The sequence below is a fragment of the Eptatretus burgeri genome, chromosome 15 (genome assembly GCF_056783735.1).
Source record: "Eptatretus burgeri isolate ZD-2024b chromosome 15, Ebu_testis_v1, whole genome shotgun sequence".
NCBI lineage: Eukaryota > Metazoa > Chordata > Myxini > Myxiniformes > Myxinidae > Eptatretus > Eptatretus burgeri.
Window position 1 is genome coordinate 38469316 of NC_140975.1, and position 123548 is coordinate 38592863.

A 123548-nucleotide genomic window follows, 5' to 3' on the forward strand; every position below is an offset into this window, starting at 1 on the left:
GCAACGAGTGGGGTGACTGTGGCCCGGCCAATCAGATCCCGCAACAGGAGAAAAGGGCTCCGCGTGACGTCACCACGCCCTCAGGCCAATCAAGGAGCTTGCCGCCCGTTTTGGCCAGTGAGAAAGATGAAGAGCGATTTTGCACGCCAAAACCAGCCAGTGAGAGAGGGAGGGTCGCGAGGAGGGCCCCCCCTCCCTCCTCTGAAGAGGGGGGTATAATTATAGGCGCGGTCTGCACGTTCGTCATTGTTCTGGTCCTGGCAAGAAGTGCGCACACGGGTTCTGGTTCTGGCAGGGAAGTGGACATCTGCGCGTAGGGCGATTGAGTTCAAAAAGCGTCTATGCACGGAGTGGTCGGTGCCACAAAGGGTCTTCTTCCTCCTCCTGCAAGAGGGTCTTCTTCCTCCTCCTCCTGTGAGAGGGTCTTCTTCCTCCTCCTCCTCCTGTGAGAGGGTCTTCTTCCTCCTCCTGCGAGAGGGTCTTCTTCCTCCTCCTCCGGCAAGAGCATCTTCTTCCTCCTCCTCCTCCCAATGACCAAGAGCTTGGGCTTCAGAGACACCATACACCACGGGAGCCGCAAGGGTGCGCGCCGTCTCTCGGTGGGATACGGAGGAGAGGCTTTGACTGCCAGGACGAGCGCCGAGCAGAGCTTTGGAGGCTGATCGCAGCTCGCCGGTGTCTGGGTTCGGCTCGCCTCTCACTGGGGCCGGGCCGACTCAACGTGAAGACCACACGAGGTGGACAGGTCCGAGGAAGAATCTGGTCTTCAGCTCGTCCTTTCGATCTGAGTTGGAGGCCTCAATAAAGACCATTTTGGTCCGATTATTTTGGGTGTGTGCATATGTGTGTTTGTGGCGCCAGTCTGCTAAGTAATGAATTGTTAAGTGCCTTGCTGTACATACATGCTTATTAATATTCGGATAACTCTGCCCTTACGTGCCCCCCTCATTTCCGTATTGTGAATAAATATACCCATGTGTTAAATGTATCGGTTCGTTTTTGTCTTTCTTTTATTGGTTTAACACAGTGCGTGTTGGAGAAATAGCCAGGCTGTTGCCGCTGTAAAAGGGATATTTGGACCGACGAAAGCTCGGTGACCATCCGCTCGGGTCGCACACGGTTCGAATATGCTAGCGACTCGTTCCGTACGAGCATCATCGAGGGTGAATTTCCCCGGTAGTTTGGACCACGTGGGTATTTAGGTAAATTGAAAGTGGCAATCGACCCTACCCCACGTGGTCGATCTCTTGGCGAACTTCGGTCCGATAAGGGACCCATAATTTTCGGAGTTTTCCGAAGAGGTACGACCTATACATTCCGGGTGATCGGTGGAGTCGACCCTGCAGCTTCATCTAGTGGTCGTGCTCGTCGCCGATACCCGGCCCCGCAACAGTACCTGCTGAGTCACGAACAATAGTAGCAACCTGTTTACTCTTGTGCCAAACACCAATCAATCAGAATGATCCCATTGGTTTTTGTGGACTAAAGCGTTGCTGACTATGTGCTCACTGTATCCAACATCCATATCACTATGACTATATGGAAGAAACGATTGCAAGACATGATAATAATAACAATCATGAGTATCCAAAATGTAAAATAGCATGGCAACAAAATATAATGTCACCTAAAACTGCTAATCAATCAGCAAAAAAAACCACCATAAAATACCTGAAAATTCCCATTTCCTTAACAGTACTGGTACTGCACTGTATTCTATCTCCTGCTGTCTCTGATTACATTGCAGAGTATTCTCTAAAGTGGTCTTCAATGACGTAGTCATGCACAATCCACTTCAACAATAACACCCATGTAATAAAGTTTGTTCAACAGTATATGTCATGTGTTTCAGGTGATATTGAAATGCTGGAGAAAGAAAACATACACTGTTGTTGCTCATTCTCTTCATTGATCAATTTCATCTTCCAATGCATTTCCATCTCTGGAGGTTTGATAAAACAAAATGTTAGCAAAAAATTATCCATTATATCAAAAATTCTTTGGTCAGAAATTCCATTCATAATGGAAAAGTAGAGCAGGCATGGTGGCAGAAAATCAAAGCAGAAAATAATGATCTGCCATTGAGAAAATAAAATGCAATAACTGGTGTTAGCTTTAGGGCTGTTGCTTTGTGTTGCTGGAAAAATGTTCACCAGTTTGTTCATTTGTGTCACATATAATAGCGAGAAGGGCACTTGGTAGAGCACATACCTCTGCCACGTAATGCCTGATCCACGAACATATCAGGCCCAATACATTTGTGAAATATCATGCTACAACGTACTATGTCGTTTTTGGCCCGATCTCTCAATGGTGAAGAATCACTTTAAAAATTAAATAATCCTTGTATCCATATCTTCATCAAAATCAAATAAATTCATCCTTGCGACACACCCAACCAGTCCACCAATTTTCATCCGAATCCGTCCACAACTTTTTGAGATACTGTGCTATATATCGGTTTAGTCCTATCTCTCATGGTGAAGAATCACTTCAAAAATTATCAGATCCTGCGGATCTTCACCAAAATTGAATCAATTCGTCATGGTCGCACACCCAACGTGTCCACCAAGTTTCATCCGAATCCATTCACAACTTTTTGAGACATTGTGCGATATATCAGTTTAGCCCAATCTCTCAATGGTGAAGAATCACTTGAAAAATTATCGGATCCGAATTTGGATCTTCACCAAAATTGAATCAATTCTTCCTTGTCACACACACAATGTGTTCACCAAGTTTTGTCCAAATCCATCCACAACTTTTTGAGACATTGTGCGATAGATCGTTTTTGGTCCTATCTCTCAATGGTGAAGAATCACTTTTTAAGATCCTAGTAGTCGGATCCAGATCCGGATCTTCACCAAAATCTCATCACTTCGTCCTTGTTTACATACCAAACCTATCCAAAAAATTTCATCCAGATCCATCTACAACTTTTTGAGATATGCTGTACACAATCAGACAAACAAACAGAAATGGGTAAAAACATAACTTCCTTCACCTTCAGTGGCAGAGGTAATAATAATAATAATACCAATAATAATAATAATAATAATAATAATAATAATAATAATAGTGCCTTTGCAAGAAGTTTTAATGCAGGAGAAGGTCATTAGGCCCATCAAGCCTGCACAATGGTTGCCAGGCAATGGTTCCTTGCCTGTACTCCTATCCTTTTTAAATGCTGAGTTTCAAGCAAGGAAGCAGCATATACCATTTTTAAAGTCTTTAGTACGACTCGGCTGGGGTGAGGTCCAAACCAGTTTCCTCCCAGATTCAGAGCAAATGCTCTAACTCTAACCATTACACCACCAAGTATTTCATTCAGCTAAATGAAAAATAGCTTGTAACGTGGGCCCGTGCATTGTAGATGATTATGTGACACCATACATATTACAAGCTGCACAGATGAAGGTTAGACAACAAGCATTGCTATTACCTCCGCCACTGAAGGTGTACAGATCTTATGTATTCACCCCATTTGTCTGTCTGTTTGTGGACAGAATATCTCAAACCATTGTGGACGGATTCAGATGAAACTTGGTGGACAGGTTGGGTGAATGACAACGATGAATTGATTCGATTTTGGTGAAGATCTGGATCCGAATACTAGAATTTACGAAGTGATTCTTCATCATTGAGAGATAGGGCCAAAACACAATATATTGCACGATATTTCAAAAAGTTATGGACAAATGATGACAAAACTAAATGAATGACTTGGGAAGTTGACAAGAATACGCCAATTCGATTTTTAGTTCAGGTCTGGATCCAGATCCGGCCTATCATTGGGATACAAAACATAAACTGTTCAGCCTGGTGGAAGTATGCACTCTCCCGATTGCAATTCTAGTTTGGGGTGCAATCATTCCCAACTTTGCCATGATAAGTGAATAACTTCAATGCCAGAAACAGTTCATCATGCAGCAGGCATGAATGTCTTGATTGCAATTCAATAATTTATAACTTACACATCCATTTTATGAAATGAAACCCATTTCAGCTCGCTTATTTATATGAAATGAAATAAAATAAAATAAAATTGGTGGGATAATGGTTTGTGCCTTCGCTCTGGGAGTCTGGGAGATCAGTGGGCTGAACCTTAGCCAAGTCATATCAAAGACTTTTACGAATGGCACATGCTGCTTTCTTGCTTTACGTGCAGCTCAGCATTTAAAAATGAAAGAGCATGGATAAAGAGCCATAAGTTGGCTTATTAGTGTAGGATTTCATGCCAAATGCCATCCACCTGCATCAAAGTTAGCTCCACCACATACTTTGATAGGCCTACTGGCCTCCACCTTGTAAGGGAACTCTTAAAAACCATTATAAAAGGTATGCAATTATTTTAGAAACACTAATCAAAACAGAATATATTGGGGTAAAGTAACCAAGAATACAATACAACAGCAGACCTAAAGTTTTGATGAACTTTTCCAATGCACTTGTTTCCATTTGTGGTGTCTCCATGGTAATTTCTGCTCAAACACCTGCAAATAAAAAATTTCACCTCAAGATGCAAAATTGTTAAGATTGATGTTTATATGGCAAGCAATATGGACTCAAATGCAAGAATTGCTGTAAGTCTTGTAAGAAAAAATCAAAATTTTGACTATTTTTCTCCTGGGGAGACCTTTTGAGAAGATGAAGTGCTCAAGGGTTGTTAACTCTCATCAATCCAGTAAATGCTTATAGAACACGAATCATCATCATCATGTATCATGCATGCCCGATGCAGAGCGCTGGTGCTGCTGAAACAGTCACTAAGCTACAATCTGGATCGGGTCGCTACTTCGGCTCAGCAAGTCAAGACAGGTATTTGTTCAGGGTTCCGGGGATAGCTCACCGACTCTTCTCGAAGGACATCGTGGGATCTTTAACATCCACCAACTAATGCTGGCAGATGAGACAGAGTACTTAAAGCAGGTTAAATTAACAAACTTCAGACAACATTAAATAATGACTAAAAATCTATATTCATAAATATAATTTCACACCTAAGCCCCTTACCATATACAAAGCTTTTCGTCTGCAGCCTGATGGAGTACTGCTCTCCCCTCTGGGCTGGTGCTCCCACCTCTCACCTTTCTCAGCTTCACGCTGTGGAAACTAAGGCATTTATGATCATTGATATCTCCCGCGATGAGGCTGAGTCTTTGGGCCTCTCACTCTATCACCGCAGGCAGGTCGGTGGTCTTTCTGCCTTCTAACGTTTTCTCTCCAGCCTCGCCCCCTCCCCCCTCCCCCCAATTTTCCGCAGGCTGCTCAAGGTCCACCAGCAACCCCCTTCAAGTAAAACTACCAAAATCAAGAATCACTGCTTACCTTCATTCTTTCATTCCTCTTTTTCCGCACCTTTGGTACAAACTCCCACTCTCTTCAATCCCACTCTTCTCTCCAGGTCTTCAAAACAGCTGTTCACCACTATCTCTTATCTTTCCCCATCCAAAACCATGATCTTCTCTACCCCTGCTAATCCACCCCAAACCCACCTCCTTCAAATTCCCTGCTTTCCTTCCTGAAAGTCCCTGTAGTGTCCATCTTGTTTACCCTGTGTACCCCACCCCATCCCTCTCCCCTCCATAGATCTCATGTCTCTGTTCCCCACAGTTTTATCCTGCCCTCTCCGGCCCCTCATCTCCTGCTCCCCTTGATGTACATTCTGTGTGCTAGCTCCCATATGAGCCTCAACATTGTATACCAAAACAAATTAATGACTGGTTTATATTAATGGTTCGCACAGCCATGGAAGATCAAATTTCCAGGAGTTTTCCAGCCAAAAACGTTGTTTTATAACAACAAATGGTTTATGTAACAAGTGATATTGGAATAGACCACAATTAGAAGAATAAAACCTTGTTTGTTTTCTGTTGTTCCATTGAATATTTCAGGAACTCGAAACAACCGCTCCCTTTGGGAGCATCCTTGGGGGTGGTGTTGTGGAAGAGGTGGAGTAAATACATTTTGGACCGTGGCTAATAATCCCCCATCTTCAGCAGGGGCCAATAAACCACTTGCACTGTGGCACATGTACAGGTGAAAGCCGCAAATCATTTCCCCCTCCTCACGTAGGGGGGGGGGTGTGTGTGTGTGTGTGTGTGTGTGTGTGTGTGTGTGTGTGTGTGTGTGTGTGTGTGTGTGTGTGTGTGTGTGTGTGTGTGTGTGTGTGTGTGTGTGTGTGTCCGTCCATTATTTGACCATGGGTACCACCAACCCGTGCAAAATTTGGTGGAGATCGGCCCAGCCCTGTTTTTTTTCTATGATTTTCAGACGTACAGAGAATTGCCCGATTTAATAGTCAAATACTGTATATGTAAACCGACAGCAAAAATGCCAGCTGAGCATGTTATTTTATACCAAAGAACCATTCCAAGTTGTACCTTTTGCAGCGTTAATCACCAGCTTCTGTCACATGGATTGCTTACATGGAGTAAATTGCAATTAATAATTATTATCCTCATTTTCATAAAAAATTTCAGTCAACAAATAAATGTATGCTCTCCAAATATGAGGTGGACATTTGGATGACAGTAAACCCTCTTTCCCACAGGCAGTTACGTTTCCTCTCACCTATAAACTCATGCGGCATGAACTGGAGAGGTTTACAGGAATCACCCTCGCTCAAGCACAGTACAGACATTTTAGCTCAAAATTCAACACACAGTTTCCACCGACACCACTTTTGGCTGTAGTCTACCACTTTTTGTATTCTTGAACAGCCTACCGATTTTATTGTTCAATAATAGAGAAAAATACTGCTTTCACAAAATAAAACGTCTCACCGGAGGTTTTGATAGATTTTCATGTTGTGATAACATTTCCCTCAATGATGCATGAAACGTCATATCCGTAATGTCATTGCAATTGTCGGCAGCTAATGATAAATGCCGTCCCATTTACAAGCATTATGACCCGCGAAATGTAGGATTTTTTCTCATTGGTTGACTGACATGATGCAACTCAGAGCAAAACATTGCACCAATTAGAACCACGCATGTGCTGGGTTAGCCGTATGCACAAGTCGCATGAAGATGTTGGGATTCGTACCTTTTTAAAGCTTTTTGTTTCTTCCCAACTCAATTCACTCACTTGCACTTAATTAAAATATATTCCTGCTTGCTATTCCAGAGGAACATTGTGTATAGAGATAAGGAATATGGTCAACCTTGAATGATCCACAGGAACATTGTGTAAGTGGATCTGGGAGTAACTGCAGGTCCTCCTTATCTTGTTTAATACACAGGTGTTGAAAGGACATAAACCAATTGGTAAACATCTGGTCCTGGGATGAAAGGAAGGACGATTATGTAATGAAATTTGTTGGAGATAAAACCACGTATATATGAGGGAGTGACTTGACCCCTAGGGCAGAGCACTCTCTGGGTTACCTCGGTTGCTAATTGGTGTACCTGGTGTCTGCTTTCCATGTACGCACATGTTTGATAGATAATAAACAGTTTTCTCTCAAGTACATCTACGTCTTCATGCCTCAGTAAAGGGTGATCGACGCCTCGACAATTGGCGAGACAGGGGAGAGACATGGAGGAGGAGAGTTGAGGATAGACCCTTGGTGACCAAAGAGAAAAGCCATGGTGACCAATTTGAAAAATACACACATGCGGGAGTGACGGTCATCTCTACGAGAAACAAGCACGAGTTCCTGTTACTAGGGTGTAGTGTTCTCGGGTCAGGAGGGATTTTTGGCCAACTTTGAAGTCACGTGACGCGAAAACGAAAGCGAATATCGAAAATCCGGCCAGACCAAATCTACATATTGTCCCATAGATTCATATGCCACAATCAAATTCAAGATAACTTAAGAAATGTAGGAGGAGATAGATTTTGAAAATCGTCATTTTGCAACTACATGAAGCAGTTTTCGCAAAATTCAAAGTCACGTGACGTATACGTATTCGAAGATATCGGTATTCTTTTGAATGTACATGAAAGACAAGGTCAGCTGCTATGCAATGACACCATTCATTAACTTTTACCATGCCCAGTAGAGAATATATAGTCTCCTGAAGGTAGGGAGGTTTTTGCAAACTTTGAAGTCACGTGACACGAAAATGAAAGCGAAATTCGAAAATCCGTCCCGACCAAATTTAGATATTGTCCCATACATTCATATGCCACAATCAAATTCAAGATCGCTTGAGAAATGTAGGAGATAGATTTTGAAAATGTCATTTTCGCATTTTTTGCCAACTTTGAAGTCACGTGACACGAAAACGAAAGCGAATATCGAAAATCCGGCACGACCAAATTTAGATATTGTCCCATAGATTCATATGCTACATTCAAATTCAAGATCGCTTGAGAAATGGCGGAGGAGATAGAATTTGAAAATCGTCATTTTCACAACTTCAAAGGCCTCGTGACCTTGACCTTGACCTTCGGTGCCCTTGAAAGTCATACCATCGTGTACGTCTCATCGACCTCTATCAGGATCACTAATGACCAGATCTCCGCTTCAACTTCATTGTGAACGGACGGACAGACGGATCGAAGGACATCGACACCCATATTATTAGGTCATGCTCGAAGAGATGACCTAAAAAGGTAAGTCTTTGTGCTGGGGAGTTTAAATTAGATATTCTCTTTCTCACCCCAGGTTTTGTCCATCCCTGCTTCTGCCCCATGTACTCGCCCAAGAACTGGTAAAGATAAGTGTGGAGAGAATTGTTTATTGTCTATCAAGGGCTAGCTATCTTAAGGTCCGGAAAAGGGGGTTTGAGGGCTGAGGAAATATGGCTAAGGTTGCCTAGTCGGACCCAAGAAAAACTCCAGGAAGGGTTCAGCAATAGTGATGGGAAACAGATCAGGAAAACGAGAGGAGAAGAAAGAACCTCCTCGGGATACCCCTACTCACCATATGTTTAAATTACATGGGATGGCAGCAGTGGAACAAAATGATTGCTGGGCAGAATGAACAGTTAAAGATAGCTCACCATGGCCAGAGGGTGGGTCGCTTGACCTGCCAGCAGTGCAGAATCTGCGGAAAGAGTTGCTAAGACGCCATAGACTATCCAGAAAGAAAACGGCAGTGAATTGGCTGGGATTTGGATTGTGGCAGGAGGAACAATTAAAAGATCAAGCACAGCCAAGCAAGCGACCTTGGTGGGTAAGGTGCTGAAGCTTCATATTGTTGCGGGCCGGGTATCGGCGACGAGCACGACCGCTAGATGGAGCAGTAGAGTCGGCTCCACCGAACACCCAGAATTTAGATCGTACCTTTCGGAAAACACCGACAAGTACGGGGTCCCTTACGGGACCGTGAATCGTCAATAATTACACCACTGGTACAGGGTTATTTGCCAATCTTCAAAATACCTAGAGCTCCACGTGGCGAACTTACTGAGTATTCACACCCTCGACGGCGCTCGTACGGAATGAGCTGCTAGCGTGCTCGAACCGTGTGCGACCCGAGCGGATGATCACCGAGATCCGTCGGTCCGAATGTCCCCTTACGGCGGCCACAACGCCTGGCTAATTCTCCAACACGCACCGTGTTAAACCAATAAGAGAAACACAAAAAATGAACTGATACATTTAACACCTGGGTTTATTTATAATGGGGCAGGGGGGCACGTAAGAAGCAGAATTATCTGAATATAGAGATGCACATATGTACAGCAAGACACTTAACAATTTATTACTTACGAGATTGGCACCACACACACACACACACACACACACACACACACACACACACACACACACACACACACACACACACACACACACACACACACACACACACACACACACGAAACGGTGGCCACAGCCTTTATTGAAGCCTCCAGCTCGGAGGGGAAGGCGAGTTCAAGACCAGAGCCTACCTCGGACCTGTCCACCTCGTGTGGTCTTCGATCTGATTGGAACCGGGCACCAGCGAGAGGCAAGCCGAATCCAGACACCAGCGACCCGCGAGCGGCCTCCCGAGCTCCGCTCAGCGCTCGTGCCGACAACAAAACCTCTCCTCTGTATCCCGAACGATCAAGAACGCAGGAGGTTTCTCGGCCACCTCTCCAAGTTGAACATCAAAGCGAGGGCCGACAACTCCACGCCCTTTCAACCGGCCCGACAGATCGACCACGACCCTGCCTGCTCGATGGTCATCAACTATCTCAATCTCTCGCAAGTTCACCGACAGATAGACGGCGCGCAACTCTTGCGGTTCTTGTCCCGACAGGATCTCCCAAGCTCTCCAGTGCTCTCTCGGAGGTCCGAATCGCGCCGCACCCTTATTCACCCTGTCTCCGGGGGGAGGGGGGTGCCTTCGCCCTCCCTCACTGGACGGTTTTGGCACACAGAATCGCTCGTCGCCTGTCACTGGCCAAAACGAGCGGCAAGTTCGTCGATTGGCCCGGGGGCGTGGTGACGTCACGCGGACCCCTTTCTCCCTGTCGCGGGATCTGATTGGCTGAGCGGCGGTCACCCCACCTGTAGCACGCTGATTGGTCGAGGGCCACCGCGAGGCTCCTCCTTGAACTCCGCCCACCAAACAGGCAGAGGAACACTATTCTGCGTAGGCTCCGCCCACCAAACAGCCAGAGGAACTTTATTCTGCATGCGCTCCGCCCACGTACTTGCTGACATGTACGTAGGCAATGGCGTCGGCCAGAGTGAGGTGAAGGTGATGCTGGCGTTGTCATAGTTATGAGGGGTGTAAAAATGAAAGAAAACCCTGACTATCAAAGTAACTCACAGCGCAAGTACATTTATTCACCCATTAAACGAGGGACGGGGACCCTAACTAAAGACACATACTTACCGATATAACTGTTCTATAGGACTTGTATCTTGAGTGCTCAGGGCTTCCAGATTCGCAACAATATTGTTGCGGGCCGACAATATTGTTGCGCAACAATATTGTTGCGGTTGCCAATACAACAATATTGTATCGGCTGCGAGCACGACTGCTCGGTGGGGCGGTAGGGTCGACTCTACCGAACACCAGGAATCTAGATCGTACCTTTCGGAAACCTCCGAGGGTACGGGTCCCTTACCGGACCGTGAATCGTCAATAATTCCACCACGTGGTACAGGGTTATTTGCCAATCTTCAAAATACCTAGAGATCCACGTGACGAGTTACCGAGTATTCACACCCTCGACGGCCCTTGTACGAGTCGAGCCGTTAGCATTTCCGACCCGTGCGCAACCCGAGCGGATGGTTGCCGAAGTTCCGTAGGTCCAAATGTACATTTACAGCAGCAACAGCCTTTGTAATCCACCAACTTTGTAAACCAACCAACCGCCATGCTGAGCCAATGGAAGAAACACAGAAATAAGCTATTACATTTAACAAATGGGGAATTTATTCACAGTAATCAGGGAAACTAGGGAAGCACGTAAGGGCAGAGATATCACAACGAATGGAGAATGCAAATTTACACACAAGCACTTAAACAATTCCTACTTACAGACGAGCCCACACTCAGAAGCACACCCAAAAGAAACGGACCCAAAATGGTCTTTATTATCCTTTCAGCTCGGAGGGAAGTCGAGCTGAGGGATGAGAAAGTAGCAGGCTACCTGGCCGCGAGCTCGACGTCCACACCGTCCCGGAGCACCAGTCGGCCAAGAACGGACCAGGGCAGCCAGACGCAGACCACGCCAGCCACGAGACGAGATGACCCGGGAACCCGAGCACGCCAGCGACAAGATGCCTTTCGCCCAGCCTCGAGAGATGCGTTTTGAACGGGCGCCAATTCTTCCTCTTCGCGCTCGAGCAGATCCAATCGAGAGATGCGGTTTCAACGGGCGCAAATTCTTCCTCTCTCGCTCGAGCAGATCCACTCGAGAGATGCGGTTTCAACGGGCGCAAATTCTTCCTCTCTCGCTCGAGCAGATCCACTCGAGAGATGCGGTTTCAACGGGCGCAAATTCTTCCTCTCTCGCTCGAGCAGATCCACCTGATTATTTCCTCTCTGTTCCTTTTATCGCTCTCGGGCGCGGTTCGCTGAGGCGTGGCCCGTCCTCAGTGGGTGGGACACGACGAATTCCCTTACTTGGCACGCAGCCAAGCGAATCGGTTCATGACCATATTTGGGAATAGAATTCCATCCCCGAACGAATTCCGAACACACCCGCATACCAGCGAGCGCGCGGAGAATGCCGGGAGCAGAGGGTTGTCGCTGTGAGAGCGAAGATGGCGTTGTTGTTGTAGTTGTAGATGTCGTAGCTGTAGTTGATGTGAGTGATGTAAAAATCCTAACTATTAAAATAACTCACAGCGCATGTACATTTATTCACCCATTAAACGAGGGATGGGGACCCTAACTAAAAAACACATACTTACCGATATAACTGTTCTATAGGACCTGTATGTTGAGTGATCATGGCTTCCAGATTCGTAACAATATATCAGCAGCAAAGGGCAACAGTGTGCAGAAGCACATATGCCTGGATCATGATATCCGTGCATCAATTTGAAGCGCAAGGCAAAACAGGCGACCAACTGCAGATCAATTGACTGTAGATTTCAACCTGGGACGCAAGCAGCCAGTTTCATCAAAAATGGTCTGACGAGAACTCCACACAGCGGGACACCTTAATCGGGTTGCAGTACACAAAGCACTCATCACACCTGACAATGCACATTTGTGAGTCTAGTGGTGCAAAGAGCACAGGCAATGGACTATCAACCAGTGAAGAAAAGTGATGTGGTCAGATGAATCATCCTTCACCGTGTTCTTGACAAACGGACAAGTGCATGTGTGGTGCCAACCTAAATAACTCTCCAACCCCGAGTCCTTGGTTCCAATAGTGAAGGGTTCGTGGTTCTGTAATGTTGTTGGGTGCATTCTCCGAACCTGGTTTGGGTGCAATCATTCCCTAAGAAGGCAAGGTTAATGCCAATCATTATTCAATGGTACCGAGTGACCATTTTCACCCCATGTTGCAGCATTTCTTTCCTGCCAAGAGGGGTGCCTTCCAGGATGACAATGTCAACACCCACAGAGCACAAGTGGTCACCCAATGCATTGATGAGCATGACACTGATGTTACCCATATGTCATGGCCTTCTCAGTCACTAGTCCTGAACCCAATCAAGCATTTATGGGATATTCTGAAACGCCACCTGAGACAGCGGTTTCCACCTTCAAACAGATTTGAGTTGACTTTCTCGTGGAAGAATAGTGCCGCACCCCTCCTGCAGAATTCCAGATGCTGGTGGACTCTACACTACGGTGCATACAGGCCGGACTGACTGCACATGGTGGCCCAGCGCCCTATTAAGTGACTTTACATTGGTGTTTCCATGTTTTTGTCCACTACCTGTAAATGTCACACAATGTAAAGTCCAAAACATATAATAATAATATAAAAAAACATATAATAAATTAAAACAAGAGCTCAAGTCAGCACAATATAAGCCCGAACAAGAAAGTATATACAGAATTGTGCTACTACATGGAAAACAGCATCCTGGTTGCCATGGCAACCATTTTAGATGACAAACGTATGTCGCGACACACCGTCTCCACAGTCTGTACCGATGTACCAAATATGAAACGTGAAAGTTGAAAACTTTGGGAGTTAGAGTGCGGACAGGAGCGGATGGACGGACAGATGGACGGATGACCGGTATCATATAATACGCCCCGATATATATATATATATATATATATATATATATATATATATATATATATATATATATATATATATATATATATATATATATATATATATATATATATATATATATATATATATATATCGGGCGTATAAAAACACCTCACTGCCACATTATTAAAAACACCTCCCAGCAACATTATTAAGAAACACCTCACCCCCACATTATTAAAAACACCTCCCAGCAACATTATTAAAAACACCTCACTGCCACATGATTAAAAAAGACGTCACCGCCACATTATTAAAAACACCTCACCACCATGGTGTTAAAAACACCTCACTGCCACATTATTATAAACATCTCAATGATACATGATTAAAAACACCTCACTGCCACATGATTAAAAACATCTCACTGCCATGGTATTAAAAACACCTCACTGCTGTAGTATTAAAAATACCTCACTCCAACATGATAAAAAACACCTCACTGCCACATTATTAACAAGAAGGTATATACAGAATTGTGCTACTACATAGAAAACAGCATCCTGATTGCTATGGCAATCACTTTAGATGACGAACGTATGTCGCGACACACCGTCTCCACAGTCTGTACCTATGTACCAAATATGAAACGTGAAAGTTGAAAACTTTGGGAGTTAGAGTGCGGACAGGAGCGGATGGACGGACAGATGGACGGATGACCGGTATCATATAATACGCCCCGATATATATATATATATATATATATATATATATATATATATATATATATATATATATATATATATATATATATATATATATATATATATATATATATATATATATATATCGGGCGTATAAAAACACCTCACTGCCACATTATTAAAAACACCTCCCAGCAACATTATTAAGAAACACCTCACCCCCACATTATTAAAAACACCTCCCAGCAACATTATTAAAAACACCTCACTGCCACATGATTAAAAAAGACGTCACCGCCACATTATTAAAAACACCTCACCACCATGGTGTTAAAAACACCTCACTGCCACATTATTATAAACATCTCAATGATACATGATTAAAAACACCTCACTGCCACATGATTAAAAACATCTCACTGCCATGGTATTAAAAACACCTCACTGCTGTAGTATTAAAAATACCTCACTCCAACATGATAAAAAACACCTCACTGCCACATTATTAACAAGAAGGTATATACAGAATTGTGCTACTACATAGAAAACAGCATCCTGATTGCTATGGCAATCACTTTAGATGACGAACGTATGTCGCGACACACCGTCTCCACAGTCTGTACCTATGTACCAAATATGAAACGTGAAAGTTGAAAACTTTGGGAGTTAGAGTGCAGACAGGAACGGACGGACGGACAGACTGACGGATGGACAGACGGCCAGACAGACGGACGGACTATGTATATATATATATATATATATATATATATATATATATATATATATATATATATATATATATACATATACATATACATATATATATACATATATATATATATATATATATATATACATATATATATATATATATATATATATATATATATATCGGGGCATATTATGTGATTCCCGGCGTACCGGTCATCCGTCCGTCCGTCCGTCTGTCTGTCCGTCTGTCCGTCTGTCTGGCCGTCTGTCCATCCGTCCGTCTGTTCGTCCGTCCGTTCCTGTCCGCACTCTAACTCCCAAAGTTTTCAACTTTCACGTTTCATATTTGGTACATAGGTACAGACTGTGGAGACGGTGTGTCGCGACATACGTTCGTCATCTAAAGTGATTGCCATGGCAATCAGGATGCTGTTTTCTATGTAGTAGCACAATTCTGTATATACCTTCTTGTTAATAATGTGGCAGTGAGGTGTTTTTTATCATGTTGGAGTGAGGTCTTTTTTATATATATATATATATATATATATATATATATATATATATATATATATATATATATATATATATATATATATCGGGCGTATAAAAACGAACGGCACTCAGTGGAGTGCATCCTCCGCCAGGCTAAACAGTCTACGTTTTGTATCCCAATGATAGGCCGGATCTGGATCCACACCTGAACTAAAAATTCAATCGGCTTGTTTTTGTCACCCACCCAACTTGTCCACCAAGTTTTTTCTCATAACTCATCCATAGCGTTTGGAAATATCGTGCTATATACCGTTTTTGGCCCCATGTCTCAATTATGAAGAATCACTTGATTACTTTAAAAATTAAAAAGAAATCTCGTATCCAGATCCAGATCTTCAGCAAAATCAAAACAATTTTTCCTTGTCACGCACTCAACCTGTCCACCAAGTTGGGTCCGAACCCATCGACAACTTTTTAATACATCATGCTATATATAATTTTGGCCCTATCTCTCAATGCTGAAGAAGCAATCACTTAAAAAAAAACATTTGAGGATCCGATCCGGATCTTCACCAAAAGCTAATCAATTCGTCCTTGTCACAAACCCAACCTGTCCACCAAATTTCATCCAAATATGTCCATAACTTTTTGAGATATTCTGCTCACAGACAGACAGGAGTAAAAACATAACCTCTGTCAACCATTTTTGGCAGAGGAAAAGCAAAAACTCAAATTCATCGGGAAAACACGATTTCAGTGTTGTGTTTTAATTTTGAAAAAGAGTGTGTGTCATATCATGTACAAATTTAAAGATAAAATTACACAATTTACCGACCCAAAGATATGGGGGGGGGGGGAGCCCGTAAATTAGCTCACGGTAATATCGGTAAATATCGGTAAATTAGCGATATTAACATTACCTCACAAGAACAATCGGGCTTGTCGTCTGTCAGCCTGGAATCCTAATCGAGCTCTCTACGTAATACTAATAAATTAAAAATACGGTAAATTGGCGATATTAAAATTACCTCACAAGAACAATTGGGCTTCTCGTCTGTCAGCCTGGAATCCTAATCGAGCTCTCCACGTAATACTAATAAATTAAAAATACGGTAAATTGGCGATGTTAAAATTACCTCACAAGAACAATTGGGCTTCTCGTCTGTCAGCCTGGAATCCTAATCGAGCTCTCTACGTAATACTAATAAATTAATAATACGGTAAATTAGCGATATTAAGATTACCTCACGAGAACAATCGGGCTTGTCGTCTGTCAGCCAGGAATCCTAATCGAGCTCTCTACGTAATACTAATAAATTAAAAATACGGTAAATTAGCGATATTAACATTACCTCACAAGAACAATCGGGCTTGTCGTCTGTCAGCCTGGAATCCTAATCGAGCTCTCTACGTAATACTAATAAATTAAAAATACGGTAAATTAGCGATATTAAGATTACCTCACAAGAACAATTGGGCTTCTCGTCTGTCAGCCTGGAATCATAATCTGGCTCTATACGTAATACTAATAAATTAATAATACGGTAAATTAGCGATATTAACATTACCTCACAAGAACAATTGGGCTTCTCTTCTGTCAGCCTGGAATCCTAATCGAGCTCTCTACGTAATACTAATAAATTAATAATACGGTAAATTAGCGATATTAAGATTACCTCACGAGAACAATCGGGCTTGTCGTCTGTCAGCCAGGAATCCTAATCGAGCTCTCTACGTAATACTAATAAATTAAAAATACGGTAAATTAGCGATATTAAAATTACCTCACAAGAACAATCAGGCTTCTCGTCTGTCAGCCTGGAATCATAATCTGGCTCTCTATATGTAATACTAATAAATTGATCATACAGTAAATTAGCGATATTAAGATTACCTCACAAGAACAATCGGGCTTGTCGTCTGTCAGCCGGGAATCCTAATCGAGCTCTCTACGTAATACTAATAAATTAATAATACGGTAAATTAGCGATATTAAGATTACCTCACGAGAACAATCGGGCTTGTCGTCTGTCAGCCAGGAATCCTAATCGAGCTCTCTACGTAATACTAATAAATTAAAAATACGGTAAATTAGCGATATTAAAATTACCTCACAAGAACAATCAGGCTTCTCGTCTGTCAGCCTGGAATCCTAATCTGGCTCTCTATATGTAATACTAATAAATTGATCATACAGTAAATTAGCGATATTAAGATTACCTCACAAGAACAATCGGGCTTGTCGTCTGTCAGCCGGGAATCCTAATCGAGCTCTCCACGTAATACTAATAAATTAATAATACGGTAAATTAGCGATATTAACATTACCTCACAAGAACAATCGGGCTTGTCGTCTGTCAGCCTGGAATCCTAATCGAGCTCTCTACGTAATACTAATAAATTAAAAATACGGTAAATTAGCGATATTAAGATTACCTCACAAGAACAATTGGGCTTCTCGTCTGTCAGCCTGGAATCATAATCTGGCTCTATACGTAATACTAATAAATTAATAATACGGTAAATTAGCGATATTAACATTACCTCACAAGAACAATTGGGCTTCTCTTCTGTCAGCCTGGAATCCTAATCGAGCTCTCTACGTAATACTAATAAATTAATAATACGGTAAATTAGCGATATTAAGATTACCTCACAAGAAATTTGACATGAAACTTCGGTTACGCAATTCGAACATGCAACCATTACCTCAAGACAAAGAAAGGGCGGTAATAACTTATAACGGGTGTGGTATATATATATATATATATATATATATATATATATATATATATATATATATATATATATATATATATATATATATATATATATATAATGTATTATAAACTTAACATACATACCGAAGCGTGTTTCTTCAGCTTGTGCCACAGTTCAGCACGACCAAGAATTGAGGAACGCGCGAATAGAATGACGCTGATTGGCTCAGCTTCAGGAAAAGGCTATTTAGTCAGCCAACTAAAAATATACATTTTGTCCGACATACAGTAGTTATAATAGGATATCATAATGAGACACGTGATCTTTTTTTAATCGGATATCGTTACACCGAGGTCGAGATGGGAGCACCGTGTGAAAATGGACGTCAGGGGTGTTCCATGACCAAGCAGCTTGTAGAGCGCTCGCTAAGCGGCTTAAGCACTCTAAACGAAGCTGTTGATGAGGAACGGCTGGCTTGCCAGGCTGATTGGTAATGGAACACACCCCAGAAAGTTGAGAACGAAGGGATGTGCGATTCGAGGAATTTTGGAATCGATTCCATTCCAAATTCTGTTTTCTAGGAATCTTATAGAATCGAGTTCGCTTCTGAGTACGTTATTTATTTATTTATTCGTTTTTCTTTTAATTTGGTTTCTTCATGCATTAGATCATGAAAAAAAGAAAAATTAGAACGTCATCTGCACTCTGACGTCATCAGAAATAGCAATCTGACGTCATCAGATACGTATGTATGCCTCTGCCCACATTATGACATCATTTATACGTACTGGAATTGCACCACGTTTGATTTAAATCCGTTCAGCTGTTCTCAAATATCACATTTTTACCTGACATGACCTTTGACCCCCATAATCTAATTGTTTATGTTGAGAGTACATCGTGATACAAACTTGCACCACGTTTGACTTGGATCCCTTCATCCCGTTCTGAAGTTATCGCAGATTCAGACCTTTGACCTCTTGCCACCACCATTGAATCAGTTCATCTTTGCATCACACTGTACAGTAGTATACCAATACCAAGTTTGGTCAAAATCCCATCAGTGGGTCACACGGCAGCAGGGCAACATAATTTTTACCCAACATGACCTCCGACCTTTTGACCCCAAAATCTAATCGGTTCATCTTTACATCATCATACATACTTGTACCAAATTTAACTTGGACCTCTTCAGCCCTTCTTATGTTATCTCGGAAACTAAAAACTATCACCGACACACGGACGGTATACTGTATAATGCATACGAGATAGCAATATATAAGATAACACATTCTTCATGGTTCAGCTATTCTCCTAAGCCTGGTGTTGGCTTAGTGGTTAGGGTGGTGGCTTGGGATCCTCGGGTCCTGAGTTCAAGCCCCGTTGGCCGCTGAATTAAAATACACCAGGAGGCTGACTCAGCCTGTCATCCTTCCGAGGTCGGCAAAATGAGGACCAGTGGACTGGAAAAGGGGACACTGCATCAGCGGCATAGCCTCATCCCAACCAATGATGCAACTCGCAGCCACAGGTTGCACTCAATAGATAGATAGACAAGCCGGTAGGCGGACATGGGTAGTCGATCAAGTCGAATTTAGTCGTTTTTCAGCCGTTACTTGCCAACAAAAGCGTCCATAGCAACGGTTCTTTCTCACACATAACTTGGACATACCATGAACCTACCATACCAGTTTCATGTATATCTGACTCATCGTCTCTGAGATATAACGAACTTCGTTTTTTTTAATTGTTTTCGACCAGGGTTCATTCAAAGTGTATCTTCTCCGACAGTTTTCATAGGATCCAGCTGGAAATTTTTGACAATATGGCTGAATGTACTGCCCAGTCGCTCATGGCCCAATTTTTGATTTTCGAAAAAATTTAATTTTTGAGATTTTTTTTGAAAATTTCAAAGGTCCGTTGCTGGGCAACGGATAGGTCCATAGCAACGGTTCTCATTTGCACACAACTCGGTCATGGTATGAACCTACCAAGTTTCATCGAAATCGCCATTGTATTAACGGAGCACTGGACCGAACAGACATACAGACAGACAGACAGAGACAAACATATCGACGGAAATACTGATAATAAGGGTCGACTAGATTGACTACCCAACATATCGACGGAAATACTGATAAGGGTAGACTAGATTGACTACCCAATTCTCCTTCCATCTATTGCAGAGGTCTCCAACCTGCGGCCCGCGGGCCACATGCGGCCCCTTAGACGGATTTATGCAGCCCGCGGTGCCATATTAAGTTTACATTACAATGCGGCCCGCGATACTGCCAATTTGTCAGGGTCAATGGTCAAAGCGTTCTATAATTTTTATTATGATTTTGATTCACATTAGACACGTGTTTTTAACACAATTATTCATTTATCATATTCGTTGGCAAGAAAAATATATTCAGCACTAATTTTTGTTTAAATTTCCGCATATTAATTATATATATTTTTGGGGGGAATTTAGCGTCCTTTTTTTGGGTGCGGCCCTCCGCCCCTCACCACTTTGGTTTTGTGGCCCTCCGCCCAAAAAGGTTGGAGACCCCTACTCTATTGGGACCATACTTTGAAGAGTCGGTGCTGCCAAAGCAGTCTCCCAGGCTATTGGACACAATCCTGGACAGGTCACCACTCCGACGCCGGATACTCGAATGGCCCAATCATCCCAACAAGCATTTTGCCCCACCTGGTATTAATTTAACAGCCGAGCAAGATTTTAACTCAGCACCCAAGGATCCCAACCACGCCACACCAACCATTCAGCCACCACCAGGCATACAGCCATTCTCACAGGTGCCAGATCTAATCAGGGATGTTAGGGCATTATAGGGACTGTTTGGTTCAGATTCTTCCAAAAGCACCAAATTTGGCCCATACCATACTTTTTCGATTTTAGACTTTTACCCCCGAGCCGCCATATTGGCAAAATCCAATTATGGCCGCCATCCGGGTTCGAGGTCAATCGTAGTGAAAAAACCAAAAGGGCTAGAATCATGAATAATACCACTTTTTAGGGGTTTTCAGGGTCGGGGAATCTGATTCTGATTTTATTTCAACGATTTGAGGTTAAGGTCACCCTAAAGGTCATTTTGGGTTCAAACCCGGCATTTTTGGGGCGTCATTTCAAAAATGGCCTGCCTACGTCCTCTATGGCCTACCTGGGTTATCAATCAAAAGAACCCGTTAACCATTTAGAAAATAAGATTTGAATGTTTTTAATTTTGACTCGTAATGTCATAAACTGTTCATTTCATTTTTTCGATAATACCAATTCTGTGAGTGTCGACGTGGCCAGCACCGGCGGTGGTGCATGATGCCATTCGGAGCTGTGGCGTCTCCCCTATCTCACAAGACTATTCTGTCCCTGTTTTTGCGTGTTCAGGAGTGGATCCGGAACCTGCGACTCAGCCTGCTATCGTGTCGCCGTGATGACGAGACTAAAGTTCATCGTGACGAAGAGCCTACATAATGAGTGTCAAACTATGTCCTCTACCAAAATTATGAATTGGGGACTCTGTTGTCTTTGTCAATCGGACAAAACTGGAGAAACCTTGCAAACTCCTAAGGAGGGGGGACTTGTATCACTTGAGATCTCAAAGACTTCAATGCTATCACTGCCAATAATCTTCTTTCTGGTATCAATGTCACGATTCGTCAGTTGAATGATGGCTCAGATATTGCAGCAACTCTTAAATTGCTTAAGGCAAGGTATCACAAAACTTGCAGGAGTTATTGTCGTAGTTCTCGTGTCAAATGGGCGAGAGAATCTAGACAAAGAAGCCAGCTCTCAGAATAGTCCCAAAAAAATCAGGTCATCTGGGGAATTTCAGCCTCCAGCCAATGTCAAGTGTTGTGTAATCTGTGAGGGGGAGGACCAGGCCAACCTCCACAAGGTAGTTAATGTCGATGCCAATCCAAAGAGTTGGGCGAAGACGAACAAAAACTTTCACTTACTTGGCAGACTGGTTGCCGTAGCATCTGATGCACATGCAGCTGATGCCTATTATCACCATCAGTGTTATGTACGTTTGCGAGATTCCGCTTGCGCTGCCGAGCGACGAGAATCGGTGGGTCCCGCACCTCCGCCCTTCGATCACATCATCGGCGCTCAAATTGTAGCCCTGATCGAACATTCGGACACCACCATATTTAAGCTCTCAGAGCTACGCGAGATGTATCAAAAGCTTGAGTGATCAAGGTCACCCATGCCGAGACAAAAAAAAAAGAGCCACACTCAACTCGATACAAGGATCACCTTCTCGACCTCCTACCTGAATGGGCTGAGTTTTCCAAGGGGAATGAAGGCAGGAAGGATATTTACATATCTCACAAACTGAAGGTGGTTGATGAGCTGGCCAAGACATATAGGTCTCAGATTGGTCAAGAGGACGCACTTACGTTCATGCGGGCTGTGGTGATTATGCACAAGTTTTGTCTAGTCAGGAGCCTTTCGACGGCTCCTTCCCCCTTAACTGCCTCACGGCTCCAGTCAACGAGGAGATGAGTTTCTTCAACGTAGTTCTCCGGGGCCCGTCAGCTCTTCGTGGACGTGAGAAGTATCGTACAATCGCGTCATGGAAGTGAAGCGAGATGTTGCGCATGCGGCGTGTGCTCGCCATGCTCAGGATGGGGTGGTGGTACCCACCAACAGCCGTCTCAAGGTCTTCACCACCCATGATGTGGATTATATAGATAGTAAAGCTCTGGGCAACTTCTCACTGGACGAGTTCCACGGATATGTCCTGAGCGTACATAGTGGCGTTTGGTCAGCAGATGTTATTCCCGAAGTATTTTAATAAAAATTGTTCCTGAATAATTTTTGTTGAATTTTTAGTAGTACTACTTTTGATCTTTGAACCCAAAATGGGGTGACCATGACCTGAAATCATCAAAATGAGATCAGAATCAGATTCCCTGACCCCAAAAACCCCTAAAAAGTGGCATTATTCATGATTCTAGCCCTTTTGATTTTTTTAACTACGATTGACCCCAGACCCGGATGACAGCCATAATTGGATTTTTCCAATATGGCGGCCCTGGGGAGCACCCTTCTAAAATCGAAAAAGTATGGTATGGGCAAAATATGGGCCAAATTTGGTGCTTTTGGAAGAATCTGAACCAAAAAATCCCTAACATCCTTGACTAATCCACAAAAACCATAGAGTGCCCCTTGCAGGACTTTCAATGCTTTCACCTTTCAAGACTCCAATTATACCTTTTGTACAAACGTCTCTTGAAGTATTCACAAGTTCTTGTTTTTCAGTGTTTGAAAGTTTGTGAACACCAAGAGAAATGACGTTTAAGATCGTTTTAAAAAAAAAAAAAAAAAAAACTATTTATTGCCAAGCATATAATTTTCCCATTCTGCAATATAAAGAAAACCAACTTGTCCTGACATTTGACACTTCAAACAAGATAAACACCAGCAAATCAAAGACCCTCAATTCTGTGAATAAGAAGTCCTCATACCACCCAAAGACAGCCGAGAAATTGTTGATGTGCAGCTGGGCAAGGCTTGCTTGGACCCACCCCCGTGGAACAGTCTGTGGAATTGGCTTGGAGACACAGAATTGTTTCTCTTGGAAACAATTCATGCTTCACAGCATCGGTTTGTTCCATTTTGTAAGCCACTCATTCATCGATTAAAAGTGTGCAAAATGATCACTCGGTCTTGATTTACACTATTTATTTCGCTGTTTGCAGAATACAAGCACAATCCACTTCATCTCAACTTATAAAGCTTGTATTTATTACTTCTGAACGTAGGACACCCCAGCTTCTGTCCCATTGGTATGTGTGTGCAATGAAAATGGCACAAGGACTAAGGGGTGCAATTGCATAGCAAGTTATTTCTTAAAAATTGGTGGTTTTGTGTATTCGTTTAAATAAAAATTGCTGGGATCAAATGTAAAACGAGTTGTTTTTTTTCCTCCCCGCTCATTCACCTTCCCCTTGATCCTCAATTTGAAACCCTCTTTGGTCAGTTATGTGTTAATTACTCAGCTTGTGTCATGTCCAATTGACTTTGAAAGGTAACTGCATTTACCAGAAACAACTGTCTTGAGGAGAGGGGGTTGGGACATGTGCACATGTTGATTGAAGCAAAAACAGCCAGCGAGCTATAAACTTGGCCCTGTTCATACCTCGCCAACAATGGAAAGCAAGAAGTGACATATGGGTCGGTTAAATTACACTGCCCAAAGCAGCAAACAGTTGGTTCAGTAGAGTCAAGATGGTGATCCTCAAGCAGTCTGCATGACATTGTGCACTTACTTCTCCACCAGAATCCACACGAGATTCCATGAAGTCCTTGAACAAGCTGACAATTTTACATTACTTGAGCTCAACTTTCCCTTTTTACTTTTTCTGTGAATACTTTTATATTATCACCCCAACCGACTCACTCCCTGCAGATGAATTGGGTTTAATCTGGAAACCATAAATGGCAGTTTGCGCTTGTGGTTAGTCTGGGAAATTCCGAGAGTTTGCCTATCACCTTCTTGAGGATCGCAGCGATCGGATGAAAAATCATTGCCTCATCATAAATCGCCAAGTTATCGTCGCGAATCCAATTACTCGCAGTGTGGGTGATACATGGTCACCTCTAAATCGGTTTTTCCTGATATTCTCCAAATTCCCGCTGGTTGGTCCACCCCAGTCATGCGGCAATCAAATATGCACATATAATATACGTACACACTTCCCAGCCAATATAAACCAAATGCTGATAAAACTAAACCTTACTGCTCCCACCTGTTGACATTTGTCATCCTCTGCTCTGCTTTTAAACTGCAAGTAAACATTACACCCATTTACTCTGTTTTGTTTTCCCAGTCTGCTTTCACACTTGCTTCAAATCAAAGCGAGTTGTTTTATACAACCTCCATCACTATCGGTGTAATAGAACCACCCCCTCGAGAGAAACACCAACACCATACAAAATGAAAAGCAGAGAAACTGTCAGAACAACTTTATTAAAAAAAATTTAAAGGCAAAACAAGAAACTTACCAAAGGAGGTGGTTTGCAGGGAAACCAGTCAAATTCCAAACGTTAGTTTGTACGCGTAACAAAATTGAGGTGCGACAAATGTAACAAAAAAATTTAGACTGCAAACTCCATAAACCTCCGTAAAATGAACACGTGAAACGATGAAAATGACTGTATAGGAGTATGTAAATGTTTTGGTGTACTGTACTGTATATCATTTGTTTTGTTTGTTTTTTGCATCAAGCATGCAAAAAAAAAAAAAAAACCTTTTTAAAACTCAGACTTTCCACCATTACCAGTAGGAGACAGCACAGCCCGCAACTGCATGTACAGCTTCACAGCCACTTACAGCTAATCTCCATTACAAATGATACTGCTCAGCGCCTGATGTATAGGAATACAAGAAAGATGGTTAGAAGGGGGGGAGGAGGAGGAGGGGAGCAAAAAAAAGAATTTTTTTTTTTAAAGAAGTCACACAAGCAAAAGGAACGAGGTGATTTTGTGAAGCAACTTTGTAACTCGAAATTTGGTAGGGAAAAAAAAAAATCCATCAGATTGAGGAAATGAAATATGAAAACAATAGCACTGCCACTAAATCAAGGAATGCAGCATTTTAATTTAAATGCTTTCATACGAGTGAAAAGTACATGCTCAGGCAGCACTAAAATTCTCAAGTCATGGTGAGGGTTTTTTATTTATTTTTGTTTGTTTTAATTATCTTCATCTTCCATTGTAGAATCTTCCCTGCAAAAACAAATGTCGTATTCACAAAGTGACTTGATGCACAAAACATTATAACAAGTCAAGTTTGAGATGACAAACTAAATTCAAAAATGTCATCCAGTTATTTTTAGGCACATCTGAATGTTGACAAAGCTCACAAAAAAAAATCAAATGCTTTCAAACTTCCCTTCCCTTACAAACTACCTGAGCACAAAAGAAAAGGACAAGTTGTGACATCACCGACAGCAGTATACGGTCTGAAGACAAGGAGCATGACTTATTGAACGCCTCAATGTTGTGGGCTAAACAAAATCCAAGATGTGCTGCACTGGATTCAGGAGGACACTTACCGCATGGCCAGAAAGGTCCGGCCAAAACCAGCAACAACAAAATACAGTACCAGCAGCACAGCCACCAGCGATTCAGCACGCAACTCCACAACACCTCACCCTCCAACCCCCAAACTGTAACCACCAACAGCTCTGCACAGCCACTTCTTGGCAGCCACCAGCCGTGTGCTTTAAAACGCAACAGGCGTCACGTCAATTGTTTGCGATCGGGAGCCGGTTATACGCTACAGGCTCCACCTCCTCATGTAAATTGTTCTACCAGCAGCCAGACTTTGGCCACCAAATGTTAAACATTAGTTTTGCACAATGTTGCTCCCTCAATACACATCGTTGCTCCCAGATAGAAAACAATGCCGAATTAAAAACGGTAGAACATATATAGCGATAAACACCAAATTAACAAGTTAAAAGTTTTAAGGTTTTCACCATGCATGAGCTCTTCAATGAGCTATTTATCTTCTTTATACTTAGAAAAAGACCAACTCAAAGTAAAAAGAAAGTAGGCCTCAATTTTTCGGGCAGCATGCTCCACCCATCAACAGGAGGAAGTAACTGCAACAAATGAACACAGTTTTCACAACTCCTCACCCACCATTGGCTGATTATTGTGGGGTGTTGATTGGCTGTTGAATGCATGTTACCGATTGGTCAGTACATTTTTCTCATCACAGTCCAATGCCCTCAGTGTATTGCAAGCTGTAGTTATCTGTGTCGATTCGTTAATAGTGTAGAGCCAGATATTGCTAATGGGTATCGCGTTTTCTTGAGGGACCGTGTGATGTAAATAAATATCCATAGCTTCTCTGATTCTCCTTGTGTGTTAGTGACTGATGGATGTGATAAGTTTGCTGTTTGACCATAATATGAGATGGTTATTGGTCTGTGCATGATTAACAATTGCTGATTTTTCTCCTCCTCCTCTTTTATTAATCTCTTCTTAAATTAATCTTGTTCTTTCACTATTGTGGTGAACGTCCTGCCAGTTTCACAAATGTAAACTTTGCCGCATTCACATGGGATACGGTAAACACCTGGATGGTGATTAGGAAACCTTCTCTCCTTATGGGTGTGAAGAATAGATTCAAGCTTGAAAGAACATCAGGCATATAATGGAAGAGGGGAAGGGGGGAAAATAAATCAACAATTGTTAATTATGCACAGACCAATAATCATCACATATTATTGTCAGACAGCAAACTTTTTACATCCATCAGTCATTAACACACAAGGAGAATCAGAGAAGCTATGGAGATGTATTTACATCACACGGTCCCTCAAGAAAACAGGATACCCATTAGCGATATCTGGTTCTCCCTTATTAACAAATTTTCCCATTCTTCTTGAATCAGCCAATGGTGGGTGAGTTGTTGTAAAAGCTGTATTTATTTGTTCCAGTTACTTCCTTCTGTCGATGGGTGGAGGTTGCTGCCCAAAATGTTGCAGGCCTACTTTCTTTCTTTTTACTTTGGAGTTATTTTCTTTTTTACAGTATAAAGAATGTAAATAGCTCATTTAAGAGCTCATACATGGTAAAAACCCTAAACCTTTTAACTTATTATTGTTGTTCCACCATGGAAACTTTTAAACAGTACTAAAACACCAAATTGTTGCATCAGCATTGAGCAGGGATTTCCATTCCACCTACCTGGCCTGAACCACTGTCATCACCACACAAAAACAACAAAAAAAATTACAAAAAATAATGGAATCAGACAAGCTTCGATGAATGTGAGACCTTGCAGAAAAAAATTAAAATAACAATATTTTTTTAAGGTTTGGTTGCAGGAGAAATTCTCAACCAATAAAATGTTTAATGAAAACAAAACTTTGATTTGGCTTTCAAATTTCCATAGTTGAGCAATGGCATATGTATACATGCCTGCTTGTACAGTGCCTATATAAAGTCTACACCCCCTTTCAAAATTTTCACCTTTTGTTGCCTTATATCCTGGAATTAAATCAGACTTTTTCCACGTTTAATGACACATCGTAACCCACAACTTCCAAGTGAAAAACAAATTCTACAAATTTCAGGGAAATTAAAAATACAAAACTAGAATACCTTGGTTGAATAAGTGTCCACCCACGACATTAATACTTGGTGGAAGCACCTTTGACAGCAATTACAGCTGTAAGTTTGTTGGGATAGGTCTCAACCAAGTTTGCACACCTTGATTGGGAAATATTTTCACATTCTCCTTTAAAAAAAACTGTTCAGGTTCAGTCAAGGTGTGTCGGGAGCGTTGATGGACAGCAATCTTCAAGTCATTCCACAGATTTTCAATTGCATTGAGGTCAGGGCAATGACTCGGCCACTCAAGGACATTTATCTTTTTGTTCCTTCGCCATTCCCGTGTTGCTTTGGGTCATTGTCGTGCTGAAAGGTGAACTACCGTCCCAATTACAGCTTTCTTGCAGAGAGAGGGGGCAGCAGATTTTCCTCTCAGATTTTTCTGTATTTTGTTCCATCCATTTTCCCTTCTATCCTGACAAGTGCCCCAGACCCTGCTGATAAAAAACATCTCAGTAATATGATATTGCCACCACCATGCTTCACAGTAGGGATGGTGTTCGTTGGGTTAACTTGGTGCGTGATTTTTGAAGGTGATTTCTTACACGGGCTAATTTACAATTGCTATTTTTTTTAATGGGGGGGGGGGGGTGTGGCACAAATCCAACCAAGATATTCTATTTTTTGTATACCTTATCGAGGGAGGCTCGTACGAGAGCCAACACGCAACGCACAGCAGGGGGGGGGCATGAGCCAAGAAGGGTGAGGGTGTGAAGGACAAAATAGTGGAGAGCAGAGACATGGAGATCATTGGAAGGGAGAGGGATGGGGCAGGGAACATGAGGTATACAAGATGGACATTACAGGGACTTTCAGAAAGGAAAGCAGGGAATTTGAAGGAGGTGGGTTTGGGGTGGATTAACAGGGGTAGAAAAGATCCTTTTTTAAATTTTTAAATTAAGCTAAAAAGAGTTTTGTATTTTTAATTAATTTTTTGAAATTTGTTTTTCACTTGGAAGTTGTGGGTTACGATATGTAAATAAAGGTGGAAAAAGTCTGATTTAATGCAATTTAATGCCATGCTACAAGGCAACAAAGAGTGAAAATTTTGGAAGGGGGTGTAGACTTTCTATAGGCACTGTATTTGTATGTGTGCTCAAGACAAGGACATAGGACACTGGACATAAATGCACTCATATTTTGATCATAAAGACAGCCAACAAGACAGATTTGTATCTGGGTCACAGCATCACGAACAGAGTGCTCCATCAAACAGAATGGCCCAAATATTCTCACACAATAATTAAAGTAGCAGGAACACACGAGAGCAAATAGAAGTCCATGTAGTTTTTCCCCGAGTTTATCTGGTAGAGAGATCCAATTTAAAACCAAAGCTTTAAGTCTGTTATCCTCAACCCCACCCCACCCTTTAAGGGTACTTCAGTGCAGAAGAAAAAGACCACAAAAAATAAACAAATATGCAAACAAACAAACAAACCAGGTGAACACGACCGAACTTGAAGCTTTTATGTGAGAACAAACACTCAGTGCCCTGATATTTTAACCACAGCATGACCTTCAACTGGAAGTGTGTTGGACATTTGGCAAGCCTTCACACACCCATCTGGAGATAAAGAGCTACCCCTTTACTTATTGATGGTGGTTTTATACCACCTGACTCCCCCTCTTATCTAGATCCTATCCTATCCAGCAGATGCAAATTGGTGGGAGATATAGCATACATCACAAGGCCTCCCCTTAACCATCTTAACCAATCATTAAACCAAGGCTTTGAAAATGTTCTGTCGGATCCCATTTTTAAGGCTGGACTGGCATGGGAAATTCTCTACCGACAGCCATTAAATCATCAGATCCAGCCTTTATTCTCAGATTAAAAACAAGTTAGTTATGCTCCTGTTCAGATTATTTTGTGATTAAATCACATATTAATGGAATCAGGCCAGCAATAAACCACCTGTATAAGTGAAAGAAGCTTGAATAAAAGCTAAAATAAGATGTATGATAAAAAAATACTCCCGAGAGGGAGTGCCGGTCATCTCTGCCAGAGGTCAAAAGTAACTGTGCCAGACTGGAATAGGGGCAGTTCATAAAGAACGTACGCTCTACTTCCGGGTTTCAAAACCACCCACCCCCCTCTGTATGCAGGCGATTGACCACCCACCCACCCCCCTCATGCATCGCTAATCGCTTGCAAAGCCAGCAGTTCCTTATGAACAGATGTTTGTAAGCCATGACGATGCAGTCCCTAGCGGTGTAATTTACCTTTTTCTTTTAATATCACAGCACATCAATTTTGAAAATAAAAGTACAAATTGACATTCAAAACAATGTTAATGTCATAAATGAAAGTAAGTGTGCATATAAACTTGTGTTCCATTGATAAGTTAAATCTGACAAAAGTTTCAAATGTAATATTTGTCACGGAGAGTTACGGTTATTAATTTTTTAATACTTTTTTTTGTACGTACTTTATGAACGGCCCATACGGGGAATCAGAACGAAGTTTGGAAGGCTATAAAATCGGAACGAGAGCAAATTTCAAAAAAAATGGCTCATGTTGTTCGAGATAATAGTCCATAGTATCTGAATCACTAATAACATTTGATCTCTCTTGATAAATGAGGGAGGAGATACGATTTGAAATCGACGATTTTCGCAACTTTGACAGCCTCGTGACGTTGACCTCGACCTTGGACGACCTTGTAAGTTATATCGTTGTGCATGTCTCATCGACTTCTATCCATTCCACTATTGGTTATTTGTCTCCACTTGGTTTGATTGTGGACGGACGGACGGACAGACTTCGAGACTGGGGGTTATTAGGTCATCTCTACTGAGATGATAGAGATGACCTAAAAAGGTCAGGAAATGAAACATAACCTGCTGAACTTCCCATATTACCCTCTCTATTTAACCCCAACAAAACAAAACAAAGAGGAATTAAAATTTGAATCATATACCTCACCTTGTTAAAACAAGTCGGCTTAAAAAAAGTAATAAGTTTACTTCAGGCTTTGAAAAAAAAAAAAAAAAATTCCTTAAGGCCTTAACTTTATGAAATACTTTTACAAGTCAGGTTTGCAACAAAGGTTCAAATGTACAAACTGGTAACCTTACTTGTCATCATTCTGTTCGATTTTCTGAGGTGACACAGATCTCGGTGGAGACTTAGAAGCAGATTTGGACCTGGATCTTGATCTTGATTTTGACTTTGACTTGGATTTTGACTGCGATTTGGGACTCTTCTTCCTCGGTTTTGAGTGACTGCGGGAAGGAGACTTTGATTCTGAGCGAGACCTGAAAAGCAGCAACATGGTATCAAAGGTAATTTTGGAATATATATATATATATATATATATATATATATATATATATATATATATATAACAATTATTTTTCATAAACAAGCAACTACTCAAACAGCAAAAAAAATTCCAGACAGAAGACATTTTAGCCTGCAACAATACATGCTCAAGCAAAAAATAAATAAATAAAATAAAAAGAGATAAATTATGCAAAACAAGTACATTGCAAAAATAAATCTTAAAATTACACAATATGAAAAGGTCATAAACTGTGGGGCAATAATGAATCCCACAAACTTACTTTGAATGAGAACGTGAATGAGACTTGGATCGGGAGCGGTGGCGACGGCGACGATCACGCTCATGTTCACGGTCTCGGTCGCGGTCGCGGTCGCGGTCACGCTCACGGTTGCGATCATGATCACGCTCTCGGTCGTGGTCACGAGAACGACTGCGTGAGCGGCTGTGTGAGCGGCTCGAGCTTCTAGAGTAGCTTCGCCTGCTGCGTCTTCGGGGACTGACGTCGGCAAAGATGGAAATGATTAAAGCTATCGAAAAAATAAATAAAAACTCCAAGAGCAATTTATTTAAAGAATAAAACAAAGGATTTTACATTAAAAAAACAGTACGATGACACAAGTGACGAGTATTTTGCTGCGTAAAATGCAATTTAACAAAGATTAAAAACAAGAATGTGCACCTCACTTATCTCGTGATTTAAAAGCTAAACTTTGGCAAAATTAAAACAAAGGATTGTTTTACAAGCCTGGTGTTGACTTTGCGGTTAGGGTGGCTGGCTTGAGATCTCAGGGTCCTGAGTTCAAGCCCCTGTTTTCCTTCACACCAGGTGGAGTTGACTCAGCCGGTCATCCCTCCGAGGTCGGTAACATGAGCACCAATGTATTAATAATAGGGGCACTGCACCAGCGGCACAGCTGTGTCCTCATCCAATGATGCTACCTGCAGCCTTGCGCTGCCGACGAAGGAGGAGGAGGAGGATTGTTTTACCTCAAACCACAAGTTGTAACTAAACCTCCTCAGATTTTGTTGCGCTTTCAGACATTTCAACAGGAACTTTCCTTCGAGAAGTTTATCATTACATATACTTGTTATTTTACAATCTTATAAAGTCACATGGGGTCACGTTAACAGATGGCATCGTTACCTCCATCACCGAAGGTAGGTGGAGGTTGTTTTCACCCGTTTGTGAGCAACATATATCTACAATTCCAGGTGTGTGTGTGTGTGTGTGTGTGTGTGTGTGTGTGTGTGTGTGTGTGTGTGTGTGTGTGTGTGTGTGTGTGTGTGTGTGTGTGTGTGTGTGTGTGTGTGTGTGTGTGTTTTTCTCGACAACCACTGGTCCGATCTAATTGAAACTCGCCAGATATATTTCTGGGGACCTGAGGATGTGCCTTTTCAAGGTTTGATATTAATCGGACAAGTGCTTCCCAAGTTGTGGCCATTTATTTACCAAACCAATGAAAAGACACGTTGTTGCGTGGGCATGGCCGATGGGGAAGGGAAGCTCAGCCGCGTTCCCCATTACGGGTTACAATGTACGGGCTTCCAGATAATGATGACTTCGTGTATTCTAATAATTTCTCATGCGCATTTATAAACACAATGCCCCCAAGTTATGATCGTTTTCATATTAGACGGTGCATAAATTTCGGTAACAGAGTGCTGGTATGCTCCGAACCAGGAAGAAAATTTTTTTTCTCTCTTCTCTTTTTGTTTTTCCTTGCGATGACATTGCGAAAAGGTAAAATACGTTGGCGCTAATTGAATAATTGGGTATTAAAACTAAATTGCGAATAATCGTAACTGCGAATAATATGCGAACTTCTGGGCCACGCACGTACGGGCACGCGAGAGCGAAGAAACGGCCTGTGTGGTTGTTGTTTGTTGCTCACGGTTTGAATATTTATTTATTTATTTATTTTACGGACACGTACTAATATCAAAAATTTGTGAATGGATTCAGACGAAACTTGGTGGACAGTTTGGGTGTGTGACAGGAACAAGCCGATTCGATTTTGGTTAAGGTATGGATGCATATCCGGCTTATCAGTGGGATGCAAATTGTAGACCGTTTAGCCTGGTGGAGGTGTGCGCTCTGAGTGCTGGTCCAGTTAAATGCTGAGAGATTGTCCATATTGCCACCAACTGCACAGCCAAAAAACCACCACTCTTAGTGAGGTCACTGGCGTGTGTATGTGTAATATTTTTATACACACGCGTTTTTTTTCTAGTTGGTACGTCCATGGGCAGTTACACCCGGCTGCATCTCATCCGGTTTGAACAAGGCGTACCGAGGGCGTGTCCCCCGGTAATTAGATCACGTGACCATTAGGTAAACTGTATTTATTAGATGGAGGACCCTCAGTCACATGGTCAAGTTATTGGAGTTCACAGTCGATTAGCGACCCGCCGAGTCACGAAGTTATTCGTGTACGACGGCCTGCAATTCCAGAGAGTCTGGTGGAACCCGAGGTAGTGGTCTTGTCGCCGACCCCCGGGTCTGCAACAATATATATAAAACTGATAAAACTACCTTTTTCGAGTCAGGATATAATTGTTCTAGCAATGATTAAAAAAAAAAAACTGAAATGACAAACCTTCATCAACTTAAGAAATACAGTAACAAGCACATCAGACCTGTCACTTCATTGATAGAAATAACACCTTCTTTGTGCAATTGCAGAGGAAATAAAAAAATTAAAAGGTTGTTGTGTGCTCCTTGTATATCTATTGCTTCAAGAAACATGACAATGTATAATTTTGTGTGCCCCTTCCGTTTCCATCCCATTTTATTCTATAAAGGGTTCCTCCTGTCATCGAATAATATAACAGGTACCGTTGGAACCATGACATTAAGCTCCGAGTCCTGGAACCATGACAGCTGCCAGACCCCACCTACCCAAAATGATATGGCCCCCATCTTGGTTTTCTGGAAGGCCCAAGATATCAGGCCTGTAAGCCTCCACTGATTATACAATGCCTGTGTTTGTGTCAGATTTCCAATGGCTTTATTTGGGTCAAGTGTTACTCACGATAAGCCCCCACCCCACCCCCCCCCCCCCAACCAAAAATAAAAATAAAAATCTAATCATATGTCGAATAAGAATTATTACAACGGTTTAATCAGGCCCTGTACATGCCTGCATATACAAAAATAAACAAACAAATAGCGATACATAATTTTGAACAGCCACATATTGGAGCTAAACAATCCGTGACCAACGCATCAGCTCATTCAGATATAACCGTGGTGGAGGGTGACATGTATGAGAGGTGCAGAGTTAATCTTTCTAAGAGCGCATTAAAATGTTTTTCCCAAATCGTGCTGTTCATCGAAGAGAGCTTTAAATGAGAATTTCCCAAATCGGGGCCGTTGCCGGAATTTGTCACAAATTGTGACTGCAGCATGGTTATTGGTGTTATTCTACAGCAGCAGCAATCCTTTAAAATAAAGCGTGACTCGCACAACTTGTAGTAAAAAAATTGCCCAAGATTTCACAGCACTTCAATTATTTTCTTCCAATATCAGATCAATAAAACAAAGCCAATTCCGTCATCAATTTTATTGAACATACATCTCGACATATACAGCCAGCAGAAGTCAATACCGATCTATACACTATGCAATGCTCAGCCTGCCAGGTTCAAAAATAGCCCTCAACAGCTGGAGTCGTTTCCTTGTCTAAGGGAGAGCTACTTACAGTGATGTCAAAGGTGTTCAAATTACACGCAGGATGATGAGTGGGTATTCAACAAGATCTTCCTTTTTGGGCCCAGGAATAGGATTTTGCAGGTCCTTCAAGATATATAAATTTCACTATGTTGTCACTGTTCTCTGGAGCATGGTCACAAACTATGCCCAACCACCAGGTGCCATCACAGATGAAACCAAAGTATTGCCTGTTATCGTAGACAGTCCAGGTGGTGTTGGAAACTCAGAGTCCTATTGGCAGGTCGTGGTCTCCTGCAACGTGCTGTGTTGAAACTGACAATGAAGAAACTTGCATCACCTGATCAACATTTTAATCCAGTGTGCTGGGGCTGACAAGGATAAAAAGCACTGGTGCCATAAATTCCATGCAGTTTTAGTGACGAAGCCTTCAAACCACATCCCTATAATCATCCTCTTTCCTAAAGAAAAACCACGCTCTGCATTCTTGCATGAATCAAAAAAGGGCTTTGGTGTGGAGGACATGGTCTGTCTGGCCAGTGTAAACTAGCTCTTGCAGCAAGCATTTTTACAGTTCCATCAATGCAATCACAAGCATTCTTAACACAGCTTGTCGCAAAGAAAAACGACTCAAACCGGCCAAAACCTTCAGGTCAGTCCATACTGTTCATATCGTGGGTAGTAAAGTCACTGACAAGACGTTTTTCCAACGAGTCTAAAAGAAGCATAGAGTAGCCGGAGGTCGTGCAGCATCATCCTCGAGAAATCCAATCAAGTGACAGCTTTGATGTATGCAATTTTTTATGTTTGCTTCTTTCATCAGCAAAATTAATTCCGACTGAGATGGAGAAAAGAAATGGTGTTCTACAAGGTTATACTATTACCTTATCCACGGTCTTCAATGTAGTCACCGTTCGAGGTTTCCTGGCAATTGGCTCAGGTTGTTTTTGTTTTTTTCAGTGTATTCACCGATGAAACCCAAGTTTGTAATCAATCATCATCATCATTCCCAGCAAGGATCTATTCAAGTTTCTGGATCAGTGCTGCTTTGGACTGTCATGGAAATGCTGAAGAATGCCAGTCTTTCGACTGTTACAATGTGACATTGTCAACAAGTATATTCCATTGGTGCGACATCAATAATGCCAAGTGGGACAGCCACAAATCTGAATGAAGTCAAGCACAGATACAGACTGTCCCACCGACAAATAGTAATGCACATTTCAGTGGCAAATCACCAAAAATAAATAAATAAATATGTCGACTTCAATGGACGTGCTCTGCTAATCATTGCAATGAACATTCAATTCCTGCAAGTTAGCCAGAAGGATCTTTTGCTCACGTTCTCACTCACTACCGATCCTCAAAGTGCGATGCATTTATTTTTCCAAGGGATCGCTCTTGACACATTGCCATAGGACTTTACCTGACACTGTTGTGAAAGTTGCAATATACCTTGCTTTCACAACACGTCAGTCATGCATCACCATATAGGTAACAAAACCAAATTAGGTAATCATTTCAACTCGAAGGGCACTCGGTAGAGCGCATACCTCTGCCATGTAATACCTGATCCATGAGAACATATCGGGCACCAATAACTTGTTGACCAACATGCTTATAATCGTTTTTGAGCCCCATCTCTCAATGGTAAAGAATCACTTTTTTAAAAATTAAATAAATCACATATGCAGATCCAGATTCGGATCTTCACCAAAATCGAATCAATTCTTACTTCTAACACACCCAACATGTCCACCAAGTTTGGTCCGAATCTGTCCACAACTTTTTGAGATATCGTGCTATATATCAGTTCAGCCCCATCACTCAATGGTGAAAAATCACTTTAAAAAAATTATCAGATCCGTATTCGGATCTTCACCAAAATCTAATAAATTTGTCCTCGTTACACTTCCCGACTTGGCCACCAAGTTTTGTCTGAATCCATCCATAACTTTTTGAGATATCCTGCTCACAGACAGGCATGAGTGATGGGTGAAAATAACCTCCATCCACCTTAGGTGGCAGTTAATAAAATGGAAATTAAGTTATAAATAGCAGTTGGGAAAAATAATAATAATAACTGGAACTGCCACTTTATAACTGCTGGCAGTGATGACCGGGTACCCAGTCCGTCCACCTGACACAACTGATACAACATGAGACTTAAATCATAGTCACAAAGTTTCGCATTTATCGGATAAGCGGTGCCAGAGAAAACATTATTAATGATGATACAAACACAGGCCTGCTTCGAGACGGCGCGAAACAGACGAGTTACGAACCGGACAGCACAAAGCGTTCAATGTCCTGATTACTGGCGAACAGATTCAAATAATTAAATAATTCTGGCTGCCAAACCGCGTGACCGATCAGGTTGAAATTTTAAACATTTGTTTTGCATGTCGGCTAAATTACAAATTTGAAGTTTCGTATATATAGAAGCAGCGGTTACAGAGTAAACATTAATTAATATTTATCCTTCAATCCAAGATGGCGGCCAAACCATGTGACTTGTGACGTCATAATTTTCACCACATGTGCAAACACGATCGGAGACGATAACTGCAAATTTTCGCTTCGCGAGGTTAAGCAGTTCCAGAGAAAACATTATTTAATATTTTTTGTAAAACCAACATGGCTGCCGAATCCTGGGCCCGATCCCGTTGAAATTTCAAACCCTCATTCCGCATGACTGTTCCACCATAAAGGTGATGTTTCACATTTATTGATGTTCCAGAGTAAACATTAATTAATATTTTTCCTTCAATCCACTATGGCTGCCAAACGTTGTGCCGTACCTCAAAAGGGGGTGAGAACTTTTTATTCGTCATGGAGAGGCGGTCATAGTGGTGGAGTTTCACCTGGATCTGTTCAGTCGTTTCAGAGAAAAAGACATTTAAAGATACTATTTTTCAATCCAAGATGGCTGACGAACCATGTGACCTATGACATCACAAATTTATATTCTGCTTCCAACTGGGTATTGGAACAAGTTTGTGAAGTTTCGTGTTAATCGGTAAAGGTGCGTTTTTCTATCCAAGATGGCCGCCAAACCATGTGACGTGTGACGTCAGAATTTTTACCACGCGTGCACACACGATGGTAGATAATTGCAAACTTTCGATTCGTTAGGTTAAGCGGTTCCAGAGAAAACATTATTTAATATTTTTCTTAAATCCAACATGGTGGCCAAACCATGTGACTTATGAATTCGAAATTAACAAACTTGTATCGCCTACGTGTCCCGAATATAGTTCTGAAATCTCCCCTTCATCGGACCAGCGCTTCTGGAGAAGGTGTATGAAGGTTTTAGGGTTTTTTCAAGATGGCCGCCAAACCATGTGACCGATCAAGAAGAAATTAACAAACTTGAGAAAGGACCTCATGGGGAATACATGTGTGAAGTTTCGTCTTGATCTGTCTTGCCCTTCTGGAGAAGATTTTTAAAATTTATTCATTTTCAATCCAAGATGGCTGCCAAACCTTGTGACCTATGATATCATAAATTTAAATTCTGCTTTCCATCGTCGACCTGAACAAGTGTGTGACGTTTCGTGTAAATCGGATAAGGTCTATTTTTCTATCCAAGATGGCCGCCAAACCATGTGACTTCTGAGGTAAAAAAATTTTTTACCATGTATGCAGACTTGAGGGAGGAAGGCACTTGCAAATTTTCGCTTTGATGGCTTATGAAATTCCAGAGAAAACATTATTTAATATTTTTCTTAAATCCAACATGGCGGCCAAACCATGTGACCTATCACTTCGAAATTAACAAACTTGCATCGCATGCATGTCACGAATATAGTTCTGAAATCTCGCCTTCATTGGACCAGCGCTTCTGGAGAAGAAGATGTTTGAAGGTTTTAAGGTTTTTTTCAAGATGGACACCAAACCATGTGACCTGTCAACAAGAAATTAACAAACTTGAGAAAGGACCTCTTGGGGAATGTACCTGTAAAGTCTCGCCTCAATCTGTCCAGCCCTTCTGGAGAAGAAGATTTAAAAAAAAAAAACACTAAAAAACAAGATGGCGGCCGAATGTCATCGATGACGTCAAAAAAAACATTTTTGACGATGAATTTTGGCGTAGATGACGCTCAAAAAAAATTCAGATTTTGTCCTATACGGCGTTCTACTTGACGAATTTTCACCGGTATATCGCTTCACGTATGACGTCACGAAAAATCACACGTGTTCCCCATAGTGAGCTTAGTAAAATGTATCAAACGAAAAAATTTTTCCATTGCACGGTTTCCGAGATACAGATGTCCAAAGTTTATCGCTTTTTTCAAGATGGCGACCGCACCACGTGACCAATGACATCATAATTATAACGTGATTGTGCTATCAAAAAAGATACAAACTATGGTGAAAATTTCCTGTCGATCGGCCTTAGTGTCCCAGAGAAAATGATTTTTAAAGCGAAAAAGGGTGCAAAATGCCGGCAGAAAAATAATAATAATGCGTAATAATAATAAACAGAAGAAAAACAATAGGGTACCCTGTACTCACAGGGTACCCTAATAAAAAAGAAGTGGAAACCGGATCCATGGGATGTAACACTTTAAACGAAATTGGTGTTCAGAAACACCCGCGGGATGACATGACATTCAAACCCTAGCTAGATCAGACAGCTCAGATGCGCGCGTGCACGTACCTCTTGGCCCTCAGCCATCTTGCCAGCCCAGTGAAGTGCTTGCACTACACCAGTGTTTCTCAAGGTGGGGTGTGGCAATATTTTGGTGGGGCATGAGGATTCAGATTTAATGAATCAATATATGATCGCTTTCATAGCTTTGCTACAAGTTCCCTTATTGGTTGACTCAGCCATTTCTGGTGGATTTATCTGAAGTACCAGAGCAATACCAAGAGGAGTTATGAGAGTTGCAACAAGATGAGTCTGTGAAAACTATTTTCAAGATCAAAGGAACCATGATGTGGCTGTCTGAGGAGAGCGAAGAGAAATACCCAAACTCGACCACTTTGGCAAGGTAAGTATTGATAAATTTTCATTCATCATATTTCGTCGAGTGTGGATTCCGTGTTGTTACCGATTTGCTGCAAGCGAAGAGAAATCCGACTGGAAATCACGAAACATGGTGATTTAAGGCTGAAACTGACAAAATTGGTTCCTCAAATCAAACAAATCTGCAGCCAGCATCAAGGGCAGGGCTCCCATTGAATAAAATTTGCAATAAGGTTTTAATAAAGCCTTTTGAATACATATGTAGTATATACTGTAGTGTCTCCAATCGTGGTGGGGCGTACGATTTTTTTTTTTTTAAATCAAAGTGGGGCGTGGGACAAAAAAGGTTGAGAAACACTGCATGCACTACACAATGTGTGTACAGTGAAAAATAGAAAGCAATCTCCACAGAAGACTTTTAGTACCCTCTACCTGGTAGATAAATTATACCTTTGAGGGTTGTGGACCTCTGAAAATTGTATGGAAAAATATGGTGTGGAAAAAAAAATGTGTATGGTGTGGAAAAATAAATAAATTGTACCTCTGAGGGGTGTGGACAATTCTCGATATAAACCTGTACCATATAGTGCCACCAATTTATTTATTTTTAAACACCATTTAAATAAATAAATAAACTGCCTTGGCCACACGCCAAGTACAACCACAAAATACAACCATTTGAACCCCATAAGTGCGGCGCTTAAGGAGTGCATGCAGTACGTACGCTACAATGTATCTCGTTTAAACATAATTTGTACATCCTCAACTCGTGGACTCCTCGTAGAATGGATTTGTGTTAAGCGATTATAAAATTTATTCCGTTGTTTACGATGGTCATGCTCCTTGATTTTATATAAATATATAAATCACACTACTTATTTTTTTATTAAAGCACTGAAGGGTAGTTCTCAAGGTTTCCTTCATTTCTCGGCTTTACCTCCTACTTCATATGGGCTGTTTCACAGTCATGCTCATTTCTGGTATTTTGTACCTTGCATGCTAAATGAGAGGCTGTAGTATCTCTGTCATTAGGGCCAGTAGTTGGTACTAGTGATGGCACAACTTGGACCACTTTTTATTCGACAAAAAATGTCAATTTTTGGCAGAATGGCATAAAAATTGCCATTTTTTTTGACAAATAGCCGTCTCATTTTCTCCAGGTACACTGCATTCACAGTGTATGAGCAAATACAAGCAGAAATTGGGACTTTTATTTGTTGTTGCACCAATTTAATACCTCTTCTGTACTTTGTCCACAACATGTTATTCATTTCAGACTATGAATATTTATTTCACCCTCAATAAATGTCCTCTACGGAAATGCATATTGTAGAATAATTTTTTTTTATATAAATAAAGGGTCTTTTTAAAAGTTTATTGTGTGTTTTACCAAGTGTGTATATACCTGCACTGATATTATGCTACAAAGTTTGAGTGTAACCGATAACCTATTTGCATGGCCTGCACTGATTGCCTTACATGTGTCCGTGAAAAATGTGTCCTCTCCGGAAACACCTAAACTGCCACGAGTTATACGGAAACTACTTGCTGGCTATAAACTATATTCATTCACATGCTCCAAAAATTTGGATATAAGTATTGTAATTAACAATGTTGGATTTGGAGAAATAAAAATAGAAAAATAGTTTGAATTTTTAGTGGTTGTGAGACAAACTTGGTACCCTCATTGTGAAACAGCCCATATTAAAAATACCAAACCGAATTGCTTCCTTCGGACGCGGGTGGGGATTTTTTTTATTATTTATTTTTTCCAATCAAATAATAAATAAATAAATAAATAAATAGGGGAAACTCACAATTAAACAATACCAATACCACCCCCCCCCACCAACCCATTAAACAATCCACAATGCCCCCCCCCCCAAGACTCGCCTTTTTTCTACCAGCTCTACCGAAACTCCCTCAGAAGTCAAGGAGTATACAAGTAAGAGTCTTTACCATGTACGGATATACAAACCTCGACGATTTTGATCACACCCACGGGACGCATCTACTTATCACATACGCATCGTGCTCGTTTCCAACGCGGTCGCTGCTCTTCCCCTTTTTACATCCCTTCACCCTCATATTAATAATCAAATAACCAAGAGTTTCGCGCGAACACAAAGGTCCTTCCAGGCAACGCGGGGAAATTTCCATAAAGAAAATGGCGTCCTCCTCGCACACACAGAGAGAGAAAGAAAGAGCACAAGGCGGGAACGCGGGTCACAAGGAAAATATTTAAACCTCGAAACCACAAAACCACGAATAAAGGAACATCCACCGCGTCCTCACCTGCTGCGTCTGTTGTAGCGATCGCCGCCGCCGCCGCCGCCGTAGTAAGCACTGGACGAAGGCCGACGGGGCGGCCATCGTCGGTAGGGCTCGACGGGCCGGCTGTAGCGCGCCATCTGGACGCGCAGCTCCCGCCCATCTAACATCTTGCCATCGAGCGCGTCCATCGCGTCCTCGGCGTCACGTTTGTCGAAGAAGCGCACGAAGGCGAAGCCGCGGCTCTCTCGGGAGAAGCGATCTCGGGGGATGTACACGTCGCCGACATCGCCGTATTTCTGAAAGGCGCGGCGCAGCGAGTCAGGGGACGTACGGTACGTCAAGTTGTCAACTTTAAGGGTGTACATGTCGTCTACGTCGGATGGAGGAGGCCCAAAGCTCATCTTCTTCGGTCCACTATTAACTTCGAACGTCGACGATCGCCTGTTATTTAGTCGAGGGAGAGCGCCACGCCACGAACATGGAAAAAAAACCCCCTTAAGGATGTGCACAAAATGGCGCCCGGAAAAGTGCGTCACGTGACGGGCGGAACACGTTCGCGCCTCTTCTGCCCTTTTCCTGTTTACGGATTTTTCTTTTTTTTTGCCGACACGACATTGATGGGATTTCTCTGAGTACTTGACTGAAAGAATACTTTTCACAATAATCGATGTGCTAGATTTGTGTATGTTTTATTTTAAAAAAAAATAAACCGATGTACGTCACTTCCTCTGACTGGAGAGAACGTCGATCCCGTCAGTTTCCTCCCTCCCACTTCCCACGGCTGTTATGATTTCCCACAAAGAACCAGAGTCACTCAAACTCGCACAATGGTTGCTAACCTAGGGTTTTTGTTTATTTTTGGCTATCCTTTTTAACTACATAGAGAATCTGAAATGGTGATCTATTTTTTTTTTTTACCTGAACCTCAAACAAGGAAGCAACACCAACACGAGCGATTTATAAACTCTTAAATGATATGACTGGCCGAGGTCGGCTTCAAACCACCGACACTCCCCCCCCCCCCCAGATTCAGAGCGGACGCTCCAACGACAGTCTTATCATGACGTCACCCAGTCATTGGGGACAGAGGAGTACCTGGACACGCTCCAACCACAGTCTAATCATGACGTCACCCGGTCATTGGGGATACAGAAGTACCTGGACACGCTCCAACCACAGTCTGATCATGACGTCACCCAGTCATTGGGGACAGAGGAGTACCTGGACACACTCCAACCACAGTCTAATCATGACGTCACCCAGTCTTTGGGGACAGACGAGTACCTGGACACGCTCCAACCACAGTCTAATCATGACGTCACCCAGTCATTGGGGACAGAGGAGTACCTGGACACACTCCAACCTCAGACTAATCATGACGTCACCCAGTCATTGGGGACAGAGGAGTACCTGGACACGCTCCAACCACAGTCTAATCATGACGTCACCCAGTCTTTTGGTATACAGGAGTACCTGGACACACTCCAACCACAGTCTAATCATGACGTCACCCAGTCTTTGGGGACAGAGGAGTACCTGGATACGCTCCAACCACAGACTAATCATGACGTCACCCAGTCTTTGGGGATACAGGAGTACTTGGACATGCTCCAACCACAGTCTAATAATGACGTCACCCAGTCATTGGGGATACAGGAGTACCTGGACACGCTCCAACCACAGTCTAATCATGACATCACCCGGTCATTGGGGATACAGGAGTACCTGGACACGCTCCAACGACAGTCTAATCATGACGTCACCCAGTCATTGGGGACAGAGGAGTACCTGGACACACTCCAACCACAGTCTAATCATGACGTCACCCAGTATTTGGGGACAGAGGAGTACCTGGACACGCTCCAACCACAGTCTAATCATGACGTCACTCAGTCATTGGGGATACAGGAGTACCTGGACACGCTCCAACCAGTCTAATCATGACGTCACCCAGTCATTGGGGATAGCGAGGAGTAACTGGACACTGGCAGAATATTGTAGGTATTTGGTGTGAATCTGTAATTGGATACATGTGGCCTGCATTTCGTCACAAGGTGAATGGGCCATATTCATTCAGTTCAGGTATGGGAGCATGTGCCAGAACAGCGCGTCGCTGCGTAACCAGAACCAATATTCATTCCTCACCTCCAAACCTTAAAGAAATGGAAACAAATACAAAAATAGAGCAATCAGAGATTGCACACCCTCTCCAGGAATTGTTTAGAGTGTGGTGTTTGTGTTCTGGTGTGTTAATTAATAAGAGACATTATTAGAACTACCACTTTATAACTGCAGGCAGTGATGACTGGGTACCAAGATGCCCTGCTTTGATGGGACACCTGATCCTTTACCCATTATATTTTTTATTATCATTATTATTATTCAATTAAATTTAGAATGGGATTAAAATAAATTCAATTCAAATCAAATGGAAGACCAAATAGGTCGAGTCCTGCGTTTGAGTAATCAGAAGGAACCCAAACAAGCAAAAAAACAAAGATAACGTCATCAGGAGGATCCTGGATAGGATTCATATCTCAGCTGTTACTCCTCCACCATCAAACCCATCCAGGCGCAGCCAAGTGAGCCTTATTCAACAACACCAACAAAAAAATGAAGCCATCAGGAGGAACTTGGATAGGATTCACATTTCAGCTGCTACTCCTCTACCCTCAAACCAATCCAGGAACAGCCAAGCGAGCCTTATTCAACAAAAAAAGAAGAAAAAAAAACACCCAGATCAAAAATTTAAATTATTCTGACTGTCAAACCAGGTGCCTAATCACGTTGAAATTTATAACATGTATTCCCCATCACTACTAGATCATAATTGTGAAGTTTCACAAGAATTTATTAAGCGGTTCAAGAGAAAACATTTAATATTTTTCTTAAATCCAATATGGCTGCCAAACCATGTGACCTATCAATTATTCCTTCACAAACTTGTACAATCAAGGCTTGGGGAACATTTGTGTGAAGTTTACCCTCAATCTGTCCAGCTGTTCTGGAGAAGAAGATTTTTATAGCTTTTAGGGTAAAAAATGGCTGCCAAACCATAATTTTTTTTCTTCTGTTGACCAAGTTATCACTTGATGACCCTCAACAATTTTAATACTGATTGGATGTAGCATTCTACGCATGCATTTATGATGTCATAGTGAAGACACCTGTGACATCAGAAGAAAAAAAACAAATCACACTTATTCCCCATGTAGAGTACTTGACATGTGCCAAGTTTCAATTTTTCCATCATGCAGTTTTGGAGATACAGAAGTCCAAAGTTTTTCCTTTATTCCAACAAGGCTGCCACAACACATGACTAATGATGTTATAATTATAATTAAAACATTCCACATGAGTAGTTGCTCCTCCAGTGAAAATTTTGTGTCCATCCGACAAGCAGTTGCAGAGAAAAAAGAAAAACCAGACTTAACGTTCTGTGTGGACAAACATACATACAGACAGACAAACAAACAAGAAAAAGACCGTGCAGAGCACGATACTTGCTGAATCCACCCCCCCCTCTAAAGGTTGCCATGGATACATCAAATTGTCCATTTCGTTAAGATTACAATTGACAATCTTGATCAAAACTCAGGTCATTCCGATGAAAATTGATTATTTTTGATTGATGATTTTAGAAGTTTGACCTTGAGTTGACCTTTGACCTCAAAAATAGTTGGTTTCCGCATTCAGTGATGCAATATGCAATTGCTGCTTAAATTTTCAGGTTAATCAGATGAAAACTGATGATTTTTTCAGATGAAATTTGATGATTTTAGAAGTTTGACCTCAAGATGACCTTTGACCTCAAAACCAATTGAGGCTTCTCAGTTGAGACTACCTCTATAGCTTGGTGAAGTTTCATGACAATCGGTTTAAAATTGTGACCTGTAGGCGATTGACAGACAAACAAACAAGACGTCGTCGTGCAGAGCACGATACTTGCAAGATCCAGGAAAAAAAATTTGACCTCAAAATAATTGGTGGTTGAATTAAATGACCAAATATGCAACTCTTCAAATTTCAAGTGAATCAGATGAAAATTGACAATTTTAGAAATTTGGCCAATGTTGACCTTTTGGCCGATGTCGATCTCAAAAATAATTGGTTGGTTGAATTAATTGACCTCAAATAGAAATCCTCTTCAAATTTCAAGTTAATCGGATGAAAATTGAGGATTTTCAAATTCGCACCAAAGTTGTTGATCTTTTGACCTCAAAACAATAGGCTTCTTGCTTATGACAAGTTCTACCATGTGGTGAAGTTTCGTCAAGATCGGTTTAGAATTGTGATCTGTAGCAATAAACAGGCAGACAGAATCACAAAATCGACCGATCAATTTCTTGAAAAATCTTTGATTTTGCAAGTAACAAACGGACCCAAATGCAATAGCCAATACCCTGTACTCTGGCGATGGTAAAATCCAACAAAGGCAACGGGTATCTTATCCAACCAATAATAACTTTAAAAAGCACCCACCACCTCGTGACATAGGACACCCAACTATAACAAAACAAGAAAGAGCAATCAGAGATTGCAGACCATTGCCAGGACTTGTTTTGTGTGGTGTATTTTGTGTGGCAAATAAATGGAAGGATGTACTAAATGAAAGGTCTAAATGGTCGAGTTGTAAATGTGTAAAGGTCAAAAGTCTGAAAAGTTGTGAGGTCACATGGTCTGAAGGCTTAAAGGTGGAAAGGTCTGAAAAGGTCTAAATTGGTCAAAAGGATTGAAACGGACTAAAGTGTATTAAAAGGATGAAGTGGTCTAAAGGATGTAATTTAAGGTCTAAAGGGTCCTAAAACATATAAAAATGGGAAAAAGGTCAAAGGCATCTTCAGGGTATTAAAATATTTGAAAGGGGTGAAGGTCTAAAGGGTAAAAAAGAGTCCAAGGGATTTGGGGGGTCTAAAAAGTCAAAGTGGATATGCAGGGTTTTAGGGGACTTACGAGATCTTCAGTTTTAGGGGTCTTATGGTCTTTGTGGTCTTCGGGTTGTAAAAGGTTTCAAAGTTTCTTGGGGTTCTAAAGGGTTGAATGTAATTAATACGCATACTTGCATTCTATGCGGAGAAACAGACAAAAACAGACTGATAGACAGACAGACAGACAAACGGACCCAAGTCCTTTGGCGAGGGTAACTATAACGAAACTCGGTAGCGCATACCTCTGCCAGGCTAGTTTACGTTTTGTATTCCACTGATAGTCTGGATGCAGATCTGGCCTTTCGTCGAAATCTAATCAGCTTGTCCTTGTCACACACCCAACCTGTCCACCAAGTTTCATCTGAATCTGTCCACAACTTTTTGAAGTATTGTGCTACATATCGTTTTTGGGCTCTAATTTTAATGGTGAAGAATCACATTTAAAACTGTAGTATCCAGATCTGGATCTTCACCGAAATCTATCCAATTCATCTTTGTCAAACACGCAACAGACTGGTCCACTAACTTTTGTCTGAATCCATCCACAACTTTTTGAGATATCATGATATATATGTAGTTTTGGCCCAATCTCTTAAATTTAGGAATCAGGCCTATGTTGTCCTTTTGACCTCAAAAATAACTGATGGTTGAATTCAGTGACCTGATATGAAAATCGTGTTCAAATTTCAAGTCAAGCAGATGGAAATTGAGGATTTTAGAAATCTCACCGAAGTTGTTGACCTTTTGGTCCATGTTGACCTCAAAAACAATTGGCTGGTGCTCCTGGCTCTCACCTTTCTCGGCTTCACGCTGTGGAAACCAAGGTATTTAGGATCATTGGTATCTACCGTGATGAGGTTGAGTCTTTGGGTCTCTCACAACAGGCAGGTCGATGGCCTTCCTGTCTTCTACCGTCTCCTCTCCGGTCTCCACCTCTGCCCCCCCCCCGCTCTGTCTGCGATATGTCCCCACCATATTTCCGCAGGGCGCTCAAGGTCCACCAACAACCCCCTTCTGGTAAAACTACCAAAATCACGAATCACTGCTCACCTTCATTCTTTCATTCCTCTTTTTTCCCCCACCTTTGGAATAAACTCCCACGCTCGCTTCAATCCCATTCTTCCCTCCAGGCCTTCAAAACAGCAGTTCACCACCACCTCTTATCGTCCCCCATCCAAAAACTCGATATTTTCTACCCCCGATAATCCACCCCAAACCCACCTCCTTCAAATTCCCTGCTTTCCTTCCTGAAAGTCCCTGTAATATCAATCTTGCATGCTTCATGTTCCCCACATTATCCCTCTCCCTTCCACAGATCTCCTCATGTCTCTGTTCCCCACTGTTTTGTCCTTCCCACTCCCTCCTCTCTTGTCTCATGCCCCCCTTGCTGTGCATTGTGTGTTAGCTCTCATAGGAGCCTCGACAAGGTATACCAAAAAAAACAAAAAAAACTCCTTTCCCTCCAACTTGATATTCATTTCTTTCCTCTGCTGCCCAACCCACATCACCTGTCTTCTTCATACTCATATTCAGTCCATGCTTCCCAAATGCCTCCTTCCACTCCCCCAGTACTTCGTACATCTCCTGCCCTCTCTCCAGCACAACAGCCAGATCATCCACATCCTACCCTCAAGCTCACCTTCCTGCTTACCAGCTTTATCACCATGATAAACATTAGTGTGCCGAGAGCGTATACCTGCCTCAAAACAATGCTCACGCTGAACTCCTCACACATCCCAGGACCAACTAAGATGATTTTTGATGAAAATTTTTTGATGAAAATAGAACCACATGCAGGGACAAAAAAGATAACAGAAAAACACGACAGATCTGGTTTGGAAAACTTAACTTTGCTTGAGGTGGAAGGAGCAGCTGTACATCCGACAAAGATTTAATGGCAACAACTCACTATTTATTCACACCATACGCCACAGCAAAGGCCATCAGTGAACTGGGAAATGAAAGTCAGATGTTTACCATGGACAAACACGGAGTTTGTAAGAATGCAACCAGTGATGTTAGTAAAAAAAGCAAGGAAAGCCATCCTCATCACCAATAATGCTGCATGTAGGAATGAACAAACAAATGCAGGCTCTTCTGTTCAATACTCTAATCAACTTATTCATTCTTCATCTTATTCATAGCCAGAGGAGGAGCTCACCCTCTCCACCTCCGGCAGCAGAGCTGCTTGCACAAGAGCAATGTCCACTGGATCCACTACCGGAACCACAACAGACAGTTCATCTGCCACCATGGGGTCAACAACCAAGTCCTCCCCTTCCACTTCAGTGGGTCTGACACCCAACAGAACCACATCCCAGTCCTTCTTTCCCTTTGAAGGCAAAGGATTTTCCTCCTTATTCTCCTCCTCCTCCTCCTCCTCCTCCTTCCTATCTTCCACCACATCCTCTTCCTTCCTCACGTCCTTGCACCCTCTATGGGGAATTGGGGGGGGGAGGGTGAGAGAGAGGGCGTGTAAGACAACAATGACATTATCTATTCCCACTGGATCCTTGCTTTTCTCATGGGCACACTTATTCTTCCCACAGATGCATGTATTTTGCTCCCTGCAGACAAGAACGAAAGGTGTGCCCCGATATCTCAAAGAGGTTGCAGCGCTCCCCTCATATGTCTCAACTCTTCCTTGCACCCAGTAATTGGGTGGCCGATTTGACCACACATGTGGCACACTTTAGGCTGCCCAACATTAAAAAATATTTTTGACCACACATGCGGCACACTTTAGGCTGCCCAACATTAAAAAATATTTTTGACCACGATCCATCCCAATCGCAATCACGTTACGAATATGGAAAACTATGCCACCTTCCCTTGTCCACAGCTCAACTCCGTGAGTCTGAGCATGGTCCATATGCCAAGGCCATTCTGAACAAGCTGTACTGAGTCTCGGATGTCCACGTAGCTACGAAGCCAAACTTTGACAATGCAGTCACCAACACCCTCGTTGTACAGACAAACGGTCATGACCCTTTTATTTCCTAAGTTTCCGAGAGAGCCTTGAACGCCCAATCAACCAATGTCCCAGCCAACTAAGCAGCAGCCCATCAGTGGCAGAACTCCACCAGTACTGCTGTTGTCAGAAATGACACGTCAAAACCCCATGAAGAGGGATCAGGCAGAAGAAGTCTTCAGCCTTGAACCTTAGAACCCCCAACAACATACTCCTGCCAAAATTCTAGGTGGCCCGGACAGCGGACTTTGGCAGGAAATTAAAATGCACACAGTTATGGTTCCAGCTCACCACGCCACGGTTCTAAGGGGAGATACAACACCAGGGGTGAAGGAGGGAGGGGAACATTAAAGGGGAGCGCAAAGGATCTCCTCCTAGCTGGTGAACAACACCCACCAGACCAAGAGGAAGGCCAGGGGAAAAAAGGATAGGAAGAGACAAACAAACAAGCAGGACTAACAAATGAAAAATAAAGAAGAAACAAACAAGCAAAACGAAAATAAAAATTGTTTCGAGTTGTAACAATAATAAAAAATAACAAGTCTGAAGACGACGATGGTTCACGAGCGGTATTTGACGATGTAGATTGTTTCAGAAGTCAAGGATGAGACAATGTGATAATGTTTGACCAAGTTATAAAAATGATCAACATGATGTGGTACGAGTGACAGGTTCTTAGCTACAAAATGTCGAAAACCCGGTTTCGTTCAACAACTTTCAAAATTTGACCTTTGCATAACCTTTAAAGGTCACAAAACAATGTCGTGGACATTAAAATAAGGAAGCAGGATACGTGCTATAGCTTATTGGAGTTAGTCGAAGAAGGTCGAGAACCCGGTTCGATTCCCACAACTTTGAAAATCTGATCTTTGTGAACTTTAAAGGTCTAAGGTCAAGGATTATGACCTTTGGTACAAAACTTCCTCTGGAACATTCCAGGAACAATATAACGTCATATCGGCTTTATGGCATTTCGCACTCATCGGATTATCCATACTTTGATGAAATCAGCGCAAAAACAAACTTGAAGGGGGCACCACGGGCAAGGTGTTCGAGATAGAGCAAAATGGTGTCAAGACTTCAGGTGGGGAATGACCTCAAGATTATGCATAAAAATATTGTCATCCTAGCTCTCAAAGTTTGGGCGTTCGTATGATTTTTATGTCACAATTCGTAACTTTGTGACGAAAATGAAAAATCGAGCTCCGTGGGGCTATGCAGGTGCCATTGGGCTAACCAAATACCGAAACCACTGCCAGATTCGACAAACCCCTCGGAGAAGATGGATTTTTATGTCAAAATTCGCAATTTTCTAAGTTCGTGACCTTGACCTTGGGACAAAAATGAAAACTCGAGCTCCATGGGTCTATGCAGGTGCCATTGGGCTAACCAAATACCGAAACCCCTGCCAGATTCGACAAACCCCTTGGAGAAGATGGATTTTTATGTCAAAATTCGCAATTTTCTAAGTTCGTGACCTTGTGACCTTGACCTTGGGACGAAAATGAAAAATCGAGCTCCGTGGCGCTACGCAGGTGCTATTGGGCGAACCAAATACCGAAACGCCTATCAGATTCGACAAACCCCCTCGGAGAAGATGCAAATTGAAATCGGCTACCCCCTAAAAACGCATGTTTTTGGGGCATGGCTCTGCCCATAATGGGTGCACCACGCCCATTCTCATGAAAACACAACTAGATCACGATATAAACCTCCCAACAAAATTTTATCAGGATCGGATCAAAAACCACGGAGCTATGAGACAGACAGACAGACAGACAGACCGAGAGACAAGCCGGTAGGCGGACATGGGTAGTCGACTACCCAATAGAACCTGACGCGATGGGCCCGTTCGATGGGGAATGACCTGAGGATTAAGCACAAGTAAATTCATGATTCGAGCTTCAAGGGTTAATGCTGCAGATTGTTTTTTCGTTAAAATACCCCCACATTTAGAAGTTTTTCGGCTGTTGTTAGGCAACGGAGGGGTCCACAGCAACGGTTCTTTCTCGCACATAACTAGGACATACCATGAACCTACCATACCAGTTTCATGTATATCTGACTCATAGTCTCTGAGATTTAATGAACTTCGTTTTTTTTATTGTTTTCGACCAGGGTTCATTCAAAGTCTATCTTCTCCGACAATTTTCATAGGATTCAGCTGGAAATTTTTGACAATATGGCTGAATGTACTGCCCACAGTCGCTCGTGGCCCGATTTTTGAAATTTTTTTTTTAATGATTTTTCAAAAATTTCAAAGCCCCGTTGCTAGGCAACGGTGGTGTCCATAGCAACGGTTCTCATTTGCACACAACTCGGTCATGGTATGAACATACCCACCAAGTTTCATCGAAATCGCCATTGTATTAACGGAGCACTGGACCGAACAGACAGACAGACAGAGGAGACAGACAGACAGACAAACATATCGACAGAAAAACTGATAATAAGGGTCGAACAAATTTCAAAAAAAAATTTTTTTTTCGACTGGATCGACTACCCAGACATACAGACAAACATATCGATGGAAGTACTGATAATAAGGGTAGAACAAATTTTAAAAAAAAAAAAAATTTTTTTTAATTTTTTTTTTCATGACGAGATCGACGACCCAACAGACAGACAAAAAATTTCAAAGTCCCGTTGCTAGGCAACGGTGGTGTCCATAGCAACGGTTCTCATTTGCACACAACTAGGTCATGGTATGAACCTACCAACCAAGTTTCATCAAAATCGCCATTGTATTAACTGAAATCTCCATTTTAAATACTGATAATAAGGGTAGAACAAATCTCAAAAAAAAAAATGTTGGAAATTTTTTTTTTTTCGAATAGATCGACTACCCAACACACACCCATAACGAATATGGTGGTGACTTATTTTTTTTTGAAAAATAAATTTGTGAATTTTTTTTTCGTGAACCAAAAATAAAAACTAGACACGTGCTTTATAACTGTGAGCAGTTACGCCAGGGCCCTAGCCACCCTGCTTTGATGGGACACGTGACCCACGACGTCAATGGCATCAAACTTGTTTTCTCCATGGGTAGTCGATCACATACTTAAAGTTTTTGCATTGATCGGATAATATTAATTTTTCTATCCAATATGGCTGCCAAACCACGTGACAGATGAAGTTTTAATTTCCAAACTACAGTATATTCCCCGTGAGTAGTGGATTATAAATGTGAGGTTTCACATCGATCGGTTAGGTTGTTTCAGAGAAGAAGGTTTTTAAAGGTTTTCACTTTGATCAAATATGGCTGCCAGAGATGGTTTGATCACATAACCTATGAAGGTTAATTTTCAAACTATATTCTCCATCGTTAGTCGATATATATATATATATATATATATATATATATATATATATATATATATATATATATATATATATATATATATATATATATTGTTGTGGTTGACGAAATTCGCAAACCACCATTCAGGTCCCTTAGGTGAGATATCTCTGTAAGTATATGTGTAGTTAGGCCCAAACCCGTTGTTTAGAGGGAATAAATGTCATTCATTCGGGCTGCGACCCCTCGAGATAGCCGTTTTTCTTTTACTATCTTTATTTTGGACCAGCCGCCATTACTACCATTACTACCACCACCAACCACGTCTCAACAGCCATCACACAACAACCACCAACCACAACGCCGCTTCACAACAACAGCCACGACCTTTACCGTCACAACTCGCCCTCGCAACCATCGCATCACCACCATTCCCGCGCCGCTTGTGGGCACTGATACTGGACTCGTGCAGGGCGCGCACCGAGCAGCGGGTGCAGAAAAGCCAGCCTTTCCGAAGAAATCGGATCAAAAACGACTCACGCCCACTTCTGTTCCGTCCTATCGGCGAGCGTGGGGCGATTTGGCCCCGCCTCCAGGTGCGTCGGAGTAATATCGCTATATGCAGATTCATGGATCAAAAAGCATTCACGCCCACTTTTCCTCTGTCCAATGGGGAGCCAGCCAGAGGTAAAGGGTCGAAGGTGAAGGAGCGAAGCCACGGGGGCTATAAAGGGCCGCGTTCGCTCATAGTTGAGTGAGTCAGTCAGTTCGCAGTTGAGTTGGGAGTTGGTGGAGTCGAGTTGAGTTGGGAAGAAGGAGTTCGGAGTTGAGTTGGGAAGAGCCAGTCAAGAGAGGAGTCGGAGAAGGCAGTTGGACGGAGCTGTGGAGAGTTGGAGAGGTGGCGGCGGCGAAGGCAGTCGAGGGGGTGCTCGTGTCAGAGTCGGGGAGCTGCGGAGAGGAGAGGCCGGCAACGCGACCGAGGTCGTGGTGGAGACGCTTGTCGCGGGACCCGAGCCAGGGAGATATCCTCCTTCCCCCGAGCATCAACAACCCCCTCCTGTTTCCCCCTGCGCTGAGATAGTGCGAGAAGGGGGCACGTTCCCACCCCATTCCAGACACTGTCCGCGAGGCCCGCGGAGTCGGGGCGCCACCGCCATTTTGCGGCTCATCATCAGATGGGTAGGCCCGACGCGGTCTCGGCCCCAGGCCCGTCTGCCCCCATCATCCTTGAGGGTGGTCCTTTTCTTTTGCTTTGAGTATATGTGTTGTCGGCGCCGTCTGTGAAGTAAAACTGTATAAGTGTTGCCGTGTGCTCGGTAGTCGGTGGTATATCTGCATTGTGTTTTGCTTTTACATTTGCTTTTTGTGTATTATTGTGTGTTTCTTCTTCTTTTACATTTGCTTTTGGTGTAATTGTATATGGGTGCTTTCCGTTCATCGCGAAATAAATGTGCTTTATGTTGAACTGTTTTCCCGTTTCGCTTCGTCTTTTCCTTTATTGAATCTCCATCTTACTTCACGTAAAGGGTTGGTCGTGGGCTAAAACGCCCGATAATTAATCGAACCGTCGAGGTTGACGATAACACCGCTCGGTTATCCCGATAGTACGGAACGGGTCGCTTAAAGTGGCCCGTGTCCGAAGTCGACCTGCGGCGAGGTGCGATCGCCCGGTCTACCCTCCGTGTGGGTACTTAAGTAGGTTGAATTTGGCGAGCAACCCTATCCCACGCGGGGGGCCGATTGGCACGATCGTGGTGAGGCCAAAAGGCCCACCCGTGACTAGTTCCCGGCGTTAGTCCGAGAGGGTCACGACGGGATTGTCCGTCCGGTGGGCGACGTGCCGCGATTCGAGTTACGTGGCCGTTCGCATGCCGGCGGGCGCGAATCCGCAACAATATATATCCTAAAAGAAAGAAGTTCCTGTGCATCATTTATACCTATGTGAAATGAGAAATGAAAACAAACACATCATGTTGTTTCGTCATATCAATATTTAGTGTTTGATAAACACGAAATCGACTTGAGAATGTCAACGCGTGTGCAAGACATATCTCCAGAGGCTCAAAGACACGTGCAGTCAAAAGTCAGTTTACAGCTCAGTATCAATCTGTTAAGCAGTTAAAGGCCCGGTCACACCTTGACGTTTTAGCCAGCGATGGCAACGTGTTAAAATTTATGTAAAACTCTGGCTTACGTTGAACTTTTGATGTTTTTTTTTCAAAGATTCGGACGTATTCATAGCGACTTGGTCTTATGTATAACGCATTGGTACCTACACAGAACGTTTCGTTGTGTTATAGATAACTTATACCAACGAATGCTGAACCTGTTGTCGGCCTACACAACCGATGCCCAACGATAGTCTAACTCAGGCATAGCGCGTTGCACGCATCGCCGACGATGTCGTGACGTAGCCTATTAAAAGGCTGACGCACAACGATTCAAATCATAACTGCCGTAGAAATGGAAGGGTCAAAATCGCGGTCACACCTTGGCGATCTTGCCAGCATATGCCGACGTAACAAAAAGTGTGTCTAAAACGTTGGGGCACGTCGAATACGGTATGGGTAAGTTTGGTATACGCGAGTAGAACGCTAAATACGCTATCAGAAGTCATAGTAAGTAGAGTACGTCAAGAAATTTTGAACATGTTCAAAATTTTACGACGTACTCGGCGTATGACACACGTTCGCATGCGATGAGGATAAGTTTTACACACGATATGTGGACGCTTACACACGTCCACAAAGGCTACTTATAAGCTACTCATAAGTCAAAACACGTCGCGGTAATGTCTTTTTTACGCGAAACTTATTTCTAACTTATGTTTGACGTGCTTTGAACCAATTCTTTACGTAGCCCCAACACACATCGACGTATGTAGACGTATTCCAATGACGTCTTCCGGTCGACAAAAAAAATAAATTAACGTGTTTCTAGCTTACAACTGCCATATAAAGACGTGTTCCCAGCGATTTTGGGAATTGGTATATAAAAATGGTGTTCATAAAAGGGGAACCCAACAGTGTTTTCGAGTCCTTTTTGAGTCGATGTCCATGTCAGCAGTAACAGTATCAGTATCAGTATCTGCATCAGTATTACTATTAGTATTAGTATTAGTAGTAGTTTGTTCATGTTGGCAGTAGTAGGTGGGTGTGAGGGGGAGGGTGTGGGTTATGATGGATCGTCCTTGCGTCCGCGTGTCCACGGGAAGGTTCATAGGCTGCCACTCAACGATTTAAATGGCTGCATCTCCACTATTGAAAGTAGACGCTTGCGCTCAACAATTGGATTTTTTTTACACTCAACGACTTTTAAACGGTACCACTCAGCTAGTTTCATTGTTTACAATGAACGATTTAAATTGCTGTCACTCGCCTTTGTTTTTTTTATTTTTTATTTTTTTTTGACGCTGGGGTTTGGAAATTTGAAACGTTTCTTCTGAACATGTTAAAACGCTCAAACTCGACTATTTTAAATAGACGCTGCCGATGGACAATTGGAATCATAGCCAAGCTAGACATCGAAGTGTGAACATCCTCGTCATGCCGAAGAAAAGTTTGAAGAATGCTGCAAATAAGTGCCCTGGCCGTGGCCGTGGACGCTGACGCAAGGACGATCCATTATACCGACGTCTTTCAGCCTAATAGTAACTTAAAAGTAACATCTGTCGATGTGTGGCAACGATCGCGTAACGTGCCAACAACATGTTAATCATAGGTAGGAAATAAGTTTCGGGTACTCTAAACACTACCTCGGCGTGTCTCAACTTATGATTAACTTACAAGTAGCATGTGTTGACGTCTGTCAACGATTGCAGACCGTGCCTACAACTTGTGGCCAGCGTAGCGGAACGTGTGAGTCATACGCCGGCATACGTCGTGAAATTTCAAGCATGAAAGAATTTGAGGACAACCGAAAAGTACAACGTTTAAAGCCAACGTACAACGACGTATGGCAACGTACTATGACGTATGCCAGCGTGCTCTCAATGTTATCAAAACTTACCCATAACGTATTCAACGTGTGCCAGCGTTTTAGAAAAAAAATTCAAAAATCGGCATACGTTGGCTAAAACGTCAAGGTGTGACCGGGCCTTAAGCGGTTGAAGAGAAGGTTTGTGTTTTTAAAGGTTTTCGTTAAATCCAATATGGCTGCCATAACATCATCATTGTCAAACTTTATTCCCCATGGGGAGTTGATGACACATGTCCTGTTTCAATTTTTTTCATTGAGCAGTTTTCATAGAAGAAGACATCCAAAGTTTTTCCTTTAATCAAATATGGCTGCTGTTAGGGTGCTTTAATCCATCATGACCTATGACACCAAAGTTGTCAATAAAAAAAAATATATCCATGGGTAGTCAATCCTATGTTGAAAGTTTCACATGGTTCGGTCAAGCAGTAGAACTCGTTTTCTGAGTCTCGAAGGTAGATCTGAGTTTTACTCATTCAAAAAAATCTTAAATCAAGTCGATTATATCACCCTGAGCTTTGGTAAGAAGCTTGTTTTTGTTTTATAGCTCTGAAAGGATATCCTGTGAAAGGAAAAAAATGAACTATCACTTAATCCTCTTAGCACAGAATCTGGTTTGTAGATACTAAGATAAGATAAGATAAAATATTAAGTATTTATCTCGTACCTGAATAAGTATTTACCACCCATACAGGGTTGTAGCCTCGTAACTGGTTCGGCACCATCAACGCTCTGCTAAGGGTATTGTACATGATGTTGATGAAAGGGGAAAGCTCGATCCACCACCCAAAATGGATATTGTGCAATGGTCGCATGACTTTTAACAATTTCAAATGAATGCCTGTCCTGGGAAGCACTGTTTCTGCCTCAATGGCTTCATCGGCTGGACAGAGTAACGTGCTGATGAAACGTGTTAGTAACCAGCAAAGAGTAGTGATTGAAGTTATGTGAGCAAAGTGATTCAAGTTAGTTATTTGAGACACGGATGAGGAAATATGGAGAGCCTCAGGAGAGGGGTAGAAAGGGCAAGTCTGATTTACAGGGTTTAAGAGGGGAGGTGGAGAGGCAGACTGAGAAAATGCAAGGAAACAATAATAGTAATAAAAAATGGTTGGGCAGAGAATGAAAAGGATGGGCTGGGTAAAACAGCCCTCAACCCCACCGGGTATCGCTTGAAGCACTCCATCTCTGACATGGATGAGGTGGGTTGTGATCCAGATATGCTCCCACCACACTTTCTGCAGAGACTCTGATCCCCGGGAGGCTGTATCAGGGTGACTGCGCTGGTACGCTAGGTCAAAGGGCCCCAATTTTTTTTTTGCTTATTTACAATATCCTTCATGCACAACCTTGTAAGAACCATACTGGCATTGAGTGAAAACACGAATGCAAGTCCTCGAGGTCACAGCCCCCAACTGCATCTCAAAAATGGGACGTGAAATTTTACAGTACATTGTTGTGGGAATGCCTTATAGTATAGTTATTACAGGAGTAACTTTGCGTAGTATAGGTGTGTGTGTGTGTGTGTGTGTGTGTGTGTGTGTGTGTGTGTGTGTGTGTGTGTGTGTGTGTGTGTGTGTGTGTGTGTGTGTGTGTGTGTGTGTGTGTGTGTGTGTGTGTGACTATAGGAGGTGACACAATCACCCTATGGGTAATGTGCTTGTGTTCTTCAAAAGAGAACACCAAGCCGTGGGCGAAATTTTGGGCGCATCCCTGCCAAATTGATAGAACTTGTTTGAAGTTCAAGGGCGGGGTGTGCCTTGATTGATGCCCGGAACACCAATCAGAGCAGGGCAGCCGACGCGAAGCCATAAAACAGGGCAGAGTGAAGCCAGAGGGAATAAAGGTGGGGGAAACCGGGGAGGCGGTGCATGGGTGGGACCATAGACTCTGGCGTGAAAGGCTGTGATAGTTTAGTTCTTGCCCGGTCAGTACGAAAGACACGCCCCTGCTGCTCAGCGCTTACACCCCCACCACACAGAAGTCTCTACAACCTGCCACGATTGGCTTGAGCTCCCACCTCGTGGACATTTGAACCGTGCCTGTCAGAATGATCGAGCCGTGTCAATATTCTTACCACTTGAACCAAGCTGCGTCGTGCTGGATGTCATCTACGGTATTTTCAGTCTTGTCTGACTTTCTCTATTGTCTATCTACTATGGTGTGTCTGAGGCCTTAATGGTTTAACCAGATGAGGATCTGCTATTTGTTCATTGGCTTGGGCATGTTTAAATGTTTTTAAATCATTGCTTTGCTTGTTTTTGTATTCTCTCCCTGTGTTATAAATATAGCGTTATAAAATCACTTGGTTTCTGGGTGATTTGATTGTCTGATCACAAGTTCTACACGTGTGTTAAAAGACAGATTGAGTTCAGCAATTTCACTATGGTCGCTCTTAGTGTAAACGAATGGGCTGCGCTGATTCGTGATGCCGGATTGGCTCGGTGTTCCATTGGAGTTTGGTATCATGGCAAACAGGCTCTTAATCCAGTTCTGAGTAGTGGAAGCAGTTGGCCGACATGGCTGCTTTGACAAAATTTATCGGATTCAGACCGGGCAACTGTGACGAATCTGACGATTGTAACATTGTTGTCAGTTCAGTGCGATTTGGACCTGAGGCACGAGAAAACAGTCGCCTCAAAGATAATTTTTCTTGAGAGCATGCAATCTGAGGCCAGAATTAGTAAGAACTAGACGACCTGTGAACCCATTGGGTTCCCATTATGACAGCGGTTGATAAAAAAATCATTTCAAAAATAAATAAATAAAAAAAGATAGCTCCAGCGAACTATACCGCTGAGGTTGTTTCCATTGATTAAATAATCCCGAAGAGTACTTGACTGAATCAGGAATTGATTTGTTAATAATTTTTTTCGTTGCCCGATTTGAACGAAACTTGATATTGCGCGTCAATGTGAAAAAAAAAGATGGAGAAAAGAAAGTCAAAGAAATTATTGTGCGTAATCTTCTAGACACAATTATATTTATTAATGACCACAGAAGTATGAGATCAAAATGGCGATGTTTATTTTATGCTTAAAAATAAATCGGTCTTTGTCGATACTAAATGTTTGAGGTTTTTAAATAAATAATTTCAAGAAAAAAAAAAAAGATAGCTCCAGCGAACTATACCGCTGATGTTGTTTGCATTGATCGAATTCGCCCGATGAGTAATTGACTAAATCAGGAATTGATTTTTGAAAAAATTTTCGTTGCCAGATTTGAACGAAACTTGATACTGCACACCGCAGGCGAATGGTGAGTAAGGTGGGCCGAAAATTTTTGCGCTATCGTGTACCGTTTTGGCTGTATTTCGGGAACATACATACAAGATGAGAGTTTTAATAATATATATATATATATATATATATATATATACATATATATATATATATATATATATATATATATATATATATATATATATATATATATATATATTACTAAAATATATAATGGATCTATAAAATTTATATATATATATATATATATATATATATATATATATATATATATATATATATATATATATATATATATAATGGAAAGTGATCAGGACAATTCAAACCAGGGAAGAGCACACTGAATAGACGCCACTTCGGTACTGACGGAAATGGAATAGGAAGGCCAGTAGAGAGCACAGTGCAGTCGCCTTCCTGACCTGGGAAGCCAGTACACCAAATAAACCTGTGTAGCATCCTCCCCCCCCCCCCCTTTCCAGCAAACCAGCAGCAGGGGATAGCAGGCTGGTGTTGCTGTAGCGGCGGGGAAATGACCAAGAGCAAGTGATGGCCATGCTTACGTGGCTGATGGTAGAAATGAGGGTTAATGGTGACAGTTTGGCTGGTGGTATGAAGGCTAGCCAAACCGAGCTACCGGGGAGAATGGAAGCTGGCCAAGCCAAGCTGGCAGAAAGGCTCAAGGCTGGCTGCAACAGGAAGGCTCTAGACAGGGGGGAATGGAGGTGAGACACGACAGACTGGCAGCATCTTTGGTGGACTGCAGGATACGAGGTGGAAAATGACGGTCAGTCAGGACGGAATAGTAGAGGGGATCCAAGCCAAGGTAAGGGTTGTCCGGAGAGTAGCAATAAGAGACATAGGTAAGAGTAAAAATCTAAAATGGAAACAATGCCAGAGAGGATAGAGGTGAAGCAAGCTGAAAATAAATTCAAACAGAGGAAATTAATAAATATAAAGCATATTAAAAGGAATAGAAGAGTGCAGCAGAGGAGGGTTAAAGAATGTGTTGGGGGAGAGAGGTGCGAGATACGCGTGACCCCACAGGGACGGAAATCCGTGCGGGAAGAGCTGACAAAATGCATGATCGCAGGGGTGGAGCCGGAAATTGCCACAACAATGAATAGGTATGTGGACACACAGGGCAACGGTGTGAACAGGGAGCATGGATTCCAGTTAATGGAAGCCTGGATGGAGACTCTTCCCAGGGTGGTGTGTGTGCCTGTGTGTGAGTAGTGTCAAGCAAGCTCCGCACATGAGCCATGGTACGGGTCTGCGTGCTTAAGGTCGAACAGCCCATACCCAAACTGTGCACGGCGAGCTACCATGCTGGGAGATTGAAACTGCGCAGCCCATGCATGCTGGCACGGGTGGGGTGAGGGTGAGGAGTTGTCCGTGCTTATGCTCGAAGCACAGATATGCGTGGCAGAGACCGAACCGCCAGTCAGCGATACACACACCGTAAGCTGACAGCGTGGTGGGGGTTGAAGCTGTGCAGTCCGTGCATACCGGCATGAGTGAGTGCACGTGTGAGTGTACGTGTGGTGAGTGAGGTGAGTGTGGCACCTGTGTATGAAGCGCATATAATGGACGGACGCAAAGGAGAAGGGAGGAGGAATGCCAACAGGGAAGCCACCAAAAGTGACAGACTGGTTCGTGCAGAACCAGGGTGGCTTCCCCATGGGTTACACAGTGTGTTACACGCAGCACGGCTCCGGTTCAGGTTGAGCTGAGAGACAAGAAGGGGTGCCGCATTGTGGAGCTCCCATGTGTGAGGGTTCCGAGTTAGAGATAAATAGGAATAGATTGACGTGCTCCCCTCCCCCCCCCCACCACCGGGTTTTGTGGAAAACCTGAGGTATTAAAAGAAAATGGCACTGGGTGAGCAGACCATATGAGGATGGTAAATTGGGAAAAGGGAATTGACAGGACAATGTTGTCAGGTAAATTGGGAAAGAGGAATTCCCCACGAGCACGACAGAAAGGGAGGAGGGATTATAACGAGGCAAATTATAGCAGTATCCCCCATGAGTATTGGCGCAAAGGTGGGGAAACCGAGACGGGTAGAGGGGGCTCCTTGGGGGCCCCGAGGAGAGACCAGCCGGACGTGAATGGTGGGAATGGAGACCGAGCCTGAAAGATCTCTGCGGGGATCCCAAGTAGAGAGCACGGCAGCCCGTGAAGCAAGCACGACAAAAGTGGGCATGCGAACGGGGCTGCAAGGTCTCCGTGGGGATTCCAAGGTGGGCCAGAGGGAGGGGTAATAATTACAGGCAGAGACAGGAATAGAGCAGGTTGAGGGGATGATAGTGATACAGTGGCATGCAAAAGTATTCACCTCCTCCAAAGTTTTCACATTTTGATGCCACCTGAGCATATTTCATCATGCTGTCAAATCAAACTTAATATATAGAGCTTTCAGAAACTACTCCAAAGATGATAAAGCAAAAAATAAAAAAATAAAAAAATGATAACATGTGAATAAATTAGTTTAGCAGAGAAAAATTAGCTGATTCCATAGTTCCATAATTATTCAAACCCTTTGTTGAATTAACCCAAAATCACTTCAGGAGCAAATTACACTGGTCTGCGTCATTTCAGAGGTCTAGGTTTTCTCAACGGTTCATATATGTTTTTTGCATGCTGAATTTAGAAATGCATCTCATTTCGCTCATTCAGGTCAAGTTTTTTTATAACATTATATGTATAGTTTGTACATTTTCTGTCAATGAAAGTCTGATTTTGAATTTTAAAAATGCTAATTAAAAAAACAAAAATTTTGATTTTTTTTTTTTCCTTAAAATTGAGATAGCATAAAAACTTGACCTGACTGAGCGAAATTAGATACATTTCTGAATTCAGCATGCAAAAAACATATAGGGACCATTGAGAAAACCTAGACCTCTGAAAAAAAAATTTCAAATGCAGCCCAGTGGTATTTGTTTGAAAATAACTCAAACAATTTGCACATGAAGAATGGGCAAAGATTTCACCATCTCACTGTGCAAATCTGGTAGAGATCTACCCAAAAAGACACGTAGCAGTCATTGCTGTAAAAGGTGCTTCCACCAAGTACTGATCCAAGGGGCTGAATACTTTTACAATCAATGAATTTCGATTTGTACATGTTTTTTGCAGGTATTCCTGACATGTAACCTCCTTAAACGATAACAGTGTTTCGTTTGATCTCTTCAGTTATGAACTAGAACGGGCACTCAGTAGAGCGCATACCTTCGCCAACGCTACATTTTGCCCCCCCCCCCCCCAGAAACCGTTGATTGTGAGGGTATTTAATCCCATACCACATCTGCCATCTCATATGTGTTATGATGGCTTAAAAACTTTAAATTTCCTGCTGTTTGACACTGATTCACGTACATTGCACAATTTCTGTATGAACTCCCTGACCTTTTTGGGTGTCGGTGTCAAGTCAATCTGATGATAACTGGTCACATTATAAGAAATTATTTTCTGGCATTTTAGGGGCATTTAGCACACACGAGTTTCTGTTTTTCTAAATAAGTTATTTATTGTGAACAAACAAACATTCATTGTACAATTAAAACAGTTAATTGTTTTGTATTATTTGAGAGCAACTGAGAAACTAACGATGCACGGTTCATACAAAAATTAATCCTGCAAAAGTACAATGCCCAAACTGGTAACCAAACGGACATATTAGCCTGAAAAGGACGTATAAGAGTTCGTCTGAACTAACTACGTACATCATTTGACAAAACACGAAACATGGAAGAATAAAGTCACTGTCAAATATTACACATCACTGGATAGGGAATTGAATTCTCAACATTTTGAATCTACTTACATACAAATTGTATAAGAATTGACCGTGTTATGATAATAAAGGTCGTTGACCCCCCTGACCTTTGACCCAAACCGCTAACAAAGGTAATGACGTCATTGTGTCATATCGTATATCACAAGATTGGGCATTGAATTCACAACATTTTGGCATTGGTTGCATGCAAATTGGATAAAAATCAACCACAGTATGGCAAAATGACGATTTTGACCTTTTCATGACCTCGACCTTCACCTTTGTACTCTTAATTTTGTAATTGGTATTAGAGTGTGGGGAACAGAACAGTCAACATTTTGGTGTTGGTTTCATGCAAATCGGATAAGAATTGACCGTGTTATGACGAAAACCGCACATTTTGCAATGTCGTGACCCCCCCTGACCTTTGACTCCCAACCGCTAATAAGGGTTATTACGTCATTGTGTCATGTCACATATCACAAGATGGGGCATTGAATTCTGAACATTTTGGCATTAGTTGCATGCAAATTGGATACAAATTGACCGCGATATGGTAAAAAGACGATTTTGACCTTTTCATGACCTTGACCTTTGACCCGATCGCTCCCAAAATCTAATCAAATGGTCCTCAGATAATAACCAATCATCCCACCAAATTTGCTGCGATTCAGTTCAATACTTTTGGAGTTATGCGAATAACAAACAAACAAACAAACACACATATTCACAAATAAAGAAATAAATACACAGTGATCAAAACATAACCTTCGCAACAAAGTTTGCCAAGGTAATAAAAAAGTTAACTTGGAAAAATAGTTTCTACATAATTTGAAATTCATCTAAATGTGGCATTATGAGTAGGAGGTGAATACTTTTGCAGACCACTGTAGAGGGGTTTAGTGACACTTTAAAATTGATGCTTTGATTTTTTTGACATTACTAGTCAGTTAATAATAATATCGGGTTGGGAAAATGGCCATAGTGGGGTGAAACTGTTGAGTAAAACATTTGTTATTTATTAGTATAAGTGTAATGTAATTAGTTGTGATGTTGGAAATGCATCGCTATAAGTGCACATGTCTTCCCTGCCATCCTGTTAGTTTCTTCCCCTCACCTAACCTCTGGCTTTGTTGAATGTTATTGTCCCTAAATCTGTCCTTTATGTTTCTCTTTTAAAAGCACTCGCAAAACCTTGAAGCACAAGGCAGGGGTAGAATAAACAGGTGCTGTCTTTTTTAGGGCAGATAAATCACCATAGGGGATGCTCATCGAGGAACCCTTATGACTGGTGGGATTTTCCCATTAATCTCGCTTCAGCCATTACACTCGAATAAGCAGCACACCAGCACAAAGCAAGATAAGGCAGGACGTTAGGTGAAAGTTAAAGTTCCCAGAAACTGGCTCAAAGTAGAGTTGCCAGAAATAGGCTCAAAGATAAGCTTCCTGGAATCGGAAGAGGAGTTTTGTTTTCTCCTTGGTGTTGCTGGCTATGTCGAATCTGTCGAGAGGGCTGCTGTGTTGCAAACTGGCTCATGAGCTACGTCATTTTTTCTTTCCTCGGCTGGTGGCAAAGAATGATCAAATTAGCGCCCCCCCCCCCCCCCCCGCACCAGTACTGGAACAAAATGCTCGGCTCATTATCGAGTTTGCTGACCATCTCTTCATTGTTCTGTCAATTCCCAATGTATAATCGCCTGTCGTGTGATTGATTGGGCCCTAAGGACATCAGATAATTAAGAATCCCCCTTTCTTGCTTTTGGTATTGAGGGTGCTTATTCGGTAGAGGGTAAGGGGTTTTATTATCAATTCATTTTTAGCAGCGTCTCGCATAACGAACGCTGCTCTAAGAGATCTCGGCGTTGTTGTTGTTGTTCTTCTTCTTCTTCTTGTTCTTCTTGTGAAGACAAAACCTTTTGGACTTGACTCTTTCATATACAGGATCCGGATCTCCTTAAATACTAAACACCTGTACACATCCTCGCTTTGAGGGTGCCTTTTGAGAGTGTCTATCATGAACTTTTAAATATATTCGGACATTTGCTTTCAAGTTTCGAAAAGTTCACGTTACTATTTAAAGATTATTCCATTTAATATATTGTAATTTCGTAAATACACTATTTTCTCGTCATCAACGAAGATCGTCCATAACGGACGTGACGTGATGGCACGTGACGAAATATCGGAAGTTGTTGTTGTTGTTTATTTAATTATTTTTGATTCTTCTTCCTCTTCTTGTTCTTCTTCTGGTGAAGACAAAACCTTTAGGACGTGGCTCTTGGACACATTTGTCCTTGTTTTTATTGTTATTGAGATAGTTGAATTATTATTGCTTCATTATTGTATCCTTCCCCCATGCCATTATATTTCATTTAATACAGTTGGCCTCAGGGTGGATGCCACTTGTTCTGGCTGCTTCATTTGGCAGTTTTGGCTGGTTGTAGATTAGATGGTTCAAACGGCATTAGACCGCGCTCGTGACCTAACAGTTTGCTCGGCCAAACTGGATCGAGCACGGCCATCTATAGGCGTTTCACATGGTTAATTCCAAGGTTCTACAAGCATTGTAATGTGGCAAGCAGGCCCGAGAAGTTGTTTGGGACCATAGACTTGGCTGGCAGTTGCAGTCGTTTTGACATGACCCACAGGACACGGACAGGGCAACCGAAACGGACCCGCAGCTGTAACAATATGTTCCCTTACAAGGAATTTCAATGCATATGGACATGAAGGGACTGCACTCATCAGTGACTGCACTCATATTGCCAACCTTTGGTTGTTTGTTCATGCTCTATCCTTTTCTTCAATGCTGAATTTCAAGAAAGGAAACATCACATACCATTTTTTAAGTCTTTGGTAAGACTCAGACGGGGTTCAAACTGCCAACCTCCCAGAATCAGAGTAGACGTGATAACCATTACGCCAACAAGTCTGGATAAAAGTTGAGTCTGATTACACTGAACAACAAATTTCAAATAATTTTTTTTACTGGAGATGTGTAAAGTGATTAAGACTAATTTGGGTACGCTGATTTCAAAAATCATAACCGTTTTGCTGTATCACGTCAGGATTTTCAGGAACAGAAATATTCCCATTGCCTAGAAGTCAGGATTTCAATGAAATTTACATATGTCTTTAACATGTCTATTTCGTACAATTGTTGTTAACTTGTGTTATATTTCTTTCTTTCAGATAAAGATGAGTAGGCGTTCCTGTACCAATCATCCTGACAACTTCTGTTATGTCTGTGGTCGGTATACCAAAAAAGATCAACAGCGAAGTATATCTACAGCAGTGAAAATGAAGGCCGCCTACTTTCACTACTTCGGGTGTTAGGTGGGGGACCAAGAACAGAGCTGGGCACCACACATCTGCTGCACAAGCTGTCACACAACCTTGACTCAGTGGTTGGTGGGCAAGCGCGCGAGCATGCCATTTGCGGTGCCCATGATATGGCGTGAGCCGCAGAATCATCATGATGATTGTTATTTCTGCTGCACAAGCATCGCCGGCTTCAACAAGAAGAATAAAGGTCACATCAAGTACGCTGACTGCGTCTCTGCTCGTAAACCTGTGCCTCATGATGACGAGAACCCCATTCCAACACCTCCAGCTGATCAGAACATAGCTGTAAGCAGTGGTGAAGAGGATGGTGATGATGAACCTTTTGAACCCGACACTCAAGAATCACACCTTCTGAACCAGGGAGACTTAAATGATCTTGTAAGAGATCTCTCGCTGTCAAAGGCGAAGGCAGAGCTGCTTGGATCAAGGCTGCAGCAGTGGAATCTACTTGAACCTAACACCAAGATATCCTTGTTCAGAGCACGTCACAGAGACATGGCTGAGTTCTTTGAGATGGAAGACACGATGACATTCTGCAGTGACATCAATGGTCTGTTGAAATAACTTGGGTGTGATCACGATCCTGCAGACTGGCGCCTCTTCATCGACTCGGGGAAGAACAGCTTGAAGGCTGTTTTGCTCCACAATGGCAACGAGAAACCATCAGTCCCACTGGCTCACGCGTTCAGCATGACAGAGACCTATGAGACTATGCGGCAGCTGCTTGATTCCATCAAGTACAATGACTTCAACTGGCACATCTGCGGAGACTTGAAAGTGGTGGCGCTGTTGTTAGGGCTGCAGTCAGGCTACACGAAATACATGTGCTTCCTTTGTCTCTGGGAGAGCAGAGACGACAAGAATCACTGGACGAAGAAAGATTGGGAAGAGCGAAAAGAGCATGTACCTCGTCGACACAACGTGAAGCATGTCGCCCTTGTCGACCCAGCCAAGGTTTTCCTTCCACCACTCCACATAAAGCTCGGCTTGATGAAAAGTTTTGTACGGGCAATGGATCTGAATGGGCGTGGGTTTTTATACCTCAAGGAAAAGTTTGGCAACACCTTGTTGGAGGCCAAGATCAAGGCTGGTGTCTTTGTTGGACCGCAAATCCGACAGATTATGAAGGACGAAACTTTTCCGACAACTCTAAACCCCAAAGAGCTGGCAGCGTGGAGGAGCTTCAAAGCTGTGACGGACAACTTCTTGGGGAACGAGCGCGCGGACAACTATGAAGAAATAGTGCAGCAGCTGCTGGAGTCCTTCAGGAAACTTGGCTCCAGGATGTCCCTGAAAATCCATTTCCTACACCAGCACCTGAACTTCTTCCCTGACAACTTGGGAGCAGTCTCGGACGAGCACGGCGAGCGATTCCACCAAGAGATTTCACTCATGGAGACGCGTTACCAAGGGCGGCACAACCCGAACATGATGGGCGATTTCTGCTGGTTCCTGCATCGTGAAACTGACACAGAGCAGCACAAACGCAAAGCCAAATGCCTAAAGCATTTTTAATTCCATTCTAGTGGAGTTTTTCTGTAATTTCTATAATTTTGAAGCATTCATGATGAAATAAATGAATAAATGAATTTTTGTAAATTTCATTGAAATCCTGACTTCTAGGCAATGGGAATATTTCTGTTACTGAAAATCCTGACGTGATACAGCAAAACGGTTATGATTTTTGAAATCAGCGTACCCAAATTAGTCTAAATCACTTTACACATCTCCAGTAAAAAATTTTTGTTGTTCAGTGTTAGTTATTTAAAGGAAAAACAAAGTCCAACTGAGAAACTCATAAAAATGTCAAAAAAAAACAAAAAAACGAGATCAATCAAAAGGGTTGGAAAACAAGAGATCAATGGCATGAGTGATCAATCACTCCTCTTCCACAAAGCTTTGAACATTATTCTGATCATGTGGGTGATGACGTGTGCTCTTCCCCCATTCCTCCCCACCCCCAAACCATATCCATTTATCTCCCAGAGACATGGTGCACACCTCTCTCTTTCCAATCTCTCAATGTCACTTTCGATTGTATGGCGTACTGAAATAAAACATCTCATTTTGCAAAGAAAAAGTGTGTGTGTGTGTGTGTGTGTGTGTGTGTGTGTGTGTGTGTGTGTGTGTGTGTGTGTGTGTGTGTGTGTGTGTGTGTGTGTGTCATTGGTTGTTATCTGCATATGCAAATTTCAGATGGTGGAACAGAGTCCACCCTGGTCTTGAAAAGGGATTACGATTCATGGACGAAGCTGTGAAGTTTTCTTGTTCTCAAAGTTTTGTTCCGAGGGTTCTTTTCAGGATCTTCATCGAGCCCCGGACAGCCTCGAACTGTAATTTGTATGGAGTAATATTCCCAGGGATGGTTTTAAGATCTCTGTGAGGTTCTTCTTTATCATTCCAGTTGCTCCAACTATCCCTGGTACAATTATGGCACTGTTCAGTTTCCAGGGTCTTTTGACTTCATTTTGAGATCCTGATATTTGGTCATTTTCTTGATTTCCGTGTTTTTTCGGCCAAAATTGCACCTCAATTGGCAATGCCGTATTTTCTTTTATGTACCTGAGAACTGTATCTGGTTGCAATGCTAATTCTCCTACCCCCCCCCCAACCACGAGAATTCGAGAATAACCTGTAATACTCCATCCCACCGGAAGCAGCACTATGCCATGAACATTTACATTACTCAGAAAATGTGGGTTATACCCACCTCCTCCCCACCCTGACCTTAAACCGCCAGGTCTATTAAAAAAAATGTTCCCACACAAGTTCCCATAAACCCCCATCATGCACACGAGATGTACAATCACCATTTTTCAAATAAATTCATCCAGCGGTTGAGGAGTGCAGATGAGCACACCCCCACCCCTCCCCCCCCCACACACACTTCTCAATTAGAGTATAATTATACAGCAAATGAACCAAAAAACAAACAATTGCTGCTTACGTGCTGTCTATCAATGTCCTCATTGGTTTGTTCAGATCCTCCTGGGTTTGTCACGTTGGCATGAGGTTTGTTCAGAGGTGCCCCATTAGAACCAAGCAAAGCCCTCAGAGTTGGCTGCTCTGAGTTCTGATCATGACAGACATCAGATTGTTTGATGTGCTCTTCACACTGGTTGACACAACATACCACACTGATGCAATCACTTGAATTCGACTTGTGGTCCAAGGAATCTAAGACCTCGCAATCCCAGGTCTTACTCTGCGAGTACAATCAGTGAACATCGATATTACAAACTGTGCATCAGCTAGAAACACACCCTCAATGAAACTCACTAAATCCAAGTCTATTTCAGTAGAAAGCAAGATTATGGATAGTCATGAGCTCACCGCAATGAAGCAGGATGAGACAGTTTGCTTTCGGTAATGCTTATCATAGCTTGTCCTCTCTGTGACCTCGTTGGCTGTTAAAATTGACTTCAGCTGCTTCAGTTTATCATCCTTCAGCCACATTTTGTACTGCATCTCAATCTCCTTGGCAGCAACACATCGATCCTGAAAAGAATAGGTACCCCTGCCATTGGCAATTGGATCTGCAGCATTACAAAGCAAAGCTGGGATTATGACCATGGATAATCTGGCAATAAAGATGGTTCCTCTCACCCAGCTTTCATGAAAGCATCCTATTCAACCTCTGATGGGACACGTCTGTGAGGTCAGAAGTCACTGTATATTCGCCCGAATGGAAAAGCTAAAGTACTCACACACTCCTGCTGCCATTTGCATCCAAGTGCTGCGATGGTGTCATGTAGTCTGCATTCTTTCTGATGCTGCTCCATGTGCTCGCGCTTCAGCTCCAGCCGTGTGCAGTTTAGTCTTTGCTGCAGCAGCTGCTTGACGTTCACATGCAATGGAATTGCCTTCTGCTCATCCTCTATCTGTCATGCACAGGACGAAAAAAATAATTCCCTTACACAACACAAACAAATTCACCTGGTCCGTTTCCTGATGTGGAGTTTGCATAAGGTGAGACTGCTGAATTTTTTTTTTTTTTTTAAAGTTACCTCCAAGTGCACAACTTCTTTCAAACAACTCCAAAGCAAGACTCAACATCACAGCATTGCTGTCACCGGAAGTGCTGTTTATAACTTGTGTAGTAGCACCAATTATTTGTGACGATGACAAACTATTTACAGAGCAATGGAGAACAGGTAAATATATTAACAGGTGTGACAGAAAAAAAAATATCCCATCTTACTTGCACTACATGAACCATCGGGCAGGAACGAATAGCTCAAGTCACAGGGACTGCCCGATGAGTTCACAGAAAAAGTAATGCAGGATAAGCTCCCAGTACACAGAATATTTAGACTCTGTCAAGCAGACATATCATCTTGAAAGATATGTAGACAAAAACTGCTCATTGATCTTAATACAACCACACCTGAATTCCATGCAACAAACGAAGCACTACATTACTTCCTTACACTGAAACATAATGCTCCTGCTGGTACATCTTTAAAATCGATTTGCCTTGATATACAATTTTCTTTACCTACTGCTGCCTACAATGTGTTTATCTACAATAATTCCTCAATCGTCTTCCCGAAACGGTTACTGCAGAATCTACCCAGAAAGAAAATAATCTCTATGTGTTTTAGTTTTCATCAATACACAATAGCACACTCTTTTATTATTTTTGTACACAATGTCAAGGCCCGTGTAAGAGGTAGAACAATGAACAGATCAGGACATAACAGAACAAAAGCGACAGCATAGAGAAGGGGGGAAACACTAACAGCAGGGATGAAATACAAAATGGAGGGACACCTGGATAAATAATGGGTGTGGGGAGGAATTAGGGGTAGGGGAGGATGCATGAGGTGAGCAAGATGGAAACATAAGCAAACTCTCACAAAGGAAAAACTGGAAATTTGGAAGGAGGTGGGCTTGGTGGTGGGGTGAGGGGTTAAAAGGGGTAGAAGAGATCATGGTTTTAGATGGGGAATGATCTGAGATGGTGGTGAACAGCTGTCTTGAAGACTTGGTGGGAAGAGTGAGATTGAAGAGAATGTGGAAGTTGGTTCCACAGGTGGGAAAAAAAGAGGACCAAATGAGTGGAGGTAAGCAGCGATTCTGGATTTTTGGAGTTTCACCAGAGGGGAGTTGATAGTGGACCGTGTGTGCCTTGCAGAAACCTGGGGGTGAGGCGTTTGGGGAGGGGGGACAAAGCACGGAAAGAGCAGAGGGTGCAAGACCAAAGTACCTTACCTACAATTCAGCTTCAATTTTAAGGTTTATCTTCCTTAAATAAATATATATTTTTAAAACAACATCAACACTTTTTGGTTCACCTGGTTGGTGTTCTCATCTGAGTTTGTAGCTCATAATGTTGGAATTTCAGATTAATATACCATATACAGTATTGTGTTGATGTGTACATTGCCGACACATATCCTTGTAAATCATGTGATACGTGTACAAACTCCTCCGCAAACACTGTAAGAAGAAAAATAAAAAAAATAAAACAGTTGGCCTGGTGGTGAAGACATGAGAGTGGCCTCCCAGACGTTGGGGGTTCAGCAGGATGAAAGATTTCGATTTTAAGCTTTTGGAAACATGATCTCAGGAGAATCATCATGTCAGGAGAAAACTGTCAATAAAACCTTACCTGGTTCATTAAAAGCCGACCAGGATGAGATAATCTTCCTGCCTTGCTGGTTGTTATCTCCATTTATGTTTCAGGAGGTGCGAGGAAGTTCTCCCAGAAATCAAAATCTCCACCTCCCTTTTTAGATCCTCGTGGAGGATCTCTAAGTCTTACTCACGTTGTTGTTCTTCATCTTCTTCTTGTGGACTTTTTTGTTTCACAGCCTACACAGTTTTCATCGAAACTTCCTGAAACTTGGCATATATATGTAAAAATACCCTGCACAGACAGTAACCATCTCCGATATTGAAAATTCCTCCTAGAAAAAAAAAGTGATGACGTCACAATATCTCCGCTAATGGAAATCGCCTAAAAATTATCTCCGAAACTAGGCAAGCGTTTTGAATTCTGTTTGCGGGAATCGAACAGGGCATTAGCAGAGATGAATTACCGCACATATGATACATAACTATGACATCATATCAATTTTTATGACGTCATTCCTATTTTTTGACATTTTTAGTTTCACAACCCAGAGTTTTCATCGGATCTTCGTGAAACTTGCCATGTATATGCAGAAAGCCCACGCGCAGGCAGTAACCATCTCCGATTTTGGAAATTTTTCCTAGAAAAAAAAGTTGACGTCACAATATCGTCTCTAATGGAAATCGCCTATACCATTATCTCCGAAACTAGGCAAGCTGTTTGAATTTTGTTTGCGGGAATCAAGCCGGGCATTGGCGCAGATAATTTATTGCAAACCTGATACATCACAATGACGTCATATTCGTTTTTATGACGTCATCATTAAGAGGACGAGGATCTTAGCTCATTTGAGCTTGTTGGTAAAGGATCATGATGCATGAACCAAACTGTGAAACTTCGTTCTCATAGCCTCGTTCCAAGGGCTCTTTTCAAAATCTTCACTGAACCTCCAACAGCTTTCACTTAGCCTCCTGCCTTGCTTGGTTTTGGGAATGCATGATATCGGTGCACATATTGAAGTTGATTCAATACCCAAAGGGCAACTTGAGTTAGGCATCAGAATTCTTCAAATGAAAAAGGCAGCACAGCCCCAAATCCACCAAACTGAACAGAAAAAAAGAGCACACCAGTTGTTTGAAAAAGTAGGAATGGAATTGATTGGCTCTCATCGTCGAAGGTTGCTGTTCACATGAGACATGCAATCCACTACACCTGGTGAATTTGCTTATCGTGCAAAATATGCTACAAGACATCAATTAACACAGTGAATAGTGTAATCTGGTATAAATATTCTTCTTCTTCTTCTTCTTCTTCTTCTTCTTTGAACGGCCACAATTATTCCGACTTTTTTGTGGGATTGGCTGGGGGAAGTTTTTGGGTCAAGTCTTTCACAAACTGGCTCTGCCAAGCCTGATACTGAACTACAGTAAGTAGTTAGGGCAGAAATTTAGAATTTGTTCAAGATGCCGGTGATTGCTCGCCTACTCTTTGCGAAGGATTCCGTGGGGTCTTTAACGTCCACCGACTAATACCGGCAGATGGGACACCCGGATTTATCCCCATTTCAGGGACGACACACACACATTGATGAATCACCCTCCCTGTGAAGCACCGACCAGGATGACTGAGTTAATAGCTGGTTCAGGATTCCAACCCAGGCTAGACAGCTTCGAGGCGAGTGTGCATACCTCTGGAGTCTAGGCGATCCTGCCAGCCCATCATCTGGTATCAATGAGTGTCAATAAAAACCAGACAATTGCTACACAAAGTTTAGGCAAAAAATTAGAATTTGTTCAGGGTGCCAGTGATATATAGCCAACCCTCATTGAAAGATATCATGGGATCTTTAAAGTACACCAACAACTATTGCTGGAAGGCCGGTCCCTCCAGCTTTATGTCTTTCTGATGGACGATGTGCATTGATGCCAGCCCTGCGTATAGCCAGGTGACATCCAGTACGCAACATTAACGAGATGGTGTTCACAGAATACTTACCTCGTGCAGTCTTGAGAAGGACTTGGTGCGAGCAGGGTGGGGGGAGGGTTATGCATGATACCGGTGTACCTACCTCAGGGTCCGTAATTTAATAGAGGCCTGCAATTATTCCTTCAATCGTTTGTTTCATATAATGATTGTTTGTGACGATAAAACACCGGGGACAACTTTATTTTGTGTCTCCCTCCAAGCACCTCAGGGCGATTCCCCGGCATACCATTGCCATGGACAGTGACACCCTCCCTCGTAAAATATACGGTGGGAAGAATTTACATAATCTCAATAGTGGCAATGACGCAATGACGTGAATGAACACAGGAGTGTGGCCACACCCCACTTGGATGAAGTGTGCAAAAAGAATCTGCATTTTGGAATAAGGTAATAACACCCCCAATTTCCCGTAAACACAACATGGTGTTTCTGACGACAAAAATATGGAAACCTCCGTACAGGTCGTTAAAATTTTTTGAAGGGGGCCGGGATTAAGGGGACCGGGATGAAGGGGGCCCTACACTTAGTATTGCCCTGAATTCCATCCTGGCTCTCGGCGGCCCTGGGTGTGAGCCAACTCTTGTGGCGCAAATTTGTTATAGCATCTATCAACACTTCTAAGGTAAATGTATACAAATTACGCTTTTTTTTTTTTTGGAACACATTGTCGATGCTCGCATGAGAGCTAACACACAACGCACGGCAAGGCGGGCATGGACAAGAGGGGCGGGAGAGGGAAGGACGAAACGGTGGGGAACAGACACATTAGCAGATCTGTGGAAGGGAGAGGGATGGGGCGGAGAATACGGGGTACTCAAGATGGACAACACTTTGAAATACTTTGAAAATTTTCGATGTACATGCAACATATCAAATAATCATGTGACATGTCGTAAAGTTTCAATTTCCTGCAGCAAAGCTTTACATCAAAGTTTCTTTGGTGTAAAGCCTGACTGCTCTAGCCACTGGTGTGCAAGCAGATGGTGGCAAACCCCATCAAGAATTATCTGAGCAAAGTCCTTGCCCGGCAGTGAGAGCACCATCACCCCTCAGTAGTTGTTGCAGTCCTGACGATCACCCTTCCCTTTCCAGAGAGGGACAACAAGGCCCCTCTTCCAGTCATTTGGGATGATACCTGTGTTCCAGGCAGAGCACAGAACTGCATGCAATGACATGAGTACAGCATTTCCAGCCTTGAGAGGTTCAGCATGGATGCCACAGATCGCAGGAGCTTTACCCCGTTTCAACCGGTTCACCGCAGCCTGTGTTTCCACAAACGATGGTGGTCCACAGTTGATTAGAGGGTCAGCAAAATGGATAGTAACACCCCTGACATCCCACTTGACAGCTGGTGGATGAACCTGGTACAGCCGCTCAAAGTAACCAGCCGAGCAGGCCTTCACTTCGGACTCCTCTGTCAAGAGCCTACCGCCCTCTGCTCTAACTGCAGTAAACATCGAGGGATGGGCTTGGATGAACGAAATGCACGAATTCCCCTGTAAGGAGGATGAGAATCACTTCACCACAGGTGATGCTCGACCCCCTCACAGATTCCTTGCACATAGGCCTTCTTGTCCACCCTCAGCACACAGAGTTTTACGCCTCATCTCCCTGAACAGTTCAGCTCTGCCATTAAGCCTGACCCTGCGACTCTGGTCATTAGTATCCAGTGTCCCTTGAGAGACGAAATTCTTCTTCGACCTTTGGTGAATTACAAGACTTCCACCAGCAAGATGGATTCAATAAATCCATCGAGGATAGTGGACATGAAGGCACTCCACAACTCTTCAGGATCCCCCAAAGCACCCAGACCCCCCCAAATCCCCACTCAACCTGTTTGCAAACTCCTCAGCTACCCTCTCATCCTTGAGCTTGCCAATATACACCCTAGGCTGGGATGGCACCATTCTCCTGGATTTAAGCTGCAACTTCAGAGTTGCTACAACAAGCCTGTAGTCAGTATTGAGGAACTGAGCACTCCGGTTGACCCTGCAGTTTTGGATCATCCTCCAGCAACCATCAATGAGCACATGGTCAATCTCCTTTGCCACACCGCCAGCGTTAGAATACCAAGTCCAGCGATGAGCCTATGAGCACTCAAACCATGAACCAGCCAACTGAAGTCCATGACTTCTTGCAAAGTCAAGGAACTTATTGCTATTCTGTTTCACAGTTCCAGAACCATGGGGAGCAACACATGTCTCATAACCCTCCCTATCGGTTCCAGTCAATGCAATGAAATTCCCTAAGCCTAGAAGAGTATCTCACCTGGGGAACTGATCAACCTCAGTCAGAGCATATACAGAGACCAGGGAAATGACACCCAAGGAGTGACGAATCCTTAGCCTCATAATACGCTCGTTGACCGGTGTTACCTCAGTTATTATTGGAGTCAGCTTGTTGGACACAGCTATAGCAACTCCTTGGGCATGGTAACCATCAGAGCAACCAGACCAATAGTAGGTGTAACCACCCGCCATTATGTCGCCATTATCTGGTCTCCGAACCTCAGAGAGTGCTGCAATACTGATGTTCAAACGCTTGAGCTCAGATGATAACAGAGACAGGTGATCATCCTCTCAGGAATAGGACATTCCAGGCACCCACCTGAAGGGACCGTCTCAGGTTAACCTAAGAAGACCGCCATCTGGTGGACGACACCACAGCACCACCCCAACACACTATCGCAATCTGACCCAGGGAATGTTACATGAATGTTACCCCGTGGTTTCCCTTCTCTCATCAAAGATTGGGGGTCCCGAAGGCTTTGCCCCAATCCCGTCATCCGGTGAGCTGCTCTGCGAAGGGTAGCTGCACAGGAGGTACTCCCACGGAGTGGAATGCTTTTTTCTGCTTTTTGTATGTTTTGCGGAATGAAGGGTTTTTCGGTGGCCGGAGTGCAAATCCTGCCTCCAATCTCCTGAAAAAAAGTAACCCAACTGCAGGAGGACGTCCGCAGACACAGTTGGTCACTAGAAATGGATGGCCGTGGGAAAGAAGCTCCTCCGCCCTTTGTGGGAATGGTGAAGGATGTTGAGGTTGTTTGGGTGGCCATGCTTCAAATCTTCTAGGGAGGATACTGTGCTGACTTTGAACGAGGATCGCACATGAAAGTCCCGGTAATTGAGAAACAATTGCAGATTGGTGGCAAGTGAGATGAAAAATAATTCCACAACATCACAGTTAAGTCAAAGATTGGGAGCCATCTACTTATCAAAAATGGAAAAAAAATTCATGTACCTCCTTCCCACGTGCCAAATTCCCTATCCTTCACCCCATTTACTCTTATCCCCTGCAAAACTGGATTACCATTTCCCATCGATCCTGCTCCAAAACAACCATACTCTCCTTTCTCTACCCCAATGAGCCACAGCATTAGTCATAAAAAATTTTTATTGATATATTTTGTGGTTTATGAAGGAAAGAAAACATTTTATGTTCTGATGGTTGTGAGTCCAGGGAGGACTTTGTGAACATCCGAGAAGGATAAAGCACATACGGATAGGATTAAAGCTAGTTATGCCATCTTATTCTGTTTAGCAATTAAGTATATCATGTTCATGGGGATAGATGTGCGTTGCGAATGTAAGTTAGAATAAGCTTATGTTCTTTCATTCTCTTCAACTTCTACATGTCACACAATTCAGTGCTAAATGCACTAAAATTTACATCCCGACATCGACATGCACCTTTCCTTTAGCGGAGAAACTAGGGAGAATCTAGTACAATCTGTTCAAGTAAGGAAAGGGGGTTACCGGTTCTGGGTTTGGAGCGTTGGTAGGTCTCCTTGGGGGCTCCCTGCTGACGATCTCAAAGTTAAGTTTCCGGTCATTATCTGTCCCGTTTTAACTGTTTATTTTCTCACCTACATGTTACTGTGTGTTCCTAGTTCGGTTTTGTTTCAAAAATCATGCTATTTTGTGAGATTTCGTCGAACTTGTCTTACTGGGTGCTTGAGGCCTATCCTTGAGGCTTGAGGCCTACCCTTTGTTCCCCTCGGTGTACGATCGTGTTTATTTGTTTTTTCTCCCCATTATCTTCAATTTCTATCTTTCCCACTTTCTTAACGTCCCCCATCCCTCCCATCTAATCACTCTATTTCTTATCTCAAATCAAAAAAAAAAAACAAAAAAAAAAAAAACAAATAAAAAAACCGCTACCTTTCTCTGATTCTTCTTCTTCTTCATCTCATCTTCTTCTTCCTCGATTTTTTCTACAACACTTCCATGACCTAATCTGTTGAAAACTCTCTCAAACATTAATAATAATAACAAAAACGATTTCTTGTAATGCTTCATCTTCCTCTTTCACACGTGTGGTACTCTTTACTGAATCAGAATGCACTATTCTACCATTTAAACAGACTGCTCTCAATTCGGCCTTTCCTTCATACCTTGCCTAAAAAAAAATCCAACTGTTACAGCGTTTCTTCTCTCCCTTCTCTGAATTCGCCTTTATTGCACCCCTCAAGAAATGTGTTTAATCGCATAACTGACCTAAAACTTTTAAAAACCCCAGTTTGCTATGAATGTTCGCTTTCCATCGACCATTCTTTTTCTCCAACTTCAGTGCCAACTCACTCCTCTCACCCCTCACTCTCAAAGCAACCATCCCACTCTTCTCCCTCCAAGCCTCTCTCTCACCTCTCTCAAAAACTCCCCCCTTACCTTTCTTCCACCATTCATCCCCCTCACTCATCCTTCCCAAAGTTGCCCCCCCCTCCCATCCACAAAGCCGCCTCCTTCCACTGCCCTCTCACCTCCATCTATTCACTCCACCTCCTCAAATCCTCAACTGCCTTCTTCCCCCTCTCTTGTCCCCCTCTCCCCCAGCACCACAGAGCCTTTTCTCCTCCTCATTCAGCCCCCTCCCCTAGCTATTCTGCAATCCCCCACACTCTTTCAACAACATTCCTTACCTCCCCCCTCGTCCCTTGTCCTATCCTCCCCCTCCCCCCCCCCCCCTGCAACCAAAGCCTCCTCCCCGACCTCTTCATTAAAAGTATGGACCTCAAATATCCGGGGCCTTCGCTCAAACCTTTCAGATCTTTCCATACAGGCTGCCACTGACAAACCAGCCATAATCTGCCGAACAGAAACTTTCCTCCCCCAAGACGTGTCTGACTCCCAAGTATCTCTCCCTGCTTACTCCCTCCTCTGCTTTGACAGACCTGAGCCTTGCCCTGGTGGAGGAGTTGCTCTCTTCATCAAAGACTCTATGCCTCACTCTCCATGCACTGCCTTCACTCCCCCACACCCCCAGGAATACCTCTGGCTACGGCTTCCCCTCCACTCCCACCTCATGTTTATATGTGTACTGTACCATCCACCTAACAGTGATGACTCCATCTACAACTCACTATCTGAAAACATGGACCAACTTCTATCTTCTCATCCAAACTCTCTCTTCCTCACATGTGGCGACTTCAATTGTCATCATGCCAGTTGGCTAGGTGTGGGTACCTCTCTCACCTGTCATGGCACTTCAGCAAAAGCTTTCTGCGACTCATTGGGACTGACTCAATCGGTCAACTTCCCGACCCGGATCTCAACCAATGGTACTCCATCTCTTCTGGATCTGATTTTGACAAATTTCCCTGACATTATCTGCTGCTCCTCCTCCACTCCAATCGGTTCTTCTGACCACGTCCTGTCAAAGTGGAGATCTCTCTGGCTATTATCAGAGAACCACCTCACCGTCGTCGATTCTGGCATTTCACTCAAGCTGACTGGCAGGGTCTCCAAGCAGCCCTCAAACTTATAGACTGGTCTCCTATCACTACTTTCTCCAACATCAACTCATCCTGGGAATTCTTTCAAAGAAACTTGCTCTCCCTCATGCACAGATTTATCCCCTCTCGTCTTCAGTTGTCCTACCCTTCCTCCTGCCATTGGTTCACTGAAGCTTGTGGTGAGGCAGTTGTCCTGAAACAACTTGCCTTTCCCTCATGGAAAGCAAACCCAACTGAGGGCAATCTCAGTTCCTTCCAAAAAGCTCGGAACAAGTGTGTATCTACCCTCAGGAGAGCCAGAAAACAACATCTTTCTCATCTCAAGTCTGAACTCTCAAACCTCTCTCCCTCCTCAAAATCTTGGTGGCATCTAATCAAATCTGTTTCTGGTGTATGTTCCCCCTTCATCCCCTCCCTTACTTCAAATGGCAGCACTCAAATGGCACGTGAAAAAGCTGAATGCCTAAACTCGGTGTTTGCAGCTAAATCTTGTGTCCAAAACCCATCACTTTCTCCACCCACTTTACCCAGTTGCACCCAACTGTCCCTGGACTCTGTGTCCTTTTCTCCTGACAAGGTGGAGAGCTTGCTGTCAAACCTCGACTCAGATTCTGCAACCGGTCCAGACGGCATCAGCCCATGTGTCCTCAAAGCCTGCTCTTCTGCTCTTGCTCACCCTCTCTCTGTTCTATTCACCCTCTCATTTGCTCAAGGCCATCTGCCATCTGCTTGGAAATCAGCAAACATCATTGCCCTGCACAAAAAGGTGCAAAAACAGATCCCTGCAACTACAGACCAATCAGCCTTCTCCCAATCATCAGCAAGGTTATGGAATCCATCATCGCTTCAGACATCAAATCCTTCCTTTTCTCCAATGGCTTGATTTCTGATCATCAATTTGGTTTCAGATCAGGTCACTCTACCCTGGATATGCTGCTTCTGCTCTCCCAACAATGGATGGAAGCGCTGAATGCCAGACAGGAAATCAGAGCCATATCCCTGGACATATCATGTGCTTTTGACACAGTCTGGCACCCTGCCCTGCTCAACAAACTCTCTTCCTATGGTATCCAAGGCCATTTCCACTCATGGCTCGCAGACTTCCTCTCCTGTCGCAGTCAACGTGTGGCCCTAAATGGAGTTCTTTCATCCCCTCTTCCTGTCCAGGTTGGAGTTCCTCAAGGTAGCGTTCTGGGCCCTGTTCTTTTTCTGGTTTTCATCAATGATCTCTCCGACTCTCTGGAAAATCCTCTATATCTCTTTGCTGATGACTCCACCCTCTGCCGTACCATCGGTCATCCCTCAGACCGGCAAGCAGCAGCTTCTTCGCTCACTGCTGATCTGGATAAAATCACAAACTGGTCCAACACGTGGAACAGGTCTTTCAATCCGAACAAATCTCACACTCTCACTATGTCTCTTCGAAAGGACCATTTAGAAACCCCCCCCCCCCATCCACTTTGTCAACAATCCTCTGGAAGAAGTCCTTTCCTTCAAGCTTCTGGGTCTCACTATCTGCCATGACCTTTCCTGGGAAAGTCACATTTGAAACCTCGCATCCAAAGCCAGTCGCCGACTGGGAATCCTCTGTCGTGCAAAGTCCTTCCTTGTCCCACCTGAGCTCCTGACCACTTACAAAGCTTTTGTCCGCAGCCTGATGGAGTACTGCTCTCCCCTCTGGGCTGGTGCTCCTGCCTCCCACCTTTCTCGGCTTCACGCTGCAGAAACCAAGGCATTTCGGATCATTCGCATCTCCCGCAATGAGGCTGAGTCTTTTGGCCTCTCACTCAATTACCGCAGGTTGGTCGGTGGTCTTTCTGTCTTCTACCGTCTCCTCTCCTGCCTCCACCCCCCCCGCTCTCTCTGCGATTTGTCCCCACCACAATTCTCCAGGGCGTTCAAGGTCCGCCAACAACCCCCTTCTGGTAAAACTACCAAAATCACGAATCACTGCTCACCTTCACTCTTTCATTCCTCTTTTTTCCCGCCTTTGGAATAAACTCCCTCACTCTATTCATTCCCATTCTTCCCTCCAGGCCTTCAAAACAGCTGTTCACCACCACCTCTTATCATCCCCCATCCAAATCCTCGATCTTTTCTACCCCCGATAATCCACCCAAGCCCACTTCCTTCAAATTCCCTGCTTTCCTTCCTGAAAGTTCCTGTAACGTCCATCTTCTATTCCCCATGTTCCCCGTCCCATCCCTCTCCCTTCCACAGATCTCCTAATGTCTCTGTTCCCCAATGTTTTGTCCTTCCCACTCCTTCCCCTCATGTCTCATGCCCCCCTTGATGTGTGTTGTGTGTTAGCTCTCATACGAGCCTCGACAAGGTATACAAAAAAAAAGGAATGCTAAAGCTACGTGCCAATCTCCCTGAACGGTAGTCATCCATCACGGTTGACAGGTGTGCGCTGGCTTCTGGGAAAGGGACCTCTGCGGAGCCGCTCTGCCAATGAGGCTTGGTTGTTGAGCCAGGAGACGAAACCCCGCCAATCACCATTACGGGATGTTGTTCCGGCCCTGCAAGTCCTATGCCAATAGGGAGCCAGGAGACCAAGGAAACGAGAGGAAGGGGTCGGGCGGGGAGAAAGATCGCACACTTCATGTCTCACTCTAAATTTCTCAACCTTTCTTCCCACACTCTCTTTTCTTTCTTCGAGCTGTGTCTTCATCCATTTTATATTAAAGGTAATAAGTTCTTGTTATAAAGCATCCGAGGGCGGGAATATTCACGTCGGGGACAAGGAGAATGAATATATGTGTGCTTGTAAATTGATGATATCGCATGCATTGCCCCATCCTGAATTTTCCCACTTAAATTCCCCAACCGCCATTTCTCCCGCGAATTTCCTGCTTGTGTAAATAAAGTGCATGGAAGTTTTTATTCCATGTCTTGACTTATCCTGCTCGAGGTTTCATCTGAGATAGCACTTCTGAGGATAATTAGCTCACGTAACCAATCAGCTTGTGAGATAAAGCAGTGCGATGTGTAGCATTGGTTTGCTTGGCCAACTAGTAGCCATTACACGGTTGCAGGCACGGTTCTCTATCCACGTCATTCATCTCACAGGTACGTTAAACCAACCCTTGGCGTGAAGATCCGGCCAGAAGTGAGTGCTGTAGACGGTGTCCGTAGTCGTTTTATAGACTCGTTGGTTTACTCAGTTATCCGATCCATGACAATCACAGTGGTGAGGTGTGGGATTTGGAACTCTCCGATGACCGTTACAATATTTTCCATATTTTTTTTCTACTTTGAAGATCACTGTTCACAAAATTATTCTGTTAAGCCAATGGCTCAAGGTGATCACAGACTTCTAAGTGCATTTACCGTCCTTCATTCATTCACTCACCTCCCCCAACCCCCAAGATGCAAACCTTGCAATGCAGCCTCTTTTTCTTATCATTCAGACGGCTGATCTTTGCCTTCTGTGAATCAGCGAGACGTTCCTTCGCCTCCAAACACTGTTGCCGATGCTGCTGCCATGTATTCATCTTGTGCACATTTTCGTCCAATTCCAGCAATCTTACTCGGAAAGCTCCCTCTGCAAAGCACATACCTCAGTCAGCAATACCAGTGGAGATTACACAACGCAGACAATGAACTAAGCAGCTGTATTCAATAAATCCACCATGAAAGCAGACCTGACATAAGGCTTAATATTGGCAATTTGTTTGATATTATTTAAGGTAATTGATTTGTAACTTTTTCTACAAAACTGTTGGTCAAATTTTACTGTCAACATGGTGATGTTTATAAAAGCCTGGTGTTGGCGCAGTGGTTAGGACAGCGGCTTGGGATCCAAAAGGTCGTGAGTTCAAGCCCCGTTGGGCCACTGAATTAATACACCAGGGGGTCGACTCAGCCTGTCATGCTTCCGAGGTCGGCGAAATTAGTACCAGTGTACTGGGCCGGTGTATACCCCGGTTAAAATAGGTTTACCATATCCCTGTGTCGTAAGAGGCGACCAGGGTTGCGTCAGGAAGGGCATCCGGCGTAAAACATGTGCGAAATTACTATGCGGATCATACGGATGATCCGCTGTGGCGACCCCGAAAGGGAGCAGCCGAAAGAAGAAGAAGAGAAGATGGTGATGTTTATAAACAATCTTCACCCCACAAAGTGTATGAAAAAGTATATACAGGAGAGTAGGCTACCGTAAACCAGACACTTTATATAAAAAGACAAATTTTGACAAGAGGAACAGCAAATGTATTTACCAGTCCCACAAAAAAAGAATGTGATATTTGTTGTCAATTCTAGTTCTTGATTAGCTGTGAAGTATGTATATATACATATATATACGTATATAAGATTGGGATGGTTGGGATTACACATTTTTATAGAAGAAGAAGGCGCTTCCAGCCAAAAGTAAAAAACTACATCGACTCCGCTAATTTGAGTAAAAAAGCGAGAGGAGACCCGGTCTCAGGCAAAGTTTTGCCAGCTTCGCAGCCGGCTTCATTAGGCACAATGGACTCCGAGCATCGGCATGTGTCCGGTTTTTATTTTGATTCGACCGCTCATTTCCGGTCTCGTGCTGGTGCTCGAGGTCAAATGGAGTAGTGCTTTTTTTTCATTTTATTTTTATTTTGCAAAAGCAAAAACAAACATCAAATCATATCATTGACGGGGTGCTCTGCTCTTTTTTGTTTTTACTTGTATGTGATCTGGTGTTGTACGTGTGCGGGTGAGCACGTGTGGGCGCTTGTTGCTCTTGTGCTTCCGGGACACGAACACGGCTGGTTTAGTATCCAGGATGGGCATGATGAGGTGTTGGTTGTGCGAGTGTTGGGGTTGTGCAAGTGTGCCACTGGACCGAGGGACGACCGAACGACCGCGGGGCCCAAAGGTAGGACCATTGGAGTGAAGGAGGGATTGTTGAAAGGATGTTTGATAAAAGGGAGGTAATTGGTGGATTGAGAAAGGCAGAGAAGGGAAATGGACCAATGGTGTGAAGGAGGAAAAATCGAAAGTAACAGAGGAGGAGGGGGGAGACATTACACTACAAAAAACCAGCCGAGCCAACGCATGCCCCCATCCCCCTTCCCCACCCCCTCCCCCCAAGCAGCCCTTTGATAAGGGACCAAGGACTATCTATACAAAGACTTATGAAATAACTGATCCTCAGTTTACCGATGTGTCCAGGTATGCTCTCCCTCTGGGGTAAGTTTTCCAAAACCAAAACAATATATTTTTTTGTATACCGAATCAAGGCTCATGGAAGAGCTACAACATGGAACAGATCAGGATGTAACAGAACAAAAGGAACAGTGCAGAGAGAGAGGGGAGAAACAACAACAGCAGGGTTGAAGGACTAAATATAGGGAGACTTGGACAAATAATGGGTGTGGGGAGGAATTAGGGGTCGGGATATGGGAACTGTGAGGAAGAGAAAAGTTGAGGTGTGCATTCACCCTGAATTTGGGAGTTTAACTAGGAAGGGAATAAAGGAAGAATACACGTATCCTGGAGGAGTTGGGCAGGGTCAGAGGGCTAAGAGAGCAGAGGAAGCAAGACTGCAGGAAGTAGAAGGTGGATATTGGTAAGTTGGGTCAAATAGCCTTCTCCAGCATCTGGAAAAAGGGCTTCAAGTGCCAACTTGATCAAACTCTATTAACTCTGTTCAAATGCAAAAATGCATCGAGTCAAGTATAAATCTTGACCATACAACTCTAACACCACCTACAGAACCAAATAACAAGACAATATAAATATTTTTACATCATGTCGTTGCACTTTACAAGAGTGAAAGCACTGTGAAGGCAATTTTCACCGTCTCACTTATGCAGTGCCGCAGTTACCGAGACACCATTAATTTAACAAGTGATCCCACTTGGGCCTTGCAGCTTAAGCGGCCCACAGGCATTCATACAAGTTCTCCCATTCTGTTTACATCTCAGGGATTGTTCATGAAAAACGAAATAAGTTTATCAATTCCAACTGACCAGCCCGAGTTAGCTCGTCGTTCAGAGAAGAGCGTAGCCTTTGCCGCTCCTCCAGGTGTTGCACAAGGCATTGCATAGTGCTTGCATCAAACGCATCCCTGAGCTCCAATGAGGGAAATGGCGGGAAGTTTCGCACAACCATTTCCTGCCCTACAGGTGAGTGGAAGAGTTGTTTACAGCCTAATATCAGGCATCATTAAAAAAAGTAATTCATTGCTCATGTCAGCTTGTCAAAGTTTACATCAAAATCCAAACTAGGACTATAGAGTTCACGACAAACCTTTGCCAGAAAGACAACACAGCTTTAACTAGAACGGCAATCGGTAAATCACATATCTCCATCACGCTGAACAGTTTACGTTCCGTATCCCACTGATAGTTCGGATCTGGATCCGGACCTGAACCAAAATCCAATCTGCTTGTTCTTGTCACCTAGCCAACTCATCCACCAAGTTTTGTCATAATGCATTCATAACTGTTTGAGATATTGTGCTATATATCGTTTTTTGGTCCTCTCTCATTGGTGAAGAACCACTTTTTAAAACTCTCGGATCCGGATTCTGAACTTCACCAAAATCGAATCAATTCGTCCTCGTCACACAACCCAACCAAGCCACCAAATTTCGTCCAAATTCGTACATAGCTTTTTGAGATATCCTGTTCACAGACAGACAAACAGGGGTGAAAACATAACCTCCGCCATCTAGTAATGTCTATCCCGAGAATGATTTGATTTCAAACCAGACTTGGAGGAATAATGGTGAAAGTGTCCGCTGAGCTTCAAGGAAGGAAGTTGACTCAGCCGAGTCTGGGATGTTGGCGGTTCGAACCCCGACTGGGTCATATCAAAGACTTCAAAAATAGTATGTGCTGCTTCCTTGCTTGAAGCTCAGCATTTAAAGGATAGAAGAGGGGGGAGGTAAACCCTCATAGATTGGAATCCATGGGGAGGAGGCCTCATTGATTGCCCTGCTGAGTGCGGAGAGAAGAGCGATTTCCTAAAGATGACGTCGCTGGTACCCAGAGTACTCGGAGAAGTGACGTCACTTCCCCCAATCTCAGCGGCTGTGTTTGTGTGAAAGTCAAGTCTGGTGTTGTCTCGTGTATCTGTCTGCATGTGTGCATGATTTGTGTCCAGCTCCTCCATGAGCCTTTGAGCCTGTAATAAAAGAAATAAATAAACAAGTCAAGACATACAAAAAATTTTTAAAAATCAAATAAATGATCCTTGCACCTTGCCTGGCCGAGTATGGCGGCAGGTCGATCACTGATCTGACATCCATGGCAGGTCAATGTATGGCACTGCCACTGTATATTTTATATAAATTCCCATCATATACTGCACATGAAGTCTTGATTGAGAAATTAAAGACCAAATAGTCGAATTAATGTAATAAACAATACCCTTAATACCATCCACACCCACCCCATCTTTTCCACGGTCCTCAAAGTTTGTCAAGAGATAGATGCATAATTACGTGCTCTACAATCACCGATCAACATGCTGATGAAACAGACAAAGGGAATCAATTAATCTGACACGCATGCTTGCCTTGAAGTGCATCTTCCTCTCGCAGTGCAGGTTTTCTTGTGGGAAACTCTTTACTCACAGTCAAGGGGATTGGAGACTGCATCTGATAAACATAACACAAAACTTTGGACAAACTTTACTAAAGCCAACAGATTTCAACCAAGTTGGTTACTGTGGATTTTGAGAAAGCTGCCTTTTGACGGTGAGATCAGGACATGCGGTCACGTACGACACACACACACACACACACACACACACACACACACACACACACACACACACACACACACACACACACACACACACACACACACACACACACACATTGCAAATGATGGTTTAAAATTGGTTCTCATCAAAAAACGGCAAGCTCACCCCAAATGGATCCATGGATTCAATGGCATTTCTGCATTCAGTCGTCCGTGCATTCTTGCATTTCCTGGAAAATGAAGAAGCAACCATCAACCTTCAAGGCCGGAGAGCACTGCAGTGTGAATGACCATTACCAATGTCAGTGTCTGTGGCACGTTTAGTAAAATTTGGGCACTTTTTAGCAGTGAGCCAGTGACTATAGATACTGACAATCACATGTAGCCTGGGGTACCAGCATCACATCTGCCTCTCCTGAATTCAGTGGAATCTAAATTTTAACATTATCGGCATCTCCCTTGATGAAGCGATCACATCGCAGACAGGTCGGTGGAGTCTGTGTTTTTGTCACCCCTCCTCTGGACTTGCTTTCTCGGTCTTCCGATCCTCCCCAGCTCCTCCGTGATGCACGCATTCTTACAGTAGCCCCCTCCTGAATCAACTCTCAAAATCCAGGATTTTCACACACCTCCACTTCTTTTTGTTTGTTTTGCCTACCATTTGTTGAACCACTTTATGGAGACAGTTCAATTGCCCTCTTCCTTCTGGGGCTTCAAGCGGTGCACCACAATCTGTAATATTTTCTACCCCCAATAACCCAACCCTCTTACTTGCAGGCTTCTGTTTTTTTGTTTTTTTTTCTCTCTCTTTCTCTCTCTTTCTCTCTCTTTCTCTCTCTTTCTCTCTCTTTCTCTCTCTTTCTCTTTCTCTTTCTCTTTCTCTCTCTTTCTCTCTCTCTCTCTCTCTCTCTCTCTCTCTCTCTCTCTCTCTCTCTCTCTCTCTCTCTCTCTCTCTCTCTCTCTCTCTCTCTCTCTCTCTCTCTCTCTCTCTTTCTCTCCGATTTAACCTTCATCAACTCACTCTTCCTTGGGGTCAATAGTCAAAAACACTGGACAAGAAAGCCACAGTACATAACTACAATGGCACTCTTCGACATCGCAACTTCGCCATATAGTATATGCCTCCGCCCACATTATTACATCATAATACATACTTGTACCAAGTTTTATTTAAATCCCTGAAGCCATTTTCAAAATATTAAATAATTCTGGCTGCTAGACTGCATTCTACCATGTTTGAAATGTAAAACATACATTCCCCCATGACTACTACATCATAACTTTGAAGTTTCACGTCGATTGATGAAGCGGTCCAAGAGAATTATTTTTATAAAAGATTTTCGTTCAATCCTATATGACTGCCAGACCAGATGACCCATTAATTATTCCTGAACACCCTGGTATCCCCAAGGTTTGTAGAACACGTGGGTGAAGTTTCCCCTCGATCTGTGAAGCCGTTCTGGAGAAGAAGATTTTTACAGGTTAATTTTTCAAAAAAATCAGTTGTCAAACCATGTGACCTATGATGTCACAGGTGGAGAACTTTTTGTTCCTCATAGATAGGCGATCATGCATGTAATGTTTCGCCTCTGTTCAGCCGTTTCGGAGAAGATTTTTGAAGGTTTTTATGTTAAAAACAATATGGCTGCTAAATCACGTGACCAATAACGCAATCAATCCCACCCCCCCCCCAAAAAAAACAATTTTGCACTCAATGATGCTCAAAAATTGTCATAATGATCGGATAAAGCGTTTGACGGATGCAATTATGATGTCATAACGAAGCCACCGATCAACCAGAGATGGTGTCAAAGCCACCCAATGCTCGCCTGTTTATACATTTATCGTTTTTAAAAGACGAGTCTAATAATTAATATTTTTTATAAAGCATAATTATAAAGCAATATATGTATTTGTATATTGTAATCAGTAACAAGAGCGCAAGTGAGCACAATATACGCCCTAACAAGAAGGTATATACAGAATTGTGCTACTACATGGAAAACAGCATCCTGGTTGCCATGGCAACCACTTTAGATGACGAACGTATGTCGCTACACACCGTCTCCACAGTCTGTACCTACGTACCAAATATGAAACGTGAAAGTTGAAAACTTTGGGAGTTAGAGTGCAGACAGGAATGGACAGACAGACAGACAGACGGACAGACAGACAGACGGACAGACGGACGGACGACCGGTATCACATAATACGCCCCGATATATATATATATATATATATATATATATATATATATATATATATATATATATATATATATATATATATATATATATATATATATATATCGGGGCGTATAAAAAAATAGTGTGGTAGATAAAAACATTAGAAAGGAAACTAGAGGGGGAGCACTCGGGAGAGTGCAAAACCTCCGCCGCCAATACTGCTGGGTCACTCAAGTGAACCTTATATCTTATTCATTAAATATGTCAACAGTGCTGACAGAGTTATAGTTCTTATCTCCAACATTTTTTTTTTGGGGGGGGGGGGGTTGGAAATCACTTAAAACATGTAGAAATGCAAAAAAAAAATTTTTTCTCTAAATTTTTTTTCGGGGGGGGGGGTTGGAAATCACTTAAAACATGTAGAAATGCAAAAAAAAAAATTATTTCTCTAAAATTTTTTTTTGCGGGGGTGGGGATTGGAAATCACTTAAAACATGTAGAAATGCAAAAAAAAAAATTCTCGAGCAATTTTTTTTGGGGGGGTTGGAAATCACAAAACATGTAGAAATGTAAAAAAAAAAAAATTTTCTCTAAAATTTTTGGGGGGGTTGGAAATCACAAAACATGTAGAAATGCAAAAAAAAAAAATTCTCTAACAATTTTTTTTGGGGGGCGGGGGGTTGGAAATCACTTAAAACATGTAGAAATGCAAAAAAAAAAATTATTTCTCTAAAATTTTTTTTTGCGGGGGTGGGGATTGGAAATCACTTAAAACATGTAGAAATGCAAAAAAAAAAATTCTCGAGCAATTTTTTTTGGGGGGGTTGGAAATCACAAAACATGTAGAAATGTAAAAAAAAAAAAATTTTCTCTAAAATTTTTGGGGGGGTTGGAAATCACAAAACATGTAGAAATGCAAAAAAAAAAAATTCTCTAACAATTTTTTTTGGGGGGCGGGGGGTTGGAAATCACTTAAAACATGTAGAAATGCAAAAAAAAAATTCTCGAGCAATTTTTTTTTGGGGGGGGACCAAGTCTAAAATCTAATGTCATGATCCTTGGACCATACCTAACCCCCCCCCCACCAAGTTTCGTCGAAATCCGTCAAGTTTTCCATAATACAAAAAATTTAACATTTTCACGCTCACGCTGGGGGTATCGCTATAGCTCTCTGTTCTTCGAACAGGAGAGCTAAAGATAAAATCACTTATTCCCATGGGGAGTACTTGCGGTGTGCCAAGTTTCAATTTTTTTTCCATTAAGCGGTTTCGGAGATGGAGGTCAAAAGTTTTTCTTTTTTTCCAACATGGCTGCCACACCACATGACCTTTGACGTCAAAATTATCATTAAAACGTTCTACATGAGTACAGTAGTCGTACCTATGGTGACATTTCATGTCAATCGGATAAGCGGTTGAAGAGAAAACAGAGACAATTATCATGGACAGACATACGGACAACCCGAAAACATAATGCCTCCGGTGACTTCGTCAGCAGAGGAATAATTATGAGGAAGCATCAGCCTACAGACACAATGATTGGCTCACACAATAAAGCAATTTGTCCTGATTCTCTTCAGAAGAAAAGAGATCAAGGAAAAGAAGAAAAAAAGAGAATATGGTTTTCCTCTTTTCTTTTCTTGACAGGAGCGAGGCTCATGGAAGAACAAGGTATAACTGACAACGAGACAAACATCAAGGAATTGATGAACAGGAAAAGAGGATAGGGAGGAGGAAAGGTAACGCTGAAACTAGCAAGTAAGATTGTTGAGTTAGGAAAGGTTAATGGGTGTAATAAAGATCATACGTCAGAATTGGGGATGACAAGAGACGGTGGCACACTGCTTTGTTGAAACCCTAAAGGGAAGAGTGAGACAAAAAATCTGGAACGTCGACCTCATCACTGGAGATTTCAATCAATTTGAGAGCTTTAAATTCCAAAGAATCCAGGCAGATAATGAACATACAAGTCTGGAGACGGCGATGGTTCACGAGGGGACGCCACGGGCAAACTGGCGGGAATCGGGAAAAACGTAAATGATGAAAGTTGTAGTACTTGAAGAGCACTACTTGCATACCAACTTTCATTCAAAACAGTTGAAAACCCTAGGAGCTCGATGCCCAATTTATAGATTTTTTTGACATTTTCTAAGTTCGTGACCTTGTGACCTTGACCTTGGGACGAAAATGAACAAAAAAAAAAAATAAAAATCGAGCTCCGTGGGGCTATGCAGGTGCCATTGGAATAACCAAATACCGAAACCCCTGTCAGATTCGACAAACCCCCTCGGAGAAGATGTAACTTGAAACCGGTTACCCCCTAAAAACACATGTTTTTTGGGCGTGGCTCCGCCCATAATGGGCACACCATGCCCATTCTCAGGAAAACACAACTAGATCATGATATAAACCTCCCACCCAAATTTTATCAAGATCGGATCAAAACCCACGGAGCTATGCTCAGGACAGACAGACAGACAGACACACACCCATAACGAATATAGTGGTCACCTGCTCGTGAACCAATATGAACCTCATGACAACACTGCGGATTCCCACCTGAATATTTTCATAAGATTGTGCTCTGTTGACCCTGGCCCTCATTCAGTGGTAAAAGACATCAACGAATGGTTCAAACTAACCAACTCTTTCACTTGCAGGTCACGGTGCCAGCGATAGCTCACCGACTCTTCACGAAGGACACAGTGGGATCTTTACCATCGACCAACTAATGCCGGCAGACACGACCGCCCAGTTTGCTTTGTATACATCGTTAAAAGGAACTAATGACGGATGTTTTCTTTCATAATGTCGCGAGATTCCCGAAACGCCTCAGACAAAGACCTGAACAATGACATGGTTTTATGGTCCCTGGTCGAGTCATTTAAGAGAAAATAGTCCAAAACTGACCACTGCCCCGATCGCTCCAAAAATAAATAAATAATAACCCAGGTTTGAAGCAAAAAATAAAAATAAAAATTAAAAAATTAAAAAAAAAATTGCCACCTGCCAATGTGCATATACAGGCAGTCCCCAGTTTACGAACACTATGTGTTCTTGAAAACCAGTGCGGGTCCGTACGTGCATGCCCGTATGTGCGTGCAAAAAAAAAAAAACAACTTTCAAACTGCGTGCCAGAAACAACACAGGCCGTTCCTTCGCTCTCGCATGCCCATACGTGCGTGCCCGTACATGCGTTGCCGTACGTGCAAAAAAAAAAGAAAATAAAAAAAGAATTGAGACGTCAATCGTGACGTCATAGCACCGTGTCCTGTCATTGGTTTGGTAAATAATGACCATAACTTGGGAACCACTTGTCCGATTAATATCAAACCTTGAGGCACATCCACAGGGCCCCAGCAATATACCTGGCAAGTTTCAATGACATTGGACCAGTGGTTGTCGAGAAACAGCAGTCACAGACACACAGACACACAGACAAACACAGAGATTGCTGGAATTATAGATAGATGTGTTTGTCAGCTTAATGTTCATAAACCAGAACAATAAATCTGCTTCAAGTAAATTAATAAATGATTAATTGGTTCCTGAACACAAATTAAATCCTTTTATCTTTTTTTAATATAAAAGTTATTAAATATGCGTTTAAAATCAAAAATGAATAAACTGATCCTACAAATACATACTGTTGCAGTTCTTCGAAACCACCACTCAAGGCAAATGCACCCAACCTTTAGCGGTCCCCAGGCAGTTATTTCATTAGTATCAGTTTCAGATAGCCCTTCCCTTATGTCTAGTGGGTTAATGGGACAAAATGGGTTGCAGGGGCTTTTAGTTGGGTCTTTAATTCCATAAATCTATTTTAATTTACTTTGCACAAATGATCTCGCCTTCAAGCAAGCTTGCGCGACACAGACCGAATGGTGACGTTAATAGAGAGCCTCAGGAAAATATTCCGCAGCAGTCCCGGTCAAACTGCGCACCATTCTCCAACAGACGTTTCATTTCAGACTCCTCACTACTCGAACCATAATGCTACAACATTCATACAACCACCACAACGCCTTCCTAAAAATCCACACAATAACCTAACGTTTAATTGACCTCTTCACGACAAACACTTCAATCACCTCACCACCAACATTCCAACTGCTTCAACCTCTTAACCACAAATGCTACAGCACTTCCCCGACCTCACTACATCCGCTACAAAATTCCGCAACCACAATCAGTACCCTGGACACTCACCACAGTCTTTTTAAGGATGCGAGGGAACAACAGACATGACCCACCATGACGGATGCTTGGGGTCAGAACAGATTGGCACGTAGCTCGGAGCGCAAGAATGCGCTGGGGTCCGCTCGACATCATCTGAGTGGCCTTGGTGCTCCGCTAAATAGCAGCCCTCATTCAAGGCCCAGCACATGTTCATGGCTCGAGAGCGCTCCCAAAAACCCACACCCTATTTTAATCTCGTAGTTCCGTGGCGTGGCCGAGTTTGGGGGTGAATGAAGCAATTTTTGGCTTCAGACCCTCGCGGGGCGGGGATACTTCTCGGGGAGGCGTCTACGTGACAATGGGAATGCTCAGATACGCTGACAGAGCGTTTTGATCTGACTTTTGGCTCCTCTTTCACGCAGGCTCTACAAAATAGCTCTGAAAGGATCAGTCAGTCTTCGTCAGCCAGTCTTGAGCCAGATAGTCTTCGCAAGAGTCTTGAGTCAGCCAGTCTCAGCACGAGGTCAAAGAATCTTCTCATGGGTGCGAGGCGGCTGCTTCCGAGTGCGGAGGGCTGGACGAGGAGGAGCACCCAGACCTGAGCAAAAGCACGAGGGGAACGGCGGAGCGAAGTGCTGAGTGGGCAGAATGCTAACCCGACAATAGACATAGTAATTACAGATGCAGACTTTCTCACACGCCACATCAAGCTATCATCCCACATGTTCTGTCTCTCCCATATACTGTCTCATCTGCTGTAGATGCACAAAACTAAAAGAGCTGCTGCAGTACACATCTCTTCAATCTCCCTCTTCAGCATTACATTTGCATCTCATTTTGCACCTTGTCACTCATGCACCATAAACACCACCAGCTTTCTTCCCTCCTCCCCCTCTAAGCAACTGGGTTGGTTGGTTCCTTCGACCGCTCCAGATATTCTAGAGATCATTCACACCTCAAACTTTCTCTCATCTCTCTCGCCACTCAAAATTCCTCGGGCATGTGTCTGATGGTGCCTGTTATGTTAGATTAAAGATAAGATTGCAGAAGTTTAATATCGGTTTAGTTCTGCTGTGTCTTCTCTTTTGTTTACCACTGTTTTTATTTTGCTGCACCTCATCACGCCTTGCTTCCCGCTGCTGCACACATTGCTTAATAAAATATTTTATTATTGTGCCACGTGATCTTTCCACATCCTTGCTTTATGTATAATTTGTCCTCATTTTAAATGTATTCAGCTACATCTGTCTTTTCCTCCATTTGCCCAGCGTAGTCTGCACGTTAGTTTAGCTGGAAAGTTCTACCCCCCCCCCCAACCGATTTGGCTCTTATTAGCCGGAGCATACTTGGCAGCTCCGCTCGGCTGCACCTGATATGGTAAGTTCCATGCAAGTACACATCGACGGCATGTGTCCCCCATTAGTAAGGCCGTCCACAGGTAAGGTATCATGCGGAGTAGTGTAACCCTGCCAGGATTGGCAGTTCCAATCGGAATTCTGCTTAGCAACCGGTCAGCATGCTGAGTTATCTGTGCCCGGCGTCCTCAGGACCGAGCATTCGGGAGGGACCGAATGCTTCTTCTCGTGCCTCGTGGCAAGCCTCGAACTCCGGATCCGCAGCAATACTAATACAGGGTGTTCCAAAAAGACCCAGACAACTTTGGTTGTTAACATATTTAGCACCACAAATGATGCGATACCCTTTGGTTTATATGATACAGAAACTCATAAAGTTTGTGCACACCATCAATGCACTGCAATGTGAGCTCCGTTTGTTGCACGCAAGGCATCAAGGAGGTTCACGAGTTCTTGCCATGTTTGGCTCAGCATGTTTAAGTTTACCCAGTGTACATGCAGCTGTGATCCGAGAATGAAGATCCTGCAAGTTTGCCACCTTGGTGTTGTGGTCAACATCTTTGACAAACCCCCACAGAAAAAAGAAAATCAAGGTGGTGATGTCTGTTGATCGTGTGGGCCGGGTGGTTGGTCCATCTCGGCCAATCCAATTTCATTCAGGACGACTCGAATGACGAAGACCCAATGAGGGGGAGCACCGTCATGTTGAAAAATGACATCGGGTTGCAGGTCTTCAATTTGTGGGAAGGCGAATCCTTCCACCACGTTCATGTAAATTGTTTAGGTCACCGTGTCCTCCACAAAGAAAAATGGACCCACCAAGCAATCATGGAGAAGGCCACACCACACATTGACCTTTGGACTGTCGCATATGTTGTTCAATGACCACATAGGGTTTTTCGGAGCCCCAGATGCTCACATTGTGCCGATTGTCCATCCCCGATACATGAAAGCAAGCTTTGTTTGTGAACATGACCTTTTTCAGGTAATCTCCACCATCCTCAATGCAACTAAGCATTTCCAAGGGAAACACCTTGCGATTGGATCTGTCATTTGGTTCGAGTTCCTGCAGAATCTGCACCTTATCGGCATAAAGCGTCAGTCTTTAATACAAAATCCTGTGTACAGTGGTGATTGGGAGTCCCAGTTCTCTGGAGGCACGTCAAATTGATTTTCTGGGACTTTGTTGAAACGATTCACACGCTCGTTCAACGTCTGCTACACTTGCACTTCGTCGAACGGTACTTTTTCCATTTCTGACAACTTCCATTCCCCTTAAACCTCTTGTACCACTCTGATCCAAATCCGTGATGGCAGATTCCTTCCGTACATTGTACGGAAATTACGCTGAACTTGCATGTTGGATCTCGTCTCCATGAAGCATTCAACGCACTTAGCTTTCTCCTGTGGAGTCACCATTTTCTTTTATATTAAACCACCAGACTCGAAAATAAAGAAAACTTGAGTTTCCATATCATATAAAACAAAGGGTATCATTGTATCATTTGTGGTACTCAATATATTTACAACCAAAGTTGTCCAGGTATTTTTGGAACACGCTGTACAGTGATGGTCCTTACTGTAATTGACAGACCAGTGTTTGTGTGAGTGTGTTGGTCGTGCTACTCCTCCTTCAGTTCTGGGCTGATTCCATCCAGACTTCCTACATAGGATCAGCATGACCCCAATTAATGTATAGGGGTGTTTTTATCTTTGCCGGTGGTCTTAGGCAGAGGGGGTGGGATGCAAGTTCTCTATCTAAATGTGTGTCAGTTGTTATTTGTTTGTTGCATACCGGTTGTTATTGCTACATGTCATCCTTCTCCCATGCCATTTAATCGTTAAATCAATGTACCTGGTCTCAGGGTTGGGTTCTGCTCGTTAGGGTGGTCTCATTTGGTGATTTCGGTGTGTTTAGACAAAATGGCTCAATCCGGCTCAGAGTGCTCATGATGTGCGGTTGCTTGGCCAGATTAGGAACATCACAAGCGCCCATCGGCGCATCACTCAGTTACATATGTGATCCCAACGAGTATTGCAACATGACAAACACGTCTGGGAAGTTGCTCGGGGCTGTGGACCGAACTGACAGTTGCGGCCGTTTTGACACAACCCGCAGAACTCCAACCGAGCTCCCGTTCCAGTCCCATGGCTGCTACAATATTGTTGCACAGTGACTACGTCTCAACTTTTCAATTTCAGACTCATTAAACCTTCACACCTTTCATTTGCAATCAATGATATGCAAGCACGGCTTACACATGCATGTATAGAAACGGCCGTAAAACAATGATGATGATGATGATCTATAATTTCGTCAATAATGTGCATACTCCACCAACCCACTAGTAATAAAACTAAAATACACAATTTGATGTCCCGTCCGTCTGTTTGACCACGATACATTTGGTCGTTACTTACCAAACCTCAACCAAACTTGACAGGACTATGGGTCACATGATGGAGGTTATAGCAACTTAATCCCCCCCCAACCCCCACCTCTCTCAAAGGGGGCTTTCTACCTTCAACAAAATCCATCATAATGTGTATATCCACATTATGATAGTTAATTGTGGCGTTTTTCCAAGGCCACTTCTTATAACAAAAGCACTCGGAAGAGCACACTACCTCTGCCAGGATGAACTGTTTAAGCTTTGTATCCCACCGATAAACCAGATCTGGATCCGGCCCTTAACCAAAATCTAATCAGCTAGTTCTGCTCACATACCAAAATCATCCACCAAGTTTTGTCATCATCCGTTCACAACTTTTTGAGATATCGTGCTATATATCGTTTTTGGCCGCATCTCTCAATGGTGAAGAATCACTTTAAAATATTTATATTTTCTCTGATCCGGATCTTCACCAAAATCCAATCAATTCATTGTTCTTACACTCCCAATGTGTCCACCAAAATTTGCTGGGGAGGGGGAAGGGATGTGCGTGGGGTGCGAACACATCCCCTTTTGCCCAAGATGCTTTGATGCATCCACTTCGCTGGGGGCACATTTTCGGGTTGTCTGTACATACGCACACGTGTTCACGCCAATTTTCTCTGTTTTCTCTGCAACCGCTAATCCGATTGACACAATTTTCACCATATGTGCGACGACTCACGTAGAATGTTATAATGATAATTATGACATCACAAGTCACATGGAGTGGCAGCCATGTTGGAAAAAAAAGGAAAAACTTTGGACCTCTATCTCAAAAACCACTCCATGGAAAAAAAATTGAAACTTGGCACAGGTGAAGTACTCCCCATGGGAAAAAAGTGTATTTTTGTCATGATGTCATAGGTGGCTTAATTCTACTTCTTCTTCTTCTTACGGCTGCTCCCGTTAAGGGTCGCCACAGCGGATCATCCGTTATGATCCGCATACTGATTAGGCACAGGTTTTACGCCGGATGCCCTTCCTGACGCAACCCTGGTCGCCTCTTACGACACAAGGATAAGGATTGGGTTTCGCCATGATTCCAGGCTGCCCTACACACTCTCATAGCACGGCCCAGCGCAGAGCTCCCGTCCTCAAGCAATCCTCCAACCCAAGCCTCCGAGTAGCCAGATTACAGGCGCACACCACTACGCCCAGTGTCATAGGTGGCTTAATTATGAAGTGATAATTGCGTACATCGAATGCTTTATCCGATCAGTATGAAAAATTTTGAGGGTCATCGAGGGCTAAAAATTGTGTGGGGGAGGGAGGGGGAGAATTCATGATGTCATCGCTCACGTGGTTTAGCAGCCATATTGTTTCAAACATAAAAACCTTCAATAATCCTTTTCTTGGAAACGGATGAACAGATCGAGGTGAAACTTATGGTATGATCACCTATCCATGAGGACCAAAATGTTCTCCACGCATGACATCATAGGTCACATGGTTTGGCTGCGGTGATTTTTTGAAGAGGAAACATTTGAAAAAATCTTCTTCTCCAGAATGGCTTTACAGATTGAGGGGAAACTTCACCAACATGTTCCCCAAACCTTGAGGATACCACGATATTCACGAATAATTAATAGGCCACATGGTCTGGCAGCCATACTGGATTGAATGAAAATCTTTCAAAAAATTATTTCTCTTGAACCGTTTCATCAGTATAGTATGATGTCGTAGTCATGGGGAATACATTTTTACCTCCGCCATCGAAGGTTATGTTTTCACCCATGTCTGTCTGTCTGTTTGTGAAAAAGAAATCACAAAAAAAGTTGTGGACGGATTTGGTCGAAATTTGGTGGAGAGCTTGAGTATGTGAGCCTGGTGTTGGCTCAGTGGTTAGGGTAGCGGCTTGGGATCCAAGGGTCCTGAGTTCAAGCCCCGTTGGCCGCTGAATTAATACACACCAGGGGGTTGACTCAGCCTGTCATCCTTCCGAGGTCGGCAAATCAAGTACCAGCTTGCTGGGATAATTGAGCCATTGGAGTATCCTGCGACGGAGTGGCGACCCGTCCAGGATTGTGCCCAACAGCCCAGGAAACTGCTTCGGCAGCACCGACACACTGGAGAGAGTATGGTTCTAATTATTATTATTGAGTATGTGACACAGACGAAATGATTACATTTTGGTGAAGCTCTGAATACAGATCTGGATCCGTGAATTTTGTAAAAGATTTTTCACCATTGAGAGATAGGGCCAAAAACAACATATATCAGGATATCTCAAAAAGTTGTGGACGGATTCGGACGAAACTTGGTGGGTAAGTTGGGTACGTAACAAGGAAGAATCGATTCGATTTTAGTGAATCCCTTGTCATGCTTTCCATTGTGTTGTGGAAGATAACACCATTCACGTTTCCACACTTTCATCACATCCACACCAGCAGTACACCAAGCATTTTCATCCGATAATATGGTGTCTTCGAATGATCATTCTGCGAGAGAAGTTTAGAAAAAGCCATGATACCAATATTAATTCATCGAGGGTGAAGATTACTCGTATTAGATCATTTAGCACAAGATGTGGCTTTGATCTCATGATACCAGATTTGCATTAGACAGCACAGTTGATATCGTTCTCAACTTTTTCATGTCAGGCTCATCGATTTATTTCATCTTGTCTATTTTTTCTGGTAGATTTGACTCTTAATAAGGTGTATTAAGTATTCCATGCAAGTATAATGTGGATATTTGTGAAATTGTAGCTTAGATATTGTTTTCTACCTTGGCGCTGCGTAGGGAATGTGACAACACACTGGTTGTGACTCTCCCTAATACAGGTGAAGTACGTCGTGATCACAAAGTCATTTAGCTGCGAGCAAATCCGGACAGTTCAATTTGGTGTAAAACAGACGTGCGGTGTTACTTGTGAAAGGCTAAAGCTCTTTATGAATCCAATGTTGTGAGATTTTGAGTACCGTACCTTTTTGACGTTATCCCACAGCGTTTTCAGATGTCAAAGTAAAACATCTGCAATCGTCAGTGTCATTTTTGTTGATTTCCAACCGCAACAATTAATGGGATCTCAGCACCAACAATTCAACAACAAAAACAACAACAACAATTCAATTCAACAATTTCAACATGGCAGGTCAGAAGAAACTAAAAGCTGGTAAGGGTGGCATCTGGAGACAGAACATTATTTCTCGAAAGTATCCAGGCCGGATCCGGATTCGGATCTTCAACAAAATTGAATCGATTTGTCCTCGTCACACACCAAACCTCTCCACCAAATTTCACCCGAATTCGTCAATAACTTTTTGAGATATCGTGCGGTTCACAGAGACAGACAGACAAACAGGGGTGAAAACATAACCTCCGTCCATCTTCGGTTGTGGAGGTAATTATGTTCAATTTCAAGGATGATTTACGAAGGTACGTATCATTTGCAGAGGTTGTGAATGAAGGGCATGCTATAGATAACAAAGAACTTTTGATGAACCTCGGGATGACAATAAGTTTTACATCCAACAATAGAAATACAGGAATGAATGTGATGATGGATTGATTCTTTTTTAACTTGATGAGAAAGTTTAAAATTTGCAAATCCCAAGTAGTCTCTAGAATTTGGGAAATGATTACATCTAATCCAATAATTTCAAATTTTCCAGAGGGGGTGGGGTACCCCATGACCCCCATATCAGGGCCCACTGTATTGCTGGGACAATAAAACACTGTTTAGCTTTCTGGATTCGCATCCCCCCCCCCCTTGGGAAATCCTGGCACATGTAACATGTAAAATAGCTTATCATGGCGTTCAGTGTGGCACTCCAACTGGAAGTAAAAAATATTATAAACCACAAACACGTTTGCTTACCTATTTAAACAGTCGCTACTGCCGACTGCCTGGGGTTTGTTCAGTTACCATGCAGGTAACTAGCGCCTTGCCAAGCTAACCGTTCCTCATCAATGGTTTTGAATGGAGCGCTTGCTTGAATGCTTAAGCCACTTGGTGAGCACCTTTCAAGAATGTTGGTAACTGAACACACCCACGACGTTGTTGAGGCCCGCCCTTAGATCTATTGTAATCTATATACTGTGTATACCTACCCCAGAGAGGATAATAATGAACACGACCCTCCCTGCTGCTCCCGAAGTGGGTGGGTGAACTCGATGTACAAATACGATCATTATCGCAGACGTGATGGCACGTACTCAGAGTGCAGGAACTTTCTTCCGTCCGTCCTTAAAGTTCGCAGGCACGCGCACGCGCGCGCGCACGCACGCACGCACGCACGCACGCACGCACGCACGCACGCACGCACGCACGCACGCACGCACGCACACACACACACACACACACACACACACACACACACACACACACACACACACACACACACACACACACACACACACACGGCCATGCAGTTTGTCGTCGACTTTCCACTGAAGTGTGACAGACATTAAATAAAGTTGTTGAGTTAAAATGTAAATACATTTTAAAAAGTACAGAAACAACTAATGAAAACTTTTCTTTTTTTATGTAAAAGGATGTCGGGATAGGATATGCAAGCCGCTAAAGGATATTATCGGGACAAGGGTCGATGTGGAGAGCTCCGTCGTTCGCTGCACGGCCCGCGAGCCACTGGCGGCCCCAAGTGCGGCCCCTGATGTGCGGCCGATGATACACAATATGAAAACACCCCAATGTAATCCCGCCATCAAAGCTATCAAATTGACTCAATGGTTTCAAATGAGTGTTCCAACGTGAAACATAAGAGTAACAAAACTACATCAGAAGGTGGCAGTGAAAAGAAAAAGAAAAAGAAGAAGAGGAGAAGAAGAAGAGGAAAAAGAAGAATAAGAAGAAGAAGAGTAAGAAGAAGAGTAAGAAGAAGAGTAAGAAGAAGAGTAAGAAGAAGAGTAAGAAGAAGAGTAAGAAGAAGAGTAAGAAGAAGAGTAAGAAAAAGAAGAGTAAGAAGAAGAAGAGTAAGAAGAAGAAGAGTAAGAAGAAGAAGAGTAAGAAGAAGAGTAAGAAGAAGAAGAGTAAGAAGAGTAGTAAGAAGAACAGTAAGAGTAAGAAGAAGAGTAGTAAGAAGAAGAGTAAGAAGAAGAGTAAGAAGAAGAGTAAGAAGAAGACTAACAAGAAGAGTAAGAAGAAGAGTAAGAAGAAGAGTAAGAAGAAGAAGAAGAAGAAAAAAAATAAGAAGAAGAGTAAGAAAAAGAAGAGTAAAGAAGAGTAAGAAGAAGAAGAGTAAGAAGAAGAAGAGTAAGAAGAAGAAGAGTAAGAAGAAGAAGAGTAAGAAGAAGAAGAGTAAGAAGAAGAAGAGTAAGAAGAAGAAGAGTAAGAAGAAGAAGAGTAAGAAGAAGAGTAAGAGTAAGAAGAAGAGTAAGAGTAAGAAGAAGAGTAAGAAGAAGAAGAGTAAGAAGAAGAAGAGTAAGAAGAAGAAGAGTAAGAAGAAGAAGAGCAAGAAGAAGAAGAGTAAGAAGAAGAAGAGTAAGAAGAAGAAGGTGGCGGGCCCTGAAGGCAGCCATTATGGTGTTCTGCAGTCGGTGTGGCGGCTCTCACACTGACGTCTTATCGGCAAAAGTGGCCGTGGCCCCCTTCTCAAACAATAGTGAAGATCACTGATGTGGAGGGAGGATGGGCAGGTTCATGAGTCATGACATTTGGAGAGAGTCAGAGAGGTCATACATGAGGCAGTATCGCACACGTGGCACATCGTAAATGTGGAAAAAGAAAGACAACCAACGTACATTACTCGCGTTGTAAGCGAACCGTTGATATATCAGCAGCACGGAGGAGCACGGAGGAGCACGGACAGTCCGTCGATGTGAAATATTCGATTCTCCACATTTAAACCGCCAATTCCAAACGAAGCCTGCGTCTTCAAAACTGTCCAATCAGCGCTCGCCGAGCAAATCAATCGTTTTACCGACAGAAATAAACCTTTATAATTACAGAGTAATAAAATTATTTACATGTCGAAACATCGGTAAAACGATCTCTGCACAGATGGAAGGAAATTAAAAAAAAATTCAATAAACGTCTCTTCACATGTTTTACCTGAGGTACGTACGCACGTACCTGAGGGGGGGGGGGTAAATTGAGACGATAAAAATTGATAAATGGAAGAGAAAGGACGACGGTAGGAGAGAGAAAAAAAAATGGACAGGTAAGTGGTGGAGAGCACGGACTGCGAGTACATGGGGAACCACCAAGAGGTAAAAGGAAATCCGCAACATTTGAGTACGTAATATATAGATGATCAAATACTCGAATGAGATTACATTCATGGAGCTCACGGGACCTGGAGGGAAGAGCGCAGAGTTTTTGTTGATGACGGACTTGGGGCGGCAAGATGGCTTCGACTTTAGTCTCCTGGGTTCGAATCCCGACCCAGCTATGAACTACCATCCTGGTGTTTCACAGGCAGTTGATTCATCAGTGTGTCCCGTCCCTCGGATGGACGTTAAACTACCCACTTGTAAGGAGTAAGAGTAAGAGTAAGAGTGAGAGTGAGAGAGACAGAGAGACAGAGAGAGACAGAGAGACAGAGAGAGAGAGAGACGAGAGGGTTGTGGCTTGGAAAGTTGTTTCAGGAGCAAGGTAGACAGCATAGAGGGTTGTGGCTTGGAAAGTTGTTTCAGGAGCAAGGTAGACAGCATAGAGGGTTGTGGCTTGGAGAGTTGTTTCAGGAGCAAGGTAGACAGCATAGAGGGTTGTGGCTTGGGGAGTTGCAGGTGAGGAGTAAGAGAGACAGCAGGGAGGATTGTGGCTTGGGGGGTTGTAGGTGAGGAGTAAGAGAGACAGCAGGGAGGGTTGTGGCTTGGGGAGTTGTAGGTGAGGAGTAAGAGAGACAGCAGGGAGGGTTGTGGCTTGGGAGTTGTAGGTGAGGAGTAAGAGAGACAGCAGGGAGGGTTGTGGCTTGGAGAGTTGTAGGTAAGGAGTAAGGTAGACAGCAGGGATGGTTGTGGCTTGGAGAGTTGTAGGTAAGGAGTAAGGTAGACAGCAGGGAGGGTTGTGGCTTGGGGAGTTGTAGGTGAGGAGTAAGGTAGACAGCAGGGAGGGTTGTGGCTTGGGGAGTTGTAGGTGAGGAGTAAGAGAGACAGCAGAGAGGGTTGTGGCTTGGGGAGTTGTAGGTGAGGAGTAAGAGAGACAGCAGGGAGGGTTATGGCTTGGGGAGTTGTAGGTGAGGAGCAAGGTAACAGCATAAAGGGTTGTGGCTTGGAGAGTTGTAGGTAAGGAGTAAGGTAGACAGCAGGGAGGTTGTGGCTTGGAGAGTTGTAGGTAAGGAGTAAAGTAGACAGCAGGGAGGGTTGTGGCTTGGGGAGTTGTAGGTGAGGAGTAAGGTAGACAGCAGGGAGATTGTTGCTTGGGGAGTTGTAGGTGAGGAGTAAGAGAGACAGCATAGAGAGTTGTGGGTTGGGGAGTTGTAGGTAAGGAGTAAGGTAGACAGCATCGAGGGTTGTGGCTTGGGGAGTTGTAAGTGAGGCATAAGGTAGACAACAGAGAGGGTTGTGGATTGGAGAGTTGTAGGTAAGGAGTAAGGTAGACAGCATAGAGGGTTGGGGCTTGGGGAGTTGTAGGTAAGGAGTAAGGTAGACAGCATAGAGGGTTGTGGATTGGAGAGTTGTAGGTAAGGAGTAAGGTAGACAGCATAGAGGGTTGTGGATTGGAGAGTTGTAGGTAAGGAGTAAGGTAGACAGCATAGAGGGTTGTGGCTTGGAGAGTTGTAGGTAAGGAGTAAGGTAGACAGCATCGAGGGTTGTGGATTGGAGAGTTGTAGGTAAGGAGTAAGGTAGACAGCATAGAGGGTTGTGGATTGGAGAGTTGTAGGTAAGGAGTAAGGTAGACAGCAATGAGGGTTGTGGATTGGAGAGTTGTAGGTAAGGAGTAAGGTAGACAGCATAGAGGGTTGTGGAATGGAGTTGTAGGTAAGGAGTAAGGTAGACAGCATCGAGGGTTGTGGATTGGAGAGTTGTAGGAAAGGAGTAAGGTAGACAGCAGGGAGGGTTGTGGCTTGGGGAGTTGTAGGTGAGGAGTAAGAGAGACAGCAGGGAGGGTTGTGGCTTGGAGAGTTGTAGGTAAGGAGTAAGGTAGGCAGCAGGGAGGGTTGTGGCTTGGAGAGTTGTAGGTAAGGAGTAAGGTAGACAGCAGGGAGGGTTGTGGCTTGGGGAGTTGTAGGTGAGGAGTAAGGTAGACAGCAGGGAGGGTTGTGGCTTGGGGAGTTGTAGGTGAGGAGTAAGAGAGACAGCAGAGAGGGTTGTGGCTTGGGGAGTTGTAGGTGAGGAGTAAGAGAGACAGCAGGGAGGGTTGTGGCTTGGGGAGTTGTAGGTGAGGAGCAAGGTAGACAGCATAGAGGGTTGTGGCTTTGAGAGTTGTAGGTAAGGAGTAAGGTAGACAGCAGGGAGGGTTGTGGCTTGGAGAGTTGTAGGTAAGGAGTAAAGTAGACAGCAGGGAGGGTTGTGGCTTGGGGAGTTGTAGGTGAGGAGTAAGGTAGACAGCAGGGAGATTGTTCCTTGGGGAGTTGTAGGTGAGGAGTAAGAGAGACAGCATAGAGAGTTGTGGGTTGGGGAGTTGTAGGTAAGGAGTAAGGTAGACAGCATCGAGGGTTGTGGCTTGGGGAGTTGTAAGTGAGGCATAAGGTAGACAACAGAGAGGCTTGTGGATTGGAGAGTTGTAGGTAAGGAGTAAGGTAGACAGCATAGAGGGTTGTGGCTTGGGGAGTTGTAGGTAAGGAGTAAGGTAGACAGCATAGAGGGTTGTGGATTGGAGAGTTGTAGGTAAGGAGTAAGGTAGACAGCATAGAGGGTTGTGGCTTGGAGAGTTGTAGGTAAGGAGTAAGGTAGACAGCATCGAGGGTTGTGGATTGGAGAGTTGTAGGTAAGGAGTAAGGTAGACAGCATAGAGGGTTGTGGATTGGAGAGTTGTAGGTAAGGAGTAAGGTAGACAGCATAGAGGGTTGTGGAATGGAGAGTTGTAGGTAAGGAGTAAGGTAGACAGCATAGAGGGTTGTGGAATGGAGAGTTGTAGGTAAGGAGTAAGGTAGACAGCAGGGAGGGTTGTGGCTTGGGGAGTTGTAGGTGAGGAGTAAGAGAGACAGCAGAGAGGGTTGTGGCTTGGGGAGTTGTAGGTGAGGAGTAAGAGAGACAGCAGGGAGGGTTGTGGCTTGGGGAGTTGTAGGTGAGGAGCAAGGTAGACAGCATAGAGGGTTGTGGCTTGGAGAGTTGTAGGTAAGGAGTAAGGTAGACAGCAGGGAGGGTTGTGGCTTGGAGAGTTGTAGGTAAGGAGTAAAGTAGACAGCAGGGAGGGTTGTGGCTTGGAGAGTTGGAGGTGAGGAGTAAGGTAGACAGCAGGGAGATTGTTGCTTGGGGAGTTGTAGGTGAGGAGTAAGAGAGACAGCATGGAGAGTTGTGGGTTGGGGAGTTGTAGGTAAGGAGTAAGGTAGACAGCATCGAGGGTTGTGGCTTGGGGAGTTGTAAGTGAGGCATAAGGTAGACAACAGAGAGGGTTGTGGATTGGAGAGTTGTAGGTAAGGAGTAAGGTAGACAGCATAGAGGGTTGTGGCTTGGGGAGTTGTAGGTAAGGAGTAAGGTAGACAGCATAGAGGGTTGTGGATTGGAGAGTTGTAGGTAAGGAGTAAGGTAGACAGCATAGAGGGTTGTGGATTGGAGAGTTGTAGGTAAGGAGTAAGGTAGACAGCATAGAGGGTTGTGGCTTGGAGAGTTGTAGGTAAGGAGTAAGGTAGACAGCATCGAGGGTTGTGGATTGGAGAGTTGTAGGTAAGGAGTAAGGTAGACAGCATAGAGGGTTGTGGATTGGAGAGTTGTAGGTAAGGAGTAAGGTAGACAGCAATGAGGGTTGTGGATTGGAGAGTTGTAGGTAAGGAGTAAGGTAGACAGCATAGAGGGTTGTGGAATGGAGTTGTAGGTAAGGAGTAAGGTAGACAGCATCGAGGGTTGTGGATTGGAGAGTTGTAGGTAAGGAGTAAGGTAGACAGCAGGGAGGGTTGTGGCTTGGGGAGTTGTAGGTGAGGAGTAAGAGAGCCAGCAGGGAGGGTTGTGGCTTGGAGAGTTGTAGGTAAGGAGTAAGGTAGGCAGCAGGGAGGGTTGTGGCTTGGAGAGTTGTAGGTAAGGAGTAAGGTAGACAGCAGGGAGGGTTGTGGCTTGGGGAGTTGTAGGTGAGGAGTAAGGTAGACAGCAGGGAGGGTTGTGGCTTGGGGAGTTGCAGGTGAGGAGTAAGAGAGACAGCAGGGAGGATTGTGGCTTGGGGAGTTGTAGGTGAGGAGTAAGAGAGACAGCAGGGAGTGTTGTGGCTTGGGGAGTTGTAGGTGAGGAGTAAGGTAGACACCAGGGAGGGTTGTGGCTTGGGGAGTTGTAGGTGAGGAGTAAGAGAGACAGCAGGGAGGGTTGTGGCTTGGAGAGTTGTAGGTAAGGAGTAAGGTAGACAGCAGGGAGGGTTGTGGCTTGGAGAGTTGTAGGTAAGGAGTAAGGTAGACAGCAGGGAGGGTTGTGGCTTGGGGAGTTGTAGGTGAGGAGTAAGGTAGACAGCAGGGAGGGTTGTGGCTTGGGGAGTTGTAGGTGAGGAGTAAGAGAGACAGCAGAGAGGGTTGTGGCTTGGGGAGTTGTAGGTGAGGAGTAAGAGAGACAGCAGGGAGGGTTATGGCTTGGGGAGTTGTAGGTGAGGAGCAAGGTAACAGCATAAAGGGTTGTGGCTTGGAGAGTTGTAGGTAAGGAGTAAGGTAGACAGCAGGGAGGTTGTGGCTTGGAGAGTTGTAGGTAAGGAGTAAAGTAGACAGCAGGGAGGGTTGTGGCTTGGGGAGTTGTAGGTGAGGAGTAAGGTAGACAGCAGGGAGATTGTTGCTTGGGGAGTTGTAGGTGAGGAGTAAGAGAGACAGCATAGAGAGTTGTGGGTTGGGGAGTTGTAGGTAAGGAGTAAGGTAGACAGCATCGAGGGTTGTGGCTTGGGGAGTTGTAAGTGAGGCATAAGGTAGACAACAGAGAGGGTTGTGGATTGGAGAGTTGTAGGTAAGGAGTAAGGTAGACAGCATAGAGGGTTGTGGCTTGGGGAGTTGTAGGTAAGGAGTAAGGTAGACAGCATAGAGGGTTGTGGATTGGAGAGTTGTAGGTAAGGAGTAAGGTAGACAGCATAGAGGGTTGTGGATTGGAGAGTTGTAGGTAAGGAGTAAGGTAGACAGCATAGAGGGTTGTGGCTTGGAGAGTTGTAGGTAAGGAGTAAGGTAGACAGCATCGAGGGTTGTGGATTGGAGAGTTGTAGGTAAGGAGTAAGGTAGACAGCATAGAGGGTTGTGGATTGGAGAGTTGTAGGTAAGGAGTAAGGTAGACAGCAATGAGGGTTGTGGATTGGAGAGTTGTAGGTAAGGAGTAAGGTAGACAGCATAGAGGGTTGTGGAATGGAGTTGTAGGTAAGGAGTAAGGTAGACAGCATCGAGGGTTGTGGATTGGAGAGTTGTAGGTAAGGAGTAAGGTAGACAGCAGGGAGGGTTGTGGCTTGGGGAGTTGTAGGTGAGGAGTAAGAGAGACAGCAGGGAGGGTTGTGGCTTGGAGAGTTGTAGGTAAGGAGTAAGGTAGGCAGCAGGGAGGGTTGTGGCTTGGAGAGTTGTAGGTAAGGAGTAAGGTAGACAGCAGGGAGGGTTGTGGCTTGGGGAGTTGTAGGTGAGGAGTAAGGTAGACAGCAGGGAGGGTTGTGGCTTGGGGAGTTGTAGGTGAGGAGTAAGAGAGACAGCAGAGAGGGTTGTGGCTTGGGGAGTTGTAGGTGAGGAGTAAGAGAGACAGCAGGGAGGGTTGTGGCTTGGAGAGTTGTAGGTAAGGAGTAAGGTAGACAGCAGGGAGGGTTGTGGCTTGGAGAGTTGTAGGTAAGGAGTAAAGTAGACAGCAGGGAGGGTTGTGGCTTGGAGAGTTGTAGGTAAGGAGTAAAGTAGACAGCAAGGAGGGTTGTGGCTTGGGGAGTTGTAGGTGAGGAGTAAGGTAGACAGCAGGGAGGTTGTTGCTTGGGGAGTTGTAGGTGAGGAGTAAGAGAGACAGCATTGAGAGTTGTGGGTTGGGGAGTTGTAGGTAAGGAGTAAGGTAGACAGCATCGAGGGTTGTGGATTGGAGAGTTGTAGGTAAGGAGTAAGGTAGACAACAGAGAGGCTTGTGGATTGGAGAGTTGTAGGTAAGGAGTAAGGTAGACAGCATAGAGGGTTGTGGCTTGGGGAGTTGTAGGTAAGGAGTAAGGTAGACAGCATAGAGGGTTGTGGATTGGAGAGTTGTAGGTAAGGAGTAAGGTAGACAGCATAGAGGGTTGTGGCTTGGAGAGTTGTAGGTAAGGAGTAAGGTAGACAGCATCGAGGGTTGTGGATTGGAGAGTTGTAGGTAAGGAGTAAGGTAGACAGCATAGAGGGTTGTGGATTGGAGAGTTGTAGGTAAGGAGTAAGGTAGACAGCATAGAGGGTTGTGGAATGGAGAGTTGTAGGTAAGGAGTAAGGTAGACAGCATAGAGGGTTGTGGAATGGAGAGTTGTAGGTAAGGAGTAAGGTAGACAGCAGGGAGGGTTGTGGCTTGGGGAGTTGTAGGTGAGGAGTAAGAGAGACAGCAGAGAGGGTTGTGGCTTGGGGAGTTGTAGGTGAGGAGTAAGAGAGACAGCAGGGAGGGTTGTGGCTTGGGGAGTTGTAGGTGAGGAGCAAGGTAGACAGCATAGAGGGTTGTGGCTTGGAGAGTTGTAGGTAAGGAGTAAGGTAGACAGCAGGGAGGGTTGTGGCTTGGAGAGTTGTAGGTAAGGAGTAAAGTAGACAGCAGGGAGGGTTGCGGCTTGGAGAGTTGGAGGTGAGCACTAAGGTAGACAGCAGGGAGATTGTTGCTTGGGGAGTTGTAGGTGAGGAGTAAGAGAGACAGCATGGAGAGTTGTGGGTTGGGGAGTTGTAGGTAAGGAGTAAGGTAGACAGCATCGAGGGTTGTGGCTTGGGGAGTTGTAAGTGAGGCATAAGGTAGACAACAGAGAGGGTTGTGGATTGGAGAGTTGTAGGTAAGGAGTAAGGTAGACAGCATAGAGGGTTGTGGCTTGGGGAGTTGTAGGTAAGGAGTAAGGTAGACAGCATAGAGGGTTGTGGATTGGAGAGTTGTAGGTAAGGAGTAAGGTAGACAGCATAGAGGGTTGTGGATTGGAGAGATGTAGGTAAGGAGTAAGGTAGACAGCATAGAGGGTTGTGGCTTGGAGAGTTGTAGGTAAGGAGTAAGGTAGACAGCATCGAGGGTTGTGGATTGGAGAGTTGTAGGTAAGGAGTAAGGTAGACAGCATAGAGGGTTGTGGATTGGAGAGTTGTAGGTAAGGAGTAAGGTAGACAGCAATGAGGGTTGTGGATTGGAGAGTTGTAGGTAAGGAGTAAGGTAGACAGCATAGAGGGTTGTGGAATGGAGTTGTAGGTAAGGAGTAAGGTAGACAGCATCGAGGGTTGTGGATTGGAGAGTTGTAGGTAAGGAGTAAGGTAGACAGCAGGGAGGGTTGTGGCTTGGGGAGTTGTAGGTGAGGAGTAAGAGAGACAGCAGGGAGGGTTGTGGCTTGGAGAGTTGTAGGTAAGGAGTAAGGTAGACAGCAGGGAGGGTTGTGGCTTGGAGAGTTGTAGGTAAGGAGTAAGGTAGACAGCAGGGAGGGTTGTGGCTTGGAGAGTTGTAGGTAAGGAGTAAGGTAGACAGCAGGGAGGGTTGTGGCTTGGGGAGTTGTAGGTGAGGAGTAAGAAAGACAGCAGAGAGGGTTGTGGCTTGGGGAGTTGTAGGTGAGGAGTAAGAGAGACAGCAGGGAGGGTTGTGGCTTGGGGAGTTGTAGGTGAGGAGCAAGGTAGACAGCATAGAGGGTTGTGGCTTTGAGAGTTGTAGGTAAGGAGTAAGGTAGACAGCAGGGAGGGTTGTGGCTTGGAGAGTTGTAGGTAAGGAGTAAAGTAGACAGCAGGGAGGGTTGTGGCTTGGGGAGTTGTAGGTGAGGAGTAAGGTAGACAGCAGGGAGATTGTTGCTTGGGGAGTTGTAGGTGAGGAGTAAGAGAGACAGCATAGAGAGTTGTGGGTTGGGGAGTTGTAGGTAAGGAGTAAGGTAGACAGCATCGAGGGTTGTGGCTTGGGGAGTTGTAAGTGAGGCATAAGGTAGACAACAGAGAGGCTTGTGGATTGGAGAGTTGTAGGTAAGGAGTAAGGTAGACAGCATAGAGGGTTGTGGCTTGGGGAGTTGTAGGTAAGGAGTAAGGTAGACAGCATAGAGGGTTGTGGATTGGAGAGTTGTAGGTAAGGAGTAAGGTAGACAGCATAGAGGGTTGTGGCTTGGAGAGTTGTAGGTAAGGAGTAAGGTAGACAGCATCGAGAATTGTGGATTGAAGAGTTGAAGGTAACGAGTAAGGTAGACAGCATAGAGGGTTGTGGATTGGAGAGTTGTAGGTAAGGAGTAAGGTAGACAGCATAGAGGGTTGTGGAATGGAGAGTTGTAGGTAAGGAGTAAGGTAGACAGCATAGAGGGTTGTGGAATGGAGAGTTGTAGGTAAGGAGTAAGGTAGACAGCAGGGAGGGTTGTGGCTTGGGGAGTTGTAGGTGAGGAGTAAGAGAGACAGCAGAGAGGGTTGTGGCTTGGGGAGTTGTAGGTGAGGAGTAAGAGAGACAGCAGGGAGGGGTGTGGCTTGGGGAGTTGTAGGTGAGGAGCAAGGTAGACAGCATAGAGGGTTGTGGCTTGGAGAGTTGTAGGTAAGGAGTAAGGTAGACAGCAGGGAGGGTTGTGGCTTGGAGAGTTGTAGGTAAGGAGTAAAGTAGACAGCAGGGAGGGTTGTGGCTTGGAGAGTTGGAGGTGAGGAGTAAGGTAGACAGCAGGGAGATTGTTGCTTGGGGAGTTGTAGGTGAGGAGTAAGAGAGACAGCATGGAGAGTTGTGGGTTGGGGAGTTGTAGGTAAGGAGTAAGGTAGACAGCATCGAGGGTTGTGGCTTGGGGAGTTGTAAGTGAGGCATAAGGTAGACAACAGAGAGGGTTGTGGATTGGAGAGTTGTAGGTAAGGAGTAAGGTAGACAGCATAGAGGGTTGTGGCTTGGGGAGTTGTAGGTAAGGAGTAAGGTAGACAGCATAGAGGGTTGTGGATTGGAGAGTTGTAGGTAAGGAGTAAGGTAGACAGCATCGAGGGTTGTGGATTGGAGAGTTGTAGGTAAGGAGTAAGTTAGACAGCATAGAGGGTTGTGGATTGGAGAGTTGTAGGTAAGGAGTAAGGTAGACAGCATAGAGGGTTGTGGCTTGGAGAGTTGTAGGTAAGGAGTAAGGTAGACAGCATCGAGGGTTGTGGATTGGAGAGTTGTCGGTAAGAGTAAGGTAGACAGCATAGAGGGTTGTGGCTTGGGGAGTTGTAGGTAAGGAGTAAGGTAGACAGCATAGAGGGTTGTGGATTGGAGAGTTGTAGGTAAGGAGTAAGGTAGACAGCATAGAGGGTTGTGGATTGGAGAGTTGCAGGTAAGGAGTAAGGTAGACAGCATCGAGGGTTGTGGATTGGAGAGTTGTAGGTAAGGAGTAAGGTAGACAGCAACGAGGGTTGTGGATTGGAGAGTTGTAGGTAAGGAGTAAGGTAGACAGCATAGAGGGGTTGTGGATTGGAGAGTTGTAGGTGAGGAGTAAGGTAGACAGCATAGAGGGTTGTGGCTTGGAGAGTTGTAGGTAAGGAGTAAGGTAGACAGCATCGAGGGTTGTGGATTGGAGAGTTGTAGGTAAGGAGTAAGGTAGACAGCATCGAGGGTTGTGGATTGGAGAGTTGTAGGTAAGGAGTAAGGTAGACAGCAGGGAGGGTTGTGGCTTGGGGAGTTGTAGGTGAGGAGTAAGAGAGACAGCAGAGAGAGTTGTGGCTTGGGGAGTTGTAGGTGAGGAGTAAGAGAGACAGCAGGGAGGGTTGTGGCTTGGGGAGTTGTAGGTGAGGAGCAAGGTAGACAGCATAGAGGGTTGTGGCTTGGAGAGTTGTAGTTAAGGAGTAAGGAAGACAGCGGGGAGGGTTGTGGCTTGGAGAGTTGTAGGTAAGGAGTAAAGTAGACAGCAGGGAGGGTTGTGGCTTGGAGAGTTGGAGGTGAGGAGTAAGGTAGACAGCAGGGAGATTGTTGCTTGGGGAGTTGTAGGTGAGGAGGAAGAGAGACAGCATGGAGAGTTGTGGGTTGGGGAGTTGTAGGGAGGGAGTAAGGTAGACAGCATCGAGGGTTGTGGCTTGGGGAGTTGTAAGTGAGGCATAAGGTAGACAACAGAGAGGGTTGTGGATTGGAGAGTTGTAGGTAAGGAGTAAGGTAGACAGCATAGAGGGTTGTGGCTTGGGGAGTTGTAGGTAAGGAGTAAGGTAGACAGCATAGAGGGTTGTGGATTGGAGAGTTGTAGGTAAGGAGTAAGGTAGACAGCATCGAGGGTTGTGGATTGGAGAGTTGTAGGTAAGGAGTAAGTTAGACAGCATAGAGGGTTGTGGATTGGAGAGTTGTAGGTAAGGAGTAAGGTAGACAGCATAGAGGGTTGTGGCTTGGAGAGTTGTAGGTAAGGAGTAAGGTAGACAGCATCGAGGGTTGTGGATTGGAGAGTTGTCGGTAAGAGTAAGGTAGACAGCATAGAGGGTTGTGGCTTGGGGAGTTGTAGGTAAGGAGTAAGGTAGACAGCATAGAGGGTTGTGGATTGGAGAGTTGTAGGTAAGGAGTAAGGTAGACAGCATAGAGGGTTGTGGATTGGAGAGTTGCAGGTAATGAGTAAGGTAGACAGCATCGAGGGTTGTGGATTGGAGAGTTGTAGGTAAGGAGTAAGGTAGACAGCATAGAGGGGTTGTGGATTGGAGAGTTGTAGGTGAGGAGTAAGGTAGACAGCATAGAGGGTTGTGGCTTGGGGAGTTGTAGGTGAGGAGTAAGAAAGACAGCAGAGAGGGTTGTGGCTTGGAGGGTTGTAGGTAAGGAGTAAGGTAGACAGCATCGAGGGTTGTGATGAGATTCGGCAAATTGAAGATATTGTTATGTTTGAGGGGGGGGTATGCATTCAAAGGGTAATTAGGATGTTTAATTAGGTATGCCATGCTGTTCGAGTTTACCAGGATCTCGATGTAATAAGTAGCAATTCAGTGGTGATAAGTTGTCTAGTAAATGTCCATTTCTTCAAGGGGGAAATGATAATTGTCACGTAATTAGATAGGGACACGGGATGGGGTGTGTCTGCGTAAACCCCTTTTGGTATTCTCTGGAGGCTGGCCGTGACGTCACAGGACAGTGCTGCGGATGGCTCCGCCCCGTGATCACGATTGGCGGAAGGCGACGGCGGTGGGCCAATAAAACGGCTCGATTGGAAGTGACGAGGACGGGAGGATAAAAAGGTTCTGTTCAGGGTCGAAAAAAAAAAAAAAAAAAAAAAAAAAAAAAAAAAAAAAAGGAAGAAGATCGGGACAAAAAGATCGTGTTTTTTGGGTGGAGGTTGTTTCGCGGGGAGCGTGCTTGTTGCGCGGATTCAATCCTGTTTTTTTCATCGTGTCTTGGAGCCTTGCTGAGCCTCGTGCCTCACGTTGGTTGGCTCTGGGGTTCTGCTGACTCGGAGTGCGGGGTCGAACTGCGGGCGGACCTGCCTCCCTCTGCTGCTCGCAACTTGGCGCCAGAACTGGTTCCCTGGTGGCTGTGAGCGGACTTGGGCCAGGACCAGGAGGTCGACAGCACCACGGTTTCTCCTGCCCCCCCCCCCCCCTGACGAGAGCAAGGCCAGCTCGTCCGACGCCAATCCGGGGACAGTTGCGTCCACACCACGGTCCAGCCTGACCACCAGAAATAGCGTGTGTGTGTGTGTGTGTGTGTGTGTGTGTGTGTGTGTGTGTGTGTGTGTGTGTGTGTGTGTGTGTGTGTGTGTGTGTGTGTGTGTGTGTGTGTGTGTGTGTGTGTGTGTGTGTGTGTGTGTGTGTGTGTGTGTGTACTTGGCGCCTTAGAGGGTTTGAGATCTGTATATTCATTGGAATTGTCTGTGTTTTCCCCACGCCCGATCCCACACCATCCCGTCGAATCGCCCCGGATCCCTTTTCTTGCCGAGTCTTGTTATTTCTGGTCAATAATAAAAACAAATAAACATCATCAACTCAGTGAAAAGCGACCCGTGCCACCTTCCTCATCCCGTTTGCGGTAGAGCGATTAGAACCGCCATGTTTGGGTTATAAATAAATAAACCGCCTCCATCGTTTCGGCTCATTCTTCGTTGGCGGGACTGTTAAAGTCCCGTGGACGTCACAATATTTTCATAGATTGGGGAGAAGATTGACAGATGCAGTTTAACATGAACAAGTGTAAGGTGCTGGGGATGGACATGGTAGGAATAATGAAGATATAGATTATATAATGGTAGGGGCAGTCTTGAAGCATATCACGCAGGATAATGATCTGGACCGGTTAATAGATATGGCGGAGGGGTAAGCAAACATGGCAATGCCAGGTCCAGGTAGGTACAGGTAAAGCCAATAGGGTTTCGGTTATATTTGTAAGAGATAAATTATAAATCAAAAGTGGAAGTGTTAACACCGTATAAGGATTTAATGAGGCTTCATGTTGAATATTGTGTGTAGTTTTGTGTGCCACATCTCAGGAAGGACAGAGCTGCCAGAGAGAGGGTCCAACGCAGGGCTACGAGATTGATTCATGGTCTAACTCTACTAAGCTGTGAGGAACAGCTAAAGGAGGCACGACTTTATCCATCAGAAAGGAGGCGGTTATGAGGGCATATGATGGAAATGTTCAAGATAATGAAGGGTATCGACAAAATTCAGCCGATTAAGGTGAGCAACAAACAACATTTACTCCCTGACACCATGCCCACACGTGTGCAACACCAAACGGAAACTCCACCAATCACACGACCCACACGTCACAATCTCCAACCCAGCCATGTTCGTGCCCCAGAAAAACAAAAACTATCACCCACACCCTCACACATACAATACCAGATCATCTATAGTGTGTGCGCGTGTGTGCGTGTGTGTCTATAACTCCAAAGCCATGAAACCGAGCAGCCTGAAACTTTGCATGTACACTAAGAAAACTCCAAGGAAGTGCATGAGTGAAAATTGGGTGTTCGGGTTAATTAAAACACCACGTTTTGAAGATAATTAACGGCATTATCAACTACAAGTCTAAAAACCCATCAAAAATGACGGGTTGGAATTATTTTATTCGAAATATTCAGAGACTGGAAGATATGACGTTTTGTAGCTCAAGAAAAAGCGTTATTTTAAAACACTACATGTACAAATGTTACCCTATTTTCTTCATCTTCTTACTCTCAAGTCCCGAATAAGCGTGGGGGTCTGAATAAGCGTGTAGGGTGGAAAATCCCAAAAAGTCTAATAAGAGGGCAGGGTGGAAAAACCAGAAATGTGACAAATGTAGAACAAGGATTTTATTGTTCAAATACATACATTACAATGCCAAGATGCGTACTGTACTCTACACTTTTTCTTTGGCAATCTGTATGCGCTTCTTCACACTCCTTCGGGCATTTGCGTTGATTGCTTTGAATCTCCTGAACTGTGGAGTGAAGAGTTCGGATGTGGAAGACGAATGTTTGTCGATCACAGCTTGGATGTCATCAAGGAATGCAAAGTCTGCTTTTGTTTTATCATCTGTAGCTTCGTGTGAGAGAGTGGAGGTAGACAGGAAGTCTTCTTGAATTGATACAATGTCTGTCTGACTTTCGTTCTCATCTGACTCTGGGGACTCCACCTCTTGCATCAATTCTTCTTGAGCCAACTCCTCTCCCTCACAATCCATCAGTTCCACACCCTCATCTCATGGTACCTCACTTTCCCCCTTCCTCTTCCTGGTGACTCCCTTCGGTGGGGTGATGGTTGATGTCAGATCTTTGATGTCCGATGGGGGAGTAGATGCCAGCAAATCCTTCTGAAACTTCAACATCTCTTCTCATAGCTATGAATCGCTGGATATATTGCAATGCTAAAAACGCCTGGAGACATCAGCGTTTGTGGCTTTATTTCATTTTCGCACATGTGATCACCATGAGTATCTCTTAAATTAAGGAGAATTACAAAATGTAAACTCCAGAATCGAACTTACAAGCAGTTCTGACTCCGGGATGTACAGTCGGCAGTTTATATAAGGTAAAGGTACATGCAATTCTAAATTGGTTATTTTATATGACTTGGGTGTGCTTTACAAAGGTTATATGGTTTATCTTTGTGAGTTTCAAAGCAAAATATTGGTTCGCAGGCACAGCAGTAACCACTATTTTCGTTGTCTGTGTGTCTGTCTGTTTGTGACTCTCTCTCTCCAGAGCATAGCTCTGTGAAGTTTGATGCGATCTTGATGAAACTTGGACACAAGCTAGATATCATGGTCTAGTTGTGTCTTTTTGTATGAGGGGCACCCCACGCCCCTTGCGGGCGGAGCCACACCCACTTGAACCTTTTTCTTTCTTTTTTTCTCGCAATTTCATTTCCAAGAAGCTGTGCGTAATGTCCATAAGTACAACATATAAAAAAATCCGATTTGATTTGGTCAATTTTGACAGAAGAGATAGGTTTTTATGGTAGGGCTTCCTCAAAAGCTTCCACCAACTTAATTGTACCAATCGTGGCATTGCTCAATAATTCCCGCGAACCATCATCGCTTCCCGGCTAGTATTCAATTCCACCCGATTTCTGAGCTGTTTGCCATATTAACATGTTTTCTAAACTACAGAACAAATGTTTTTTTCCCAACTGCCACATCACGATTGCCAGCTGTTTACAAAGATTAATGTTTATGCACATCTCCTATACTATAATGTCTATAATGCAACGTATGCAACGTCTATAATGCAACGTAGTTTTTATAATTTGTTTCTTGAAATTCCTACAAGCAAGGATGAAAGCAACTCAAGGTTTTTGGGTTGTATAAGTACATACTGTAGTCGGTAATCACACCGACTCCAATCTGCCGATTCCCGAAATATTGATGATATTGGTCTCCGGACAGATTGGCCAAGCACTAATTCAAATATTGTGTGTGTGTGTGTGTGTGTGTGTGTGTGTGTGTGTGTGTGTGTGTGTGTGTGTGTGTGTGTGTGTGTGTGTGTGTGTGTGTGTGTGTGTGTGTGTGTGTGTGTGTGTGTGTTTTATATTTCTGGAATAGCTGATACTATAAAATTGAGTGTGCATGTGTGCGTGCGTGCATGTTAGAATTGTGAGAAACAGAAAATGAAAAACGAGTTGTGCGTGCGTGCGTGTTGTTCATGAATCATAACTCTGCTAATCTGTGTGTGTGTGTGTGTGTGTGTGTGTGTGTGTGTGTGTGTTTGTTTCATCCTCACCCTACCCCCTCCCAATAAAATACCCTCTCTCTTTCCCCAACAGCATACAAAGTTTATGAAACAGTGAGCCATTTCAAAGAGATTTGTGACCTTGGGTTTTTTATCAGCACCTAATGACAAACAGCCAGGTAGCTTTAACTCTCTGCCTGAAGTTTCTTTAGTTATTAAAATATCATTTTCAATTCAGATTTTCACCAAAATGTGAATTCACACACACACACACACACACACACACACACACACACACACACACACACACACACACACACACACACACACACTCTCTCTCTCTCAATTCGGTAAAAACAAAACACTCTCAACAACATCTGCCCCGCACTGTAAATTAACAAAATGTGCAGGATTGGTCGCCTCGTTTCCTCTGGAATCGGTGTGCGCATTTCACCTTATCCAAAGTCTTCACACAATCACGGTGACGACCAATCTCTATCTCCATTTTCCGTCACACATGCATTCCCACAAGCTTTCAAAGCCAAAACACAATAGAGCACGTTTCATTGCAGTGAAATCTATTGGATTCGCACAAGTTCCATTTCTCCACTCACTCAGCAACACATGCATCTCAATGAAAATCACCAGCCATGCTCCCAGCCGGTCAATCGTCTCCTGCACCCTACAAAAGGTTTTGTGCCTATCATTGCATTTACAAATCCGTAACACCTCCACACAATACAATACAACAAACCAGAAATACAAACAGGTAACTCGACGAATATTTATAACACTTATCTATTTCCCACTTAGCCATTGTCCTTGCTCGTTTACCCTGCAACAATTGCTTGCACGTCTGTCTGTCCCTCACAGAATCAGGTCCATACCCATCAAACATATATCCCACGCATGTCCTCTGCACGGTCTGTGGCATGTCGCTTCGTCATGCCCAATCTCATCACTTTTCCCACCTGTATTTCCCATCTCTCTCAGCCACTGCTCCTCGGCCAATCTTAGCCGCTGCTCTACGGCCTCTCTCAGCCGCTGCTCTTCGGCCTCTCTCTGTCATGTACTTTCCTTTGTCCGATGTACGTTACCCGTTAAGAACAGCCCCATCATCAGAGGGAAAAGGCGAACGCTCTCCGCTTACCATGCTCAAGCGATTGCCGTCCCTCCAGACCATGGACCGCCTGCAGGGAGTTAGTACATCCTGGACGAGCCCCCATTTGTTGTGGAAGTTATTGCCGAACGTTTTATTTGTTTTGTCACTTTCAATCAACCGTTTAACCGACTCGATGCAAATCCTGTTATTCAATGACAGACACCGATTAATTCACTTTCCACAACGTGAAAGTACATCACATCAGAAAGTTTTATTATACTTGGTACTTGGCCAGTCCCAAGGAGTACAACCCACTGTGGTGGTATACATCCACACGTGCTTGCACTCTCTTGGAGTACAACCCATTGAGATGGTATACATCCTCACGTGCTTGCACTAAAACAAGATTACAATTTCTGGTATTTATAATGCTTTGCTGGGATAGTGGAGGGGGCTGTTAAACATTAGCCAAATAACTCCAAAATGCAATACGTGTCTTCTTGGTGAAAAGCAAATGATGTAATCATAACAAAGTTACTGTTATCAACCCAGGTCACTTTGTTCCATAGCAAGACATTCCTTTTATCAACATTTAGAGCAAAAGACTCTTGGCTAAAGGGAAGCATCACTGACAGCCAATTCGACTTGTAGCATAAAATTAAATTTATAAAACACCAGCAACGATTACAGTTTAGAGTACATTAATATCATTATTTTCTTCCACAGAAGGTTCAAATGCTGTGGTCCAGAGGGTCTCGGCTCGACCCCCATCCTTTTTGAACCGATTAACACAAAGCAGGTGGCAGGCTCGTTGTAGTTAGTCACATCGGAAACTGAAGTAAAGATCATTTGGACTTTCACGGTGAACGACGTACAGTCCCAAGGACTACTGGCCGCGAGATTGGTGACGGTCCAGGTGGGACATTTTCTAGTGTCCACCCGGCTCACTGTTGGATTGTTGTCAGCGAGTGGGATTTGGCCCCTGGGTGACTCCACTGAAATAAAAAGAAAAACATAGAAAAATCATGCCATTCAAGACACAGACCATGGTGTCGCAAGTTCGCCCGCTTTGACGCCATGTTGATTGGCATCTGAAGCCAAACGAAGGCGATTTCAATCGTACATTTGCATGTTATTTAAAGTGAAAAAGGACCGCATTTTTTTCACCTTTTGTGAGATCATTTTCAACACGAAACCTATCGCAGTAACGATAACACTTTCCCATATCCTTTCCTTTTCAGACTAATGTTATTGAACAAATACTGTGCATTTGGGAGCATGAAGAACTTGATCTGTTTTCATGAAACTTTAGTACTACCAAATTATATTGTTACGGTTGTGGAAATTCACAGAACACCATTCAGGTTCCCCAGAGATCAGTTATGTCGATAAGTGTGTGTTCCAGGTTAGATTTCCCCACCAATGTCTAACGGGCTGTGCATCTTTGAGTTAGCCGTTATTCTTTTTCTATCTTTATTTTAAAACAAACAACATCTCCTCACCATCATCTCCACAAACAACAACATTTCAACAAACAAACAACATCTCCTCACCATCATCTCCACGGCACTGCGATCTTTTCACCAGCAACAACATCCCCAACAACCAACATCTCCACAGGCGAACACGATGGCTTCCTCGACAGCAGCAGGGTGTTTTCAAACACGGCCGCGTTGTGAGAGTGATCTCAAAAACGTCTGCGCATGACTTGCAAAACGGATCAAAACGATGAAAGGGGCGGAGCCAGCCGGGGGTGAAGGGTCGAAGGTGAAAGACCAAGTGCCCCCTCCCCCCCGAACCTGATAAAAGGCCGGGCTGAAACGCCAAGAAGAGAGAGTTGGGCTGGGCCGTTACAGTCCAGAGAGTTGAGCCTGCAGTGGAGTTTGGAGTCCAGTGGAGTGTGGAGTCCAGTCAGAGGAGTCGGTGTGGAGAGCGCCAGAATTGGTCGGAGGTGGTCGAGTTGCAGGAGGAGAGAAGTCGACAGCCAGCTACATAACGGTCTGAGCGACGCTGAGGAGTGA

General features: G+C 43.6%; 3 protein-coding genes across 16 annotated transcripts in view; all 3 read right to left on the reverse strand.

Annotated features, from left to right (window-relative positions):
• Positions 1-18592, reverse strand: part of LOC147011956 (uncharacterized) — a 95038-nt gene extending 76446 nt beyond the window's left edge. The window contains exons 1-3 of one of the 7 annotated variants that reach the window (XM_085857779.1): positions 18352-18592; positions 4419-4493; positions 1886-1942 (exon numbers count right to left, since the gene is read on the reverse strand). In XM_085857779.1, the coding sequence (XP_085713905.1) occupies positions 1886-1942; positions 4419-4473 (112 nt within the window). In that variant the 5' untranslated portion in view covers positions 4474-4493; positions 18352-18592. Of the gene's footprint in view, positions 1-1885; positions 1943-4418; positions 4494-6573; positions 6686-16407; positions 16467-16515; positions 16556-17055; positions 17127-18139; positions 18222-18351 lie in introns of those variants that run through there. The other 6 variants (XM_085857785.1, XM_085857782.1, XM_085857781.1 and 3 more) reach the window with 6 other exon arrangements.
• Positions 18593-25172: 6580 nt separating this feature from the next.
• On the reverse strand, positions 25173-43099 carry SRSF2 (serine and arginine rich splicing factor 2). 3 transcript variants are annotated; one of them, XR_015051839.1, is made up of 5 exons: positions 42574-43099; positions 31917-32132; positions 31428-31607; positions 26279-26446; positions 25173-25949 (listed from the first exon to the last, which is right to left on the reverse strand). XR_015051839.1 is itself a non-coding variant. In XM_085857789.1 (4 exons), the coding sequence occupies exons 1-4, from the start codon at positions 42951-42953 to the stop codon at positions 26374-26376; spliced, it is 849 nt and encodes a 282-aa protein (XP_085713915.1). In that variant the 5' UTR covers positions 42954-43099; the 3' UTR covers positions 25173-26373. The 3 variants fall into 3 exon arrangements, 2 of the variants coding, with proteins under 2 accessions (XP_085713915.1, XP_085713916.1); XM_085857789.1 differs by having other exon boundaries at positions 25173-26446; XM_085857790.1 differs by lacking the exon at positions 26279-26446 and having other exon boundaries at positions 42574-43098.
• Positions 43100-49370: 6271 nt separating this feature from the next.
• Positions 49371-121594, reverse strand: LOC147011958 (kinesin-like protein KIF23). Of its 6 annotated transcripts, XM_085857800.1 has the most exons (10): positions 104933-105102; positions 104745-104803; positions 89242-89305; positions 88888-88969; positions 87336-87485; positions 84765-84931; positions 71797-71970; positions 71423-71587; positions 71037-71294; positions 49371-49915 (listed from the first exon to the last, which is right to left on the reverse strand). In XM_085857800.1, the coding sequence occupies exons 3-10, from the start codon at positions 89254-89256 to the stop codon at positions 49871-49873; spliced, it is 1056 nt and encodes a 351-aa protein (XP_085713926.1). In that variant the 5' UTR covers positions 89257-89305; positions 104745-104803; positions 104933-105102; the 3' UTR covers positions 49371-49870. The 6 variants fall into 6 exon arrangements, with proteins under 6 accessions (XP_085713926.1, XP_085713928.1, XP_085713924.1 ...); XM_085857802.1 differs by lacking the exons at positions 104745-104803; positions 104933-105102 and adding an exon at positions 121576-121594; XM_085857798.1 differs by lacking the exons at positions 104745-104803; positions 104933-105102 and adding an exon at positions 121397-121509 and having other exon boundaries at positions 71037-71204.
• Between the last annotated feature and the right edge of the window lie 1954 nt (positions 121595-123548).

Coding starts and splice junctions, on each gene's coding strand:
- LOC147011958 (XM_085857797.1), bottom strand. CDS start 121,494: ATGACAGAGAGAGGCCGAAGAGCAGCGGCTGAGAGAGGCCGTAGAGCA. Junction 71,971..84,764: donor AAAAGAGGCTGCATTGCAAG/GTTTGCATCTTG, acceptor TGTGCATGACAG/ATAGAGGATGAGCAGAAGGC. Junction 49,916..71,036: donor AGGACATTGATAGACAGCAC/GTAAGCAGCAAT, acceptor AATTCCCCATAG/AGGGTGCAAGGACGTGAGGA.
- SRSF2 (XM_085857789.1), bottom strand. CDS start 42,953: ATGAGCTTTGGGCCTCCTCCATCCGACGTAGACGACATGTACACCCTT. Junction 32,133..42,573: donor CGCTACAACAGACGCAGCAG/GTGAGGACGCGG, acceptor TGCCGACGTCAG/TCCCCGAAGACGCAGCAGGC. Junction 31,608..31,916: donor CATTCACGTTCTCATTCAAA/GTAAGTTTGTGG, acceptor GCTGCTTTTCAG/GTCTCGCTCAGAATCAAAGT.